General features: G+C 35.0%; 4 protein-coding genes and 1 non-coding gene across 8 annotated transcripts in view; 4 read left to right on the forward strand and 1 right to left on the reverse strand.

Moving 5' to 3' along the window:
* LOC136038522 (putative glutathione-specific gamma-glutamylcyclotransferase 2) overlaps positions 1 to 8,679 on the forward strand; it is a 15,174-nt gene extending 6,495 nt beyond the window's left edge. Inside the window, exons 2-3 of the mRNA XM_065721629.1 lie at positions 2,781 to 2,822; positions 8,083 to 8,679. Coding sequence (XP_065577701.1) covers positions 2,781 to 2,822; positions 8,083 to 8,484 — 444 coding nt within the window. The 3' untranslated portion in view covers positions 8,485 to 8,679. The remainder of the gene's footprint in view (positions 1 to 2,780; positions 2,823 to 8,082) is intronic.
* Positions 8,680 to 17,272: 8,593 nt separating this feature from the next.
* Positions 17,273 to 26,197, forward strand: LOC136038989 (putative glutathione-specific gamma-glutamylcyclotransferase 2). Its single transcript, XM_065722508.1, has 2 exons — positions 17,273 to 17,350; positions 25,826 to 26,197. Exons 1-2 carry the CDS (start codon positions 17,273 to 17,275, stop codon positions 26,195 to 26,197), a joined length of 450 nt encoding a protein of 149 aa, XP_065578580.1.
* Positions 25,940 to 77,859, forward strand: LOC136038520 (aarF domain-containing kinase 1-like). Of its 3 annotated transcripts, XM_065721623.1 has the most exons (10): positions 25,940 to 26,329; positions 29,734 to 29,823; positions 34,693 to 34,896; positions 39,963 to 40,121; positions 45,275 to 45,433; positions 49,891 to 50,055; positions 55,252 to 55,350; positions 65,300 to 65,497; positions 70,980 to 71,122; positions 77,602 to 77,859. In XM_065721623.1, the coding sequence occupies exons 1-10, from the start codon at positions 26,198 to 26,200 to the stop codon at positions 77,798 to 77,800; spliced, it is 1,548 nt and encodes a 515-aa protein (XP_065577695.1). In that variant the 5' UTR covers positions 25,940 to 26,197; the 3' UTR covers positions 77,801 to 77,859. The 3 variants fall into 3 exon arrangements, with proteins under 3 accessions (XP_065577695.1, XP_065577697.1, XP_065577696.1); XM_065721625.1 differs by lacking the exon at positions 65,300 to 65,497; XM_065721624.1 differs by lacking the exon at positions 29,734 to 29,823.
* On the reverse strand, positions 52,509 to 52,581 carry Trnam-cau (transfer RNA methionine (anticodon CAU)). The gene has a single exon. It is a non-coding gene; the product is annotated as a tRNA-Met (tRNA).
* Positions 77,860 to 77,927: 68 nt separating the features above from the next.
* On the forward strand, positions 77,928 to 118,571 carry LOC136038521 (uncharacterized). 2 transcript variants are annotated; one of them, XM_065721628.1, is made up of 6 exons: positions 77,928 to 78,065; positions 91,555 to 91,711; positions 94,917 to 95,155; positions 97,719 to 97,948; positions 101,060 to 101,182; positions 118,395 to 118,571. In XM_065721628.1, exons 2-6 carry the CDS (start codon positions 91,576 to 91,578, stop codon positions 118,486 to 118,488), a joined length of 822 nt encoding a protein of 273 aa, XP_065577700.1. In that variant the 5' UTR covers positions 77,928 to 78,065; positions 91,555 to 91,575; the 3' UTR covers positions 118,489 to 118,571. The 2 variants fall into 2 exon arrangements, with proteins under 2 accessions (XP_065577700.1, XP_065577699.1); XM_065721627.1 differs by lacking the exon at positions 77,928 to 78,065 and adding an exon at positions 82,046 to 82,330.
* The last annotated feature ends 6,027 nt before the right edge of the window (positions 118,572 to 124,598 follow it).

Consider the following 124,598-nt stretch of genomic DNA (forward strand, 5'->3'; position numbering starts at 1 on the left):
TATTATTTATTAAACAAAATTAATGTTTCAGTTGTTTTGCACTGTGAAATCTGTAATTGTGTGTCAAACCTACTGTAACTTGCATCAAAAGACAAGATGCTTACATTACTGTATTATTTCTTTTCCAGATCTAGTGATTCATTAAGCCAGAAATATGGTTTTACTTTTACTACTTCTTAGAGAATAATCTAAACTGACTTAGAAAATAAAAATTCCTATTTTTGAATATTTCTGTGATAATAAAATGCAGAATAAATTCTAAAAAGACAATTTAATTTTCAAATAAAATTGAATCTCAGCTATTATGAAAAATGTGGTCCTGTCTTGCTTTCTAGGGCAGTAATGAGAGATAGATTAGGATGGCTAGGACACATTTTGTGGATAAATGATGATGGATTGCCAAAGATCGTAATTTTTGGTCGTTCCTCTAGGGCCAAAGAAAAATCAAGGAGGGAGGGTGGGAGGAATTTATTTCCAATTAAAATAAAAATAACATCAATGTTTAAACCAAATTCAAATGCATTGACAGTCAACAGTGGAGCCTAGTCATAGGTACACTTTAAGCTTGAGCCTAAACTTGGAAAATGTTATTTGATCTTGAACTTTGTATTTTTAAGCTAGAACAAAGTATCTAGGTCGTTGGTATAGACTATTATGATACGTTTGCTCTAAATTCTGTGTTTGAAGCAGAATAATTGTATATAGTTAGGCTAGGATGTGAGGATAATCCCATTTCTTCAAGTTTAAATGTACAAAACAAGCTGTCCAAGATTGTATTGCAGGAGCCTTAACTAGCTTAGTCCTAACCATCTAAAACTTTCTTCATCATATCCAAGGTTAAGAACCTACTGCATTGGTTTGTTAAAGATCCATTTTAACCAATTTATTGTCTAAGATCAGGCTCTGTTTTAATGCTGGGAGTATTATCTCTAAAACTTGCAAATTGAACATAAACCTTAGTAAAATTAATGATTTCCAAATAAAAAAAAGTCAGATCCACTTGCTGTGTTAAAGCTCCATGGCTAATAATCTAAGGTTGGTGATAACAAGCGTTTCCTAAGAATGCTTTCTCTGAGCAGCCTATATTTTCTTCAAAAGTCCTGCTACATGAAATTAGTCAAAGCACTGTTGTTAGGACCTGGGACAGACTCTAATATGTCTTCTTGGTACAAAACTCAGCTAATTAATAGAAATAACGGGGTAAAACTATAAAAACAGAAGAAAAAAGTACAAATGTGTAAAACAAGAATTAAGAAAGGGCTGTTTATGTGGGGGGAGCTTTTTGTGAAGTGGGAGGCAAATTTCCTCACATTATTCAAAAAACAATCAGACAAACTTTTTCAACCAAAAGTAAGGAACAACATTAAAACTTAAACAAACAGAAATTGTTTCTTGTATGTGGGGACTTCATTCTCCCATGAAACATTTTGTTTTCTTGGTGGTGCTGGGCTGTGATTGTCCTTATTCAGGTGTGACTATCCTATTTCATAGTGGCTGTAATATCACAGGGCTTACTGAAAGCATTGGGTGAGAGGATGATAGGGATGGGGCTGGAGTTAGAACCTCCGATGAGCTTGACAATTTGCCACCAGCATCATGGGTTAAAAAAACGTTTATTTGGTTTGTATTTAAGAGCACAGATCTTTATTATCAAAACAATCTGGATTGAAAGGGGATACCTTCCAAATCCTTTCTGGATGTTTAATAGTATGAAAGCTAAGGGGAAAGATTTTCCTACCAACCCAGCTGTAATGTAAATGGTGACAGTTCTTCTCAATAGTGATGGTTGCTTGATGAAAAAAAAAAACGACAACCTACTAATGTTGATAATTAATTCTGTTAGGAATACGTAGCTATTAAATATTTCAACTATTATGCAAGGGTTTTTGAAATGCCCAAGCCATTTTGTTTCTACCAGATTTCTATGTCTCTTGATAAACAACAAAGTAGACCAGTGTCCAGCCAATGACTTGCGCAGTCTCTAACTCGCAAATAGTCCAAAACCTTATGTAAATTAAAGCTGGGATTTCAGAAAGACTGATCAAAACATGAATATTTAGGGTCAACAATGATTGTGCCAACAGTGTGCTGCTGCTGCCATTTTCGCCCCCTGCTGCCGTCGACCTTCTCTTCTTGGCGCGGTGCCAGGTTCTAGTTGTATAATAGAAATTTCAAAACAAAACTATAAAAATATACAGCATTGTCATTTAGCCAGAGGGGGGGGGGGGCTGGCAACCCCTACTCCACTCCTACCCTGCTTATGGGTGCCATTGTTGGGACAATTTTGCTAATTGTAAATAGTAAGGGATCTTAAACTTTTTCAAATTCCTTGGAGTTTTAGGATGGGTTGAACATGAATGTTTAGGGTCAACAATGATTGTGCCAACAGTGTGCTGCTGCTGCCATTTTCGCCCCTGCTGCCGCCGACCTTCCCTTCTTGGTGTGGTGCCAGGTTCTAGCTGTATAATAGAAATCTCAAAACAAAACTATAAAAATATATGGCATCGTCATTCAGCCAGAGGGGGAGGGACTGGCAACCCCTACCCCATTCCTATCCTGCTTATGGGTGCCATTGTTGGGACATTTTTGCTAATTGTAAATAGTAAGGGATCTTAAACTGTTTCAAATTCCTTGAAGTTTTAGGATGGGTTGGTTTCATTTTTAATTTATGACTCATTGACAATATAATTAGCTAAAAACTAGATTATAATCCAAGAAAATTAAAGGACTTCCTGACTATGTATACTATGACTTATTTTAGTATTTTTTTTTTATTTTAGCCTGGACGTGTTGTCACCTTGGTGCCATCTGATAACTTGGAGGTGAGCCTTTTTTTTCTGGATTGAAAATTTTTTAGCTTATTTAGAAGTGCCTTTTTTCTATTTTGTGTCCAATCTCGTATTATGTACCTACCTCATAAGCAGAAAATGTTGGCAGTGTAGACGTGCGTCTTTTTTATCTTTGATTTTTTATTTTATTCGCCAAATAGAAAAAGTTTAGATTATTTGGGAAGGAAATCTTTTTTTTTAGTACATATTCCTCAGGTAGGAAACATTTAGATAGTCCTTTTTGTATAATATTCCAGATATGCTCCTCAATTAGAAACATTGAAATGAGTCCTTTTTTGAAACAATCTCCCTAACATATTCCTCAGATAGAAAACATTTTGATAATCCAGATAGGATTTTTCTTCTTCTTTTTGGTATAATCTTAAATAGGAAAATATCTTATAATTTAGACTAATAGAAACAATTTCAAATCAAAAACTACGTGAATGATGCTAATGATACAAGTTGCAAAATAGAATATTCGATTATACATTTCATAGCCAATTCAATCAGACCCTCACCATTTTATTCACTTCAAAAATACCAGTTTAGTTTTTAAGCAGATTTGGTTTGTTAAAAAGTTGGAATTTCCTTAGAAATAAAGAACAACATTTTTTTTAGATTCGGCAATTAATAGAGTCACTTAGAAATTGCAATCAATTCAATTTCTGAGAAGCTTTACAGAGAGAATCAACTTAATTAAATTTGTTATTGGTTAAGCTTGCCAGATGACTCTAAAGAAAATAATATAAATTTGGAAAACTGCTCATCTAGCCAATTGAAAAGTTACGACTGTAAATAATTGTGATTTCAATTATTATTTCAATTGTGATTTCACTTATTATTTCAATTACTATTTCAGTCATTATTTCAGTTGTGATTTCAATTATTGTTTAAATTTTGATTTCAGTTATTATTTCAATTTTGATTTCAATATTCCAGGAGTTGGCTCTTTTCTAGTCGTTTCAAATGTAAAGCTAAATAATTGAAAATTTAATTTTAATGTCTTTTAAGTCTCATGAAGTTAATCCCCAAGAAATTATTTTGGATATGAATGATTTGTCCCTGTCGAATCCAGTATAAAAAGGGACAGCCCCATTACATTCTTGGATAAGACCTGGGTTCTTTACAAGCTGGAAGAAGAAAAAATTATTTGGAAAGCTAATAGTTCCTCTAAGCCATCTATGTGTGATAAACGATTTTAACTTTTCAACCTTATAAAAGAGTTTGCAATTCGTTTTTCCAAAAGGTTAAATCATCATTTTTTCGGTCTTTCCTTTGAAAAGGGTGTCTTCCCAAGTGCTTTAAAGTGTTCTGGTGTTATTATTTTTTGAAAGGTGAATCACGGAATGATCCTGCAAATTCTCGTTACTTTTCTCTTTTATTTGTGTTTAGTAAAATTTTTGAAAAAGTTATATATTCTCGATATCTGAATTCCTTAATTCTAAGATTTTGTCATGATTTTCGGTTTGGCTATGGGCCAAAGCACCACTGAGCACGCATTTAACATTCTTGAATTATTTATATCATGCTCTTGAAGCTGATTTGATACCTGCTGCTTTTTTTTCTCAATGTACAAAAAACATTTGAATCATTAACACACAAGATTATTCTTTGGGAACTGTCCCCGTATTGGTATATAAAGGATTTGCTTGTTCTCAGTTGCTTATTCTGATGGGATCTTCTTGGTTGATCAACCCTTGTGTAACCCTTCCAAAAAAGTCTGGTGCTCCACAAGGACCTTTGAAATGTTCTATTTATTTTATGTTAATAACCTTATTAATGCGGTTAAAAATTCAAAACCTACGAATTGCTATTGTCTTTGTCAACCACCATCTGCCACTAGCTGTTGCAAGAGTTTATCTTTTCCGAAAGCACTAATTGCTTTTGCTGATGACAGTACTATTGGCATAGCTTGACGAACTGAGCCTGATCTTTGGTCAAAGATGACAGCTCTTTGTGAAAGAATTATTCACTGGTTTGATGTTAATTGCCTAGCTTTAAATGTTGGAAACTCATTCTACCTCATTTTCCCAAGAGTCTCAAAGACTTGTCCTGACTTTCAAATGTGCTTTTATTAAATTTATGATAGTAAATGAAATATATGCATTAAAAGGTTCTTTAAGTTGAGCTAATGAGCTATGTATGATTCTTAGGTATTTTCCTTGATGAAATCTTTAAAGTATATATACATATCATTGACGGGATCAAAATAAAGTTTCCAGTAGCCTTGGAATACTAAGAAGGCTAAAACACATGTTGTCAGTGTGGTCATGTCACATTTGGTCAATGCTTAAGATCCTTTTCTTCAGCCTTGCTCAGTCTCATGTTTCATACTGTCCTGTTATTTCGGTTGCAAACTTCCCATTGTCACTGAAGCCATTCTCAGAACTTTATGATAAAGGATAGGCACTAACCAGGAAGCTAACCGTTCTCCATTCAAGCCCTTGGTTGATTTGAAGTGTCTGTATTTTCTTTCGTATGCTTTTTTCATTGTTCTATCGTTGCATAGCAACCGCCCTGCTACCCTACGGAATTATATATCTTTTATTTTCGATCAATCGACTTATATCAATCGAGTTTTATTCTCTACATTTCCAGCAACTTAAGATTCCTCATACTCTATCACTGTGGTTTTCCTTCAACCCTCTGATAGCTTGTAACTTTACATGGAAAATGAAAAAAAATGTAACTCAACCATGAATCTGAAAATGAAAAAAAATGTAACTCAACCATGAATCTGAAAATCTGAGAGCTCTTCAGATTTTCGATTGGAGGGGGTTTATGATAGCTCATCTATCAGAAATAGGATTTGTCGTACAATTTTTATATGCACAACTTTACAACCATACAGTTTTCTACAACTCTATATTTTTTTTACATTTTTTTTCATATTCCACCTGTTTGGTATCTTCAAAAAGAACGTCAAAAATGTCTAGATAATAATTGAGTTTGTTTTTTTTTCTTTTGTTTCTTTTTTGCTTTCTCCTGGAGTTGATGTCCCTTGGTCAGGGTTCGGATGTTTACTTGATTTGGTGAAACCATGCGATACCCCCTGCCTAGCTTGTGACTTTGAGAATTTTTAGGTTGGCGACTAGGTTTGGTTTTATTTTTTCAATAAATTCCCCTCCCCTGTTCTTTTCTGGCTATGGAGCCTTAGGAGGGCAGAGAATGTTAATATTGTTTTGAGATAATATGAATTATCCCTCAGCCCCCTTTTTGCAAATAGTTTTATTACTGCAAAATCTTGTTTATCTCCAACAGTGAAATTTTTGCTCTGTTATTTTGCAATTTGTGTCTCAATGTAAAATCATTTTTAACACCACATAAGCAACGGGTACTTTCATCCGCATTATTATAGCTCAAATGATTGCACTTTTTTTTAACAATACATGTTAATCGCTTTAAGGATTATTTACGAAAATACTCTTATTATGGATTCTTTCATTCTTATGATATCCAACAAAGAAACTTGCTTCTCTTATTTTCTTGCAATGAGCCACAAAACTTAACTTATCAACGTCCCTCATTGTCTCCGTACCCACGCTATAACAAGCGGATTTTTTAAAATGCTTAGATTCTGCATGCATGGTTGAGTCTTTTGAACATGATAATATACATTTTAATAAAAATTTATTTAATAAACATATAATGATGATGAGCACAAATGGCTCTTCCATATGTCGAAATTAGCTTTGCCTGGCACTAAAGGTAGCCACAAAAGGAATATTACTCTATTAATTAAAACGAAAAAAATTCGCACGTTGACCATCTGACTAAAAAGGGTTGCCTCAAGTTTACATTTTTTTCAACGTTGAGAGATTTGGTATGCCAACTGAGGTTTTGAAACTTTTCTACTGCAGTTATGTCAAAACCCTCTCTTGAATATTCATTTTCAGCTTGGTAACTGGGCTGATGAAGTACTAATCAGACAGACGTAGTTGGTGCTAAAAAGAGCTGAAAAAATTGTTCTTGAACAGAACTATTTAACTTACGATGGTGTAGGCCTTCTAAAACAACTCAACATATCGATTGGCACGTCGGTTAGGAATATATTATCTCAACTCTCCAGCTCATCTTGGTTTATTACCTCAGCTTGAGACCCCCCCCCTCTACTGAAGGACCAGGCACCAGACACTAGACAAATCAAAAAGAATTGTCAATAATTAATGATTTACCCAGTTTCTACTACCAAGAGATATCGCAAAGTATTTGTCCCTTATTTTACTCGGCACTTTAGTGACAATGCTTTAGAAGGTACTAAAGTTATTTATATATAATAAACTATGATAAATATATAATAAGTATATTATAATATATAATAAATTATATAATAAACTATAGTTTATTATTGCATAAGGTATTATAGTTTAATATATGGGTTTGTGTGATGCTTGCCTGTGAATGTTATAGTATTGATTTAATATGTATTTGGTATTTAATTCGGATTACCGAACATGCAACTCGGTGTAATACTTTTATGTAATTTGGGAAAAGACATAGTTTTGTGAAAAAACTCTTCTCCTACATTGATAATCTGAAAGATCGATACTTAAATGAGCCTTTTACTTGACCCAGCCAATTAGACACCCAGGAAAAGTAGTGTACCCAAAACCATTCAACCAATAAGAAAGTACCTTAGACACTCAAGTGGTTTTTAACTGCCAGTTATTATAAACTCAAAAACTAAGTAGCATTTCAAATTTTTCAAGTTATTCCATAGTAATTACAACCAATTACGGTTCATCAGAGACATACTCTCTAGCCCTTAAGGGCTTATGTGCTTTAAATTTTTGATCCTAGGCATAGCGGCTCACTTTCCATAACAATATACAATAAAAAAATTAATATTCATATAAACTGCAAAAATATTTTCTCAAAGCCACATTTTTCCACACATGGATATTCTCAAATGACCTGAAAAGGATCAGAAACTAATTGAAAACAAGTCTTTCTTCAAATAAAGTATGCTAAGGAGTATTTTTCAGGCTGGATCGAAAGCAAAAAGTTTTCTGGGAAGAATTCACAGCAGGGAACGGGGGTAATTTTCTGGTGGAAGAATTTTGCATGGGAAGAACTTTATAAAGAATTTTTTTGTGGGGGGATATTCCAGAGAGAAAGAGAGGGGGGGTTCAAATATTTTTTTATTCTAAAAACCCATGTTTTCTTCTCATAAGAATGGATGTCTTAATCTAAAGTATGCTTGTGCCTTGCTAACATAATCAACAATTATTTATCGAAATTCCTTTTTTAGGATAAAGTATGGGGAGTTGCTTATGAAATAACTGATGACAGGGATATAGAAAAGCTAAACCATAGAGAAAAACGTTACGAACTTGCCCAAGAAGTATTATTCACCTCGCTCTGTGGAACTATTCAATTAAACGTTAATTTGTTTGTTGGCAATTGTAATGGACCCCTGTTCCTAGGACCGGCATCTGTTGAAGTTATAGCATCGCAAGTTGTCAAGGCTCATGGACCTAGCGGGACTAATGTTGAATATGTTCTAAGACTTGCTGAGTTTATGAGGACATGTTGTCCTGGAGAGGAAGATGAACATTTATTTGAAGTAGAAACCTTAATTGTTAAAATGGTATCAAATAATAAACCGAGTCCCAGTGAAAGTGAGGGGTTTGTGAGGAAATTTCAATTCTGACGGTGGTGTAAAAGGGATCGGTTTGTAGCTTTGGCCTGCCTAGTGGGGTAGATTTAATTTTTTTTTGTATATCTTTGAATAGGAGGGTTTCCAACTTGTCACTTAAGAGGGTTCTTCTCTGTGAGTTATTCTTGTTAAGCCATTTATTTGAGCGAGCAATCAACAATTAAACATACAATAAAAGAAACAATTATTCTTTCTGGAAGTATACCATGTCCTATTAGCTTGAAAATTTTGACTTCGGTGATTCAAAAGGCTTTATGCAACAAGACTAATTTTAAAGGAGACAGAGAAAACTAATAAAACGCGTTTCTTGTTTTTTGCAAGAAGTTCTTTGCGTAAAGAAAGTTGCGTTACGCATCGAACTCAAACACAGACGGTCCATGCATTAGGCATCAAACTCTAAAACTGGCGAAGGTCACACTGCTTATTCATCATACAAAAGAAGAGAAGATAACGAGGAAATTTTTTAAGACAACAAATAACACAGTGAATACAACCTAAGCGGATATTTTGACTATTTAGCATCTGTCATGAACGAAATGAAATGTAAAACCAATAAAAAGAAAAGAAACTTACTCAAAAATCAAATCGTTAAAATAAATTTTAAAACTAAAATCACAAATAAATTTTGAAAGTCTCAGTTGCTTCACCTCACCTAGGTGATTACTAATATACTGTAATGCTTCTCTTCAGCTCCATAATAACTAATCTGTAGATTACATTTTCTTTTGGCCTCGCAGAGATTCTATCACACACAATCTTTCCCTCCATCTATCACACACAATCCCTCCACAATCCTTGTGGATGTATCCTTGTCACACCTCCCTTCATTTAGTTGTGCTATTCACAAAACAGTTCACACTGACTGAATTTATCCGACTATTATGAATGTGGCTGTTAAAGATACTTCCACCTCGAGGTATGCTATATCGGGAAGTTCCGCTTATGATCCAGTATCCTCCTGGGTGCGTTACCTGGAAGATAAGGAGGATAACACTTGGAAATAGTTTAATGAGGGCCTAAAACCACAAAGTGGCTTCTGAAGGCATAATTGAATTTGTTAAACAGACTGGTTGAAGGTTACCAGAGTAGCTGTAGCCAACAAGACGAAGGGGGCGGCTGAAGTAGTTTCCAAGTACCATGGTGCCAAGCAGGACAATAAAATGTATAAAATAATTTTATTATATATATATATATATATATATATATTTATATATATATATATGTATATATATATATATATATATATATATATATATATATATTATATATATATATATATATTGTTCCTGCTGACATGGCCCTTAATTCAATGCGAAATCAATTTGGTGTAAAGTCCGAGAATTCTATGACTTCATCACTCTGTCTCAGTTAATTATGGATAATTATCTATATTAGAGCATTTTAAAAGTCGATTTGATCAAATGTAGTCTTTAGACATCTCAAGGTTTAAGTCCCATAGTACCAAATTGATTCTCAGCTTATCACAAGATCACTCGTCAAGTTTTAACTAATTTTTGTGGAAATAAATTCTATTAACTCCATTCTAAAATGTGCTTACGACAGTTCACAATATTCAGCAGCAAATGTGATATATATATATATATATATATATATATATATATATATATATATATATATATATATATATATATATATATATATATATATATATATATATATCCCAGATTTCTCCAGGTACCCATTTAGAGCTGGGTCGGATTCATTAGTTGCAAATCCATATCCATTCACAGAGGCAGAATTGTGAACGAATGTTCTGTACTACCAATCTAACAACAATACATAAAGAAAACGATGAAGTAAACCAACAGAAAAAGAAAGGAAAACAAAACAAACACGAAATAAAGATATATAAAAGTTACAAACAATGCTACAACTAAAATTGTAAAATTGCACGCCCTTTCAAGGGTGAGAAGAGGGCTGGCTACTCAGTTTCTGAAACTGTTCATCCTTGGTATTCCACCACAGCGTTTCCACCATACCGAAACAGTTAACGATGTACGTATTCTTAAACCACCCAGGGTCCTGAAAACTTTGCGTACTTAAAATAAAACTTTCGCAACCCTCACCTATCAGATTCTGTAAAAATGTCACAAAATGGGGTCAAATATAGAATATGCGGGAGAGCCACACTATTGCATTCTTGAAAGGTCCTTCCGTTCCAGATTAAGCTGCAATGTAACCATACTAGCATAAGCAATTCTGAGTTATCTGTTCAGCATTCCAAAGCAAAAGCCGTCGTGTATTCTTTATCGAAAACCCAGTCTGGAGACCTAAATGTGGGAGTACAGTGGTGGGTAAGACCTCACGTACAACTAGACGGACATTATCGGGTACATGACTACCGTGAAAATTAAAGAAAGATTTAAGACTTCGCAGCATTCATACTTAGTCCTATTTGTAGATATCTATCAGATAGGTTATCAAAAAACCGTTGGAGACTTCTATTGACCGAAATTGAACATATCGTCTGCATAACAAAGCACTGATATATCCATCCCCTTTGAAATGCAACTAATAGGTAGGCCAATCTGCGTTGGATGAGACCCGCTGTTGTAGATACTTGGTAATGTGATCGCTCCTTGCTTTAATCTGCGCTGGATGAGACGGGTTGTTCTAGATAATGGGTGACGTGATGGCTCCTTGCTTTATTCCGACGAATTCAGGGAGCTCACTATCAGAAACTACTTTTCAGAACTTCAAAGGAACTTTTAGGTGCCTATACATATAATATAACGGGACAATTACATATAATATAACGGGACTAATTCCACGGCTCTGCAACTCCAACATGGCCTGCGAGTGGATAAGGTAACCATAAGCATTTATAACATCGTATGCTTCGAGAACTAGAGTGCTCCTAGATGCTTCTGTATCTCTGAGTATATTACAGACATTTCTAAGGACATGGAAGCAACCTAAATCCGACTGGGATCCGAACCGTAATGGCGGCATATGACACTTTTCTTTGAAATTGTCAACAATCAGAAGCTCAAATATCTTTGCCAAAACGCTTGACACAGTCACTAGCCTATATGATGAACATGATGATTTTAGTTTATTCTTTTTCAGAATCGGGCTAACCACTCCAACACATAAACTGTCTGGAACGACACCAACGTTAAAACCATTTGAAAAAGTAATAAAAGGTCGTTATAGAGGAGGTTATTTGCGACGATACGATGCTCAGCACAAATGCTCTTGGCACCAGCCGAGAATTTCATCTTTCTAAGCTTTAACACAGCCTCCTTAACAGTAGACGGTGAAATCACAATAGAATGTAATTTTTTAATAGAATCAAGCAACGAAGCTTGATTCTATTCAGCTTCTTTTGCTTCTCAGAACGAGGACGAGGTCATTAGAGTCATTTACAATTTTCTCAGCTGTGACCTACTTAACCGCCACTAGATGCTCCTGTAGAGCATTCCTAAATATTCTCTTAGAATAAATCTGGACCGCATTTACAACCCCTGCCCTTGGTATTTTGCACTCGTTCTAGAGCAGCAACCACCACTTTGCCCTGGCACAGACCGACACTAGTGCTGGATTGCTACGGACTATCCGTATTTCTCACTTTTGCAACGTCTCTGTCTCACTGGAATCGCCGTCTTATCAGCATATCTTAGTGTATGGATTATTTGCTCACTGTATAAGTTTAGTAATAGGTTAATATGATATTGCTTTGTTTTTTTTTGCTAGAGAATGTACAAAACTAGCTTAGAGAGTTGAATTCTCACTTCTATTTTTTTTTTTTACTTCGTTTTTACACATTTTCCAATCTAAGGAAATCAAAGGAAACTTCAAAATTATATTCATTATATGGGTAAAAAAGAATTTTTGCTGTCGGATGATAGCTGAATTGTCGTCGTACAATAAAACATTAAAATCACAGGACTAAAAAATTTCATACTAAAAACCGTGAGGGTGTTGACTTCCCGCCACCTGGTGTACAACTCGTGACTCCACGCGTGTCGCACAGCTCCCACGCTTGGTTCAGTTCTGCCTTGATTGGCTCACTCCCAGAAGTGCTTGGCGCAGTTCCACCACGTGATATACATGTTTTCTAAGAGAGAGTGACCCCTTGCCAAAAACTTGCATAGGGAGCCTTCAATCTGGAATTGTCACGTTGCATATGTTGATGATGTTCTGCTTCTTAGCCGGACAAAACATAGTCTAATTACCAACTTTTACCGGCTTTCAGCCGCACTATCCACAGTAGGCTTTTCAGTTAATGCCTCCAAATGTGAGTTTTTGTGTTTTGGGAGTCCTCCATCAGCATCACCTCTTTGCTTGGGCTCTTCAACTATACCATATTCAGCAAGTATTAAATGGTTCCGGGTCTCTCTTTTTCCACATCACTTTCGTCTACTTGCTCCGCTATTACGTCCAGCGTGCTGAAAAGCATGCGGGTTGGATACGCGAAAATTTCACCGAATCGTGGTCGGTATAACCGAAAAGGACTATGCCGTCTTTATTCTAGTTTTTGCACCCCTGCTGTTTTTTATCTTTCTGGTTTTGCTTTCCTCCTTCGCAAGAAGGATACAAAGAAAATACGCTCAGGATATTTTAAGTATTGCAAGTATTTGCTGCGTCTGCCTCGGTGGTATCGGAATCATACAGTCGTTTCTAAATTTGACATCGTTGATGCGCCTTCACGACTGAAACATTTATCTAAAGATATATGTCTTAAAACTCGGCAAATGATTGGTGTTTTTGACCCTCTTTGGCCATTTTTTGAATTGAGGTAATTTACTTATGTTGTATGTTGTTATGCTGCTATGTTATTTATGTTGTTATGTTTTTTGTCTTGTTTTTTTCTTTTTTTGTGTGTTTACTCCACAGTGTAATGTACTTTGTGGGTTATAAATAAATTATTATTATTATTACAATGACATCTGAAAATACAACTACTATGTATACTAATTTGTAAATTGATTAAAAATCTGCCAAGTCAACTATTTCAGCTTTAAGTTTATCTAGTCTAAAAGCGATATCTTTCTCTCTCACACACTTTTTTGATGAATTGCTTTTTTGAATGTATGATCACTGTTGTCAGATGTTTATGTCTACTACTTATGTTTATGTTAAAATCCATTATATGTGCTTTTCTTATGCCAAGATCATATTATATTCACAGTGGTGGGTAAAACCAAAATTCTGCCCGACTACAGCGACAACTATGTTTACAAACATTGATCAACTTACAAGCGTAAAATGATTTGGCCAATCAGAGTAAACATTTAGGACGTATTTTTTTAAGTTATAAAAAATGGGCGCTTAGAACAGCGGATATCCGTTCTGTTTGATAAATCTGGGAAAAGATAAAATACATATTATTATTAGGCAACAGTTACGAACAAATTAGTGTTGAAATAAGCATTTATACCAATTTCTTTCCTATTCGCTATATACTCATCGTTTTCTCAATTTTTCCTTTTTGTTTTTTTTATAATTTATTGTGCACTTCAATAAAGACTTCTGAAATATTGTTCATTTTATTTACCGTCCCTTTTTACTGATTTTTTTTTTTTGCTTACCGCAAGTAATGATTTTGACCAAGTCCACAATTTGATTTTCTTGACCCTTAAGTTTAAGTTTGCGAAACAAACGTTTTTTTTCGTTTGCTCATATTATTTTTCTGTAAGCAAATCTTTTGTACTTGTTCTTTAAATAAATCTTCTCTGGTGCATTGTTCTTTTTTAAAACGAGATTAGTCTCAAAGTGGGTAAGTCCTTAAAGAGACCTGGAAAGATGAATCATTTTGATCAAAAGCTTCTGTCAATCGATTGATGTGTGCCTCAATCAACCCTTCAATCTTGACCAAAGCTAATTTCAAGTTTAATTTTAACTCAAGGTCAGATTTTTAGTTTCAGTTTAGAGTAGTGTTGGGCGATAATTTGACTAAACGATATATCGATGTTGTTACTTTCGATAACCGATATATCGATTTCGATATTTCTGATAAGTTTTTTACTCAGACTAACTTTAGTTTGGCGAAATTCAATAACGAACCTTGCAAATAAAGAGTATTTTGCAACTTTGTTTCCAAAGTTTGAATAAAATAAAAATACTTCCATGAATGAACATTATAAAAAACCCTGATTTGGAATTATTCGGGCTCAGGATAAAGAAAAATAAGCTACTGGCTATTTTTGACTATTCAAATCAGCAACATGTCAATATCTTCCCCTGAGAATTGGTTCAGCCTTGTGTTTCAAAAATCTCCTGACTAATCAAACGGCTCTTGTGTTTAAGGAGCTGTTTTTAAGGCCGTGATTAAGTGAACCGATGGAACTCGAAAATTCCATGCTGAATTGAAAATTTATATTTAAAAAGTACTCAAGTATTCATTGGCGGAAGATACCGCTTTTAATATCAGGCCGTAGCTTCTTGAAGATGCTACGAAATGTTTGCTAGGATTTTGCTCAATTTCCTCTAATTGCTTAGAAATCTTAAAAAAATTCTAGCTCTTTTTCACAAGTGTACTCTATGAAGGATATTGCTTTTAGAACAGGATCGGTACTATCATGAGCAGAAGACAATAACCTGTAAGATGATTGGAACCATTTTTCGATGTATTTTCCTGTTTTCGAACAGTCCCATAGAATATTTTCAGCTACCTGAAATTTTACAAGTTTTTTCAAACAGTTCGGGGTAACGAATTGTAGTAAAGAGCGACCCGGCTCAGTAGTAACCAAAACTCTAAAAAAATGGAATTTTGGTACCAATAGCTACATCAAAAGAATCGCATTTTAATGTTGATTTTAAATATATAAGTTGCATCAAGTTTAGTCTTACCCATCAAAAGTTACGAGCCTAAGAAAATTTGCTTTATTTTAGAAAATAGGGGGAAACAACCCTTAAAAGTCATAGAACCCTACTCTAGAAGTTTCAAGCTCCTATCTATCAAAACGTGGGATTTTGTATTTTTTGTCAGAAGGCAGATCACAGATGCGTGTTTATTTGTTTTTTTTGTTTTTTTTTTCAGGGTGATCGAATCGACCCAGTGGTACTAGAATGCTGCAAAAGGGCTCATTCTAACGGAAATATAAAGTTCTAGTGCTCTTTTTCTAGTGCCCTGAGAAAATTCGCGTTATTTTAGAAAATAGGGGGAAACACCCCCTGAAAGTCATAGAATCTTAACGAAAATCACACCATCAGATTCAGCGTATCAGAGAACCCTACTGTAGAAGTTTCAAGCTCCTATCTACAAAAATGCGGAATTATATATTTTTTGCCAGAAGGCAGATCACGGATGCGTGTTTATTTTTTTTCCGGGGTGATCGTATCGACCCAGTTGTCCTAGAATGTTGCGAGAGGGCTCATTCTAACGGAAATGAAAAGTTCTAGTGCCATTTTTAAGTGACCAAAAAAATTGGAGGGCACCTAGGCCCCCTCCCACGCTAATTATTTTCCCAAAGTCAACGGATCAAAATTCTGAGATAGCCATTTTATTCAGCGTAGTCGAAAAACCTTATAACTATGTCTTTTGCAGACGACTTACTCCCCCACAGTCCCCGTGGGAGGGGTTACAAGTTCAAAACTTTGACCAGTGGTTACATATAGTAATGGTTATTGGGAAATGTACAGGCGTTTTCAGGCGGATTTTTTGGTTGGAGGCAGGGGTTGAGAAGAGGGGGATATGCTAGGGGAACTTTCCATCGAGGAATTCGTCATGGGGGAAGAAAGTTTCCATGAAGGGAGCGCAGGATTTACTAGCATTACTTAAAAAAAAACAATGAAAAAATAAATATGAAAAAGTTTTTTTTCAGCTGGAAGTAAGCATCTAGAGATCAGATTGATAAGTTGGTATAATTAACCTGCTATTTCCGCGAATGAATAAGTGCTATTTAAAGGATTTTTGACAATTGACGGTCTCTAGAGAATTGAGAGACAGAAGGCTACCCTAACTTCAATTTTGAACCTCGATGTTTTGAAGTTCACTTAAGGCTGTGATTAAGTGAACTGATGGAACTCGAAAATCCCATGTTAAATTGAAAATATATATTTAAAAAGTACTCAAGTATTCATTGGCGGAAGATGCCGCTTTTAGTATCAGGCCATAGCTTCTTGAAGATGCTACAAAATATTTGCTAGGATTTTGCTTTATTTCCTCTAATTGCTTAGAAATCTTAGAAACTGTCTAGGTCTTTTTCACAAGTGTACTCTATAAAGGATATTGCTTTTAGAACAAAATCAGTACTATCATGAGCAGAAGACAATAACCTGTAAGATGATTGCAACCATTTTTCAATTTATTTTCCTGTTTTTCTAACAGCCCCATAGAATATTTTCAGCTACCTGAAATTTTTACAAGTCGGTTGCCAGAAAGAATCGTTTCAGATCGCCGATAATTCCCCCTTTGAGACCAAAATGACAAGCTGGTATAATCAGCTGCTTGTTAATAGAGTGTGAAATTTTCATAAATTATTTCAATGCAATGAAGGAACCTAGAAATGAGAAATAGTCAGGAGCCTTCCGTAAAGTTGTGCACACAAAGTTGAAATCATGGGAAAAATTAAATCAAAGCGAGGTATGCAACTGCGAAACTGCGAAAAATTTGGGGATAGGCGAGTGGATAAAGAATCGAAAAGAGGCTAAGGCGGACGACTACTTTTACCAAGTACAATGTCAGCTTGAATGGGCTCAGCTAGATACTTGCTTTTTCATGATTTTTACCCAGAAAGACTTCTACATTGAAAAGATAGACCGCAATTCAGGCTTTTGGATCGGTAAGATTTTTCCCAAGCTAAAAGGATTCTTCATGGATGCTTTGATCCCAGAGTTCCACGGCGGCTTCCAATACGAGAGCCGTGCTTATAAGATTAATCGTCTAGTACCGGTAACAGGAAAATTCATTTTCCTTACATTCTATCATTCTTTGTATTTACATACTTAATTGTGTTGTCATTTGAAATAAAATACCTTTGTTTATATTGCTTGTCCTCCAACTTTATCAAACAGTTCGTGGTAACGAACTGTAGTAAAGAGCGACCCGGCTCAATAGTAATCAAAACTCTAAAAAATGGAATTTTGATACCAATAGCTACGTCAAAAGAATCGCATTTTAATGCTAGATTTTAAATATATAAGCTTCATCAAGTTTAGTCTTACCCATCAAAAGTTACGAGCCTGAGAAAATTTGCTTTATTTTAGAAAATAGGGGGAAACAACCCTTAAAAGTCATAGAACCCTACTGTAGAAGTTTCAAGCTCCTATCTACCAAAATGTGGAATTTTGTATTTTTTGTCAGAAGGCAGATCACAGATGCGTGTTTATTTGTTTTTTTTTGTTTTTTTTTTCAGGGTGATCGAATCGACCCAGTGGTACTAGAATGCTGCAAAAGGGCTCATTTTAACGGAAATGCAAAGTTCTAGTGCCCTTTTTAAGTGACCAAAAAATCGGAGGGCACCTAGGCCCCCGTCCCACGCTAATTATTTTCCCAAAGTAACCGAATAAAAATTCTGAGATAACCATTTTATTCAGCGTAGTCGAAAATCCTTATAACTATGTCTTTCGGGACGACTTACTCCCCCGAAGTCCCCGTGGGAGGGGCTACAAGTTACAAACACTGACCAGTGCTAACATATAGTAATGATTATTGGGAAGTGTACAGACGTTTTCAGGGGCGTTTCCATTTGGTTGGGGGCAGGGGTTGAGAAGAGAGGGATATGCTGGGGGAACTTTTCATGGAGGAATTTGTCACGGGGGAAGAAAATTTCCATGAAGGGAGCGCAGGATTTTCTAGCATTATTTAAAAAAAAAATGAAAAAATAAATATGACAAGTTTTTTCAACTGGAAGTAAGGAGCAGCATTAAAACTTAAAAGGAACAGAAATTATTACGCATATGAGGGGCTCACCTCCTCCTAATACCTCGCTCCTTACGCTAAAGTATTTTTAGAAATTTCAACTATTTATTCTACGGCTTTTGTGATTCAGGGGTCATTCTTAAGAAATCGGGACAAAATTTAAGCTTTAGCGTGAAGAGCGAGGTACTGACGAGGGCAGGATTTTCTAGCATTATTTAAAAAAACAATGAAAAAATAAATATGACAAAGTTTTTTCAACTGGAAGTAAGGAGCAGCATTGAAACTTAAAAGGAACAGAAATTATTACGCATATGAGGGGCTCACCTCCTCCTAATACCTCGCTCCTTACGCTAAAGTATTTTTAGAAATTTCAACTATTTATTCTACGGCTTTTGTGATTCAGGGGTCATTCTTAAGAAATCGGGACAAAATTTAAGCTTTAGCGTGAAGAGCGAGCTACTGACGAGGGGGCTAACCCCCTCATATATGTAATAAAAATATGAGAATACAGAAGTTCCTTACGTAAGCTAATTTGTAGGTTACGTATATCTTTAACTAATAAAATTTATTTTTACTAATAATTTTACCATTAAAAAAATTCGAAAAAAATTAAAAGTTCTAGTTGCCTTTTTAGGTAACCAAATAATCGGAGGATGACTAGACCTCCTTCCCCGCTCCTTTTTTTCTCAAAATCATTCGATCAAAACTATGAGAAAGCCATTTAGCCAAAAAAAAAATTAATATGCAAATTTCGTTATAATTATTCATCTGCGGAGTGCATAAATCAAAACATGCATTGATTAAAAAACGTTCAGAAATTAAATTAAATAAAAACAAGTGTTTTTTAACTTAAAGTAAGGAGTGGCATTAAAACGTGAAACGAACAGAAATTACTTCATATATGAAAGGGGCTGCTTCCTCATTAACGCCCCGCTCTTCACGCTAAAATCTGACTCTTTCTCTTGACTCTATTTTTTAAAACAGTAAAAGACTTCAGCGTAAAGAGCGGGGTGTTCACGAGGAAGTAGTCCCTTTCATATACGAAGTAATTTCTGTTCGTTTTAAGTTTTAATGTCACTCCTTACTTTCAGTCAATTTTTTTTAATTTAATTTGTAAGAAACCTTTGGTTTTCTAAGAATCTTCGAAGAAAGCTTTCAGCTAAGTTCGGTGTTTAGTTTCGAATTAATCAACTGAGGTATTTTAAATAGCCTATCCCTAGGAAAAAAAAGTGGAAAAAACAATAAATTGTAAAATGCACTCCATGCATTCCGTCACAGTTGCATATACATGGGCATTTTGTACTTGAGAATGATAGTGCTCTTTTGCTCATTTTCTCTTCTCCCTTCGTCGGTAACCAAGCTTTGCAAGACGCAGCCAAATATATTACTATTTCTCGGCTGAAGCCTCTCGCCAAAGGAAGCTGTCTATCAAAACCTTTCACAAGACTTGATAATTGGTGGTATTTGAAGTTTTGACAACCAACGGTCTCTAGAGAATTAAAAGACAGAAGGCTAACCTAACTTCAGTTTTGAAGCTCGGTGTTGTCAAGTTCACTTAATCACGGCCTTAAATAATTGGGACAAACAGTTAAAATTAGCGTAAAGAGCAAGGTATTGACGGTTAAATCGAAAAAATAAGAAAAAAATAAGGTATTTTTAACTTACGAACGGATGATCGGGTCTTAATGAAATTTGATATTTAAAAGGATATCGTGTGTCAGAGCTGTTATTTTAAATCCCGACTGGATCCGGTGACATTGGGGGGAGTCGGGGTGGAGGAACTCAAAATCTTAAAAAACGCTTAGGGTGGAGGGATCGGGATGAAACTTGGTGGGAAAAATTAGCAGAAGTCCTAGATACGTCATTGAAATAACCGAAATGGATCCGCTCTATTGGGGGGAGTTGGGGGGGGGTTAGTTATGAAAAAATAGGAAAAATAAGGTATTTTTAACTTACGAAGGAGTGATCGGATGCTAATGAAATTTCATATTTAGAAGGACCTCGTAACTCAGATCTCTTAATTTAAATCTTGAACAGATCCAGCGTCATTGGAGGGTGGAATTGGGGGGGGGGACCGGAAATGTTGGAAAACACTTAAAGCGGAGAGATCAGGATGAAACTTGATGGGAAGAATAAAAATAAGTCCAAGATACGTGACTGACATAACCAGACTGGATCCGCTCTCTTTGGTAGAGTTTGGGGGGGGGTATTTCGGAAAAATTAGAAAAAATGAGGTATTTGTAACGGGTGATCAGATCTTAATGAAATTTGATATTCAGAAGGATCTTGTGCTTTAGAGGTCTTATTCTAAATCCCGACCAGATCTGTTGACATTGGAAGGAGTTGGAGGGGGAACCCGAATTCTTGCAAAACGTGAAAATTGAGGTATCTTTATCTTACGAATGGGTGATCGGATCTTAATGAAACTTAATATATAGAAGGATCTTATGTTTCAGATGCTCAATTTTCAATTCGAATCGGGGACATGAGGGGTGGAAATAGAAATCTTGGAAAACGCTTAGAGTGGAAAGATCGGCATGAAACTTGATGGGAGGAATAATCACAAGTTATAGGTAGGCGATTGACGTAATTGGAACGGGTCCGTTCTCTTTGGAGGAGCTGGGGGATGTTAATTTGGAAAAATTAGAAAAATTGAGGTATTTTTAACTTAAGAACGGGTGACCGGATCTTAATGAAATTTGATATTTAGAAGGAACTCAGGTCTTAGAGCTCTTATTTCAAATCCCGACCAGATATTTTGACATTGGGGGGTGTCGGAGGGGAAAGCGGAAATCTTTGAAAATGCTTAGAGTGGAGAAATCGGGATGAAAACTTGGTGGGTAGAGTAAGCAAATGTCGTAGATACGTGATTGACGTAACCGCACTGGATCCGCTCTCTTTGGGGGAGTTAGGGGGTGGGGTTCAGTGCTTTGGTGAGTTTGGTGCTTCTGGATGTGCTAGAACGATGAAAATTGGTAGGCGTGTCAGGGAGCTGCACAAATTGACTTGATAAAGTCGTTTTCCCACATTCGACCATCTGGGAGGCTAAAGGGAGAGGAAAAATTAGAAAAAATGAGGTATTTTTAACATACGAGTGAATGATCGGATCTTAATCAATTTTGATATTTAGAAGGACCTCAAGACTCAGAGCTCTTATTTTAAATCCCGACCGGCATTAAGCCTCTGATTTTTCTTTTAAATCAGTCCATTGATTTTGGCTCTTCCGACCTCGTCATAAGTGCCATATGAGCTCTTAGCTCTTGTTCTTTTAATTTCTAACATTTTTCAGATCATAACGGAAATCCTCCCTCCGCGAAATTTTTTCCTGGAAGTTCTCACCTCCCAATATCTCAATGGTAGGTTTCTCCAAATTGAAATTCCCCCATGGAGAATATTTCCTGCCAAAAATCAGCCCCCCCCCCACCGCGACAATATCCTGTGAAAATGAAATTAAAAAACAACAAGTTTTTCTACTGAAAGTAAGGAAAAACATTAAAACTTAAAATGAACAGAAATTATTACGTGTATGAGGACGAGGGATTGCCTCGTCCTCAACACCTCGCTCTTTACCCTAAAGTTTTTTTAGTACTTTTAAAAAACCTTCCTATTCTTATAATTAAACGACCTTTGTGTTTCAGCAGTCGTTCTTGAAGAATTGGGACAAAATTCAATCTTTAGCATAAAGAGCGAAGAGGGCAATCCCCTTCATACACGTAATAATTTCTGTTCATTTTAAGTTTTAATGTTGCTCCTTACTTTCAGTTGAAAAAACTTGTTTTTTTTTAAATTTAATATCTGATCGTTTTTAAGCAATGCCAGGCAATCTGGCCCCACCTCCACGGAGAAATCTCTCTCCCCACCGAAATATCCTCTAGACACTTCAATCCCGGGGAAAATTTACCCCGGACAATTACGTTTAACAACTCCACGTGTGAAATTGAGACTGAAAAGAGAAAGCAAGACATTTAAAAAGAATCTTACATAGGTATTCTGGCAAATTCCCCAGTGTGTAATTTCACCTGACAAGCTCAGCCCCTGGATTCTTCCCTTCCCATAGAAAATTCCTTCGTAAAAAACCAGAGCAAAAAATTCACCCCCCACCCGGAAATATATACATACTTCACCATCGTTGTTGGCGCGTGACACGAAATACCTGAACAAAACTAGTCTAGTCGATCAATCACCAGCGTCAACCATATGAGTCATTCAACTTTCTATCAATCACCGTTAACGCTTGACTCAAGTGTCAAACAGGTTCCCAGACGGTCAATCATGCTTGAATCGATCGATTGACGGAAACTTTTGATCAAAATGATTGACCGTCTAGGGCCTCCTTTAGAAAGAACTTCTTTCATTTAAAGTATATGCAGTAAATATCAGGGAAAGTATAGGTGAGTATTAAATGTTACAGATTAGGAAAATATTTTGAAGATTGACACTACAGTAGTTGAGTAGCTTAAGTTATACTTAAGAGTATAACTGATATAACTGGTATATATACTGGTATGATTAGGAAAATATTTTGAAGATTGACACTACAGTAGTTGAGTAGCTTAAGTTATACTTAAGAGTATAACTGATATAACTGGTATATATACTGGTATGATTAGGAAAATATTTTGAAGATTGACACTACAGTAGTTGAGTAGCTTAAGTTATACTCCTTATTATCGATAGATGTTGTGAAATTTTAAAATAAAATTTATTATGTTTGGCCAAGAAGAAGAAGAAACTTAAGTTTTCTTCAAAGTTTATCCGTGAGATGTTTATCCCTGAGATCTTTAGTCGTATGATTTTCCAATATTGCGATAAAATAAGATTGCAAAGGGGGAACCAATAGTAATTAGTTGGTATATGCTAAAATAAAACCTCATCAAATGAAGTAGTTTGTACATAGGCTCGCTAAGTGGCAGCAGATAGATATGGATTAATTTTTTTCTTAGGAGTCTGAACTGTATAAATGCAAATAAAGAGCGTAAAAAGTATAGTGACGGAATGACCAAAAAAAAGTTTCTCTTTTATCAGTGAAATATTAATGCATTGACCCTCCTCCGCTGTAACTGGTTTTCACTATGGGCTATTTGATGTGCGGAGTTATTTTGTCCAACTGATTCAGATATTATGCCATTAAAAGAAAAACACGTTTAGTTTTTTCAAACGAAAGTGGAAAGTGGTATTAAAACCTACAGTGAGCTGAAGCACTCCTGTATATGAGGGGGTTAACTTCAAAACTACGGTTTCCGTAATAGAAGGAGTGTTGTTATCCCCCTCCCTCCGTATCCATATTGCACGTGTGGTCCAAAATAACCCAAAATGAAGGGAAGCTAGAGAGAAGTGGGGATTCCCACTTTTACAATAATCCGAACAACCTCTCATAAGGTTCAGTTCTGTCCCGGAACTGCTGCTGGGTTGTTATTGTCTTTAGACTTAAGTTGCTTTTTGTTGCATAAAGTGGTAGTAATCGGATAGTCACTGTGGAACAATTTCTTTTGCTACCTAATATAGTTCTAGAGCTTCAAACTATCATGTGAATTAGTACTATAGTTCTAGAACTTTCCTGATATTGCACAACCCCAGTGTTGATGCAATCGCGATCACCACAGGTAAAAAAAAAGTATTTCCGACTATCTTGGGAACTACTCGAAGTGGTATAAATTAGGTAGTCACTGTGGTTTTATCTTTGGATGCCTAAAAGGGTTTTAGAATTTCAAATTCTGGTTTGAGGGGAACCCAGATTGTGCGATCACTGATTCGATGCGATCACCACATGTTAAAAAGGTGCATTCAATACCATTTAAGAATTTTACGAATTGATAGAAGTGGGATAGTCTCTGTGGCACAATGCCTTTTGTTGCTTGAAATAGTTCTAGAGTTTCAAGCTGTCGTTCGAATGCACCCTGTCCCGATGTTTTACAGCCCTGTTTTCGATGCGATCCCCACGGGTAAAAAAAAAACAGCATTCATGACCATTTTGGGAACTACTCGAAGAGGAAGAAAACGGATAATCACTTTGGTTTTATTTTTTGATGCATAGATCTTTAGCTTCAAATTCTCGTTTGAATGTACCCCTGTCCTGATGCTGTGCAACCACTGATTTGATGCGATTGCCACAAGTAAAAAAAAGAAGAAACATCCATAACCATCTTGGGAAAATGTGGAAAACACGAAGTTCCGTGTCTAAGCTTGTTAGAAATGATGAATTTGGTCTCATCATACTTATCAAGACCCCATCTCTTTGTAGGATAATTTTTTTCTCTCTCTTAAATTATGCAGATGTTATTGTGGTAACAACTTCTGATCTGCGAGTTCAAACTTCATGAGTTCTGCGTGTAATGAACCAGCATCACAGATAAATCAATTTGATGCATATTGTCGTTAAACTTACAGATTTGATTTCGATTTACAAGGCTAGTTTTTTATCTACCACTTGGCACCTAGAACAGTTTAATTTATTCAATATTTCAACGTGTTTTGATTTACTTGAAAAATAAATTTTATTTAGTTTTGGTTCTTGTTTCGACGTTTTTTTTGTGCATGTTTTTGAATTTCAAAATTGTTCATTTGTGGCCTATGACCTGAATCCAGCATCATCGGACCTTATTGTTGAGTTACATTAACTTTTTAGGCTAGTTTTAGTACAAATTTGAAGAAATTGCTAAAGCCAGATCAATGAATGTTTCAGAAATCAGTTCAAATAATAAATGCTTCAAATCTCTTAGAGTTTTGTAAACCTTGCTTGGCTATTAATTTCTAAAATATTAAACAATTAGCCAGACAGCCCGTCAGACAGTCGGCATAAAAAGCAAAATTACTATAATATATACTGTTGTGCGAAGACCAGAGAAAAAATGTTTTGCCCCCTCCCTCCACTTAAAAAAAGAACTTTTGTCTGATAAGTTCTACTCGATCTTCAAGCAATGAGATGAAATGGAGTATGCTTGCCAGTCTACGAAAAAAATTGTCACCTTTAAGCAGGACTTATTGCATTTTCTATAATGAAATGTAGTTGTTTGTGTTTAATCCAAGTTCTTTTGTTAGGATCCAAAAACCAACTGACTGATTTGATTGCAGATCTCCGATAATACTGTTCTGTTTCTGTAGCATGACGTTATAGTTTTCAGATTAGCTTTTGGCTGGTATCTCACCAACAGTCTTAACTATTTAAAGCAATTTGTTCAATCTATATAAAGAAATTTGTCCTGAGACAATTGTGTACTCTAGCATTTTGAAAAATAGACTGCTATCTTATCTTGGAAACTTTTTTTACGGAGGAAAATGGAGGTTACAATTTTTTTATTTTTTTTTTTTTATTATGGAGGATTAATAGGCTTGATTCATTTTAATCGAGAAATTCGCAGAAGTCATGTATAATGGATGTTTTAAATAGTTTGAATATTGGAAGTGAAATCTATATAAAAGAAATATACTTGATTCGCATGGATGTGAGATTTAAAACAACGAAACGAACTCCATAATCACTTGTTTAAAATAATAAATATTTTTTAGGAAAAAGTGTGGGGTATTGCATACGAAATTGCTGAAGAAGACGAAGAAACAGTTAGAAATCATCTAGACTACCGGGAAAAAGGTGGCTATCAAAGATATCTTGTAGATTTTTACCCAGAAGACGGAAATCTACCATTCCCACTTGAAATTTACCTAGGAACTACTGACAATCCATTCTTTATTGGACCATCTACTGTTGAAGAAGTAGCCGAAGTTATTGTGAAAGCTAAAGGACCTTCTGGTGAAAATACAGAATACCTATTTGGTTTAGCCAGGGCTCTTCGTGAGCTAGGACCAGACGCTAGAGATCATTACGTTTTTGAATTGGAAGAGGTGGTGATCAGATTAAGTAGTAGAAACACGTTGAACTGAATGGCGTTGAAGAAAGCTGGAAAGATCGTCATTGGTAGTGCGGTTGGTGGCGGGATTTTGTATGCTGTTCATACTAATGACTATGATTTAAATTCACTTGGTATTGTCCGGTTCGGAAGAGCAGCAGTTTGCGTAAGTATTAAATAAAAGAAATTTAAAATAAAATAAAAATAAAAACAGCAGAATTAAATAAAAAACAAGTTTTTTTTAACTGCAAGTAAGGAGCGACATTAAAACTTAAGATGAACAGAAATTGTTCCGTATATGAAAGGGGTTGGCCCCTCCTCAACGCTCTTTACGCTAAATTTTGACTCTTTGTCATAACTCTACTTTCTAAAACAATAAAAACAAAAAAACGAACAAACAAATAAACACGCATCCGTGATCTGTCTTCTGGCAAAAAATACAAAATTCCATATTTTTGTAGATAGGAGCTTGAAAATCGTACAGTAGGGTTCTCTGATACGCTGAATCTAATGGTGTGATTTTCGTTAAGATTCTTTTAGGGGATGTTTTCCCCTATTTTCTAAAATGAGGCAAATTTTCTCAGGCTGTTAACTTTTGATGGGTAAGACTAAACTTGATGAAACTGATATATTTAAAATCAGCATTAAAATACGATTCTTTTGATGTAATTATTGGTATCAAATTCTGTTACCACGAACTGTTTGATTTATACGTGTATACATGCTTTTTTCATTTTTTCTCTGTCCCTTTACTTTCACTCTCAGTTGTACTTAGGAGTTCACAATAACTATGCTGGTGAGGTTATGTACGAGAAAAAATACTATTTATGCCATCTCACTTCCCATCACTCATTTTCTTCTATTTTAATGGTTTATTAAAATATATTTAATTTATGGAATTTGACAATACTTCATAATTATATCCGCATTAGCTATCGGTCTTGATACAGACCTTCCTCTCTTTTCCCTCCCTCTCTATCACTTTCTCTCTCTTTACCTTTCTTGGAATCTTAGCTATAGCACACAGACTTAACTTTCAGTATTCTTCTGATTTTTGCCACATCATAATCTAGTTCATTTGTTTTATTATTTGAAGCGCGTTCCAGTTTTCTCTTTTCTCTATTACTCCACAAGCATAACTATGCATGGTTTGGGTTAAAAATAAGGATTTGATGTTATTATCACACTTGCTTTTCTGACAATGCACCCCCTTAATGCACCCCTCCTTAATTCAGGTTCTTTTAGGTTCTTTTACTTATTATAATAATTATAACATAAGTATGACCTACTCCCGGCAGAGAGCATAGCGTAAATGGGACGGGAGTTATAAATGAAAACAACTACTTTCTTCAAAAAATCTTTCTAATGATCCCATTATATAGTCCTAGAATTCATAGAGAAATAATAGAAAAAAATATTTCCTAATAAAATTTTATTCACAATTCTATTGTAATACACCGGGCACACCTAGATTTCATCGAGTCAAAATGTAGCTACCCGCTATAGATTATAAACAATGAAGAAATACATTATTAGGGCTATATGTGGGAACATCAAGGGAAGGGAGTGGGTAGAAACAAAAACATGATATTTGAAAAGAGCACAAAATAGTGCTACTTTAATTTTATTAAGATTTTATTTTATTTATTTCATTATCCTTCCTTTTAGCTACCAAACTAAAATGTTACGTATTTTGTTGATGTCAAGGAAAAAAGGCGGTAATAGTTATTGCTGCTTTTTTGCTGGGCAGCTGTGAGAGAGGACAAAAAATTTAGAAAGAAAAGTGGCAAAAAATAGAAAGAAAATTAAGGTTGATCATAGGCAATATAAATATATAAATATTTTAAATAAAAATATAATAGTAAGTGACCTAAAAGCAAACTTCATTCAGTTACCTCTGTTCTCCCTTGTAACTATGAATTATATAGGCAGGACAATAGGTTTTACACGGCGTTAATGTACTTGATGTTGATATCACCTGGAAGGTCCACGATAAAATCGCAAGATTTCAACATAGTTCTAGGTGGCTCTGATCAGTCAACATTTGCAGAAGGCATATGAATACCATCTAGCTCGCTGATTGGACGCAGCCTATGGCGTTTGGCCAAGCTAGGGGGCCTACTGACTCTTCGATGAGTGTAAAATCTAAATGTGACGTTCAAATAACAGTTCAATAGGGATAAATTCTTTTATTTGACAGTGCAACAACAAACAAATTTCTAGGTATTTCGGTCACATGCACAATAGCCGACATCAGCAGAGTTTAGCTGTAGATGGCGGCTACTGTATACATGACCGGAATATCCTGAGATTTTTGCTGTTTTTTCATTTTAAAACAAAAGGATTTGTCCCTATTGAACTGTTATTTTTTTGCCATGGAAAAGCAGTGTGATCTTCGGAAATAAAAACTAAATTATTTTGTGATTGTTCACATCTTATTTTTTTTGTATTTGTATACAGTAGGGTCTGAATCAAGTTTAACGAACGGGCATAAAGATTAGCAAAATCTCATCTTTAGGCTAAGTGGGTAATAAATGTTCTCCATTCTAGAGAGGATTTTTGGGTCTCTGCTGGTGAGTTTGTCGACGCATTTTCCAAGCATCGGTATATATTTGCATTTTTCAAACAGTGGTTAATCATTGAATGATGAGACGTAAACGGTTTCTCTAGGCTTGGCTGAACATCCTGCTCAAATATGATCTGGTACTTGTATGATTAACCTCCTGTGACTCAAGTGGTTAACCACTGAATGATGAGACGTAAACGGTTTCTCTAGGCTTGGCTGAACATCCTGCTCAAATATGATCTGGTACTTGTATGATTAACCTCCTGTGACTCAAGTGGTTAACCACTGAATGATGAGACGTAAACGGTTTCTCTAGGCTTGGCTGAACATCCTGCTCAAATATGATCTGGTACTTGTATGATTAACCTCCTGCGACTCAAGTGGTTAACCACTGAATGATGAGACGTAAACGGTTTCTCTAGGCTTGGCTGAACATCCTGCTCAAATATGATCTGGTACTTGTATGATGAACCTCCTGCGACTCAAGTGGTTAACCATTGAATGATGAGATGTAAACGGTTTCTCTAGGCTTGGCTGAACATCCTGCTCAAATATGATCGGGTATTTGTATGATGAACCTCCTGCGACTCAAGTGGTTAACCATTGAATGATGAGACGTAAACGGTTTCTCTAGGCTTGGCTGAACATCCTGCTCAAATATGATCTGGTACTTGTATGATTAACCTCCTGTGACTCAAGTGGTTAACCACTGAATGATGAGACGTAAATGGTTTCTCTAGGCTTGGCTGAACATCCTGCTCAAATATGATCTGGTACTTGTATGATGAACCTCCTGCCACTCAAGTTGTTCTTTCATTGACACGTTGCAGAACCGGTTTTTTTTTAGTTTCTTTCAGCTTAGCGGGAGGCAAGACAAAGAGAAGCGACAGAATAGATGGAAAGTATGTAATTTGGGCTATATATAGGTACATTATGGGTAGGGGTGTTTGTAAAGTATTTGAACAGTTTAAAGTTTGATTCTAACCTATATATTTGATTTTCAGGTATCTAAAGTTGCATGGGATTATAATCGTACTCTATACTCAGGAAATTTGGATTCTAACTCGAAGGAATATCTGATGGAAAAATCAAAGGTAACTAACAAGTACTAATTCAGCTCTAAACAGTATTTGAACATGATCTGAACATGAATTCAGAGCAGTATTCAAATAAACTTTTATTTTAAAATTAAGATTAAATTGAACAAATATCAATCAAACAGTTCGTGGTAACGAACTGTAGTAAGGAGCGACCCAGCTCAATAGTAACCGAAACTCTAAAAAACGGAGTTTTTATACCAATAGTTACATCAAATGAGTCACATTTTAATGCTGATTTTAAATTAATAAGTTTCATCAATGTTAGTCTTACCCATCAAAAGTTACGAGCCTGAGAAAATTTGCCTTATTTTAGGAAATAGGGGGAAACACCCCCTAAAAGTCATATAATCTTAACAAAAATCACACCATCAGATTCAGCGTATCAGAGGACCCTACTGTTTAAGTTTCAAGCTCCTATCTCCAAAAATGTGGAATTTTGTATTTTTACCAGAAGCCAGATCATGGATGAGTGTTTATTGGTTTGTTTGTGTTTTGTTTTGTTTTTTCCCAGGGGTGATCGTATCGATCCAGTCGTCCTAGAATGTTGTGAGAGGGCTCAATCTGACGGAAATTAAAAGTTTTAGTGCCCTTTTTAAGTGACCGAAAAAATTGGAGGGCACCTAGGCCCTCTCCAACGCACATTTTTCCCCCGAAGTCGCCGGATCAAAATTTTGAGATAGCCATTCTGTTCAACTTAGTCGAAAAGCTAATAATTATGTCTTTGGGGGCGACTTAATCCCCCACAGTCCCCAGGGAAGGGACTGTAAGTTACAAACTTTGACCATTGTTTACATATAGTAATGGTCAGTATGAAGTGTACAGAAGTTTTCAGGGGGACTTTTTTGCGTTGGGGTGGGAGTGGGTCGGGGGAGGAGGTTACGTGGGAGGATCTTCTCCTTGGAGAAATTTATCGAGGGAAGAGAATTTCCATGAAGGGGCGTAGGATTTTCTAGCATTATTTAAACAAATGAGAAACTAAATATTTTTTTCTCCTTGAAGTAATGAGTAGCATTAAAACTTAAAACGAACATAAAATATTACGTTTATAATGTGGTTCATCTTCTCCACAATACCTTGCTCTTTACGCTAAAGTACTTTTAGCAATGTCAACCATTTATTCTGCGGCCTTTGTGATTCAGGGGTCATTCTTAAAGATTTGGAATAAAATTCAAGCTTTAGTAATAAAAACACACAAATATAGAAGTTCGTTACGTAAGTTAATTCGCAAGGTACGTATGATTATTACTAACAAAATCGTTAGTGCAAAAAATAAAAAATCTAGTTGCATTTTTAAGTAGCCAAAAATTGGAGGGCAAATAGGCCTCCTCCCCCACCCCTTTTTTATCAAAATCATCCGATCAAAGATATGAGAAAGCCATTTAGCAAAAAAAAATAATATGCAAATTTCTTTTTAATTTTTCATGTGCGGTGAGCCAAAATCAGAACATGTACTAATTTAAAAACGTTCAGAAATTAAATAAATAAAAAACAAGTTTTTTTTAAATGCAAGTAAGGAGCGACATTAAAACTTAAAACGAACAAAAGTTACTCCGTATATGAAAGGGGTTGTCCCCTCCACAACCCCCCACTCTTTGCGCTAAAATTTTTTTTTACTGTTTTAAAAAGTAGAGTTGTGACAGAGTCAAACTTTAGCGTAAAGAGCGAGGCGTTGCGGAAGGGACAGCCCCTTTCATATACAGAGTAATTTTTGTTCGTTTTAAGTTTTAATGCCGCTCCTTACTTGCAGTTAAAAAAACTAGTTTTTTTATTTTGATTTATATAAGGAATGAGATTCCGCCCCTTTTTCAACCCTCGTCTTAAATGCTAAGTAGCCTGATTTAAGCTAAGCCAATCAAACAAAGCTAAACATAAATGTAATTATAGGATATGATTACCAAATGATGATTATATAATGAGATTAAATGATAAGAAAAATAAAATGATGTAAGTGAATCAAACAACTATGATGTTTAAAGCAAAAATAAAGAAATTAAACTTAAAAATCGAAGAATATCTTGCAGGATTTGCAAATACTTGCTTGTCATCCGGGGTAAATTCATCTCGCATCAACAACTAATCTTAAAAAAAAAAACTCGCTCTTACTAAAAAGGAAAATTCAATGAAATTGATAATTTATTTAGGAGAAATTAAATTGAGTTAAAAAATAAAAGTTTTGGTTTAATTAAATTGTTATTTGTTCGTGTAGGTCTATACTTTGGATTGATTTTTTGTCCCTTTTTTTCTTTTTCTTTCTGTTTAAAATATGTTTTGAAAGTATAATAAATATATAGTAGCATAGCAAGTGGGCCCTATATAGTAAAAGAACTCTCAAAAGTTTTTGATTGGTTATGCTAATCTCTGAATAAGTTTACCACACCCTCTCCCTCTGAGGGGATTTCTGTTGTAATCCTTGCCATAGTTATGAACTTGGTGATTTTTTCAAGTTTGATCTTTGATTATGGATATTCAGTGACCTTGCCTGGACTTGCTCTCTGCAAAGATGAATGCAACAGTGAAAAGGTCATATTGCTGGAATCCAATGTGTTACTCCATCTACCAAATATCAGGGGCTATTGTTAGGCATCTTTCCAAGATGATACACTTCTTTTTAGGCAGACACTATTATTAGAACAAAGCTTATGGTATTATTAACATGCATCAGCTAATTGTGTTGGGATAAGGGGGGAGGGCTATGGATTTTATATGTTTTTCAGATCCTCGATATAAGTTTTCTTCTTAATTTCTTAATTCTTAATATTAGTATACTCAGCGATATTAATTAATAACTCAGCGATTTTTTCGGGGGGGGGGGGGCAGGTGCAAGTATTTTGCATCGTTTTAAGGTCGTTTATTTCCTGAATTTTTGAATTTCTATAAAGCCTGGTACTGCTAGTAGAACATAACTGCGTATATACGCTTACATATTGCTTTCAGATCGCACAAAAACCTTTCTTTATATTATATAAAAATGTATTTTATAAGCCTGTTATATTGTTTTTCTGCCTATTAGTTTTAATACTTATGTTTATCATAAATCAAGAAATCTGCAGAATGTTTTTGGGAAGTTTGTTACTTGTTAACGAGTCTCTCCAAAAATTTCATATAATTTGCCTGTGGCTGTGTTTTGTATTTGCCAAAGTCACTTCCATATGTACGTTTTTCTCTTACGTTATTTTTTTATTGTGCCTATTCTTTATCATGTAGATATTCGTTCTATTATGCAGGTCTATAAGCGTTCTGTGGAAATATTGAATATTCCAATACTTGTTATGATTCTGTTCTAAAATTGTTCGTTAAAATCGCCTGTTTTTGTCCCCCCGCCCACCTAGTAACTTCGTGTGTATATTTTTTTTTTGTTTTTCAGTAGGGACCTCCCCCAGGCCACTCAGCGCGTCCCCAGGGCCTGGATAAGGGAACATCCTACATATATGTAGGATACCTCCATGGAGATGGGAGGCGCGTACCAAAAGGGACTCAGTTTCTGGGGGTCTTGAAATTTTACTGCCACACCCTCCCCTGAGGATCATAAATACAGGTACAGGAGGAGGATGGCCCTCTGACGCACAGTAGACAGAGCCCACCGGTATGTGGACACGTCCCGCCAGTCACAATCCATTCCTCCAGCAATGGGTAAACTGTTGTTGATGTAGTATTTTACACATTTTATTTACTTTAAGCAGTCTTTCGACCTCATATGGAGAGACGGTCTGTGGTATATTCTTCTTCACTTTGGTGTACCACAAAACTTAGTATCATTGATCAGAGATATGTACTCAAATTTCAGAAACCGCGTCATGACGGGAGAGAACCTTTTCGATAGCTTTGAACCATCGACTGATGTGCTACTGGGTTGCTTGCTTTCACCAGAACTGTTTAACCTGTTCCTTACACGTGTCCTATCACTCCTTGACAACTCGTCAGGTGTCCTCATCGGGGGAATATTGATTGATAAATTATCCCATGCAGACGACATAGACCAAATAAACGGGAACCGGGGATCTTCAATCCCTGGCCGACAACATCCAATCACCCACCAGTTGCTTCGGAATGACCGTCAATCCTCAAAGACGAAAACTGTGCTCTGTCCACGAAAGCCGGAAAACAAAGAAAACTTAAACCTCCAGCCTGGTGCCTGTCAAATCTAGCTTTAGAGCCTTGATGCCGATCTGGAGGAACACGAATTTGTCGACACTGCTAAAAACACGACTCATCAACACACTGATTAACTCCGTTGCCATTCTCGCTTGTGAATCATGAAACCTCAAAAAAGATGACCAACGTCGCCTAGCCCCATTTGAAACAAAGTCACTTTGCCTTATTGCGATTATTACGCACCTGGAAAGGATCTCTAATATTATACTGTTTGAAAGCCTCAAGATCAAACACACCATACTTGACAAAATATAACCGCAACGACTTACATGGATAGAGCACATCCGTTCTATGGAAAATTCCCGTCTTCTGAAAATAGTCTTCCATGGTCGCGTGCATGGGTCTCGCCCGGAGGTTGGCCCCGAAGAGATGGAAAGACAATTTCTCTACACTCAACCTGCCCCGACTTCTAGGTGTGACTGAAGGTAGATGTTCATATAGACGCCTCATCAATAACATAGTGAATGAACAGCCCCAAAACAATCTATGAGTACGGATGGGACTTCAGTCAAGTAAGTAAACGACTGTTGGAAACTTCTACATTTTATGATATTTTATAAGGTTTTATTTTTTCTCTAATTCCTTCCACCTTTCAAATAAATTTCAATATACTTTCTTCTCTTATGCGATTTTTAAGGTTCTTTTTTGTGCCGCGGCTTTTAGTCTGTTTTTGTGTTTTCCTGCTCTTACTGATCTTTTTGACACAAACAGGTTCATAAACGTTCTGCTGAAAGATTGTTGGAATTATGCAAAGTGAATGGTGGCGCTTTCATCAAAGTAGGTCAACATATAGGAGCTTTGGAGTATTTGTTGCCAATAGAATATGTGGAGACTATGAGAGTTCTCCACAGCAAGGCTCCGCAAAGCCCTCTAGACGATATAATGAAAGTTTTGAGGACAGATTTAAATAAAGAGGTAAGGAAAATCGTAGTTAAATAATGAAATATATATGTTTCATATAAATAACGGAATATCTATTAACTGCAATAGCTGAAAGATAATTTCTAATGCTGGTCTGATTGTTGGACATGATCAGAAGAAGTTGTTTAAGTTCATATGTAGCTATGAATGTTTAGTTAAGCAATATTTTGACCAGAGATTTGATGAGTAAAAAAAGTAAAGTAATCCGATTAACGACGGTTCTTGACTACTAAGCTCCCTGCGTTGGCCCTGCAGTGTGTTGCTACAGCAAGTGTTGGTATCTGGGCCCCGTATTATCAGGCTAAGGTCAAACCCATTGCACCATTACAGGACTCGTTTGAAGAGTTATTACGCTTCTCGGCTACTAAGGTCCCTGCGTCGGCCCTGCAGTGCATTCCTGCAGCGTCATTCGATCTCTGAGTCCCGTATTACCAAGCTAAGGTCAAATCCACTGCGCCCACTACAGGACTCGTTTGAAGAGTTATCTTCAGGCTTGTTGATGTTTAAATTATCTGCCAAAAGATGAGCCAGAAAGTAAAATCCCTTACTATCCCGAAAATAATCATAAAAACATGAAAGGCAACACAGAAGAAATACAGAACAAAGTTGGGCGGTCTTATCTTTGAAGAGACTGAAAGTGCAACAAATTTTGTTTTTAGGATCCTTTTGATTTGTCCAGAGGAATAGGATCACCAACTTTTTTTTTCAATAACCTCTCTGAAATTTTGTCTCCCATATTTAAAGGTATCTGCCAACATTTCAACTCCAAAAATTGGTGAAAAAAAAGAAGGAAAAACAATGTTCAAAAAATTAAACAAACAGCTCCAAAATACTGAAGCAACAGCAAGAATCCAAAGTAGAAAGGGCTACATCAAGGTGACCACAAAATATAAAAGATATTCCGTGGGGTCCTAAGTGTCAAGTTGCTATTATTTATATTATTGCAATGGGTGGGCTCATGAAACTGAGCTGAGGCTCAGGTTAACCTCGAATGGTTTTGATATGTGCAAAGGTTAGCCTTTGCCTTCACATTCTGAAAAATTATTTTAATGGTGGAGGGACTAGTGTTTACTTTTCCCATTCTTATATACATGTAACCAGCGGTCGGACATAACCTTCCCAACTATGTCTTCCATTTTATGAAAGTGGCATCTAGTCCTGCCCAGACGTGCTTCTGTTAAGCCTGATCCTAATTTACATCATTAACCCTGCCTGCAGCAGGCCTTGCTTCGTCTTGATAGTCAATCATAGCCTTCGCAATCTTTAAGGGCTATGAATTATAGTTGTCTGTCGAAAAATGATCCATCTACAAAAAATGCTGCTGGCAGAGTGAATGTTATCACGTAAAACAAGGCTCTAGATGCCATTCTTGCTCCCACGGCCATCTTTGATTCATGCCAAACTGGGGAATCAGCTTATCCTGATTGGGGGAAATGACTCCCAAAACTGCCTCTGCCTAGAATGGCTTTTGTAAACATTTGTATTTCAGATCTATGAAAGCGTAAAATTGCAAAGTTGTTTATTTTCATAATATTTCCAAGACGGGTTGATTTTTTTTGTATACTTTTTTCTGTTTTATTTTCCTTATTTTTATATTCTGTTCTTTTTTTTATACATTCTATACACAGTGGAGCGTATGGGAAAAAGGAGACAATGAAAGACTCCACAGTAAGACTCCACAAAGCTGTCTTGTAAGACCCTCCTCTCGACGTGTAGTAGCCCCTCCTATTTCTTTATCTTTTTCTTTCTTGGGTTTATTAAGGAAGCGCTTTCGCATAGTCACAGGAATCAAATCCTGAGAGTGTACGAAAGCTCTGCGTTCTTGTTTTGTCCTGAATAAGTTGTTGGGTTTTTGTTGGATTCTTCATTCGGACTGGGATAATCGGTTGGACAATCTGACGAACTAAAATAAGGTCACTCGTTCGCCTGTGAGTCCAAGCAAATTCAGTCCCCCGTTTTACATGCAAGTCTTAGGATGAAAGGATGGATGAAAGACTATCTATCCACCAGTGAAAATGATATCATTTTTATGCAATCCTGAAAAAGGCTTATGCCAGCTCTGTCTCTTGCTCAGACTATCTATTTTGGCCTTATGGCCTTGGCCTTAGACTATCAATTAGCCATGGCTTGATGGCAACGTGATTGTAATTCAAAATCAACGGATTCGGACACAATAAACCAGTGAAAGTGTTGGATTTTGTTCTGGATTTTTAGAACAAAAGAATTAATGTGATAAACTTGTTGCTTATAATTTCTTTATCTGTTTAAATACTACTGTGAAGTATCAGGAAACCCTTAATTGTATCGTTCCCTAAATCGCAATTGATGCTTATAATAAAAGATACAAAGAATTAAAAAGAGGGAAAGAATCAAATGCAACAATTTGACAAGGGAAACAACATTTTTTTATTCCCCACTCATCAACAGCCTTCTTAATGCCCTCTTTTGAACTAAACACTTATACAAATGTTTACTTCATTAAGAACAGAAAATTTGCGTTCATTCTATTATCAGATTAGCTTTCAGTCTATCTATTTTCTAGCATACCTTTTAGGCTTGTAAATAGCCTTAGCATGTAGACGAAATTTCAGCAATTTTATTGGATTCAAGTATTTTTTTATTTTTTCTCAATAGCACCAATTTGAAAAAAAATTTATAAAGCTTTTTTTTATATATCCAGGTATTAAGAAAGACCTGGAAGACGATTTAGTTGGTGAATTTATGGTACATTTATTACTTCGTTAGATTAAACATAAACACGCCACTTAATATGCCTTTTAATGCTAATTCGTTAATACTAAACAATATGATTGCAGAAGAAGTAGCACATTCTGTACATTAGCTTTCGGGTAACAATGCTGGATTTTGGGTAACAGCATCTTTCGGACACATCCTGGGTCTTACTGCGGGTTGCTGATGTGCTTTTGTCATGCCATCTACATTTTATAACAGTTCAGATTTCTATAAAGTCCTTTAGATGGCAATATTGTAACGTTCAGCTGAGCATGTATACCCTCTAATTTTTATGGCAGACTCCAATCAATAGATAAGGGAGATCAAACAGTAGAATCAAATATGCTTATTCAGTGTTAAAATAATATGGACTTGCATTGATTTATAATAGTTTCAAAACCAGTTGATTATTTTTATATGCTCCATAAATTTACGTTTTGAGGTCACAGTTAATTCACCACCATAATTGGATCTAGCTATTTCGACACATTATACTTGACAAATTGTCATCTAAATTTTAATGAATTATATAATCTTTTTTCTACTCCCCCCGCAAAAAAAGGAATAGACCTTTTGATATCGACTGACAAACTGACAAAAAAAAAGAAGATTTTTTTGGGGGATGGGATAGGGATGGTTTGATATTTTATTTATTTCTCTTTTTATCTGTATGTCCTGAACAAATACATGCTTGATTATTTTGATTATTTCACAAAAAAGCCGAATATCGTGCAAAAGGGTTGGAAATTGAGAAATATTTTATCATGTTTTATTTCTCTCCCCCCAAAGAAGAACTTAGTATTGATAAACAAACTCACAGTATATTTTTTTTGAAGTGAGGGGTAGTTTCAGGGTTTTTTTTTCTGGGCTATAATTCTATTTCCAGAGCAACCGCATACATGATTGTTTTCATAGATTTCATAGAAAAGCCAAATATTACGATAAGGCGTCGAAATTGAGGATATTAAGGTGTAACACTAAACGTTTATTTAAAGAATCTCGGTTTGATATTTCGTGTTAAAAAATTTCCTGATTAGTTTGTGATATCAACGATTTTGTAATTGCTCAAATTAGGTTAAGGCATTGAAAATTCACATTGCTATCGATTGTAGGCTCCTATGTTTATTCGTTTGTCTTTGCTGTCTTAAGTGTGACTCACATGCATGCTTAGCTTGGCGCACTTTTATCTACCAATCCTAATTTGCTTCCTGTTTTATTATTACCTTGATTGGTCCTTATTGATTATAACTTGAAATTGATGGCTACGTCAGCACACATGTGAAGATTTTGAATAGTTTTTGTTTTGGATGTTCTTTGTTTTGTTTTAGTTAATTTTTCACTTTTATTTTCGTTTTTTTGTCTTTTAGGAGTTTTGTTCATTTTCTAATTTATTAAAAATTGAGCTAGTTCTAACTTATGCTTGAGTCGGGAACTCAGGTTGGCTGTTAACTTTCCGTGACGTGGGGATGGAGCAGCTGTAGAATTCCTCTTGGTGCAGTCGTGAGCTAGTGTAATCACAACTTCAAGCCAGCTTGGGTCTTCCTTTAAGTAAGTAAGTAAGTATAATGGCACTAGACCCTCAAGTCCAAATCGGTGTTGCCAATCTTCGTTTCGCGGCTTTACATCCAGAAGTGTAATGGGCAAGCCATCTTGCCCCCCCCCCCCCAATGGGTCTCTCTTCCGGCCCTGTTGACAAAAATCTTTCAATTGACTTGAGGTATACCTTTCATTTCCTTGTGGTTCATGGGAAATCAAACGGCCGCTCCTACCAAGTCTACATAATCCTATCGCTCCTCCTTACATACTTTACGCCATGCCGCTTTGAAAGCTCGCCAATAAACCTGACCAAAATAGCATCCGACCATTTTTTTTGATTTGCGAAGTATTTGGTTCATCAGTGTTCATGCCACAGAAATTTTTAAATTGTTAAAAGTCAATAATCAGTAAAGTTTTTAAATTGTTAAAAGTTATAATTGTTTAAATTGTTAAGCTGCTGATTCAGATGTTGCTGCTGCTAGATCAATAGCTCAACTTAGTCAAAATATTGATCAATCTCGGAAGGATTGGTCCCGTCTGGTCAAACACTATTTTTTCTTTTAGTGTCTTTTAGTATCTATTTATACTGTTATTTATAGTGTTTATATAAGTTTTTTTTTGTCTCGTGCGTTCTCTCGTAACCTGTATCTTTTTCACAGTTTTTTCTACTAAATTAATAAATACATTTAACCGGTGGCTTCTCACTCAACACCGGCACCCCTTTTCTGTTAAAAGTGCCAAAATAAAATAGAATGCCTTTATTACTGTTTCCCTTCTTATTTTATTTTTAGCCCGAAGAGATTTTTGAGGCCATTGACCCTGAGCCTTTGGGTGCCGCCTCGTTGGCCCAAGTTCATAAAGCCAAATTGAAAGATGGCACCACTGTGGCTGTGAAAGTGCAACATCCCCTTGTTAAAGCCCATTCTTTGGTGGATATGAAAACCATGGAGGTAATAGTTTATAATGCACACATTCATTGTGTTTAATCTACCTGGGTTAAAATAATCTCTTTTTTGATAATTCTGCTAACTATCTAAACAAATAAATCTTTTGGTGTCTCCATAGAAACTACTTTCAATGTGTAAAAGGTGCTCAAATTCGCCAAGGTAGTGAAGCTCAATTATCTCAGAAGAGGGTAAAGAAATTGTCGCGGGCGAATTTTGACTTGAATACCTTATTGTTCTCTAAGTTTCTCCTTGAAATTCTTTTTTAAAAAAAAATCATCTTAATACAAAAAAGGATACAAATAAGGCTCTTTTGCAATATATTAACCAAAAGTTTAAAATTTTCTTATAGCTGTCCAAAGGCATTAATTTTCCAGCCCTAATCTGAGACAGAAGCGAACCGAATATTTGCCCAAATATATTTATCTTTCTTTCTTCTAGCAATGTGAAAGATGTGGCAAAGCAAAATCCGATTCCTTTTAGCACCTAACTTGACTGTTCTCTAATAAGTCGTGTTTTCAGGTACTCCTCTAAATTTCATGTTGGGACATGAAATCCAGCTGCCAAAGTCATCCTGGTTTCTGTTAAAAACTAAACTGAATCAGATGAAGATGTTTCTTCATATGGTAACATAAAATCATGCTGCCTATCCCTCGCTCTTTACGTTAATCCCTCGCTCTTTACGCTAAAGTTTGACTCTTTGCCACAATTCTATTTTTTAAAACAATTAAAAGCTTTAGCGTAAAGAGCGAGGGATTGCGGAGGGGACAACCCATTTCATATACGGAGTAATTTCTGTTCGTTTTAAGTTTTAATGTCGCTCCTTACTTTCAGCTAAAAAAAATTAGTTTTTTTTTATTTAATTCTCTAATAAGTCGTGTTTTCAGGTACTCCTCTAAATTTCATGTTGGGAAATGAAATCCAGCTGCCAAAGTCATCCTGATTTCTTTCAGAAACTAAACTGAATCAGATGAAGATTTTTCTTCATGTGGTAACATAAAATCATGCTGCCTAAGTGATATTCGCTTTATGTCAGAACGTGAACTGACTGGTCCCTAAAAAGTCCTGTTTTGACTGCATCTATCGGAATTTCATATGAAGCCATGGAATCCGTCCTCTAAAGCGAATATTGTTTCCTGACGCTTTGATTGACTGCTCCCTAAAGAGCCCTGTTTTTTTTTAGTCTCAACCGAAAATCGCCCGGCAACATGAAATTTCTGTCAGTGCGTGAACTGATTGCTCCCTAAACAGCCGTGTTTTATTGATCTTATTAGGGCCTCGCAACATGAAATCCAGCTGCCAAAGCGGTATTCGATTTCTGTCAGACCGTGAACTGTCTGATCCCTAAAGATCCCTGTTTCGTTAATCTTATTAGGGAATCACCTGGTAACATGAAATCCAGCTGCCATAGCGGCATTTTGTTTCTGTCAGAGCGTGAACTGACTGATCCCTAAAGAGGCCTGTTTTGTTGATCTAATTAGGGAATCACCTGGCAACATGAATTCCAGCTGCCATAGCGGTATTTGATTTCTGTCAGAGCGTGAACTGACTGCTCCTTAAAGTGTCTTGTTTTGTTGATCTTATTAGGGAATCACCTGGCAACTTGAAATCCAGGTGCCAAAGCGGGATTTGATTTTTGTCAACGTGAACTGATTTATCCCTAATGAGTCTTTTTGATAATTTTATCCGTATTTTATCTAGCAACATGGCATTGATTGCTGAAGTAGAATTCAACTCCTGTAAGGATCTAAATTCACTGCTCCTAAATGAGCTCCGTTTTTTTATGATTCCATCTGAATTATATATGACAGCATGAAATCTGGCTCCGAAGGATTATCCGGTTCTCGTTGAAACCTAAATTCTCTGCTCCCTGATAATCCCTATTTTACTGATCTCATCTGAAAATCATCTGGCAACAGAGAAGACGGTTGTTGAAGTAAAATTCAATTCATGTCAGAGCCTAGAACTGCTCTCAAGTGAACCTTATTTGATGACACGGGATTTAAAATGTTTATTAATCTATTATTGATGATTGGTTTTATTGTTATTGTCTGGTTTTATTGTTATGTTTTGCCTTCATTGTTTCTTGCTTTTCTTTGATAAAGAAGATCATCGAACATTGGGATTGCTATTTCTCATTTCTTTTGTTTCTTCTTTTTTCTATGACCTATGTTGCTTGCTAATTTTCTTCTCTATTATTTTTTTAGAAAAAAAGACGAAAAACCATGGACGGATAATAGACTTATATGTTAGCAAATGAATCAACATCATTTTTTATATAATCCTAACAAGGGGTTAATGCCAGATTTGCCTCTCACTCAATCGGACTATGTGTCTTGGCTTTTTCTACAATTAGTCATTGCTTGATGCCCAGAACTATTCGATTTTCATTCACTTTTCATTTTATACATTCCTAATACGGAGGTTAATGCCAGATTTGCCTCTCACTCAATCGGGCTATCTGTCGAAAGTAAAACAGCTCAAAATAGGGATGATACCTTTTTATTGACAGTGAATAGACATAAAATTATTTAACTGGATATTTTAGTTTTGGATATATTAGTTTTACTGCTGATGATGAACACTGTATATGTGTTCGAAATATCCAGTTAAATAAAGTAAAACAGTTCAAAATAGGGATGATACCTTTTTATTGACAGTGAAATATAAAATTATTTAACTGGATATTTCGAACACATATACAGTGTTCATCATCAGCAGTAAAACTAAAAGACATGAATAAAAATAAACAGAATTTATACCTAATAAACTAATTACATATAGTTTATTGCTCTTATTTTTTTCAATGCAACAGCCGAGGCAAATCTCCTTGACCTTTTCGGTTCCGGTTCATTAGATTTATTTGACATATTACGTGGACAGAGGTCATAGCTCTTAGGTGAAGTGATATTTACTTTATTTGACCTCAGTAAATTATCATAAATTGAGTTCAATCCAAATTCACCTGTATTTCTGTTTATGGAATTATTCTTGAATAGAATTTTTTTAATTTCGATTGTTTCCCTGAAAGTTTGCTTTAAACCTTGGTCCCTAGAAATCAAAGAAACATTTTCAAACAAAATAAAATGATTTGGAAAATTAAAGATATGCTCCGCGAGGTCCGACGTGAAATCTTCAGGTTTGGTATTTTGCTTTAAAGACAATGAAATGGAATTATGATGTTGTAGCAATCTCGTTCTTAAATTCTGGTTAGTACGTCCCACATAAGAGCTTCCACAAGTACATGGAATTTTATAAACCCCAGTTTGTTGCTCTACGGAAGTTCGATCCTTTCCAGAATTTAAAAAACTTGCCAAAGTATTACTACCTCTTAAAGCTACCTTTAAACCATTATTTTGTAAAATTCTTTTAAGTTTTTCACTCAAACCTGGAACATATGGTAGAGAACAAAAGATATCTTTCTTTTCTGTTGTTTCCAGAATATCGTCAGAATATTCTAGAAATTTTTTCCTTCTTTTCGAAAAAGTCTGGTCAACTAACCAACCCGGATAATGGTTACTTATTAAAATGTCTTTTAGCAATAATAATTCCTCCTCAATGAATTTTGGAGAACAAATTCTAAAAATGCGGTCAGTTAAAGATATGATTAAACCAATTTTTACTTGGCGGGCCATGGAAAGGCAGTGTGGTCTTCGAAGTTATCTACGGGCTATCTGTCTTGGTTTTTTTTTACAATTAGTCATTGCTTGATGCCCAAAACTATTCGATTTTCATTCATTTTTCATTTTATACAATCCTAATACGGGGGTTAATGCCAGATTTGCCTCTCACTCAATCGGGCTATCTGTCTTGGTTTTTTCTACAATTAGTCATTGCTTGATGCTCAAAACTATTCGATTTTCATTCATTTTTCATTTTATACAATCCTAATACGGGGGTTAATGCCAGATTTGCCTCTCACTCAATCGGGCTATCTGTCTTGGTTTTTTCTACAATTAGCCATTGCTTGATGCCCAAAACTATTCGATTTTCATTCATTTTTCATTTTATACAATCCTAATACGGGGGTTAATGCCAGATTTGCCTCTCACTCAATCCGGCTATCTGTCTTGTTTTTTTTCTACAATTAGCCATGGCTTGATGTCCAAATTATTGAACTAAATGGAATAGTTTTGGGCATCAAACCATGGCTAATTGTAGAAAAAGCCAAGACAGATAGTCCGATTGAGTGAGATGCATATCCAGCATTAGCCCCCTTTGCTTGTATAAAAATTATGTTAGTTCATTTTTTAGTGGATAAGTCTATCTATTACACCCCATAGGGGTAGAACTAACTCTAGCCGTAGGAACCAAACATTTAAAAACACCTTTTGAAAAAGAAACTGTCAAGGGAGGAAGACTCACCATTTGAAGCTGACTCAGGAATGATAACTGTGATTTTGATTAAGCTAATGATAAAAGTTTATTGCAAATAAAATGTAATGGAATTTCGAAAAATTGCCTAAAATCTCATAAAAATGGTGTCGGATCAAAATGAAAACTGTACCGTTGGAAACTTCATAGCCTAAGACCCCCTTTAGGAGAACTACAGTCCCCCATCTTGAGAAACAAGGAAAATCACATGGGGATCAATGAATTGTCTCCTCTTTTTTTTCTTTTTTTTCGCTATATAGAGAGATGTCTAAGGTTTCATTTGAAAGGAAATTGCTATATCTAGGGCCTTTTGTAAGTAACAAAATATGATATCAAAATATGCAAATTTTCACAAAAACTACGTCTTCACATACAATTACAATCAGTGTCAGTTGGTTTTCGAATACTCACAACGAGTATATGTTTTTATTTTCTTATTTCTGAATCCTAAAGACAAGCGTGTATGTCTCACCGCAAAAGTTTCAGTTAAAGTCGACGAATCTCTTACGCAGTCCGGTAAGTATATCCTGTTTTGTGTTATGGATGGGGGATCGGCCTGAAACCTTCTGGATTTTTCGTTTGAGGGGGAGGGGGGCAAAATGGTTTGAAATTTCGTGTTAAGGGAAAGGGGTAAAACTGTTTTTTCAATGGTCCTCCCAAAAGAGTATACACTACGGCTTTTTTTTGTTATTAGTTTTTTTGGCTCTTTGTTAATAGTAAAAATTGTAATTTTTTAACAACAAGGCGGTTAAATTATTGTTTCTTTATTAGTTTTCTTTTAATAGCTGCTTGTCCGTCTGGTAGCTTGGACATTTCCTGAATTTCAATTTGAATGGCTTGTTGAAGAAATGAAGAAAAATCTACCTCTTGAACTGGATTTTCGCTGTGAAGGAGAAAATGCGGAAAGAGTTCGCCGAACCTTCTCCTGCTTCCCGTGGCTCAAGGTATAGCATCCCAATCTCACGTTCAAAAACAGAAATTTGTGCGGGGGGATATATTTATTTATTTATTAATACCAAATACGGTAAGCTTTCAAGCTTGTCGCACTATCCAGTAAGGTTATATTGTGCTTTCAAGTATTGAAGAACCGAAGATATAAAAAGGATCCCTGAACCCATCCTAAGTCTATCTGTACCTGACAACCACAGTTTTCTGCGATTTTCTCAATGCTGGACTGTAAAATAAGTAGGCCAACTATTTGCTTGAACTTTTAAGCACCTTTCGTCTGTCGATTCCCTCTGACAAGAAAACATTCAAAGAAAATCTACATCATCTTAAGATGGTTGGTGCCACGTGTTTCAGTTTAATTTTTGCTGGTTTTTCATTCATGTTTCTTTCTTTTAAATTTGGCGCCCGCTACTGCCAGAAACTGAGTAACTTCACATGGGAAGCTTTTTGATTAAAAATTGAACTCCTTTTTTTTCTAAGATAGATATTGTATTCTATGATTTTGTATTCTAAGAAAGATATGGTTGTATAGCTTCCTTCTTAACCAATTACAATAGTCAGGTTTTAGTTCACTGTCCTCAGTTAATTGTAACGTTATACATTCCTTGTATTTATTAGGGATAATTGTGAGGTATTTATTTATGAATAATCAAATTCACTACTGATACATCATATATATAGATCGAAATTACGAACTAATGAAGACAAGGTAAAACAGATAAAAAAAGATATACAATTTCAAGAATAATTTTTTGTATATAATTATTTTGTATAATGGATAGTCGTGTGAACCCTTTCTAATCGTCTATAATATTTCTCACAGGGGGTTTGTGGAGGAAGAGTTGGGTTAAAGATTATTAGTCCTCTGTCAACTCTCGCTGTCACTAGATTTTTGGGTGTATCTATAGATGTACACCTAAGTATTAAAAGATGGTCGAAAAACGTTTGCTTTATTTTAGTTTTTAATTATGCTCCCTTGAATTTTTACCCTTCCTCCTAGATTTTGAAAATATCTTCTTTTGATATTTTCATTGAACAAGTAGAAAAAACAATAGAATCATTTTGAAAAATATTTTTATTTATCTTTATTAAAAAACAAATTGAAAAAAATCTTGCCCCCTCCCTACATTTTAACGTACTGGTATTTTTTTGTGGAAACCCTAGTTGGTAGCATGGACTTGCGTCTTTGGCCTGAAAACTTAAGTTCACCTGAACAAGAACCTAAGTAAAGAGAAAAGAAAAGAAAAAATCATTTAAGTTATTTTTAGAAGTTGCTTGATTAAAAAATGAAGCGGTATTTTTTGAAAACACTTAGGATTTCTATTTACAAATCCCTGCTCTTGAAATATTTAGGAATGATGAGCCAAATTTTTTTCGTTGTTTCGAGGCAACCCTCATAATCAGGGATCCAAATTTAAAAGACGAATAGATGGCTCGTATTACCCACAGCTTTTGCGAAGTTATGGAATTGGTGAGCGAAATGAAAATTGTTGTCGGCTCATCCATTTCGCCCTTATGAACAATTTTCTGTCCGTAGACAGAACCAAAACTGTCCGTAGACAATTCCTCTGAAAAAAATCTAACAAATCCTCCTCCGTCTTCCAAACACCCACGCTTGAGACCAATACGTAATCGCTGTTTTCACTTTAGCTTCCAACATTCTAATCTTGGCTATCTGACTTATCCTCCTATTCTTCCAAACTTTTTTCTATTTTTTCAACCACAGATGGAGTTCTAGCATTCAAGGTTTAAGAGTATTCCGTGCTGGGTATTCTATGGTGCAGAAATCAGCTCAGACCACAATTTAATGATAGCAGCAATGGAGGTGAAGCTCTAGGCAACCGTGGACCGCTAATCTTTTTAACCATAATGCAATTCTTTAAAGCTGGCTGACAAGACTACGAGGTCCAGTTTTTCACAGAATCGGTTAACAGGTTTGAAGTTTTTGGCTCGTGGAATAAACAAATCAAGGACACATCTGACAACAGAGCAGACTAAACCACTGCGAGGCAGAAATTCATCACTCAGATTCTGGAAGACGTCCCAAAGACCGACTATTATCCGACAGAACGTGGCCATTGATAAACCATCGAAAAGAATTTAAAAATGCTGTACTCTCGTCCCACATAAATCCCAGGCAGTTTTCATTCTGGCCAGAAATATAGTACTCCTGATGAACGTTTGAAAAAAGTGTTAGATTTTCTGCACATGGACCGAAAAGTGCCTGAAGTGGAAGATGCTGCAGAAAGAGGAGACAGCCACTTCTTATGTAAACAAAAGAAACTGTGTGTGAGAAACTCAACCGGGAACGACTACACAGGGACTAATGTGTAAATATAGTAACAGTCCAATGAGTGTTCATTTGAGGTTCAAGGTTCTTTTAATATAACCAATATATACAAAATATTAGGTAACTCAAGGCTGAGAGTATAGCTCGAATGCAATAATTGACTCTATTATATGAGAGAAGCCACATTATGGACCAGGGTTGAATTGTTTTAAGTTCATGTTTAGTCTTATTTTATTAGCAACACCAATGATATTGTCCTCATCTGCTAATTGACTTTGGTCTAATCTTAGTCACTAATGGGAAACCATTTATCACATTATAAGAGTTTGAAAGTATCTACGGTAAGGAAATATTGGGATTAGGCCCACTGATTTGATTTGTGGGCTTCGTCAAATCCTTTGAGAGAGTCAAGTAACACAAGGTTGACTGGGGAGCTTTTGTCAATGCGACATAGTTTTAAGTCTTAAAGATTTTTATTTCAACCAACTTGGAAGTGTTGAGTCTGTGTTTGCTCTCAAAGAAAATCTTCTTATCTGGAAGAGATGTCAATAAGGCATCTTTAGTAATATATTCAAGTATCTTGGCAAAATTGAGGTGAGATTGACAGATTTTACGTTTTTTGCCATACTGCCTTTGTTTGTGAACTAGGTCCTCATATGATTCAATTTTTCATGCCCGCCAAGTTGCTACATCAAGATTCTTATTCCTCCTGTTTTGATGGACTAATCTCTGTGTTGACATCCGATAATGCGCCAAAATGATGTGATGTGCTCCATTTCCAAAGAAAAAGATATCAGTTAAATACAGGATCTAGTTCGTCATATGAGGATCATATTAATGCAAGGAGTGTTCAGTAAATTATGGCCACTACACGTCGACAAAGTTCTTAACTGTACTGTCCACCCCCAACTGAAAACTTATGATCCCATTGGAACCACTGTTCTCCCTTGGCAGTATCTTCGATCCACCTAGAGCTGAAGAAATTCTTGAAGCCCCCCAAAAAACCAAAGCATAATAAAGTAACAGGTGAAGATACAATCAAAGCTGAGATAATTAAATGTATTGAAATATCTCCTGATGATGCTGTCGACCAACAAGATACTAGAAATGATTTCTCGTCAACAATAGAATGTGTAGATAAATTGGAAGACCCCAAGTCTCCGAGATATGAGTCGGCCAAAACCATACATTTTTAAAATAATAAGGCTGATATAATTGTAAATGCTTTGGAGGAAGCTACAATTCGCTCGTTGGCGAAATGTTACATTTGAGACATAACTATTGTAGCATGACTTTGCATATGAGACATAACTCAACTATAAAACCGAAAATCAACATTAGAACTTTAAGGAATGATTTACGTTGCCTTTCCAATGTCTTAACACAACTTTATTTAGTTTTGTGGATTTCTCAAAATTTTAATTGAAACCAGTCGTTTTCTATAATAAGCCGTATATACACAACTCAGATGTTTTAAAGTATAGTGATTTGTTCAATCAAATAAAGAAAATTTTTGAGTTTTAACCTTTTCAAAGACTGTTTTTACTCAACTGTTAATTTTTATTAGAAATAGATGCATTTTATTCTTCGAAGAATTGATTTCGCATTTTACTTTCATTTAATAACCTTTCCCTAGACCTTAGCTCCTCAAGTGCCTTCAGAGTTCCTTTGGGCTTCGACAAAGAGTCTCCAGTCTCTGCGGTATCCTGTTCCCGCCGGTGTATCCTCCCATTTGGGTTGCAGGAACGTTCTAAGAGAGCGCAGACCTGACTGGTTTGTACTGTGTGTGTTGTTTTTGGGAGGGCTCCTCCTTTTCGACCCTATAGAATGCCACTGAAAAGTTGCCTTAGGACTTTTAATTTAGTCAAAATCGAAATTAATAAACAGTGGAATATAAAATTGATGAGTTTATCTAAATCTTTATTTACGATTCTTGGCAATTGTCTCTAATTATGTGGAAATAAAGTAATTTAGCATTCGGAAAATCAAGTAATCAAGCAAATTAGTAAATAGTTGAATTCCACATGTGCAAAAACTGGTTTAGATCTTTATTTAAAATAACTCTTAGGTTCCATCAATTAAGTGAAAATTGTGTAAATTAGTAAACCGCAGAATTCAATTTTATTTGAATGACCATATTTATCAGTTTAATATTCCTTTTAGGTTCCCCAAATCTACTGGGATTTGACTACAGACCGCGTTTTGACAATGGAATTCATGGACGGGGGCCAAGTCAATGATGTGGAATATATGAAAGAGAATAATATTTCACCAAAAGACATCTCTAGAAAACTTGGGGATTTATACTCAGAAATGATTTTTGTTCAGGTTTGATTTTTCTAATTTCAAGTTTATTCTAGTTTCGTTTTATTTAAGCTATGATGAGTATAACCAGGTCTTTGGTTGGGTGAATTTATTAATGCCGAGGCAGTGACCTAGAATTAAGAATTTTTGCTCTGAATGCTGGACTTACTGGGAATTACCAAAAGCAAAGAAAATACCATAAAAAAAGTCATTAACACTTACCAAAGAAAATAAGAGACTGAACCAAATGAAATCTTTGATGCTTTGGATATAGGCATTGAAGGAATTAAAAACAACTAGCGCTACCAAGAGTGCAGTGTTACCCCTCTGAACTAAAACAAAAAAAAGTTCAAATTCGGTTAAATTAATTTAAAAAGCAACGAAAGGAAACAAATGTACCTCGTGCCCTTTTAGCCAGAGCGAGTCTTTTATCTTCTGTCTAATGGGAAGTAAACAAAAAATACAATAAAACTACTAATATGTTATTTGAGTTTTTATAAATGGCTATAGTATTTTTCTGAGTAAAAATATATTTTTCTCTTGGAGACAAACCGGGAAAAAAGGGGATTTTTGTCCCCCGACTCTCATGGTTGCAGCGGTTACGGTGGCATAAAAATCCATAAAGTTAGATACATCACATTATTTCTTAATGAAACACTTCAAATGTTTGAATTTGGACCCCAAATCTATTCGCAATTTTCTCCACAGAATTTGTCTATTGCTGGAAATATTTCCTTACAATCATTAAGAACAATTTCTGTTAGCTCAAGGAAACATATTTGTTATTAAAATCTTCGAAAGACCTAATGCAAAAAAAGAAATAATTATATTTTTATTGACGATATAGACAATATCTTTGGATTATTTCAATTTGGTCATTATATCTTGGCAATCTGTTACACTAATCACTGAGAAAAGTGATTATTGTCAATTGGGAGAGAGACGAAGAGTTATCTGAGTCCCCCCTCCAGTTTTAAAAAAATGTCTTTGTTTAGTATGTATATGTTATAGCCACCACACTCAAGAAGTGAAGTTAGATTAATCCTAATGAAATATACCCAAGTACGATGAAAATAAAATATTTTAGTAAAAAAATTTTGGAAACTACTACAACAAAGAACTATGGAAATCAGGCCCTCCAGAACGCATTAGGTTAAATGGTGTCTAACTTAACCAAAATACTAACTAAAATATTGAACTAAAATTTAACTACGCCGTAGTTTATCTCTCACCTTAAGCTGATTGTCACCGAGTACATACTGAAAGACAGAAAGAAACCGGTTCTACATTGACCAAGAACTTCAGTGTGGTTGCTGTAAGAGATGAGTTCTCCCTTCTTTTTTTTGGGGGGGGGGGATTTCCGTCGGAAATGCCTTTTTTTTGGTATTTCTTGGAAACTGAAAGATTTAAACCAGAGTGTATAAGAATTTACAATGTAGAAGACGGATGGATAAATTTTAAGAAAATTCTTTGTGAAGTAGTAGATGGTGCCTTAGCCATTCTTAGGGTTGAAGCTGGAATTCAAAATTGAAATTCAGACTTAACGGCTGAGCTGAAGTTCCGATTTGAAATTTACTGTTTCCCATGTAAGAATTTGTTAGAGGTCACGGCTCTTGACGAGCTTAGGTAGTGTGCAAGGTACTATGCTGACATTATTTTGATCATCATGGTTGCCCCTTAGAGACAACCTAGTAAAGAACGAACCCTAATCCATAGTAACCGAAAATTTAAACGCGTTAGAAAAATAGCAAGTGAGAATGATTTGTTATTTGAACCTATTATTTCAATCAGTTTTAGTCATGAAAATTGCACCTGGCATAATTTGCTATGGGGAAGGGGTGAAATCTCCCTTGACCTTGCCCCCTCCAGACCCCAGTTTGCCCCCACCCTCCCTCAGCTGAAATTTAGTTTCTTCAAAAATCTTGTCAAAACTGAGACAAGTCTGTATAATTCAAGCATCCACAGAAACAGGTCAGTTTTCTTTAGTATATCTTTTCATTTTTCAGCGTTGTTTTCACTTAATTTAGGAAAATTGGCTCCAATTTTGCCTCCATTCCCCTCCGAGATTTTGACGAAATTACGCCATTAACATTGACCTCACTAAGGTAAAAGCCATGTTTATTAAGAGAGTTATAGTTCCCAAACTCGACCAACAAGAAAAACCACTCTTTCGCATGGGAAGCAGTGACATGTCCCCTTTTTTTCCTTTTTTAGTTCCGGTAATGGGGCTCTGAAACAAATTAGAGCGATTTTAAGGGCTCATTTGAAATGAAATTTCTATAAGTAGCATATTTACTTTTTACAAATAACCAAGCATAATGTTCTGAATAAAACACAATTTTGAAAAAATACTTTAAGTATATCAAACCATCACTAATTTTGGGTCTGACCAAACACTAAATCGGAAGAGAATAGTCATACCTCGCCTCCTATGCGGGCATCCTTTGAGTCCAGGGTTAAAAACATTGTAAAAGATTTGCCCCGGGTGAGGCTCGAACTCACGACCTTAGGATTATGAGACCTACGCTCTACCGACTGAGCCACCGAGGCTTAATATAAGGTGTCATACAAACTAATATACATAAACTTTTCTTTGGGGCGTTTTACCTCTGCGAAATTATATCATTTTTAGAGGGATTCATTATTCTGCCCCATATTCTGGGTCTATAAAGAAGGGATTTTTATAAGTGTTATCGAGATGTTTAAGCAATGATTGTCCTACAGTTTTGGTCATCTGATATTTGCCCACTTTGGGCTGAAATCGCGAGTTTTTAGCACTAAATGGAGGACGTGAATTGATGCTTCCGGGACGTGCTATGATCTTTATTTTTGCTCTTTAGATCTATCTAAGGCTTTTGATTCTGTAGTCCACTCCCAAGCCCTGTTTTCTCTGCTTAAATGTGGAGTGAATGTTTCTATTCTTTCTTTATTAAAATTTTGGTGTAATCATTCTTTCCTTCATGTTAAATTTTCTCCTTCTGATCCTTCTATGTTAAAGATCACCGTAAGACAAGGTGTGAGACAAGGTGGAGTTTTATCTCTGTCAATTTCCAAAATTTGTATTGCTGATATTTTAAATAGTCTTCCTACAACTTACCTTTTAGGTAGTTCAAATGTCTCATATTTTACTTATGCAAACGATATTCTTCTCATTAGTAGAATTAAATCTGGGCTTTTGTTCGTTCTATCTCTACTGCTTTCTCGAATGTAGGTCTAACCCTTAACCCTGATAAATGTGGATTCCTTCATTTTGGTCCTTCTCCTAACCAATCTTCTAGACTTAATTGTTCTGAATTTGGCGTTCTGTGCGTGACTTCTTTAAGGTGGTTGGGCATTACCCTTACTAACAATTTAGTCTCTTTTCGTAATAAAATTGTTTCTGATGCTAAGGTTAAACTTCAAGTGGGTTAATCTAAAATTGTTGCAAACAGGGGGAAATACAACCGCAAAGCCCTTTCACAAATTTATTCTTGCTTTTGTGATCACTCGGTTTTATATCTTTCTGGATTGTCTCCTGTTTTAAAAAGAAAAGATTCAAAGGCTCTCAAGTCATCTTATTTTCGTTTCCTCCTTTTTTTGTTGTATCTTGCTCCCTGGTACAAGAACAGTGATATGGTAACAAATTTCGGGGCTCCAGATTTATTAAATAAACTTAAAGTGCTACACCAGAAACTATCCGACTCGATACATTTTACAATTAACCCTTTTCATGATCTTCTAAAATGTTTTCTACAGCAATTTAATGTGTTATCAGAAGTTTTTTTTTGTTTTTTTCTGTGTGTTTGTTTTTATACTCCGCTGTTTCAAGTGGGTCACAAATAAATTATTATTATTATTATTGAGGGACAACAATTTTAATCCTTTATTTAGGGATGATTAATTATATATGCTTTTGGATAAAATAGGAAATGTTGTTAAGTACCCGTCTCTATTTCCTGTGACGATTGATTTTCTGTGATCAAACCAAAAAAAATCTACCCCTTGAAATATATCCAGTATAGCCCTAGAAGAGGAATTGAACTGTACTTTTCATAAGCTTGTCACTAATTGCTTATTGCTAGAGTAATTTGAATGAGTATCTAAAAGGAAACTTGTTAACACGAGACCCGGGGGAGGGGCTTAGCCCCCTAGCTCTAGCAGGGGGCTAGGTTTAGTATAGCCCTGGAAGAGGAATTGAACTGTACTTTTCATAATCTAGTCACTAATTGCTTATTGCTACAGTAGTTTAAATGAGTATCTACAAGGAAATGTGTTGACAGGAGACCCTGGGGACTCCTGTCAACGATTTCCTGTGACGATTGATTTTCTGCGATCATACCAAAAAAAATCTACCCCTTGAAATATATCCAGTATAGCCCTAGAAGAGGAATTGAACTGTACTTTTCATAAGCTTGTCACTAATTGCTTATTGCTAGAGTAATTTGAATGAGTATCTAAAAGGAAACTTGTTAACACGAGACCCGAGGGAGGGGCTTAGCCCCCTAGCTCTAGCAGGGGACTAGGTTTAGTATAACCCTAGAAGAGGGATTAAACTATAATTTTTATAAGCTTGTTACTTATTGCTTTGGTTACAGCAATTAAAATGAGTATCTAAAGGGAATCTTGTCAACGTGATATCTGGGAGTGGTGATGAAGCTCCATAGCTCTAGAAGGGGGCTAGGTCTAGTATAGCCATAGAACAGGGATTGAACTACATTGTTCATGAGTTTACTACTTATTGCTTATCGATACAGTAACTCAAACGAGCATCTAAAAGAAACCTTGTTAACGCGAAACATGGAGGGATTTAGTCCCCTATATCTAGAAAAGAGCTAGATCTAGTACAGTCCTAGAAGAGGGATTGAACTGCATTTTTCATAAGCTTGTTACTAATTGCTTTATTGCTACGATATTTCAAACGAGTATATAAAAGGAAATTGACAACACGAGACCTGAAGGGGGGGGGGGGTTAGCCCTCTTGCTCTAGGGACTGAACTGCATTTTTTATAGAAAGGGAATTGAATTGTATTTTCCATAAGCTTGCTACTTATTCCTTGGATAATCCTAACTAATACATAAACGGAACTTTGGTATTCACATTTACTTTTGACTTTTGGTAGCATTATCTACAGGGATACGTAAGGATGGGTAAAGGACAGGTTATACGTAAAATGTGTACATTAAAGGAACCTTAGGATATACGTTTTTTATTTGCTTTTGATTTTTGGTACTGTTTTTTAGGGATACGTTCATTGCGATCCACATCCTGGCAATGTTTTAGTACAACCTGCTGGAAACGGAAATGCAAGAATCGTCTTGCTGGATCATGGACTTTATTTGGTAAATATTATCATTAGTATCTTATCTTGTTAAGATGGGACGGAATGAGCTGCTCCTTGATTAATGCCATAAACAAAGCATGTTGTGAAAAAAAATGCATTGCTGATTTTGACGATAATATGCCGGCTATGATGGAAACAACTTGAACATTTTTTTTTTTATTAGAAAAGTAGGCTGGTGAAAAATGCTCTTGTGATTATCGATGTAAGGAATGTTGCCAAGTAAATTACTGTGACTGACTTAAAAAATTAAATGAAAGATTTTTTTTTTTTTTTTCGGCGGAGGACAGAGATACTGTTATTTCTGGAGATATTACACACATAAGTACAAATTGAAAAGCAAGTTAAGTGATTTGAAAGTGAAGTAAAAAAAGAAAAACAGAAAAAGAGAGGTATGAATCGACCTGACTTCTGATCTCCTCAAACATTTCAAATATCAAGATGAACAGGAATCATTCAAACAAGTTCGTATGACCATTTTTAGACGATTATTCTAGAAAGTATCTTGCACACAAGGCTGTATCAAGGATATTTGTCCGGGAGAGGGGGAGGGAGCAAATATATATATATATATATATATATATATATATATATATATATATATATATATATATTATGAAAAGAAAATATCCAGAGAAATCAACAATGCAACAGCACAAACACATAAAAAAAAAAGAGACAGAAGGAGAAAAGGAAGACTGTTTTCCTAAATTAGTGATTAATATAGACCAGCACTTGAATGAGGTCTTAACCCTACTCATCCATACAATCACATAGGTCAAACAGCATAGCCATACACAATCAACCATAAAGAATAATCCATGGACAGCCAGTCATGTCGTCAATAGGTATAAGTTGTCATTTACCAAACAATAGAAACAATAAAGACAAATAATTCAGAGGCAACAACCCAACACAAGGGCTCATCAGGAGAATACACTTGCCTATAGGGTTTCGCGACATTAAATTTTCTACCCAGTCAAGTGTTATGGCTACCACAGAATATCTATGGCATCCCCGTGTCAGGTATCACCCCCAAAATACATGCCTATGAAAAAAACCCAGCAAATTCAAAACAACCAAGTAACACCAAAATAAACTTATCCTCTTAATATATCCTCTTTTTAGCAACAATAGGTAAACTAAATATGACAAATTTTACCAAATCACAAATATTAACACATTGCAAAAAAAAAAAAAAAAAAAATTAATGAATTAAACAATTGTAGAATTCATCCTTACCATGTGGTTATTAAAAAAAAAAAAATCCGCTTTATTAGAAACACAATTCAAAATAAATGGCGCTGCATCATCATTTCTCGACCCTCTGAAATTAGTTGAAAATTTCTTTAAGTATTTCCAGATAATTCTTTTGATATATATTTAAAAGTTCGTTATAATGAAAACTAAATTTTTTAAATTGCCAATTAATTTATTTGCAGAAAAACCTTTTGATATCAATTTTTGGCTTAAGATTTTACATCTATTTTTAAAATCAATATAATTACTACAGATCCTTGCATAACGAAGTAACTGTGAGAAAAACACCGAATATGTGATATTTGAGTGTATATTACTTTCAGGGAATGGGAAACTAATCACTTCAAAATCAAAATCATCCGTTTTATTATACATTTTAAAATTTAATTTATTATTATCACAAATATTAATATTTAAATCTAAGAAATGATCTTCATGACCAGCGCCATAACTAGGTTCAAGAGTAAGCTCTGATGGATATATATTTTTAGAAATATCAATGAAATCCTTACAATTTAAGAACAAAATATCATCTAAATATCTTTTATTATTTGACAAAACATGTTTTAAATTATTTGGATTATTCTTATCTATCATATATTTATATTCTAGTTGACTTAAAAATAAGTCAGCTATAAATGGGCTGGCATTTTCCCCCCATGGGAATTCCCACGATTTGCTTGTACAAATCACCACCAAATCTTATATAAGTATTGTATAAAACAAATTCTAATAACTCAAAAATCATATCCAAGCCGTAACATCTCAAGTTAACTGTAGTATTAAAGCAATTTGTCCATATAGCTTTTTTATTATGTGTCTATTTTTAAGAACCTTTTACTAGATAAGAGGAAAGATTTCTTGATAACAGTTTTTAAATTATCTAACTCTACATTAAGTGATAAATTATTATACATTGTCGCAAAATCGAAAGACTCAATTCTTTTAGCTGAAACCATTGTTAAAGAATCTATCACCTGCAGTGAATTATTAACACTCTAATATGGATTAAAATTCGAAAATTTTTTAATACCAGAACAATAGGTTTTAAGTTTATTTACAATTTCCTTTAAAATTAAAGAGAGGTCAGTAGCAGCAATGCGGGTTGGACATTTAGCTGCTCCAACAATAAACTGTGGTTTAGGGGGATTCTTATGAAATTTTACGGTCCAATATAGGAAAGGGAACTTTTTATCATTGTCATTTATTTTAATAATAAAATTTTTGAAAAGTATTTCTTCAGTCTTTTCAATTAAATTCTCATCCTCTAAATTTACCTTTTCGTAAACATTAGTTGTGCATAACTCCCTTTTTAAGATATCACAATACAGCTTCTGACAAATTATGGCAAAATTATTATTAGCTTTATCCACTGGCACAATTACAAATTCATTCTGTAGATTAGCAATTGCTTGTTTAATCTTCGCATTATAAAATAATGATTTAGTGTTACTATTTTTTAAGTTAGAATATATTTTATTTCTTATTTTACTAATAATGAAATTCTTCCAACTTTGAAAACTCTCTTTATTTTTATTCTCTTTCTTACACCACTTATCAATAAATAAATCAAAATCATTTTCCAAGCCATCAAGAACACTCGATGGTTTCAGATGATGAGAAAGACGGAAATTAGCCCCTTTATTCATTATAATTTGAAGATCATCTTGCTTTATTATTGACAAGTCCCCTGTTATAAGATGTTTGTAAGTAGGATTTACAAATGGGCCAAGTTGCTTACAATTACAAACCGGTTTCCAATTTATATCACTATCTAATCTTTTAAGTATTAAATTATAATTAAAAATAATTTGCCCAATAGTTTTTGAAAATTTATAAGTTAAAACTGGACTATCATTACAATTCAAATTACTAGGAAGGGCCTGTTTCACATACCGCTGATTTAAAATTTTTGGTAAATTAATATCTTCAATCTGCTTACAAGTAAAATTAATAGGTAAATATAATCTGTTATCCTTATTACCAATCTTATCAAACTTTTTCTTTTTTGAAATAAATTTCGTTTTAGTTAGAATGCAAATTGTATCACATATTACTTTAAAATTGTATTCAAGAGCTGTATTATTCTTAACAATCCAGAAAAATTTGATTAAATTCCTCTTGGATAAATTATTTAGACATTTTATTACAGAAATCATACCGTTAGATTCAAGTAGATGGCATAGATCTACAGAAAGCATATGTAAATCTAATTCATTTTTTCTATTATTTTTCCTATTTCCTCTCGATCGTTTTTACGTTTAGTAGGACAAGTAAAAGAAGGATGGTCCATAAAACCATCAATACATTTAACAACAACCTGAGACATGTCACCATATTTTGCTACACGATCATTTAGCCCAAAAGGATAAGCTGTACCAAGAGTATGGATCCAGAAATCCTCCTGTTTACGTAGTCTATTATTCTTCTCTTCTTTATTTAAATTTTCTAACTCTAAATTTTCTAAAATTGTGACAGTTATATCTGATATGGAACATTTACCATTATTACAATGTTGAACTAGATAGTTATTAGTTTTTTCATTATTAACTGTTGTCTTGTGTCCAGAAAATCTTTTATATATATTATTAGTTGTTTCCCCCACATATTGTAGGCAGCATTTATTACATTCTAATAGGTAAATTACATTGGTTGCTTTACAATTAACATTACCACGTAACTTGCATGCAAAATTTTTATTATACAATGTACTTTTAACAGAAGTCCGTGGGATAAAAGGATCTTGGCAAAGAAAACAACGACTCTTACACTTACTAAGTTTTAAAAAATCGTTCCGAGTTCCGAGGCTAATATTTGTGTTTTGTTGCATTAAAAGTTATTGAAAATAAATCCAAAACAAACCAACATCCAAATCAAAATCCAACAATCAAAGTCCAAAAAACATGCCAAGGTCAATAGATCAATAAATACATAAACAAAAACATGAAAGAACATGAAATTTGCATAAGTGCCATCTCACCAATAATTAACAATATCAGGTTAAAAACCTGGACCAGGGTAAAGGTCTGTCGGGGAGAAAACTAAAAAATTTTCTCCACCTGCACTGGGTCCAACCTGGAATAATATTATGAAAAGAGAAATCACCAATGCAACAGCACAAACACATAAAAAAAAAGAGAGACAGAAGGAGAAAAGGAAGACTGTTTTCCTAAATTAGTGATTAATATAGACCAGCACTTGAATGAGGCCTTAACCCTATTCATCCATACAATCACATAGGTCAAACAGCATAGCCATACACAATCAACCATAAAGAATAATCCATGGACAGGCAGTCATGTCGTCAATAAGTATAAGTCGTCATTTACCAAACAATAGAAACAATAAAGACAAATAATTCAGAGGCAACAACCCAACACAAGGGCTCATCGGGAGAATACACTTGCCTATAGGATTTCGCCACATTAAATTCTCTATCCAGTCAAGTGTTGTGGCTACCACAGAATATCCATGGCATCCCCGTGTCAGGTATCACCCCCAAAATACATGCCTATGAAAAAAAAAACAACCAGCAAATGTAAAACAACCAAGTATCACCACAATAAGCTTATCCTGTTAATATATCCCTCTTTTTAGCAACAATAGGTAAACTAAATATGATAACTTTTACCAAATCACAAATATTAACACATTGCAAAAAACCTGAATGAACTAAACAATTATAGAATCCATCTTTACCATGTGGCTATTTTAAAAAAAAAAATCCGCTCTATTAGAAACACAATTCAAAATAAATGACGCTGCATCATCATTTCTCGAACCTCCGAAATTAGTTGAAAGTTTCTTTAAGTATTTCCAGATAATTCTTTTGATATTTATTTAAAAGTTCGTTATAATGAAAACTAAATTTTTTAAATTGCCAAGTTAATTTATTTGCAGAAAAACCTCTTGATATCAATTTTTGGCTTAAGATTTTACATCTATTTTTAAAATCAATATAATTACTACAAATCCTTGCATAACGAAGTAACTGTGAGAAAAGCGCCGAATATGTGATATGTGAGTGTATATTACTTTCAGGGAATGGGGAACTAATCACTTCAAAATCAAAATCATCCGTTTTATTATACGTTTTAAAACTTAATTTATTATTATCACAAATATTAATATTTATATAAATATCTATATATATAAAAATAAGTTGTCTGTGTGTGGATCTGTGGATGGATCAGGTGACGTCATGTTTGTTCGCATATGACGTCTGAATTATTTCACACTAATACAAAAGAAGAAAAAAACTAAAAAAGGTAAAAACTACAAAAAAAACTAAAAAGAAAAAAAAACTAAAAAAGCTAAAAAACTAAAAAAAACTAAAAAAAGGTAAAAATCTAATAACTAAAAAAAAACTGAAAAAAATAAAAAAAGGCAAAAACTACAAAAAAAATAAAAACTAATAAAAAAACTAAAAAAGCTAAAAAACTAAAAAAACTAACAAAAAATAAAAAAAGGTAAAAAACTAAAAAAAACTAAAAACTAAAAAAGAAAAAAACTAAAAAAAAGGAAAAAACTGAAAAATAAAAGAGAAAAAGAAAACTAAAAAAATATGAATAAATATATATAAAAATAAGTTGTTTGTGGGTTATGTCTGTCTGTCTGTCTGTCGAGTGACGTCGTGTTTGTCCGCATATGACGTCTGAATTATTTCACACTAATACAAAAGAAGAAAAAAAACTAAAAAAGGTAAAAACTACAAAAAAAACTAAAAAGAAAAAAAACTAAAAAGGCTAAAAAACTAAAAAAAAATAAAAAAAGGTAAAAAACTAAAAACTAAAAAAAACTGAAAAAACTAAAAAAGGCAAAAACTAAAAAAAAACTAAAAACTAATAAAAAAACTAAAAAAGCTAAAAAACTAAAAAAACTAAAAAAACTAAAAAAAGGTAAAAAGCAAAAAAAAACTAAAAACTAAAAAAGAAAAAACTAAAAAAAAGGAAAAAACTGAAAAATAAGAGAAAAAGAAAACTAAAAAAATATTAATAAATATAAAAAATATTAATATAAATATAATATAAATTAGCAATCAACAAAGCACCGAGACACAAATGACGACCGGGACACAGGGAGTATAAATGACGACCAGGACATAAGTAAAAAAAAAAACTAAAAAAACTAAAAAAATGGTAAAAACTACAAAAAAACTAAAAACTAATAAAAAAACTAAAAAATCTAAAAATCTAAATAAACTAAAAAAGAAAAAAAAGAAAAAAGGAAAAAAATAAAGGAGAAAAACAAAACTAAAAAACGAATGTATATACAGACCGGGACACCGGGATACAAATGACGACCGGGACACAGGGAATATAAATGACGACCGGGACACAGGGACACAACTACAATGGGGACGCCGGGGGGCACAGGGGGATATAAATGACGACCGGGACACCGGGACACAAGGAATATAAATGACGCCCGGGACACTCAAAGAGAAATCACAGACTGGAACACCGGGACACAAATGACGACCGGGACACAGGGAATATAAATGACGACCGGGACACAGGGACATAACTACAAAGGGGACGCCGGGGTGCACAGGGGGATATATAAATGACGATGGCGACTCAGGGAATGGTCGATTAGCAATCACCATCAACAAAGCTCAAGGGCAATCATTAGAATCATGAGGTATAGATCTGAATACGGATTGTTTTCCCATGGACCATTATATGTTGCATGTTCAAGAGTCGGTAAACCTGACAATCTATTTATATGCACAGACAATGGGACAGCAAAGAATGTTGTATATTCGCAAGTTTTACGTAGTTAAATATATATATATATATATGTATATATATATATATATATATATATATATATATATATATATATATATATATATATATATATATATATATATATATATATATCTATATTCACAGGTGGGACATAGGGACACAACTACAATGGCGCGTAACTAATATGGCGCGTAACGACTTACGCGCGCGGGGGGGCTTGGGGGGGGGGGCGCGAAGCGCCACCCCAACAGCTACTACATATATATATATATTATATATATATATATATATATATATTTATATATATATATATATATATATATATATATATATATATGTATATATATTATATATATATATATATATATATTATATATATAATATATATATATATATATATATATATATATATATATGTATATATATGTATATATATATATATATATATATATATATATATATATATATATATATATATATATATATATATATATATATATATATATATATATATATATATATATATATATATATATATATATATATATATATATATATATATATATATATATATATATATATATATATATATATATATATATATATATATATATATATATATATATATATATATATATATATATATATATATTTGAGGGGTTCAAACCTGATACCCTCCCTCATGGATAAAAAAAATGAAAAGGTAAAGGATACGGCATTAGACCTTACAGTCCGTACCGGCGGTGCTGATCTCCGTTTCTTGGCCCTTCAGCCAGGAAGTACAATGCTTCCTGTTTACCCTCCCCAGATTTCTCTAGGTACCCTTTTAGAGCTGGGTCGACTCTGGCTAAGCTTACAGAGTCACGCCACTGACCCCCGTCCCAAACTGAAGAATTGGGTACACCGGGATTCGAACCCGCGTCCTCTCAGACAAGGGATCCCGAATCCAGCGCACCAACCCACTCGGCCAGGAAGGCTTTGCTTGCATATTTTCCTCAATTTCTCGTAACGCCAATGCTTCAAAACCCTTCAAAACCAATGCATCTGACCACCGTAATTCTTGTGGCTTCTAGAATCCTAATTTTATTAATCTTCCTATTTTCCCAAACTATCCTCAACTGCAAAAAAACTTCTGTTTTTCTCTTTTTTTCATATTAAGCACACTGGCCTTCGTTAATAATCAAAGATTTAAGGAGGGGCAAAATGTATGTTTCAAAATTTAGGGGGAGGGCATTTTTTTTGATAATACAAATGAAATATGCAAGTTTAACTAAATCACTCGGCGCAATCACTACACAAATTACAAAAATATTTTTCCTTGTTCGATTGCTAGCATGAGAAAGCCTGAGTTTTCGATTTCGGTGGTTTGTGATGTTCATCAAAAACCACCAGCTTGATTTTAATTCAAAAAATCAACTGACTTGGTCTCGACCTTCGACCTAACCTCAGGGTCTACCAACTTGATCAAACAGTTCGTGGTAACGAACTGTAGTAAGGAGCGACCCGGCTCAATAGTAACAGAGACTCTAAAAACATCAAAAGAATTACATTTTAATGCTGATTTTAAATATATAAGTTTCATCAAGTTTAGGCTTATCCATCAAAAGTTACGAGCCTGAGAAAATTTGCCTTATTTTAGAAAATAGGGGGAATACCCCTTAAAAAAACTGTTCCTTCCTCAACGCCCCGCTCTTTACGCTATAGTTTTTTACTGTTTTAAAAAGTAGAGTTGAGAGAAAGAGTCAAAGTATAGCGTAAAGAGCGGGGCGTTGAGGAGGGAACAGCCACTTTCATACACGGAGTAATTTCTGTTCGTTTTAAGTTTTAATGTCGCTCCTTACTTCAAGTTAAAAAAGCTCGTTTTTTTATTTATTAAAAAAAAAGAACTATCTTAAGCCCAATTCGGCCGAGCTCACTTTCCGAACTAAAATTAGTAAAAGTAATAAACATTCATTGAATACAAGTTAAAACCTTCAGTTGATAAATTTGATAAAAAAAATATATACATGAAATTTAAGTTTCAACACTTCAAGAAGATTAAAAACAAATAAGCCTATTTAAATTATAAGGAAATGAAAATTTAAGGATAAGGAAAAGAGGCGTTAATCTAAATCGTTGCATATCAATGATGGCTTCTATGGTTGGGAGTCAATCAAGCTATTTGACGGCAAAATCTCAAAAAAAAAAAAAATTAAATGTGTCAAACTTCGTAAAATTGGTTTCTAAAATCTTTTTACGACAATTTCTTTCTTTCACACTCTTAGCGACTTATTTCGATAAAATGTATAATATTTTCTTAAAATACAGGTAAAAAGAATCTTTCTCAGGAGAAGCCAAAAAAAATTTTTTGACTCGTAAATTGGTCTTGAAAATACAGTTTAAAAACTTCCTAAACCCATACCTCACCCCGAACAGAAATTCTTCTGGGTAATCAAGGTCTTTGACAATAAAAACACAAAAAGAAAGTCGCACGTGTTAGACTTAGCCAAGTTGGCTTTTGAAACCCTTTTTACGATATTTTTTTCAGACTCAGTGACTTTTTATACTATACCTTTTAATCGGTCGCAAAATGCAGGTAAAAAGAATGTTTCTCTTTGAAATTGAAATGAGTATTTCTCCTATCGTTATTGGGTCTGAAAAATGCAAGTAAACACCCCTAATGCCTAGCCTTAAAGCGCCCTCGAATAAAAGTTCTTCTGGTAAAAATCCCACCCCGAACAGAAGCTCTTTTGGGCATCAAGATTTTTGACGACAAAACCTAAAAGCAAAAAGTCAAAGAGGACTTGGTCAAAGACTTTTGACGACAAAACCTAAAAACAAAAAGTCGAAGAAGGCTTGTTCAAAGACTTTTGACGACAAAACCTAAAAACAAAAAGTCAAAGAAGACTTGGTCAAATAGCCTTCTGAAATTCTCTTACAGTAATTTGTTTCTTTTAGACTCTTGGTGACCGCTTTCGGTGTACATATTCCAAGTTTTGGCTCAGCATCTTAAACGCTGACTTAAAACAGATTGAAAAATATGGAGAAGAATTAGGTGTTGGAGAGCTCTTTGGCCTCTTTGCCTGTATGGTAACTGGAAGGTCTTGGAATTCCATATTAAGTGGTATTGATAAACAGAAGATGAGTTCACAAGAGGTAAAAAAAATGCATCCATAAATTTTATGATTTAAAATATCATTTAAAATGTAATAGAAGTCATTAAGATCTAAACAATCCTCAGTACAATTAATTTAGTTTTAATTAAATCAGTGTAAAAGGATTACTTTCTAAATTGTATGATGGGGTTTTCAAAATTGCACCTCGCATTTACGCTCTTATCTCGATTTTTCTCTTTTTTCAAAGTTTTTTCGAATATGACTATTTAAGCTATTGGTCAGGCATGTAAAAAATATTTTTTTTTTATGGGACTGGACAAAATAGTTGGAAAGCATATATTGGAGCTGAGGGCAAATTAGATAAGACGCAGAAATAGATATAGACTAAACCGTTAAAACCTTGGTAATATGGGAATGGGGGGGGGGGGATTAAAGCTATTCCATATGTTCCCGGTAGTAACGTATGTTCTCTCAGTTAGTGACTACCATATGGTAATACTATGGTAATACCATATGGTAATACCATATGGTAATATGGTAAATACTGTGACTAGTATATAAGTAGTGAGGTCCAATTCCAGGAAGAATGGAAATATTTAGGAGTGACGTGTAAGGCAAAGGGTAAATTATTTAGTAGACATATAGGACGTAGCGAGGAGATGTATAGGATGTGGTCGAATTTTGTCTTAAGGAGGCAGATAAGAGTATAAGATATATTAGGATACAGAAGGAAATTTTTGGAATAAGGTATTGGAAGTTGGGGGGTTCCAGAAAAGTGGTAAATTTGAAACCGTTTATCTAAGATATATTTGATAGCTAGGTGTAAATAGAGATAATAATAGTTTTTTTAGTTAGAGGAGATTTGGGAATCTTTTAGCGAAGACATTGAAAGCTAGTGAATATGATTAGGTTGTGGGAGCGTATTGTGAAGGAAGAGGTTGTGGGAGAGTAACGGAAGGAAGAGGTTGTGGGAGCGTATTGTGAAACCGCCATGAGCGCGGCTGCTTAAATTTCCTTATTTAGAAGCTATTAGAGATGGGCCTTCATGTTTTTGGCCGTACTAAGCAGGAAGATTCTACGGGGTTGTGGAATAGGGCAAGTACGGAACAATGGATGAGCTTTTGCGACTCCAAGAGGTACAGGTTTGGGAGTTTAAAAGACGTCTTTCTGATTCTTTGAGCCTCTACGTGGTGGTATAGATAAAAATGGGATGAAAGGGTATTTTCTAAGGTGAATTTGTGAAAATAGAAGTTAATTTATATTGGGGGAAACAGTTTACTAGTTACGCTAAGAAGAAAATACCTGGGGAGGAAGCAAGAGGGCGATGATCTTTACTTTTGCCCTATGTGTAGAAGTTTGTATGAGAGTTATGGGTCGTGCGATGTGTGTGTTTGAAGAATTGAGTGAGGTGTGAAAGGAAACTTATGGAGGATGTAGGCTTAATGAAAAATAGCTCGGAAGTATTGTGGAGTTATGAGTGTTACGAGTGTGTTATGACAAGTGTTAAGTGTCAAGTTGCAAGTGTTGTGTATGAGTTTTTATAAGTGTTGCAAGGTTAGGATGATTTCTTATGCTAGCAATGGAGCACAAAAATAGGTTTTTGTAATATTTTTTTTTATGCAGCTTGAATTAGTTAGAACGGAGGACTTTTATTATGTTTTGAATTAGAACCCTAGGACTTTTAGAGAAATAAATTTATTATTATTATGATTACTAGTATTATTGTGCTGCACTGCTGATAAAAAGGATTTTGTTTTTAAAGATTATCATGCTTCCCTAATGCAATAATTTATTCACTGTGTAATCTCTAGTAACCCAAAATTCCTATGTATTTGCGGCTCCCCCCTCCCCCTTGTCAAAGCAAAAAAATAGCATAAAAAGGTACTTTGCCTCCCCTTCTCCCTTTTTATAGGACATACCTCCTATATAATGGTGCATTTTTATTATGTATATTGTCAAATTATTCACTTTTTGTTAATATATTTTGTATCAACTGCTAAAGTTAAATGTGTCAAGATTTTGTCGTTTTTTGTATGTGTTTTTACTCGTGGTGTTTTCTCTCGTTTCAGTTTTCTGAAATAATCAACTTTTTCGGATTTTATACTTTGAGGTATTTTAAGTTTGTAACTCTAAAAAATTTAAAATTAAGCCATTGCTCAATGCCTATTGGTATTATCTACTTTTCATTAACTTTTTTCGCTTATGAATATGTAAGAAGGTGCTTGTAGAAGAAATAAGCATCAAAGTATTTTATCAAGTTGATACAACAATAAATTACGCGAAGTGAAAACGAACAAGTGACGTCATTATTGGGGCTTGTGCTGCGTAATTCCGATGTCTTGGCGGCTACTCCCTTTCGGTCTTCTTGAAAAATGAAAAAACAGTGGCCTAAAAATTCACCTCTTTTCATCACCGTGCTTTCTTGGCGGAGAGCATTTTCTTTGAAAAATGCGGTCCAGTTCTGACAGTATTATTGTGACATCATTTTTTGAGGTGCTGTGGGCTTCATGCAACGACGTCTTTGTCGGGACTTGTGTTGTCTCAATTAGGCTAAATTGCACACAAATACTAATTGCACAAAAATGCACAAAGTCCAATTGTTTTTTCAAGCATTTATAATCCAATAATTTCCTTTGATTTTAAAATTACATGGTGTGAAAATGAACAAGTGACGTCATTATTGGGGCTTGTGCTGCGTAATTCCGATGTCTTGGCGGCTACTCCCTTTCAATCCTCTTGAAAAATGAAAAAACAGTGGCCTAAAAATTCACCTCTTTTCATCACCGTCCTTTCTTGGCTGCATTATAATGCATTATAAGCATTTATAATCCAATAATTTCCTTTGATTTTAAAATTACGTGGTGTGAAAATGAACAAGTGACGTCATTATTGGGGCTTGTGCTGCGTAATTCCGATGTCTTGGCGGCTACTCTCTTTCAATCCTCTTGAAAAATGAAAAAACAGTGGCCTAAAAATTCACCTCTTTTCATCACCGTCCTTTCTTGGCTTTGCTTTGAAAAATGCGGTCCAGTTCTGACAGTATTATTGTGACATCATTTTTTGAGGTGCTGTGGGCTTCATGCAACGACGTCTTTGTCGGGACTTGTGTTGTCTCAATTAGGCTAAATTGCACACAAATACTAATTGCACAAAAATGCACAAAGTCCAATTGTTTTTTCAAGCATTTATAATCCAATAATTTCCTTTGATTTTAAAATTACGTGGTGTGAAAATGAACAAGTGACCTCATTATTGGGGCTTGTGCTGCGTAATTCCGATGTGTTTGCGACTCTCTCCTTCCTCTTGAAAAGTGAGAAAATAGTGGCATAAAAATTCATCAATTTTCATCTCCCTCCTTTCTTTTTATGGGACTGGCCTGCGTGCGCGTATTTAATGGAACACTTTTTATCGTAGATATTTGTTGCGTAAGTATTCAAATAAATCCTACTACGTAAAACTGGCTTTGGAAAATGCGATCAACCTCTGACAGTATTATTGTGATGTAATTTTTTGGGTGGTATTGGCTTCATTAAATGACGTCATTGTCGGAGTTAGTGCTGTCTCAATTAGTCAAAATTGCACAAAAAAAGGCTATCTGTATGATAAATGTAGTAAAAATCACAAGTTTTTGGTGGCGAAGCTTGACTTTCCAGGTCCTCTATGCGTACGATTAGCTTGCAAAATAATATTATCGGCCGGGGCCTTAAAATGAAATGCACGAATAGCACGCTTAGTCTAAACGCAGGATGTTCTGAGCGGTCGTTGTTCTAGCTTGCAAAATAATATTATCGGCCGGGGCCTTAAAATGAAATGCACGAATAGCACGCTTAGTCTAAACGCAGGATGTTCTGAGCGGTCGTTGTTCTAGCTTGCAAAATAATATTATCGGCCGGGGCCTTAAAATGAAATGCACGAATAGCACGCTTAGTCTAAACGCAGGATGTTCTGAGCGGTCGTTGTTCTAGCTTGCAAAATAATATTATCGGCCAGGGCCTTAAAATGAAATGCACGATTAGCACGCTTAGTCTAAACGCAGGATGTTCTGAGCGGTCCAATATAACTGAGCATAAAAATAACTTTTGTTGATAATTTGAACAAGATGCCATAAAGTTTTAAGTTCTTTTTCATCTGGGAGGGGGGCTCTTCAACATACCTGAATTGCTACTTTTCGTTTGGTTATTTTTTTTCGGAGGAGAGTAAGAATTAAAAAGCAGATTAGTACAGAAAACTGGTTGAATGTAGTGAGTTTGCGTCGTACTCATGGTGTCATCAAGGCATCACGAACAAGGTGCCATAAAGTTTTAAGTTCTTTTTCATCTGGGAGGGGGGCTCTTCAACATACCTGAATTGCTGCTTTTCGTTTGGTTATTTTTTTTTTACACAGAATACACAGAAAACTGGTTGAATGTAGTGAGTTTGCGTCGTACTCATGGCTCTTTTTCTTTTCCAAGTTTTTTAATTATTTTTGGTCTAGTTTGGAAATTAGTTTTAATTTTTAAGAATCTAAAATAAAAATTGAAAAAATGTAACTCCCGTTTTTCTACTTTTATTGTACACTTGACACACTCTGAGGGATGCTTTATCTTGTGGTAGCATCAAGTTTCTACTGGTGGGGGCACAGATTAAACACTTTAGGAAAAGTTCAATTCAAGTATTTACAATTCTAAAATTCCCCTTCATTTTTAAAATTATTCTTCATATTAATTTTTAACAGTAATTTTTCCTTTTTCTTCCTTTTTTCTCTCTTGTGTTTTTGTTGTTTTAATAAATTTCTCTCTCTTTCTAATGTTTCTTTGTAAAATCCCTTGAATTCGATTTTTCGAGTGTGCTATGTAGGTGAAAAAATATTATCCTTTTTTTTAAGATTAATAAATACAGAAACTCCAATTTCTTAACTAGCAAAATGATTTTTCAAAATATGGAACAAAGTAGAATGGATTCAAGAGCCGTGAATATAAAGTTGACTCAGCGATTTTAGTTTTTTATACTTTGACGTTCAATATGGTATGTAAATTGTTTCGGTGGTTATTTGAACCTGAGTTACCCATATTATATTTTTTCCTTTTTTTTATATTTGGAAAAGAAAAATGTATGAGAATCTATGGACAGGGAGGCGATTTAACAAAATTTGTAAATGTCATTTTGTCGCTTCTAATAATATCGGAGTGTTTGATTACAACCTTTTACCCCATCTTGATTAAAAAAAAAAAAAAAAAAAAAAAAAAAAAAAAAAAAAAAAAAAATGCTGAACTGGCTCTAAAAAGTTTGGCCAAGTTTTGACAAAATATGGCAAAATATGTCCAGCGAAAAAGACCATATGACGTCGCTACAAATATCAGAAGTTATGTTTGTTTGAAAATAAAATGCTCTGATTTTTTTTATGTACATTTAAAAATCTCTAAAAGATTTTATTAAAACGCTTTTAGTTAATGAAAAATTATTTAATTGAAACAAGATGGGAAGCTTCTTTCTGAACCTAATCTTGTATTTTGAACAATTAGTCATTTTATTCTCCATTTTAGCAAAATGAGATTCAAGCCGATGCTAGTAAATATTTAGTACAAATTGCTGACGTCTTGAATCGAGTTCCTAGAGAAATGCTGCTTATTTTTAAAACAAATGATCTGCTAAGGAGTATTGAATATGCCCTGAAAACGCAGCACAGGTAAGAAAATATTTTATTCTCTTATAACTTAACCATTTTGTTTTCAGAGATGCGGGAATGGTTGTCTAAGATCAGCAAATATATTTATATCACTTGTAAGAAGTTCAAGGCTGTGCTTATACATGTCAAGCCGAATCTTGTTCTCGGTATTTTGAAATAATACTTTTTTGTTTCATTTTATTTTTCGAAATAAGATTGGAATATTGGAAGTCAAGGTATTGATTTTTGAAGGAGGGGATTTCCGATGGGATATACCGAACCCCAATGTTTTTAAGCTTACACTCCCTCTCCCTAGTTTTCTCTATTATTTTTATTTGTCACACTTTCTGTGTGGCTGATCAGTTGTACATGGGGGGGGGGATTTTCTGGCGGAGTAAGCCGGATCGATTGAGATGGATCCATTGACTAGGATCATTCCCCCCCTCCCTCAAAAAAAATCTTGCCTCATTAATTTTATTTGTAATACTTTCTCTATGGCTGCTCAATTTTAAACGTGGGGGAATTTTCTATGGGAATAAGCTGGACCCTATTGGCTATAATCAAGTATGGCTCTCAGAAATGGCGTTTTGGAAGGCTTAGAAACACATACTTGAATCGTCTGAGATTAATGTTAGGACGGCTGTCCTGGCCGAGTGGGTTGGTGCGCTCGATTCGGGATCCCTTGTCTGAGAGGACGCGGGTTCGAATCCCGGTGTACCCAATTCTTCAGTTTGGGACGGGGGTCAGTGGTGTGACTCTGTAAGCTTAGCCAGAGTCAACCCAGCTCTAAATGGGTATCTGGAGAAATCTGGGGAAGGTAAACAGGAACGGTGTGCGAAAGCACAGGGTGGCTGGCCCCTAACCCCCCATTGCACTTCCTGGCTGAAGGGCCAAGAAACGGAGATCAGCACCGCCGGTACGGACTGTAAAGTCTAATGCCGTATCCTTTACCTTTTTTTTTACTCTATTAACTCACCATGTATAACACAATAAGCTGTCTTAAATAATACGGCTTGATCCTGTTTTCTAGAGCTATAATTCTTGACCGGTTTCTAGAAAAATTTAAGATGGGTAGGTCACGTTTTATGGAAGAAGGATTACATATTCCCAAAGATTGTGCTTTTTATCCATCCATCCGGGGCTGAACGAAAAGCACGTAGTCCCTAAATGGGAAGGAAGGTCATAAGAAAGAGTTTAAAGGAAACTGCAACTTTATGGAACAGAGGGGGGGGGGGTAAAGAGGGAAGTTTTGAAAAACTTGAGAGGGAGAGGAGTATGGGTAGCTGTGTTGGCCTCAGGTGGCTTGGTATTGCAATGAATTGCAAGTAGTAGTAATAGTAGCATTTAGGTAAAAATTCTCGTTTTTTCTTAGTTAATTTTATTATGCGGAACATCTTTATTGTCCTTTTTGACCAACCGTCTAGGGCTAAACGGAAATTACGTCGTCCGTAAATGGGAGAAAAGGTCATAACTACTGCTACTACTACTGCTACTACTACTGCTACTACTACTAATAACTCTCTGCAGCACCAAGCCGCCTGAGGCCAACACAGCTACGCCCGCTCCTCCTCCAACCTAATTTATTCAAATCCTCCCTCTTTAAACCCTCCCAAGAAGTTCCCATTTCCTTTAAATCTTTATTCATAACATCCTCCCATCCCAGACGAGGACGACCTGTTTTCCGTGTAGCCCCAGATGGTTGGCCAAAAAGGACAATCTTCGACAATCCGTCTTCCTTCATCCGCAGAACGTGTTCTAGCCATCTCAACCTTTCGTTCATTATAGCCCTAGAAAGCGGGATTGAACCGTATTTTTCGTACAACCTACCGTTTGAAATGTGGTCAGTCAGCCGGGTACCCAGAACAATCCGTAGGCAATTTCTCTGGAAAATATCTAGCAAATCTTCTTCCGCTTTTGGAGCGCCCATGCTTCAGAGCCATATTTGACAACTGTCATCACTGTTGCTTCCAATATTCGAATCTTGGTTTTCAGACCTATCTTCTTATTCTTCCAAACCTCTTTTAACTGTGAAAAAAAACCCTGAGCCTTAGTTATTCTACTTTTAACAACTTCACGGCTCCCACCGTCTTTACTAATAATCCTACATACGTAAGTGAAGCTGCCCAACTGATCAATCTTTTCGGTACCCAACGTCATCTTTTCATCTTCACTTATTCCTAGCCTTAGGGACATAGTCTTTTTAACATTAATTTCCAACTTATGCTAGCACCCTGAACTCGCAAAACCTCTAAAAATTCATTCATTCGTTTTGCTCACACTTTCATCTAATATGCTTAAATCACCAGCATAATATAAGTGCAGAGGAGTTTTTCCTCTCCATTTGATTCCGTGATCTCCCATTGCCTTCCTTGTGCTCCTTAAGATATAGTCCAACAAAATGATCCATATAAAGGGGGATAGAACACAACTCTGCTTAACTCCTGATTTAATACAGAACCAGCTGCTAACCTCATTTCCTACCTTAACAACAGCAATATTATTCTCATACATAGCATACAAATCACTTTAATGTATTTTTCTGGTATACCATATAAGGATAGGACCTTTACTACAGCTCTTCTATCAACAGAATCGAACGCTTGCTCATAATCGATAAAACTGAGGACCAAAGGTGTTTGACAACGAAGGGATTTATTAATTATGAACCTAAGAGTGAAAACTTGGTCGACACATCCTCTTCCTTTTCTGAAACCCCTCTGTCCTTCTTTTAAAACTTTATCTATAGTATCTCTCAGTCTAAAAAGTATCACATTACTAAGTAATTTGCTACCTACAGAGACCAGACTAATGCCTCGATAGTTACGACACTCACTTTTGTCACCTTTCTTATACAGTGGTTTAATTAAGGTTTTCCTAAAATCATTAGGTACTTCCCCTTTTTCAAAAATCATATTCATAATCTTCAGTAGCTTATTTCTAACCTCAGAGCCATCATATTTAAGAAACTCATTTATCCCACTATCAGCACCTGAGGCCTTATTATTTTTTAATCCTTTTAGTACTGTCGCTAATTCTTCCTCACGAAACAAGGTCATAAGAAAGAGTTTAAAGGAAACTGTAGCTTTATGGAACGGGGAGGGGGGTAAAGAGCGAAGATTTGAAAAAACTGGGGAGGGAGAGGAGTATGGGTAGCTGTGTTGGCCTCAGGTGGCTTGGTATTGCTATGAGTTGCAAGTAGCAGTAGTAGCATTTAGGTAAAAATCCTCCATTTTTTCTGAACTAATTTTATTATGCGAAACATCTTTATTGTCGTTTTCGGCCAACCGTCTAGGGCTAAACTGAAGGCAGGCCGTCTGTGGTTAGGCTGGGAGGATGTGAAGAAAGATTTAAGGGAAATGGAAACTTCCTAGGAGGGTGTAGATAGGGAGGCTTCGAATAGATTAGGATGGAGGGTGAGCGTGCGTAGCTGTGTCGACCTCTGACGACTTCGTGCTGTGGTGAGTTGTTAGTAGTAGTAGTAGTTATTCTCACTGAAAGAGGAAGCTTGTCTGTTCTGTTGACAAAGAAGGTTCTACGTTTAGTTATGAAGACTCTAACCCTGAGTTCCCATAACTGTTTTCTCGTCGTTGTTGTGTTTTCTATCAGATCTCATTCATTTATGCTCCGCGTGTTGGTGGCTTACTTACTTATACTTGTGTCAGGACTACAAAGGGAATATTCAGGACTATACTTCTTTTCAGCTCTCCTCGACGCTATGATTTGGCGGTTAGTTGAGTTTCATGTTACTCGGTCAGAGCATGGCGTTACAATCTCTGTTTTTTGCAAAATACATAAACAAAGCCGTAAAAACATTCATCCATTAGAAAACAAAAAAGCGTTTTTGATTCCATCCTCTCCCGATTTGATTCTAATCTTTTGATTGTCATGATTTTTTATTTTATTTCATCGTCTCACAACTAGTACATTTATCCTCTTCTATCAAAACTTTGTTTTACTCTCGCTTTTGGGGATTTTTGAATAGAGGTCATGGGTTTCGGGGTAATAAAGAGGCTTAATGACTTTGCTCTCATGATTTAGTAAAAATAGACGAATTAATAATCACTCTAGATTTTATTTCTTCTTTTCTTTGTTTTGTTGCGTAATATCTCTGATTGGATCCGTAGCCCATCCTTGACCTTGCACCCATTCGCTAGACGTTTAATTATTGGAGGATAATTAACATGCTATTGTACTTAAAGCTGAAGCAATTAGGCTTTAATTTACTCCAGGGATATGCTATTTGTAGCTTGCGTGACATATGTGGGTGTTTAAGTTTTTGGCCCACTGTCCCAGGCGAATTTCCATAAACACGTCTGTGTGATTTTTATAAGTGAATCTACTTCATTTCTGAAGGTAAAGGATAGGCCCTTCCCTTTCATGAGGGGAAAGGGGGATCTGATCAATATAGATGGGATTTGTATAAACAGCCATAGTGAATTAAGATAAGTGTGAATTGTGGCCAGGATCAAACGCTCACCAAATTTCATAAAATAAAATATTTGAGCTATTTTTTTCTATAGAAGCTGTCTCGTAGTAGATTTTCCCACTGGCCCAGGCAAATTTCCATAAATACGTCTGTGTGATTTTTATAAGTGAGTCTACTTCATCTTTGAAGATTAGGGGATAGGCCCTTCAACCTTCCCTTTCATGAAGGGAAGGAGGATCTGATCAATATAAAGGGGATCTGTATAAACAGCCATAGTAAATTAAGATAAGTATGAATTTTGGCCAGGATCAAACACTCACCAAATTTCATAAAATAAATATTTGAGCTATTCTTTTCTGTATAAGCTGTCCCGTAGTAGATTTCGCTTGGAAGAAGTAATTAAGGTATAAACTAATTAATTAATAAAGTAATTAAAATAATAACTGGTAAAGTAATTAAATAATGAGAAGTAATTAGAAGAAGTAATTAAAGGATATCGACTGGGAAGAAGTTTTGATACGTTTTTCTTTGGTAATCATGGTTAATAATTAAGGTTGCCTTATTGCTGATCTAGCCCAAGGTTTGAATGCACAAGTTTCTGAGTTGTTACAGCAATATTACTCAGGAATACACTCAGACCCTGGGTTCTGGGACCTTATAAATTTTGCAATATTTCGGGGCACGTATTATCCCCCCCCCCCGAGAAGAAAATGTGTTTTTTTTTACCAATTATCATTTTTATATGATCGTTGTTACCAGTTATAGTATATTGTTGCCATTGTTACCAATCTTCATTTAATCGACATTTAATGAAAATTTAGTGAAAAGCACTGCAAATAAAAACAGGAATACAAAAAATGAATATATAGAATTTTTATCACTTTTTTATGCCATCTTATCATCTCGATCTTCTGCTTGACGATTTTTGGCCTATACCACGTTTTTGAAACCATGTAATTTTTTTTGGAAATGATAATTTTCTGTGGCATCCCTAGAAAATGAATTTTCTTCATTACTAGCAAGCTGGAGAAGTCTTAAACCCCTCATAACCCCCTTACCAAAGGTACCTTTTGTCGATAGAGCTAACTTCAAAAAGTTAGCTCTTCCTTTTGCACCGAGAACGACTAAGTGAATGTCTTAATAAAATATCAGCCTTTTCTTTTCGTTTTTTTTCGCTGACTGAAAACTACCCTCATTTGGTTTTGTCTCTTTCTTAATTTTTTTTTTTACTTTCTTCATTTTTTGTCGTACATCAATTCCAATGTAGGGTCTGGTGCAGAATCCGAACCGTTGACAATGCAGTGTCTGGTGCAGAATCTGGTACAGGTCCAACACCTTATTAGTCAACAGTAAACGGGAGATTATTTTTTAGTTTGAATTTTAACAGAAGATTTAGACTGTTTGTTAGGAGGGAAGACCTTTCATGCATCCTCTCTTTGTGGTGAACTTTCCGATTGTCACGTAATACATAATTTATAATCCTTCTTGTGTAACGTTTGCTACAATAAAGTGTTTCTGGAATAGTCGTAGCTTGTTTAATTTGACTATAACACTCCAAAGCCTATCACTTTCGCTGAAGAAAAGGTTTAATGTTTTCTCACCAATTTCTATTTTAACCTAAAGAGGGCAGGGTTTAATATGAACCTCTTTGGGCTATTTCATTGGGTCATTCAGAATATTAAGTGATGATAACTTCAAAAATTTTTGAAAGAAATGCGATGATAAAGATATTTATCACCTTTGATTCTTATTTGAATATGTAAAAAGAAAGTGTCTTACACAAATAAGTGTTCACAACTGCCTTCAGGGTTTTTATTTTGACCCCGCTGCTAACTCTATACTAAGTTTTTTTTATATCGAATTTTCTTAATGTTCATTTTTTATGAAATGTTTAAAAATCTGATAAGCATGTCTCTAATGGTTTATTTTGAACGCGCTGCTTACTCTAGTAAGCAGCATATAAACACTCAATAATTTTTTAGATTCCTTTTTTTCTAGAATTTGTTCTTCAAAATTTTTCAATTAAAATATGTTTTCCACACAAAAAGTGTTGTAATATATTTTTTCTCTTTAGCATGTCTTCATTTATAACTATGTCTCGATGTTGCGTTCGAAGCGTCTATTTGGAGAAGCTAAAAAAATGTAATTCAAAATGGTGTTTTGTCAAGACAAGTGCTTCCGAGAAATGGTGTCAGTTTAAGCTCACTCTCTACCAGTTGTATTTGCTAATATTGTTCTCGCCCATCGGTTCACTGCTCAGATTACGTTCCTGAATTTCTTGAAAAATTTTAGTTTTGTTGACTCTTTAGGAAAAATAAACTTTTATTTTTTACTGATTCTTGTTTTATATCTTTTTTCTGCTGGAACGTTTTGGTGTTTATTAACATTATGAACGTTTCGTTTACATCTTTTTTTTCCAAACGTCATGGCACGACTCTGTTTTGTGGCATACTGTGGACTGAGAGCCGTTTAAACGTCTAAACAATCAAAAAGAAGCTTTACATCTGGTGAGATGGCGATGTGAGATGGAAAAATAAGGTTATATTTTTTACTGATTCTTGTTTTATACCTTTCTTTCTACTGGAACGTTTCGATGTTTATTAACATTATGAACGTTTTGTTTACATCTTTTTCTCTCTTCCGTAAGCTTGGACGGAACCTTGGTGTTATGCACCGTATGGAATTCGTTTTGTCTCTGGAGCCTCTGCGTTCTATTTATTTTTCTCTTCTTCATTCGCACCTAATTACTGTCCACTTATTTACTTGAATACTTTCAGATTCCATTATATTCCTCTCCATAGGCAACAAAATAAGGCACTTCGTATTTTAAAAGGCGTTCTTCCTTCCCCAGCGTCTCTTCCAAGCAAGTTCTCAACAAAGAGTTTATATTTTTTATAATATAAAATGGTGTGAGCTTGAAACTTCTACAGTAGGGTTCTCTGATACACTGAATCTGATGGTGTGATTTTCATTAAGGTAATTTAACTTTTAGGGGGTGTTTCCCCCTATATTCTAAAATAAGACTTATTTTCTCTTATTTCCTTATTTTCTCAGCCTAAAAATGCAATTCTTTTGATGTAACTATTGGTATCAAGATTTCATTTCTTAGATTTTCGGTTACTATTGAGCTGGGTCACTTCTTACTACAATTCGTTACCACTAACTGTTTGATATATATATATATATATATATATATATATATATATATATATATATATATATATATATAAAATTGGTCGCCTAGATTTTTAGAATCATGGAATTTTGAACTCATTAATATGTTTCGTGTATTTTATATCTATGTGTGGTAAATGAATTATGTTGCTTTCATGTTTTTTTTGTTTTTTTTCTTCTTTCTTTTTCTTTTTTGTCAGCAGTGCTTAGCTTTAGAATAGAAAGTGAAATACTTTTTGTAAGTCGAATCACTAAATAAATTCATTCATTCATTCATTCATATATATATATATATATATATATATATATATATATATATATATATATATATCTTTTAAATATAAATATATATTATTAAAAAGTGTTAAAAGGCTGAAAGTGCAACCTTGCTGAGGCATGATATCTTTTGTTATGTGAATGGGTACAAAGATATGGTGATTTTCTTTCAAATGAGACTCATGAAAACATTCTACGACCGCTGGTTCTTAAGATCGCCCTAGGGAAAAAAGAAGAAAAAAGAAAACAAAAAGGGAAGATTCATCAGTGCTTCGCAAGCGAAAAAGCGATTTTCCCTAATGTTAAAGTTGGGGGGGGGGGGCTGTAAATCTCTTATGCATAGATTGTTGACTATGATAATTCCAGTATTAAAGTTTTCATTTCAATCTGATGTTATTTTCGAGGGGTTCGAGACTCTTTCAAAATTCCATTCACTCACACATTTCTTTTGCACTCCTAATTCACTATAGGACTATTGTAATATCCTTGTTACTTTATCGTAACAAAGATCGTCCTAATTTCTGGCCAAATCTCTAACCCCCTATATATCCATTATTTTGCCATTCTGCTGATGATAGTGCCTTTACTCAAGAATTGGCTGCTTAATTTTTGGGCAGAGATATAATAATACAAATGAATATCACTTCCTCTCTTGCTGTTCCCCGTGCCGTTTTGACCATTGCAATATATCATAACTGGTATAGTAGGTTTGATTCCATCAGTAGCTGGAGGATCAGAACTTAGAGGGTGAAAACATCACGTTGAAACATCTTTTGAACCCCAGAGTCTAGTATGTACGTACCTGTAAGTGACTTAGTGATGTTCTTTTACCGAGGTTTAGTGCTCAACTGGTCCGAAGGATACAGGTGATATTAGTTTCCTAGTAAAATCCAGTACTAAAAAAAAGAATTAGCGCTAGCGTCTGAAAAACCAGACTCTGCCAGTTAAGGGTTGAACTTTGGAATTGAATTCTTAGAACATGACACTGTTCTAATCAGTAGCTGGAAGATGAACTTTTTTCGCAGTAAGGATGACCTTTTTTCTCTTAAGATATTAAATCCGACTTCTTACTAAAACCAACCTATAACTGATTTTCAACTAAATTATTTCCTGCACAAAACCGGGAAAAGTGACACTGCTCATGTGGTGATGTTGAAAATTCTAATCACCTCCTCTTTAAATTTGCTAATTATTCTTTTCTTCGATCACTTTTATATAGGTTGTAGTAATTTTTTCCTCCTTTTGTTCTTTTATCTGTAATTTTTTCTCCTTTCTAGATTTTGCTGTGTTTACTTCTCTTTTTTTTAGTGCCAACTTATATATTTTTTTTAGTTGTGGATGTGAAATACCGCGTTTTCGGTTCAAACACTAATAAAGTATTTATCTATCTTAGCAGTCATAAAATAAAAAAACAAAAAATAGACAAATTTTTCCAACTCAAAGTAAGAAGCAACATTAAAACTCCAAACGAACAGAAATTATTGCGTATATGAAGGCGGTTCTTTTTTTCTCAACACCTCAGTTTTCACGCTTAAGTTTTTTGGTACTTCTGAAAAACCTTCTTATTGTTCTAATTAAACGATCCTTGCGTTTCAGGAGTCGCTATTAAAGAATTGGGAGGACATTCACACTTCAGCGTAAAGAACGAAGTTTTAAGGAGGGGGCAATACCCCTCATATACGTCATAATTTCTATTAGTTTTAAGTTCTAATGCCGCTCCTTGATTTGAGTTGGAAAAACTTCTTGTTTGATTTTATTTTTAACTTTTTTAAATGATGCCAGGAAAATGGCTCCACCTCCACAAAAAATACCCCCAACCCCACCCCACAGGAAGATCTTCTAGACAATTAAATCCTGGGGAAAATTTACCCCAGACAATTATCCTTAATATCTCCACACCTAAAATTAAGTCAGCAAAGAGAAAGTAAGGCAAATAAAAATAATTTCGTGTAGGAATTCCGGTCGCTTCCCCCAGTGTAAAATTGCCCCTGAAATTTTGCCCCAGAAAAATATTTTCCCCTTGGTAAATTCTCCCCTCAGAAATAATAACAAATTTTTATCGGGCGATTTCGAGTAAAAAGGGGCGTGGGAGGGGAGCTAGTTGCTCTTCAGTTTTTTGATCACTTGAAAAGGACACTAGAACTGGTAATTCTCGTCCGAATGACCCCTTTCTCAAAATATTGTAAGACCATTGGTTCAATACAATCACCCCTGAAAAATAAAAAATTACCAAAAAATAAACACGCATCCGTGTCTTTTTTTTCGGGCTAGAGATACAAAATTCCTTATTTTTGCAGATAGGAGCTTGAAACCCCTACAATAGGGTTCTATTATACGTTGAATCTGACAGCATGGTTTTAATCAAGATTCTTTGACTTTTAGGGGGGTGATTTCACCCCTTTTCGAAAATCCAAAAAAATTTCTTAGGCTCGTTTCCTTTGATGGGTAACACTAAACTTAATAAATCTTTTATATTTTGAATCAACTTAAGAAGATGATTCTTTTGATACATCTATTGATATCATAGGTCAGTTTTTCAAAGTTTTGTCTATTATTTAACCGCATCACTCCCATTTTACAGTTCGGTTCCACAAACTGTTTGGAAGATTTACTTGACGAATCGCAGATAATCGAAAACCCACTGTTAGGAGGATGTGTTTGTTAACAGATATAGTTATGTATTAATCATAATTTTCAGTTAGCAAAAAAGAATAATGTCTACTAACAGAAAAAAAAGTACCAATAAACAATCTGAACCATTGGATAACTAACCCTTTGGCTATACCATTTGAAAAAGTTAAGAAAATCAAGAAGGAATGTTGTCTTGATAAACTTTGAAGAGAGCGGATTTTTCAAAAAACAGTTGCTATCCCTTCTAAAAAGACATTAAATCCACCTCAATAAATTAAATAGAAACTGACACTTAAAAACCCATAATAAATCCCACCCATTTAAACTTGATGACAAGACCACACAAGTTGGCGTTCTCGATGCCAGAAGGAAATTGACTTCTAATTAGCACGTTAGTCATCCTTTAAATCTTTTGCCAAATAATTTTGAAAACAGGTCAGTTCCTTTATAAAATGAGAACTAGACAGATTTTTCTTATTTCAGTTTTTCTGTTAGAATGGAATTTTGTGCATTTAAAATATCAATCATCAATGTACCCCCGACGTAGGAAGAAAGTGAACTCTGTGTGGGGTGATACGCCAGTGCTACGTAACAAGGGGTACATTTCAGATGGGGTGATCATTTATAAAAGTAATCCGGATTATCCAGTTTATGATGAAAAGGATAGTTTTGAAAGTTCCTTGTCAGTCGAGAGTAGCAAAGAAATCCCAGATGACGACGGGGTAACTATATATCCTTTTATCTCAAGGAGTAACTTAAAAATATTTGCGGGTGATCTTATGCCAAGTTCCGTTTTTCTGAAAGAAACACTTAAATTACTAAAGAGTTATGCTGTTCGATTTCCCATTCAACACTTTTCTAAAAATAATGGTCGCTACCATGTTAATTATGTTCAAACCTCCCTCCTCACAAGTGGGAGCCCAATAAATATGTAGGCTATGTGCAAAACCTTTCTGATTATATTGTTTGTTTCTTTGTCAAATTTTGCATTGCGAACCGACTGTTGAAGAGAATTAAGCACAAAATATGATACAAATCAATATAATAGCAAAACTTACGTATATAACATAGGGCAATATCTGAGATTAGTAGAGGGGAAGGGAGGCTGCGACACTTGAGGTAATGACCATTATAATGACACAATAATATTTAATAATGACACAATAAGGTAAGGTAGTGACCATTTTATTTTGAAGACTTTTTCATGGAGTGCCGAGTGGTGTACTCTTTTATTACTAAAGCGTTTTCTTTAAACAAATCCTGGCAGTAAATTACCTATTTTTCTATGCTGTTAAAATTTTGACCGAAACTCAAGAAAGGAAGAGATCTTGGGCGTCTTAAATTGATCCTTGGAGCTTGAACCAGGGATCCTGGGTAATCATTTATAATAATAATCCGGATTATACAGTTTATGATAAAAAAAAGATTGTTCTGAAAGTTTCCTTGTTGATTGACAAAATTTTTGTCATTCTACTTTTGAATTCCGTTTCCACTTCAAAAATAAAAAAAAATCAATTGTTTTTTGCATCCATCCTCCCCCTTTTTACGTTTGAAGAAGGAGGATTTTCGTTCGTTGCAAGAGAAGAAACAAGCCCTTGACATCTCCTAGGCAATACATTATTTTCTGTTGTCCCACCTTTTACTGACGTCTAATATTTTTAAATAAATGTCTACTAAATGAAATGGGTATATCAATGTATAAATATAAGCCATATTTCAAACATAAAGACTTTATTTACAATTATTATACAATTGATGCACAACCATTTACAATTATTTATCAAATAGTTCGTGGTAACGAACTATGAACGAAGAGCGACTCTGCCCAATAGTAACCAAAACTCTTAAAACGAGAGCTAAGAGCTCATATGGCACTTGTGACGAGGTCGCAAGAGCCAAGAGCTCATATGTTATGAGCTCTAGCAAAAACCTATGAATCAATAGATTGATTGAAAAGGAAAATCAGAGGCTTAATGCCGGTCAGGACTTAAAATAAGAGCTCTGAGTCACGATGTCCTTCTAAATATCAAAACTCATTAAGATCTGATCACCCACTCGTAAGTTAAAAAACCTCAATTTTTCTAATTTTTCCTCTCCCCTCGGCCCCTCCAGATGGTCGAATCGGAGAAAACGGCTTTATCAAGGTAATTTTTGCAGCTCCCTGACACACCTACCAACTTTCATCGTCCTAGCACATCCAGAAGCACCAAACTCACCAAAGCACTGAACCCCACCACCTAACTCCACCAAAGAGAGTGGATCAAGTCCAGTTACGTCAATGACGTATCTACGACATTTATGAGCGTTTCCCAAGATTTCAGGTTTCCCCCTCCAACTCCCCCCAATGTCAAAAGATCTGGTCGGAACTTGAAGTAAGAGCTCTGAGACGTAAGTTCCTTCTAAATATCAAATTTCATTTAGATCCGTTCACCCGTTCTTAAGTTAAAAATACCTCAATTTTTCTGATTTTTCCAAATTAACAACCCCCAGCTCCCTCAAAGAGAACGGATCCGTACCAATATGTCAATCTCGTATCTATAACTTGTGCTTATTCTTCCCATCAGGTTTCATCCCGATCTCTCTACTCTAAGGGTTTTCCAAGATTTCCGGTTTCCAGGATTTATGTTTCTCCCCTCCAACCCTCTGTGTCCCCGGATCCGATTCGAATCGAAAAAGGAGCATCTGAGACATAAGATCCTTCTATATATCAAGTTATATTAAGATCCGATCACCCATTCGAGAGATACCTCGATTTTCATGTTTTCCAAGAATTCCGGTTTCCCCCTCCAACTCCCTTCAATGTCACCAGATTTGGTCGAGATTGAAAGTTCTAAAGCACAAGATCCTTCTAAGTATCAAATTTCATTAGGATCTGATCACCCGTTCGTAAGTTACAAATACCTCATTTTTTCTAATTTTTCCGAATTACTCCCCCCCCCCCCACTAACTTCACCAAAGAGAGTGGATCCGGTCCGGTTATTTCAGTTACCTATCTTGAACTTGTGATTATACTTTCCACCAAGTTTCATCCTGATCTCTCCGCTTTAAGCGTTTTCCAAGATTTCCGCCCCCCCCCCAAATGACACTGGATCCGGTCAGGAATTAAAATAAGAGATCTTAGTTTCGAGGTCATTCAAAATATGGAATTTCATTAAGATACGATCACTCTTTCGTAAGTCAAAAATATGTCATTTTTTCTATATTTTAGAATTGATCCTCCCCCCAACTCCCCCAAAGAGAGCAGATCCGTTCCGGTTATGTCTATCCCGTATCTAGGACTTATGCTTATTTTTTCCACCAAGTTTCATCTTGATCCCTCGACTCTAAGCGTTTTCCGAGGTTTTACGCCCCCCCCTACTTCTCCTTGACCGGATCCGGTCGGGATTTAAAATAAGAGCTCTGAGACACGATATCCTTCTAAATATCAAATTTTATTAAGATCCGATCACTCCTTCGTAAGCTAAAAATACCTCATTTTTTTAATCTTTCAGAATTGTCCCCCCCCCAACTCCCCCAAAGAGAGAGAAACTATTCCGGTTATGTCAATCACGTATCTAGGACTTCTGCTTATTTTTCCCACCAAGTTTCATCCCGATCCGTCAACTCTAAGTGTTTTCCGAGATTTTAGGTTCCTCCCTCAATTCCTCCCAATGTCACCGGATTCAGTTGGGATTTAAAGTAAAGGCTCTAATACACGATATTCTTCCAAACTTCAAGTTTCATTAAGATCCGATCACTCCTTCGTAAGTTAAAAATACCTTATTTTTTTCTAATTTTCAGAACTAACCCCCCTCCCAACTCCTCCAAACAGAGCAGATCCGTTCCGGTTATGTCAATTACGTGTCTAGGACTTCTGCTTATTTTTCTCACTAAGTTTCATCCTGATCCCTCCATTCTAAGCGTTTTCCAAGATTATGGGTCACCCCCAAATCCCCCCAATATTGCCGCATCTGGTTAGGATTTAAAATAAGAGCTCTGAGATACAATATCTTTCAAAACATCAAATTTCATTAAGATCCCATCACCTGTTCGTAAGTTAAAAATACTTCATTTTTGATGTTTTCGAATTAACCGACCCCCCCCCCCCCCGATGGTCAAATTGCAAAAAAGACTAATTTTAATTTAATCTGGTCTGGTCCCTGATACGACTGCCAAATTTCATCATCCTTGTTTAGCTGGAAGTGCCTAAAGTAGCAAAACCGGGACAGACAGACCAACAGAATTTGCGATCGCTATATGTCACACGGTTGGTACCAAGTGCCATAAAAACACACTCTAATGACAATAGACACACCAAATATTTTTGTACATGCTGATTCCAAATTAGTAAACTTCATTAGATTTCGTATTACTCATCAAAAGCAAATTGCCTGAGAAAATCTTCCTGATTTTAAGAAAGAGGGGAACACCCCCAAAAAGTTAAGCGGTCGTAATAATCACAGCATCAGATTCAGTATATCAGAGAACCTATTGTACAGGTTTCAAGCTCACGTCTACAAAAATGCGGGATTTTGTAATTTTACCAGAAGAAACGTCATTGATACGTATTTTTTCCAGGGGTTAATTGTATCTGACCAATGGTCTGATGTATTTAGGAAAAGGACTCATTTGAACAGAAGTCAAAAGTCTTAGTGCTCTTTTTAAGTGTCAACAAAATGGAGGGTAACTAAAACCTCTTCCGCGCCTCTTTTTCCCCAAATACTTTCCATCAAATTTTTAGACAGCCATTTGGTTCAGTATAATTAAAAGTTCCGATAACTATGCCTTTGGGGATGACATGACCATCATAATCCCTGGGAAAGGGCTGTAAGTTCAGTAATTTGCCCATTGCTTACATTTAGTATTTGTTATTGGGAAGTATGCGAAATATGGGGATAGGGTTGTAAGTCATGGCCTGGGGTCATATAAGGATTTTATGGAATGGGTGGTTGCATAAAGTTCAAATGGGGCTTATTTGATTTGATATTGACAGTTATAGTGCCCTTTTCAGATTCAAATTGATCTGAAGGAACCCCCCCCCATCACGCTCATCATTTCCTCAAAGACATCCAATCAAAATTTGGAGATAGAAATTTTGTTCATTGTAGTTGAGGAGTCCAGAAAATATGTCTTTCAGGAAGACAGCCCCGCCCCCACAGCTCTTAGGACAAGGGTTGTAAGTTATGCTCCTGGGGTATATGAGGTTTTTATAGAAAGGGTGTCTGTATACACTTTGAAGAGGACTCATTGGATTGGTAACCCGAATTTCTAGTGCCCTTTTCAAGAGTCAAAGTGGATGAGAAGGCAGTTACCCCCCCCCCAAAAAAAAACCATCGTGTTTTCCTGAAGTACATGGAACGAAAAATTTTGAGACAGTAATTTTATTCAAAATAGTTAAAAGATCATATAACAAAGCATTTATGGGCTTATAAAAACCACCAGAGTCTAGGAAAGAGGGTGGTAAGTTATGCCGCGGGTTATTCAAGTTTTTTATAGAAGGGACGGTTTTTTAACTTTAAAAGAGGCTCATTTGGTTGGAAATTGAAATTTTAGTTCCTTTTTAAGTGCCAAAAGTGATGGAAGACATTTAGCCGCCCCACTCCCCGACAACCCCTCTTTTCACCAAACGCATTTGATTGAAATTATGGGAAAGTGATTTTGTTAAAAATAGTTCAAAGAACATATTATAATGTCTCTAGCGGTGAAACAGCCCCCCAGCACCCTGGGTAATGGATTGTAAGTTATATCCTGTGGGCTTATAAGGCTTTTATGAAATGTCTGGTCGTATAAACTTCAAATGGGGATTGTTTGTTTTGAAATTGGAACTTATAGTGTCCTTTTTAAGAGTCAGTATGATTTGAGAGCAATCAACCCCTCCCCCCTCCAGGCCCATCATTTTCCGTAACAACTCCAATGAAAGTTTGGAGACAACAACTTTGTTCATGGTAGTTGAAAGTTTCAGAAATTATGTCTGTGAGGAGGACAACCCCCCCCCCTACATCTCTCAGGAGAAGGGTTATAAATTATACCCTGGGGACATACAAAGTTCTTATAGAAAGGCTGGTCGTATATGCTCTAGACGGGACTCATTGGATTGGTAATCAGAAATTCTAATGCACTTTTCAAGAGTCAAAGTGATTAGAACGCAGCTACCCCTCGCCCCCACACACGCAAAGAAAATGTGTTTTTTTTTCCCAAGATGTATTCAGTAGATTTTTTGAGACAGTCCTTTTATTCAAAATAGTCCAAATATCATATAACAAGGCTTTTGAGGCTGATACAAACCACAAGAGCCTGAGGCGAGGCTTGTAGGCTCTGCACCGGGGGTATTTAAAGTTCTTATCGAAGGGATCGTTCTATAAGCCTTAGAGGTGTCTCAATTTGTTGAAATTGGAAGTTTTAGCTCTCTTTTAAGAGTCAATAGTAATAGAGGTCAAGTAGCCCTCCCACCCAACTACCACTTCAATTTTGTTTAAAATAAACCAAATGACAGAAACAATGCCTCCAGGGCTCCAAAAACCCCGGGGATAAGGGCTTGAAGTTATGCCCTGGGGTATATAATATTTTTATGGAGTGGGTGGCCGTATTAAATTCAGATGGGTCTCATTTGATTTTAAATTGAATTTTATAGTACCCTTTTTAAGATTCAGAGTGATTTGAGAGACCCCCCCCACGCCCATCTTTTCCCATAACAAACACAAGCAAAGTTTGGAGACATTAATTTTTTCAGCATTGTTTAAAGATTCAGTAATTATGCGTAGCAATAGTTGTAGTAGTATTAGTAGCAGTATGCAAATAGCGCCTTTTTTCAACATACTCTTCAACAGACGATAAAATTTTGAATTTAATACCATCAACCGCTTCTGAAGCATTGCTGATACGGCCTCTTGACAACCTATATGGGCATAGCGTATTTCGATTTACTACAATAAAGTTACAATATTGCTTAAAATTTTCGCCCTAATACCCTTAGGTTTATTAGTAGTAGAAGCAGCACGGGTAGTTTTAGTAGTAGCAGTAGTAGAACAGACAATTGTAGTGGTCTTAGTTTAAGTAGCAGTAGTAATTTTAGTAGTAACAATAATAGTAACAGGAGCAGTAGTTGTAGGAGTAGAACCATTAGTATTATGATGCAAATATTGTCTTTTGGTTGATTCAACATCCCCTACAACAAGCGTTGTAAGTTTTAATTTCACACACGAAACTGTTCATAAGATATTGCTGATATGCCCTTTTACATACGGATGGTAGGTCGTCATCCATGCAACAGAAATATTCTCTGAAAATTTCACCTTGAAACCTTCATAGGTTGCGGATTTTGAATAGCTCAGAAGATACTCTGTGTGAACGTGTAATGTGTATCTGTGTATATGTGTATCCGTGTGTCTGTATATCTGTGTAATGTGTATCTGTGTATAGTGCTTCTACGGGCACTGTAACTAACGACACTAATGATATTACGTTGAAACTTGTAGGGAACATTTAGGTGGAGTTTCAATTAAACGAAAAAAATACATGCATACAGGCGTTATTAGGGCATATAAGCAACATAAGACATATAAGGACATAGACAGCAATGCTCTGTCATGGCTAGTAATATCATTGATATTTTAAACGAGCTAGTTTGATTGAAATTTAAAAGTTCTAGTGCCCTCTTAAGAGTCAAAAGTGATTGGTTGGCAATCAGCCCTCCTCTTTAGCTCATAATTTTTCAGACACTTCCAATCAAAATTTTGAGACAGCCATTTTGTTCAACATAGCTGAACAGTCTAGTAACTATATCTCTAGGGATATGGGGTAGGTCAACCCCGACAGTTACATAATTTGTCCATTCTTAAAAACTAAATGTTGCTTTAGTTTAGAAACTAAATGTTGATAGTAATATCATTGATATTTTAAACGAGCTAGTTTGATTGAAATTTAAAAGTTCTAGTGCCCTCTTAAGAGTCAAAAGTGATTGGTTGGCAATCAGCCCTCCTCTTTAGCTCATAATTTTTCAGACACTTCCAATCAAAATTTTGAGGCAGCCATTTTGTTCAACATAGCTGAACAGTCTAGTAACTATATCTCTAGGGATATGGGGTAGGTCAACCCCGACAGTTACATAATTTGTCCATTCTTAAAAACTAAATGTTGCTTTAGTTTAGAAACTAAATGTTGATAGTAATATCATTGATATTTTAAACGAGCTAGTTTGATTGAAATTTAAAAGTTCTAGTGCCCTCTGAAGAGTCAACAGTGATTGCTTGGCAATCAGCCCTCCTCTTTAGCTCATAATTTTCCAGACACTTCCAATCAAAATTTCGAGACAGCCATTTTGTTCAACATAGCTGCACAGTCTAGTAACTATATCTCTAGGGATATGGGGTAGGTCAACCCCGACAGTTACATAATTTGTCCATTCTTAAAAACTTAATGTTGCTTTAGTTTAGAAACTAAATGTTGATAGTAATATCATTGATATTTTAAACGAGCTAGTTTGATTGAAATTTAAAAGTTCTAGTGCCCTCTTAAGAGTCAAAAGTGATTGGTTGGCAATCAGCCCTCCTCTTTAGCTCATAATTTTTCAGACACTTCCAATCAAAATTTTGAGACAGCCATTTTGTTCAACATAGCTGAATAGTCTAGTAACTATGTCTCTAGGGATATGGGGAAGGTCAACCCCGACAGTTACATAATTTGTCCATTCTTAAAAACTAAATGTTGCTTTAAAATTAAGTCAAAACAGACTGTTTGTATGCTGGTTGCCAATAAGACATCTCAGCAATATACCAAGAACGAATGAGGGTATTAAGCTAAAAATTTTGGAGCTACTTCTGTTCTTAATGTTTTACTAAATCAAAAGAGTGTAAGTGTCTTCAGGCTGTGAAAGAGCATAGATATGATTTTTTGGGAATGGTATTGAGTTTTATTTATCAGGTCAGCTAGAGGATGACCAAATTAAACATTACTATTTGTATCATGATTTTGAAAAGGTTTATGTTGTTAAAAACTTACTGAATAAGTTTCTCCAGCATGCAAATAGCATGCTAAACTTCGATGTCTAACTTCTCGGCCAATAGCTACAAAGAGGAAATTTACTTTAGGAATCCATTGCGGACCTTTGCATTCACTAATGTATGGCTGTGCTCCAAAGGCAGTGTATTTTTATAAAACGGTGATTTCGGTAAAACGGTAATTTTTCGGTAAAGCACTAAAGGGCTGTGGTCACGTAGCTTTTTTTGGGCCCTGATTTCGGCAGCCCAGTGGGCAATTGATAGCAGTACAAAAACAATGCCATTTGCGTTTGTTTTTCGAAACTAAACGGCATGGACACCACTAGTCAATAACAGGTTATCAATAATTACATGATTGATCTCAACCTATTATTCATGTTTTATATTATTAAAATTTTTGATGTTCTTCAATTTTGTTACGTTAAAATCTTTTATCAACTTAAAAATTTTCCATTATTAAATTATAAAGCTCTTTTGTTATTGAATAATTAACTATTACTATTGTTCTTTAGTTATTCTATTTTCCAACCGAAGAAAAAGAAAAGATTGACTATTTATTTCTACCCCGTTTTGTAAATCGGCACCAAAAACAAGAAAAATTTTCAATCTAAAATCGGTGCCTTTTTCTTTGCAAATCGGTGCCGGTATAAAAAGCTACTTGTGTTCGGCCCTTTTACGATAAAACCTGATAAAACTAAAATAAAATGATAAAACTAAAATTTGACGCTGTCAAAAGTCACATTTTCAGTTGCAGTTTTCAGGCGAAGTTAGCTAAGTTACGTGGAACGTGGAAACGAGTCATCAACACAAAAAGGGAATGGTCCCATCCCATTAAAGTAAGTTTATATAATTTATGAATTTTTGCATTCGTTGGCCAGCTTTGCATATAAAGACGCGACTAAAGACTTTGCTCTTTTGGGTACAATGCAATAAATTTATATCTTCAGCTGTTTTAATACAATTTATTCTAGGTAGGAATTCAACCTGAGGATATGACCTATAGTCAGCTTAAACTTGAATTATATGGAGAAAGGGCTAAATTAGATCGCTATCTGAAGCACGTGGAAGGTCGGAGTCATAGCGCTCTTGTGTCAAGATTATTACAAGTTCAGAGGAAGTACACTCTGGGTGAGTTTTTTTCTGTTGTTATTGGTTCAAACCGATTTCTGGCCATACGCCATTTAATCACTTTTAAAATCCTGAGCCCCCCTCCCCCTCTACTGTGATATTTAAATTTTGTTATTCAAAATTTTACGTGTATTCATAGAGTCAGAAACATAGTAACTTATCATTCTAAGGTTCCGAGTTTCTTATTCTAGGAAGTTTATTCTGTTTTGTTACACGGCTGAGGGAAATTGCACCCAGGGGGCTACCTTTACCTGTAAAATGATGGGAGAATATAACTGTCTGTTGATTCACTATGTGCTATATGCACTGTTAAATTGAAAGGGTCTGTTTTCACTTTAGTGGCTGTTTTCTACGGTTTTTTCTCTTTATTTTAGTGGCTGTTTTTTACGGTCTTTTGTAATTTTTCTGTCTTTGCACTAAGGGCAACTGAGCGGAGGTCTTGGCAGAAATATATTTTTCCTTCCTCACTGGCTGGAAATATCTTCATTTTTCCTTCTGTTTGAGTTTTTTCTCATCTTGTTATTCTTAGCCAGTGTGGTCTTAGAAATTTTAGTTGCATTTAAAATAGACACTGTTCGTTTATATATTCTCTTTGTCATTTGAAAAGGAATCTTATGTTAATTCGTGCTTATTGCTACAATTATTGTGGTCCAGAGGCGTATCTCCAGCTTTTGTTCTGGGGAGAGACAAGAGGGGTCCATATCCGGATAGTCAAGGAATACGGGCTATATAAGAATTTTTTCCCAAATTATTGGGGGTCAACTGCCCCTCTTACCTCACCAGAAAGCAGCAGGTCTGGCAGCTTTCTGTAATGTTGATGCAAAATTTCTTTTCTAATTAAAGATTAAAAGAAGGAAGTTTTTCAGCGGAAAATAAGGAGCAACATTAAAACTTAAAACAAATGGAAGTTATTCGGTATATGAGGGAGAATGCCCCATCCTCAACCCTCGCATTTCGTTCTAAAGTCTTAAGGTTCTTAAAAACATTTCTAGTTTAAGCACAACGCTTTTGTGTTTGAGCAGTTTTTTTTAAGGAATTGTGACAAAAGTCAAACTTCATCGGACAGGGAATCCGTAACAAATAATATTTCTTAGCAAATTCTTCTGTTTGTTCCTGACAAATACAGACTAGCCTAGTTGGCATTACACAATTTTTTACAAGCTTTCTTTTTTTTTGAGAGCTAGAAATGTGTCCAAGGGGACAAACTTTGTTTTGATCTCCCAGAACCATTGAGGGTGCAAAGATCGTTGATTTGACATCTCAGTTTCTGGGTATTTTTTGTACAGGGGCTTCCAGCAAGCCCATCGACCAGCCTTGTAGATTCTTATTGTCGCTTGTCTTCTAACCGCAGACAATTTGAAACAATTTGTTGTCTTTTCATATTGGGGTCTTTTCAATGATATTTGATTATTTAAGCAAGCCCGATTTCTAAAAACGATATCTACTAAGCTTCAAACTTTTGATTTTCTTTTTTAAAATTTTTGAATTGTTTATAATCCCTTGTTTAAATATATACTAATATTTTTGCAACTACCAGGTTTTTGCTCATTGCGCAATTTAATTTACGAAAAGATTACGCAATTGCTCTTTACCCAAAGATATTTGATTATTAAAGCAAGTCCAATTTCCAACACCGATTTCTATTAAGATTCAAATATTTGGTTTTCTTTTTTAAGGTTTTTGAATTGTTGTAATCCCTTGTTAAAATATATACAAATACTTTTGCAATTACCATTTTTTTGCTCTTTCGGCAATTTAATATAAACTCCTCTATGCATGAAAATTGTCAATTTTTCCGCATAAGTGTGACAAGTTTAAGGTTTTAAGTATGTGGGTGATATATTGCAATTAAGGCTCCAATATGTTTTTTTCTTGGTTTTAGGGTCCTTGTGCATTATACGGAAGTTTTTCAAGGGCTTCATTTAATTAGAACCTATTTCTTGACGCTCAATCCTAATGAAATATCATAAATGTTTGCAATATATACGTCTCACATAATTGTGGGCAATATGTATGCACATTGCGGGGGGAGGTGAAGTATAAGGGTTTTCCATACAAAATGTGTTAAGTGCAATTACCCGGCATATCATGAAGTAATAATTATTTCTAACTTGAAAAGGGTCTAAATAATTTACCTCACCCAAAGCTGTATCCAGGGCGGTTAGGCGGTTTGACCCCCTAAAATGTTTGTCTGACTCGTAAAAACATAACAAAATGGATACAAACAAATTTTTTATGCGTTTTCCGAGTTATTTTTTGTGTACCCCACCCCGAAAAAAATCCTTGGGTAAAACACTTCCCGAAAAAAAATCCTGGATAAGGCCCTGCCCCTCCCCCTCCCCCTAATGTGAAAATAATTAGCCTAAATTATATATTTACCGTCTATTCTAGACGGGAAATATATTATAGATATAGAAACTGAATTATTCTCGAGTTTTTCACACCATAAGCTTGAGCGTTTGCCGTATAATACACAAGTATCAGTTTGTCTGCAAGGGAGTTCTAAATTTTATGGGGTTACTTATTTTCAACAGTAGGGGTCTAACTTTTTATGATATTGATATTATTTAATACACATTATTTTTCTAAAATCTGTGCTGATTCAAGTTTTATCGAAGTTGACTATTGTGTATGGATGCATTGATTTCATATTCTGATGAAATCGATGGACTGATTCGTCTCTATGTCTTAAAAAAGTTGAGTTTGGCTTTACAGATCAAAAGATTACGGAGCAAGGAAAAACTATTTCCCAGGAAGAATATAGTCTATCAATCTAAGTGTTTTTTATTATTTAGTCGAAATTTAATTGTGTTTTAAGGGGCTAATTTATTCACGTCGTTAAAGTTGTTTGATATTGGGGATCTGGTTGCAACCTCATTTGTTTCTCTATGCCTCTAGAAAATTCAATTTGTCCCTTATAGCTCTAAATTTCACTTTCATGGAGACAAAATCCGCGCGTTTTTATTGAGGTTCTGGCTGCAACCTCTTTTATTTCTTCATGTCTTAAGAAAAGCCGTTCTATCTATTATAGATCTAATGATCACGATGTTAAGAACGAATGATACCCATACAAATATATCCCTGAAGGCTACGTGCTTTCTTTTACGGGGGGGGGGAATCTGAGTGTTGCTTATGTTAATATTTTAATTATTTTTCTTTCCTTATGTCCTTAAGTCTTTTAAAAAAATGGATGTCTCCCTTATAGATCAGAAGATCATGATGCTAAGAAAAAACATCGCCCAGCAAGAATATATGAAAAGACACATTGGATGTACCCCAAAACTTAGTTTTATAAATGTCCGTGACGTTTACAACACGTTTGACCTTACCTACTACCCTCATGTGGTTGTACTTCATACGTGTGATGATGATAGCTCCTGTTGCGAGCTTCCGTCTGACACTTGTGTTGCAGAGAAGAAAGAAGAGGTGGAACTGTTCTTTCAGGTACAGGTTTTTGTTTATAGTAAAAATAAAAAAAAATTAATAAATAAAAAATGTGATAAAATTTATATAAATAGAAAATAAATAAAAATAAATAAAAAATAATAATAAATAATAACAAGTAAAAAAAAATAATAATAATAAATCAGGCAGAAACTTTCTCGCCAAGTGATGCCTGCAAGGGGAAATGCATAGTTATGAGTACACATCTTTAAGGTATGAAGATATTCCTAAAAATTTGCAAAACTTACCCACTTTCTGGGAGAATGATCATTTTTTCTAGTTAGGTCGCGTTTAACGGATGAATGATGAAATCCTGTTTTACGGATGAAGGATGAAAATATAACAGTTCAAAATAGGGATGAAACCTTTTAATTGGCAGTGAACAGATATTAATTTTTTTAACTGGATATTTCGAATACATATCGCAGTAAAACTGATGATGAACTGATGATGATGTTTTACTGCTGATGATGAACACTGTATATGTGTTCGAAATATCCAGTTAAAAAATTCTATATCTGTTCACTGTCAATTAAAAGGTTTCATCCCTATTTTGAACTGTTATGCTTCCGTCATGGAAAGGTAGTGTGGTCTTCAAAGATATCTACGGATGAAGGATGAAAGGTTTGAAAAAACGAGTTTTTTCTGTTTACAGATGACATATGAAAACTCCCGTTTTATGGATGAAGTATGGTAGGTTGCAGAAAATCCACGTTTTTCCGGGTTTCCGAACGAAAGATGGAAAAAAACTGTTATGCTGGTGAAGGATAATAGGTTACCAAAAATCGCGTTCTTCGAACAAAGAATAGGACAATATTTCTCAATTTTAATCGATATTAGATTAATATTTTACATTGGGTATCTTGGGCCCAATTTAGACCTTAAACCAGGTTTAATTTTAGTTTTCAAGCAAGGATGAACACGGGAGGGGTGCGGAGGGGTTTTGTCTCTATAAGGATCTCTTTTTCTATAATAGTATTTATTCCCTTAACTACATAGCCTTCCCCACTTCTTTACATAAGGCTATTATGAGATGAGTGTGGCTCTCTGATTAGGTAAAGCAAAAAGCGACGCGACTAAGACTTTGCGGGTTCATTTGAAGATAATATTCGAAGAGTCGAATTTAATATTATTGAGTTTAAATTAAAGTCAAATTTTGAATTTGGATTAATGTTAATAAATTAATTTCAGAGCTTAATATTAACAAAAATTCGAAGTTTTTTAAGACTAAGCTAATAATATCTTGATTTTCAATTTTTGAGGTGCTATCTTTTTCCAATGGTCTATTTAGATATTGTTACGTTTCTTTAAGGAAATCAATATGTAAATGTTGTTTTTCTTGTAAAAATTCGGAAATTTTGGTAATGATGAAAATGCTTTTGAAAGCAGGTTTTGCTGCATTTTATTCAGAAAGCTTCAGTTTTGGACTGCGTTTTGAGCTTAGATCGATTTTTATGGATATGAAAAAGACCGCATTAGACATAAATCTGGAACTCAAAAGCTATACAGATTTCCTTTCGTCAGTGTATCTAAGATTTGTTTTTCTAGCGATTTATTTTAAGATCTTCATTGCTGATTTGTGACAGCCAAGGCTAAAAATAGTCAACTCAATTTTGACTATAACTGTCATGGTTTTTAAGTAAATCCGCTTGGGCCTAAAATAATATGTAAAAAATTAAGCAAGTAATTCAATGAGTTTAACATTTAGAAGTTTATTTTGTTGAATTTAAAACATTGGTGGAATTCATGTGTTAAGAGGCTTAGAGGGGATTTATCTCAGGATCTCCCCAAGGAAAGGGTTAAATACTTAGTGAAGCGGGTGCGTGGCCCGAATATAAGATATTTCTACAATTATACTTCCTTTCCAATACGTGAAGAATTCTTCAAAAATATTCACTTTTTGATGATACAGTAGCTGCAAAAATAAAATTTAATTTAAAATAAAATTTAAAATTAAAAAAAAAATAAAATAAAATTTAAATAATTCCCTTCGTGAGCAAAGTGGCTTATCTTTGAGTATGATGTTGCTGAACTAAGTCATTTCTGTTGTCCGTTTTCAATGGGATAAATAAGAAAGTAATGAAATCAAACCACTATAATTCATAAGCCAAACATGATGTCAGCGTGTTGAATATTATAGCTCTAGTACACACCCATAAGATGTAGCCAGAGATAACTAAGGACGTAGCCATAGGACATAGATGAGCTCATACCCTCTTCCTGACGATGTGCGAAGAAATTATACGGAGAAAATGTGGACTTATGATGGAACAATCATAAAAAAATTACCTTTTGTATATTTCCCACCTCATCAGGAAAAGTGACTTGTCTGGGTTTGCTCTATGACTGTTCAACTATTTCAACTCTTTCAACTGGAACAGAACGTGTGAAGTTAGGCATGTTAACAATAAGGTATATATATATATATATATATATATATATATATATATATATATATATATATATATATATATATATATATATATATATATATATATATATATATATATATATATATATATATATATATATATATCTGTTTTAATTGTCATTTGTGTTACAGGTATCCAGTGGGAGAAACAAGAGAATAAACGAAATCAAACCACTGCTATTCATAAACCATACATCATGTCAGTGTGTTGACAGATTGGAATATTATAGTCCTAGGACACAGCCAGAGAATTCCCAAGAATTGATAAAGGATAGTACAGCAGAAGCAACTCTTTCATTTGAAGATAAAATAAGATCGTCCAAAAGACCCAGTATTATATCGCAAATGGAGACTGATCCTTCGTAAGGCTTTAATTTATTAAATAAAAAAAACAAGTTTTTTTGAGCTGCAAGTAAGGAGCGACATTAAAACTTAAAACGAACAGAAAATATTCCGTATATGAAAGGGGTTGTCCCCCCCTCAACGAATCGCTTTTTATGCTAAAGTTTAACTCTTTCTCACAACTCTACTTTTTACAAAATTAAAAAACTCTAGCGTAAAGAGCGAGACGTTGAAGAGGGACAACCCCTTTCATATATGGAATAATTTCTGTTCGATTTAGGTTTTAATGTTGCTCTTTACTTGCAGTAAAAAAATTTGTTTTTTTATTTAATTTCTGAACGTTTTTTAACGAACGCATGTTTTGATTTTGGCTCACTGCAAATGAATAATTAAAATGAAATTTGCATATTCGTTTTTATTGCTAAATGGCTTTCTCATAGTTTTGATCGGACAATTTTGATAAGAAAAAGGCGTGGGGGAGGAGGCCTAGTTGCACTCCTATTTTTGATTAATGAAAAAGACAGCTAGAACTTGTTTTTCATGAACTTTTTTATTATTAATAAATATACGTAGCTTACGAATTAACTTCCGGAACGAAATTCTATATTTTTATTTTTTATAACGTATATGAGGGAGTTATCCCCCTCGCATTCCGTCGCTCTTTATACAAAAGCTTTAATTTGGTCCCAGTTCTTTAAGAATGACCCCTGAATCACAAGAGTAAGGTATTGTGGAGAAGAAGAACCCCCTTATATACGTAATGATTTCTATTCGTTTCAGGTTATAATGCTGCTCCTTACTTTCACCAGAAAAAACTTTTTTTTCATTTATTTTCTCATTGTTTCTTTAAATAATACTAGAAAATCCTGCGGCCCCTTCATGGAAATTTTCTTCCGTCATGATAAATTCCTCCATGATAAGATCCTCCCACGTAACCCTTTCCCACCAAACCCCCTTTCACGTGAAAAAGTCCCTCTGAAAACATCTGTACATGTCCCAATAACCATTACTATATGTAAACAATGGTCAAAGTCCGTAACTGGCAGTCCTTCCCCCAGGGACTGTGGGGAATTAAGTCGTCCCAAAAGACATAATTATTAGATTTTTCGACTATATTGAACAAAATGACTATCTCAAAATTTTTAGCCAGTGACTTCGGGAAAAAAATGAGCGTGGGAGGGGGCCTAGGTGCCCTCCAATTTCTTGGTCACTTAAAAAGAGTTCTAGAATTTTTAATTTCCGTTAGAATGAGCACTCTAGCGAAATTCTAGGGCCACTGGGTCGATACGATCACCTCTGGAAAAAAAACTATATGCGCTATGTGCTATATAGCGAATATGTGCTATATGGCTATATGCGAATATGTGCCTGGTTTAACTCAGGATAGGAAGATAAAACTTAATATTAAAAGTAAAAAATTCACCTAAATCTTTCAGGTCTAAGAAGATAATATACAAAGAAAGTAGATATAAAGGGACGCAAATAGAGGTATGTATTTAGTGAACACAACTTGTCTTTTTTCGATACTCACAAACTTTGACAATCGATACCTATCTGATTTCGCAAATTCCAGCTTTATCGCAAATTTAGCTTTATAAAATGCCAGGAAAGATATATAAAGCTGTGGGCAGGGCCACTGATTGGAAAGAGGGTTGGGAAGATAAAGGGGCAAACTGGCAAATGCCCTCTTCCAAGGTTGATGAAAAATAATTTTTTGAAAAAAAATCCTTTCCCCGTTCAACATTTTGGAGAACTTGTACTAGCTTAAAAGTCTGCTTATAAAAGTCTGCTTATAAAAGTCTGCTTATAAAAATCTGCTTATAAAAGTCTGCTTATAAAAGTCTGCTTATAAAAATCTGCTTATAAAAGTCTGCTTATAAAAGTCTGCTTATAAAAGTCTGCTTATAAAAGTCTGCTTATAAAAGTCTGCTTATAAAAATCTGCTTATAAAAGTCTGCTTATAAAAGTCTGCTTATAAAAGTCTGCTTATAAAAGTCTGCATATGTAGTTACTCGGTTTCTGGTTAGTATGCTTGTTGCATTCTATTTGTGTGTCCTCATATAAAGGTTTTTTCTCAGCATCGTCAACAATAACTGCGCAATTGTTTCCCAAGATATTTTATAAAACAGCAAAGCTATTGCTTCATTCCAATCAGTATAAATTCATTAAATCTCATTTTATAGCCGCATTTATTTTAATTTATTTTGAGATTTTCTGAAAATTTTCCCATTGCTGTCCGTTTTTTCCCACGTGGTTCCCAATTAAAAATAAGGTTCTTACGGGCAATTTAAAAAAAATAATAGGTTCCTTCTCGTAAGAGTATAAAGTCAGTTTTGTGTCCATTAACGCACTGTTTTGTTGCTGGCAGTAACCCCTTATCCTGGAAAAATATAATTGCCTCTTTTTCAGTCTTTGGCAAATCACAAATCTTCGTTTCAAAATCCATGTTCAGAAACTATCTTCTGTCACTATGCGTAGCAAACTAAATTGAGTTTTGTCTTTGTGGCTATGAAACCGGATTTTCTCAGCACCTGCATCGTAGTTTGTCTCACGTAAGAACATAACTTCACGTATTGATCGTGTTCTGAATAAAACACAAGTACCTGTAGGTCTTATAAAGATCTTGATGATAATAACAATAAATAAACTCTGCTTAAGAACATGGCGAATTCTGCAATTGAATTGTCTTTTACTACCTCCAATAGCTTTTGTAAAATTTAATACAGTGAGACATCTGTCTGACTGTATTAAATTTATATTTATTTATATTTAATCATTATTAAAATTAAATGAATATATTGTCCTTTAGCCCAGACAACATATTGGTGATCTCTCATTTTGAGACTTGTCTTTTTCAATTGCTGTGAAAAAAAAATCTACTGTGAAATGATAATGTAAAATAAAACTTAATGGTGTAAACTTTTCTGGGTACTAGCACCAACTAGCACTACATGCACCATTACGTACTACAGCTAGTAGCTAGCACTTCTCTTAAGTATGACTGAGGTATGCATAAAATTATGTCCATTCAGTCGCCCTTATTATAGCAATCTCCCCTTTGTCAGCAAAGATATGGACCGGCTGCAATAAGCTTTGCTATTGTTACTCTATTTTGATCCCATATTTTTCAGATGCAAGTGCCCAGTTGGCTTTCATCCAAGAAAGACTCACAAAGAATGTATATGTGAGTGTCATAATCAAGAGTGTACTCGGGTCAGCCTTGGTAGAGTTCAGCTTCCCAGGGAGGAGAGATTGTAAGTTATATATAAATTTTCTCTGTACTTGAAGCCCTTTTTTTTTAATTGTTCTATTAGAGGAAAATTTTGATGTGGTGAAATTTCAGATTTCGGGGTGTATAATATAATAATTCATCTATAACCCAACACATAATACAGGTAAAAGTGGAAGCAAGCAATATACCAAACAAGAAAACACAAAATTGAAACAAAATGTGTTCATCTAGATGAGAAGTATGCAAAAAAAAAACGTGACATCGATTGACTTTAAACCAGCAGGCACAGAAAGCCCATCGATCAGTTAGCTTTGCCGTTATGTCTAGAGTACTGCACAAGTTCTGCACAACTTGTCTATTCTTAAACTACAAATGCAACTGATATCTCAAATGCCCTGAGTACTAATGCACACATGTACCAATGCACTAATGCCCTGTAGTACTAAGTTCTGCGCAACTTGTCTATTCTTAAATTACAAATGCAACTGATATCTCAAATGCCGTGAGTACTAATGTACACTCATGTACCAATGCACTGATGCCCTGCAGTACTACGTTCTGCACAACTTGTCTATTTTTAAACTACAAATGCAACTGATATCTCAAATGCCGTGAGTACTAATGTACACTCATGTACCAATGCCCTGATGCCCTGTAGTACTAAGTTCTGCACAACTTGTCTATTTTTAAACTATAAATGCAACTGATATCTCAAATGCCCTGAGTACTAATGTACACTCATGTACCAATGCACTAATGCCCTGTAGTACTAAGTTCTGCGCAACTTGTCTATTCTTAAATTACAAATGCAACTGATATCTCAAATGCCCTGAGTACTAATGTACAGTCATGTACCAATGCACTTGTTCCCTGCAGTACTAAGTTCTGCGCAACTTGCCTGTTCTTAAATTACAAATGCAACTGATATCTAAAATGCCCTGAGTACTAATGTAAACTCATGTACCATTGCACTGATGCACTGCAGTACTAAGTTCTGCACAACTTGTCTATTCTTAAACTACAAATGCAACTAATATCTCAAATGCACTGAGTACTAATGTACACTCATGTACCAACGCAATGATGCCTTGCAGTACTAAGTTCTGCGCAACTTGTCTATTCTTAAATTACAAATGCAAATGATATCTCAAATGCCCTGAGTACTAATGTACACTCATGTACCAATGCACTAATGCCCTGTAGTACTAAGTTCTGCGCAACTTGTCTATTCTTAAATTACAAATGCAACTGATATCTCAAATGAGCCCTGAGTACTAATGTACACTCATGTACCAATGCACTGATGCCCTGCAGTACTAAGTTCTGCACAACTTATCTATTCTTAAATTACAAATGCAACTGATATCTCAAATGCCCTGAGTACTAATGTACACTCATGTACCAATGCACTGATGCCCTGCAGTAATACGTTCTGCACAACTTGTCTATTTTTAAACTACAAATGCAACTGATATCTCAAATGCCCTGAGTACTAATGTACACTCATGTACCAATGCCCTGATGCCCTGCAGTACTAAGTTCTGCACAACTTGTCTATTTTTAAACTATAAATGCAACTGATATCTCAAATGCCCTGAGTACTAATGTACACTCATGTACCAATGCACTAATGCCCTGTAGTACTAAGTTCTGCGCAACTTGTCTATTCTTAAATTACAAATGCAACTGATATCTCAAATGCCCTGAGTACTAATGTACAGTCATGTACCAATGCACTTGTTCCCTGCAGTACTAAGTTCTGCGCAACTTGCCTGTTCTTAAATTACAAATGCAACTGATATCTAAAATGCCCTGAGTACTAATGTACACTCATGTACCAATGCACTGATGCACTGCAGTACTAAGTTCTGCACAACTTGTCTATTCTTAAACTACAAATGCAACTAATATCTCAAATGCACTGAGTACTAATGTACACTCATGTACCAACGCAATGATGCCTTGCAGTACTAAGTTCTGCGCAACTTGTCTATTCTTAAATTACAAATGCAAATGATATCTCAAATGCCCTGAGTACTAATGTACACTCATGTACCAATGCACTAATGCCCTGTAGTACTAAAATCTGCGCAACTTGTCTATTCTTAAATTACAAATGCAACTGATATCTCAAATGAGCCCTGAGTACTAATGTACACTCATGTACCAATGCACTGATGCCCTGCAGTACTAAGTTCTGCACAACTTGTCTATTCTTAAATTACAAATGCAACTGATATCTCAAATGCACTGAGTACTAATGTACACTCATGTACCAACGCAATGATGCCCTGCAGTACTAAGTTCTGCGTAACTTGTCTATTCTTAAATTACAAATGCAAATGATATCTCAAATGCCCTGAGTACTAATGTACACTCATGTACCAATGCACTAATGCCCTGTAGTACTAAGTTCTACGCAACTTGTCTATTCTTAAATTACAAATGCAACTGATATCTCAAATGCCCTGAGTACTAATGTACAGTCATGTACCAATGCACTTGTTCCCTGCAGTACTAAGTTCTGCGCAACTTGTCTATTCTTAAACTACAAATGCAACTGATATCTCAAATGCCCCGAGTACTAATGTACACTCATGTACCAATGCACTGATGCCCTGCACTACTAAGTTCTGCACAACTTGTCTATTCTTAAATTACAAATGCAACTGATATCTCAAATGCCCTGAGTACTAATGTACACTCATGTACTAATGCAATGATGCCCCGCAGTACTAAGTTCTGCGTAACTTGTCTATTCTTAAATTACAAATGCAAATGATATCTCAAATGCCCTGAGTACTAATGTACACTCATGCACCAATGTACTGATGCCCTGCAGTACTAAGTTCTGCGCAACTTGTCTATTCTTAAATTACAAATGCAAATGATATCTCAAATGCCCTGAGTACTAATGTACACTCATGTACCAACGCAATGATGCCCTGCAGTACTAAGTTCTGCGCAACTTGTCTATTCTTAAATTACAAATGCAAATGATATCTCAAATGCCCTGAGTACTAATGTACAATCATGCACCAATGTACTGATGCCCTGCAGTACTAAGTTCTGCGCAACTTGTCTATTCTTAAATTACAAATGCAACTGATATCTCAAATGCCCAGAGTATCAATGTACACTCATGCACCAATGTACTGATGCCCTGCAGTACTAAGTTCTGCGCAACTTGTCTATTCTTAAATTACAAATGCAACTGATATCTCAAATGCCCAGAGTACTAATGTACACTCATGTATCAATGTACTAATGCCCTGCAGTACTAAGTTCTGCGCAACTTATCTATTCTTAAATTACAAATGCAACTGATATTTCAAATGCCCTGAGTACTAATGTACACTCATGTACCAATGCAATGATGCCCTGCAGTACTAAGTTCTGCGTAACTTGTCTATTCTTAAATTACAAATGCAAATGATATCTCAAATGCCCTGAGTACTAATGTACACTCATGTACCAATGCACTGATCCCCTGCAGTACTAAGTTCTGCACAACTTGTCTATTCTTAGATTACAAATGCAACTGATATCTCAAATGCCCTGAGTACTAATGTACACTCATGTACCAATGCAATGATGCCCCGCAGTACTAAGTTCTGCGTAACTTGTCTATTCTTAAATTACAAATGCAAATGATATCTCAAATGCCCTGAGTACTAATGTACACTCATGCACCAATGTACTGATGCCCTGCAGTACTAAGTTCTGCGCAACTTGTCTATTCTTAAATTACAAATGCAACTGATATCTCAAATGAGCCCTGACTACTAATGTACACTCATGCACCAATGTACTGATGCCCTGCAGTACTAAGTTCTGCGCAACTTATCTATTCTTAAATTACAAATGCAACTGATATCTCAAATGCCCAGAGTACTAATGTACATTCATGTATCAATGTACTAATGCCCTGCAGCACTAAGTTCTGCGCAACTTATCTATTCTTAAATTACAAATGCAACTGATATTTCAAATGCCCTGAGTACTAATGTACACTCATGTACCAATGCAATGATGCCCTGCAGTACTAAGTTCTACGCAACTTGTCTATTCTTAAATTACAAATGCAACTGATATCTCAAATGCCCCGAGTACTAATGTACACTCATGTACCAATGCACTGATGCCCTGCAGTACTAAGTTCTGCACAACTTGTCTATTCTTACATTACAAATGCAACTGATATCTCAAATGCCCTGAGTACTAATGTACACTCATGTACCAATGCAATGATGCCCCGCAGTACTAAGTTCTGCATAACTTGTCTATTCTTAAATTACAAATGCAAATGATATCTCAAATGCCCTGAGTACTAATGTACACTCATGTACCAATGCAATGATGCCCCGCAGTACTAAGTTCTGCGTAACTTGTCTATTCTTAAATTACAAATACAAATGATATCTCAAATGCCCTGAGTACTAATGTACACTCATGTACCAATGCACTAATGCCCTGTAGTACTAAGTTTTGAGCAACTTGTCTATTCTTAAATTACAAATGCAACTGATATCTCAAATGCCCTGAGTACTAATGTACAATCATGTACCAATGTACTGATGCCCTGCAGCACTAAGTTCTGCGCAACTTGTCTATTTTTAAATTACAAATGCAACTGATATCTCAAATGCCCTGAGTACTAATGTACACTCATGTACCAATGCCCTGATGCCCTGTAGTACTAAGTTCTGCACAACTTGTCTATTTTTAAACTATAAATGCAACTGATATCTCAAATGCCCTGAGTACTAATGTACACTCATGTACCAATGCCCTGATGCCCTGTAGTACTAAGTTCTGCACAACTTGTCTATTTTTAAACTATAAATGCAACTGATATCTCAAATGCCCTGAGTACTAATGTACACTCATGTACCAATGCACTTATTCCCTGCAGTACTAAGTTCTGCGCAACTTGTCTATTCTTAAACTACAAATGCAACTGATATCTCAAATGCCCTGAGTACTAATGCACACATGTACCAATGCACTAATGCCCTGTAGTACTAAGTTCTGCGCAACTTGTCTATTTTTAAATTACAAATGCAACTGATATCTCAAATGCCCTGAGTACTAATGTACACTCATGTACCAATGCACTGATGCCCTGCAGTACTACGTTCTGCACAACTTGTCTATTTTTAAACTACAAATGCAACTGATATCTCAAATGCCCTGAGTACTAATGTACACTCATGTACCAATGCACTTATTCCCTGCAGTACTAAGTTCTGCGCAACTTGTCTATTCTTAAATTACAAATGAAACTGATATCTCAAATGCCCAGAGTACTAATGTACACTCATGTATCAATGTACTAATGCCCTGCAGTACTAAGTTCTGCGCAACTTATCTATTCTTAAATTACAAATGCAACTGATATCTCATATGCCCAGAGTACTAATGTACACTCATGTACCAATGCACTAATGCCCTGTAGTACTAAGTTCTGCGCAACTTGCCTATTCTTAAATTACAAATGCAACTGATATCTCAAATGCCCCGAGTACTAATGTATACTCATGTACCAATGCACTGATGCCCTGCAGTACTAAGTTCTGCGCAACTTGTCTATTCTTAAATTACAAATGAAACTGATATCTCAAATGCCCAGAGTACTAATGTACACTCATGTATCAATGTACTAATGCCCTGCAGTACTAAGTTCTGCGCAACTTATCTATTCTTAAATTACAAATGCAACTGATATCACAAATGCCCAGAGTACTAATGTACACTCATGTACCAATGCACTGATGCCCTGCAGTACTAAGTTCTTCACAACTTGTCTATTCTTAAATTACAAATGCAACTGATATTTCAAATGCCCTGAGTACTAATGTACACTCATATACCAATGTACTGATGCCCTCCAGTACTAAGTTCTGCACAACTTGTCTATTTTTAAATTACAAATGCAACTGATATCTCAAATGCCCTGAGTACTAATGTACACTCATGTACCAATGCACTAATGCCCTGTAGTACTAAGTTCTGCGCAACTTGCCTGTTCTTAAATTACAAATGCAACTGATATCTCAAATGCCCTGAGTACTAATGTACACTCATGTACCAATGCACTGATGCACTGCAGTACTAAGTTCTGCGCAACTTGTCTATTCTTAAACTACAAATGCAACTGATATCTCAAATGCACTGAGTACTAATGTACACTCATGTACCAACGCAATGATGCCCTGCAGTACTAAGTTCTGCGTAACTTGTCTATTCTTAAATTACAAATGCAAATGATATCTCAAATGCCCTGAGTACTAATGTACACTCATGTACCAATGCACTAATGCCCTGTAGTACTAAGTTCTACGCAACTTGTCTATTCTTAAATTACAAATGCAACTGATATCTCAAATGCCCTGAGTACTAATGTACAGTCATGTACCAATGCACTTGTTCCCTGCAGTACTAAGTTCTGCGCAACTTGTCTATTCTTAAACTACAAATGCAACTGATATCTCAAATGCCCCGAGTACTAATGTACACTCATGTACCAATGCACTGATGCCCTGCAGTACTAAGTTCTGCACAACTTGTCTATTCTTAAATTACAAATGCAACTGATATCTCAAATGCCCTGAGTACTAATGTACACTCATGTACTAATGCAATGATGCCCCGCAGTACTAAGTTCTGCGTAACTTGTCTATTCTTAAATTACAAATGCAAATGATATCTCAAATGCCCTGAGTACTAATGTACACTCATGCACCAATGTACTGATGCCCTGCAGTACTAAGTTCTGCGCAACTTGTCTATTCTTAAATTACAAATGCAAATGATATCTCAAATGCCCTGAGTACTAATGTACACTCATGTACCAACGCAATGATGCCCTGCAGTACTAAGTTCTGCGCAACTTGTCTATTCTTAAATTACAAATGCAAATGATATCTCAAATGCCCTGAGTACTAATGTACAAACATGCACCAATGTACTGATGCCCTGCAGTACTAAGTTCTGCGCAACTTGTCTATTCTTAAATTACAAATGCAACTGATATCTCAAATGCCCAGAGTATCAATGTACACTCATGCCCCAATGTACTGATGCCCTGCAGTACTAAGTTCTGCGCAACTTATCTATTCTTAAATTACAAATGCAACTGATATTTCAAATGCCCTGAGTACTAATGTACACTCATGTACCAATGCAATGATGCCCTGCAGTACTAAGTTCTGCGTAACTTGTCTATTCTTAAATTACAAATGCAAATGATATCTCAAATGCCCTGAGTACTAATGTACACTCATGTACCAATGCACTAATGCCCTGTAGTACTAAGTTCTACGCAACTTGTCTATTCTTAAATTACAAATGCAACTGGTATCTCAAATGCCCCGAGTACTAATGTACACTCATGTACCAATGCACTAATGCCCTGTAGTACTAAGTTCTGCGCAACTTGTCTATTTTTAAATTACAAATGCAACTGATATCTCAAATGCCCTGAGTACTAATGTACACTCATGTACCAATGCACTGATGCCCTGCAGTACTACGTTCTGCACAACTTGTCTATTTTTAAACTACAAATGCAACTGATATCTCAAATGCCCTGAGTACTAATGTACACTCATGTACCAATGCCCTGATGCCCTGTAGTACTAAGTTCTGCACAACTTGTCTATTTTTAAACTATAAATGCAACTGATATCTCAAATGCCCTGAGTACTAATGTACACTCATGTACCAATGCACTTATTCCCTGCAGTACTAAGTTCTGCGCAACTTGTCTATTCTTAAATTACAAATGAAACTGATATCTCAAATGCCCAGAGTACTAATGTACACTCATGTATCAATGTACTAATGCCCTGTAGTACTAAGTTCTGCGCAACTTGCCTATTCTTAAATTACAAATGCAACTGATATCTCAAATGCCCCGAGTACTAATGTATACTCATGTACCAATGCACTGATGCCCTGCAGTACTAAGTTCTGCGCAACTTGTCTATTCTTAAATTACAAATGAAACTGATATCTCAAATGCCCAGAGTACTAATGTACACTCATGTATCAATGTACTAATGCCCTGCAGTACTAAGTTCTGCGCAACTTATCTATTCTTAAATTACAAATGCAACTGATATCTCAAATGCCCAGAGTACTAATGTACACTCATGTACCAATGCACTGATGCCCTGCAGTACTAAGTTCTTCACAACTTGTCTATTCTTAAATTACAAATGCAACTGATATTTCAAATGCCCTGAGTACTAATGTACACTCATATACCAATGTACTGATGCCCTCCAGTACTAAGTTCTGCACAACTTGTCTATTTTTAAATTACAAATGCAACTGATATCTCAAATGCCCTGAGTACTAATGTACACTCATGTACCAATGCACTAATGCCCTGTAGTACTAAGTTCTGCGCAACTTGCCTGTTCTTAAATTACAAATGCAACTGATATCTCAAATGCCCTGAGTACTAATGTACACTCATGTACCAATGCACTGATGCACTGCAGTACTAAGTTCTGCGCAACTTGTCTATTCTTAAACTACAAATGCAACTGATATCTCAAATGCACTGAGTACTAATGTACACTCATGTACCAACGCAATGATGCCCTGCAGTACTAAGTTCTGCGTAACTTGTCTATTCTTAAATTACAAATGCAAATGATATCTCAAATGCCCTGAGTACTAATGTACACTCATGTACCAATGCACTAATGCCCTGTAGTACTAAGTTCTACGCAACTTGTCTATTCTTAAATTACAAATGCAACTGATATCTCAAATGCCCTGAGTACTAATGTACAGTCATGTACCAATGCACTTGTTCCCTGCAGTACTAAGTTCTGCGCAACTTATCTATTCTTAAATTACAAATGCAACTGATATCTCAAATGCCCCGAGTACTAATGTATACTCATGTACCAATGCACTGATGCCCTGCAGTACTAAGTTCTGCACAACTTGTCTATTCTTAAATTACAAATGAAACTGATATCTCAAATGCCCAGAGTACTAATGTACACTCATGTATCAATGTACTAATGCCCTGCAGTACTAAGTTCTGCGCAACTTATCTATTCTTAAATTACAAATGCAACTGATATCTCAAATGCCCAGAGTACTAATGTACACTCATGTACCAATGCACTGATGCCCTGCAGTACTAAGTTCTTCACAACTTGTCTATTTTTAAATTACAAATGCAACTGATATTTCAAATGCCCTGAGTACTAATGTACACTCATATACCAATGTACTGATGCCCTCCAGTACTAAGTTCTGCACAACTTGTCTATTTTTAAATTACAAATGCAACTGATATCTCAAATGCCCTGAGTACTAATGTACACTCATGTACCAATGCACTAATGCCCTGTAGTACTAAGTTCTGCGCAACTTGTCTATTCTTAAATTACAAATGCAACTGACAAATGCAGCTACAAATGCAACATATATTTCAAATGCCCTGAGTATTAATGTACTCATGTACCAATTTAATAACGCCCTGCAGTGCTAAGTTCTGCACAACTTCTCTATTCTTAAACTGCAGATGCAACTGATATCTCAAAAGCCCCACTTGCGCTGTGTAGAATACTTGGAATATGTATCTGCGAAATAAAATATTCCTTTTGGGTATTCTGACACTACAACCACAATTTTAACCCATTCAAAATTATTTGCGACGGAGATTAAGACTGTGGGTACATTCAACGACGAGTGATTATAAATAATTATGATAAGAGGCTGGGCTTCGCGACTTTTTTTCTGTGCTTAATCATAACTAATCAATGTCTCGACATGGAACGCTCCATTTAGAAGTATATTTCGAAAATTCAAAATAATGGTAACACTATGCTAATCTTAAACAGTTCAATACAAACACTTTCACAGTGAGAATTTAATCAGACTAAATTAATCTTGACTTCTTGTTGTTTGGATTGGTCTGGAGACGCGTTAGCATAATATCACCACCAGAATCGAATTCCCCCCATGCATTTTGTTGTTGCAGCTGAGTTTGAACTCTAAGTCCCGTATTTTCAAGCAGAGATCTAGCCCAATGAGCCACTACAGGAATTGAATAGTCACAAGTGTACTAATTGTAATATTCTAGACGCGGGATTCTATCAAGTTTCAATTCTGATAAGCCTTATCATGCCCCGCCCATTTTAAGTTAACTGTCGACTAGATTCAGGGTGGATCCCTCGTAGTGATCGTAATTAATCATGATTGATTTCCGTGACTGAAATTTTTTCTATGTCACTGACTGAAAAAAAATGTCTGTTCCGCGTTTGTAAAATAATTAGTTATTTTAAACTTTAGTTAAGCGCTGAATTAAAAATAAGTGGTAGATCATATACTATGGGTAACTGATAAGAGTGGGAACGTGCGTTAGTGTCGACAAAAAACTGTTAATGCCACCTAGTCTTTCATGACACTTGGTAATTTCTTCCAGTGTATTAATAAGAATTATTAGTTTAATTTGTGTAATTGGTAAGATTAGGGTAATAATAAGCGTCTGATCGCGGTTCCTGAAAAAAAAAAACGATTATGCAGCTTGAAAAAATGCCAAGTGTCGCCAAACACTAGATGATGTTAATAGTTTTTTTCTTTCTACCGTTCAAACCACACTGCTTAAATCAAAATGAGCTTGTTAGCGTCTCTCAACTAACCTATCTCTGTTAGCCAGCTTGGGACTAATGTTTTACGGAACCGAAAGAATTCGCATTCATTAGGGTAAATACCAAATTTGAGGGAATGCTCATTCATAACATTTGAAATGATGGGCTCTTTGGTAGACCTAGGTCTACCTTGGAACGAAGAAGTTAGGTAGAGGTCGGCTACTTGGTAAGCCTAATATTGTAAATTTAGAGTTTTTTTTTTTTACATTACTTGGCTTGGTACAAGGTAAAAGCACTACTTAATAGATAGATAGATAGATAGATGGATGGATAGATAGATTTATTCACAGGAACGCCCAATTGGGCCATGGTGACATACACAAAACAAGCGAAAAAAATACAGCAACAAAATATAGACTGAAAAGACACTAAAACTAATTATTTAAGAAAATTATCACGATGTGTCACACCTAATCGGACGAACTTTCCAATATGATTTGTATTTATCTAACACCTACTTCTCAAAATTTCCAAAATCCAATCTTTCCTATGCGAGTTACTTGAATTGATTCAATTGTAGGCCCCCTCTTCTTTTCTAAGTCCTTCAACATACACTCCCCATTTGGGGCGTTCTCCGTCAAGACCGCTATTAATGATGGTTAAAGACAGAAAAACGTTACAAATCCGAGCCTTTAATTGTCATTTTTTATAATCACTCGACATAGAATGCACATTCAACATAGAATGACCACAATTAATGATGGTTAAACACAGAAAAACGTCGCAAATCCAAGCCTTTAATTGTCATTTATTATAATTACTCGACATAGAATGCACATTCAACATAGACTGGCCGCAATTAATGATGATTAAATACAGAAAAATGTCACCAATCCGAGCCTTTAATTGTCATTTATTATAATCACTCGACGTAGAATGCACATTCAACATAGAATGACCGCAGTTAATGGCGATTAAACGCAGAAAAATGTCATAAATCCGAAACTTCAATTTTCATTTCTTATAATTACTCGACATAGAATGCACATTCAATATAGAATGACCGCAATTAATGACGATTAAACACAGAAAAATATCGCAAATCCGAGCCTTTAATTATCATTAATTATAATCGCTCGGCATAGAATACACATTCGACATAGAATGACCGCAATTAATGATGATTAAACACAGAAAAACGTCACAAATCCGAGCCTTTAATTATCATTTATTATAATCGTTCTATATAAAATGAACATTCGACATAAAATGACCGCAATTAATGATGAAGAAAAACGTCATAAATCCGAACCTTTAATTGTCGTTTATTATAATCAGTCGACATAGAACGCACATTCAACATAGAATGTCCGAAATTAATGATGATTAAACACAGAAAAACGTCACAAATCCGAACCTTTAATTGTCATTTATTATAATCACTTGACATAGAATACACATTCAACATAGAATGACCGCAATTAATGATGACGGAACACAGAAAAACATCACAAATCCGAGCCTCTAGTGATTGTATATTATAATCACTAGACATAGAATGCACCCTCTGAAATAATTAACCATTTTATAAACATGGAACGGAAATGTTCTAATGAACGGGATCTAATTTTTTTTTAATTCAGTGACACGGAACAGATACAAGTCCAAAAACTTGATCATATTAATTCTAATCACACCATCTGTCTTGCCGCATAGACAACCTATACTTGCCTTTATTTCACAATATTTTACAATCTTTTTCACTTGTTTCTTATTAAGCTTTCAAAAATCAGGTATTAGAACATGTAAGTAAACAAATATAACTTTATTACTTTTCTCTTTAATTATTTATAAGTAATTATATTTATACTTATTATACTGATTATAGTATTATGTTATACTATTTATACTTATTTATAATAGGTATATATATATATATATATATATATATATATATATATATATATATATATATATATATATATATATATATATATATACTAGCTGTTGGGGTGGCGTATACTAGTGGGGTATACTAGCTGTTGGTGGTGTTGGGGTGGCGCTTCGCGCCACCCCAACACCTAGTTGGTGGGGGCGCTTCGCGCCCCCCCCCAAGCCCCCCCGCGCGCGTAAGTCGTTACGCGCCATATTAGTTACGCGCCATTGTAGTTGTGTCCCTATGTCCCACCTGTGAATATAGATAGATATATTATATATATGTTTTTAACTACGTAAAACTTGCGAATATACAACATTCTTTGCTGTCCCATTGTCTGTGCATATAAATAGATTGTCAGGTTTACCGACTCTTGAACATGCAACATATAATGGTCCATGGGAAAACAATCCGTATTCAGATCTATACCTCATGATTCTAATGATTACCCTTGAGCTTTGTTGATGGTGATTGCTAATCGAACATTCCCTGTCCCGGTGTCCCGGTCGTCATTTATATCCCCCTGTGCCCCCCGGCGTCCCCGTTGTAGTTGTGTCACTGTGTCCCGGTCGTCATTTATATTTTTTACTTATGTCCTGGTCATTATGGCTTATGTATGGTCATTTATATTCCCTGTGTCCCGGTCGTCATTTGTATCCCGGTGTCCCGGTCTGTATATACATTCGTTTTTTAGTTTTGTTTTTCTCCTTTATTTTTTTCCTTTTTTATTTTTTTTCTTTTTTAGTTTATTTAGATTTTTAGATTTTTTAGTTTTTTTATTAGTTTTTAGTTTTTTTTCTTTTTAGTTTTTTTGTAGTTTTTACCTTCTTTTTAGTTTTTTTAGTTTTTTTTTTTTACTTATGTCCTGGTCGTCATTTATACTCCCTGTGTCCCGGTGCTTTGTTGATTGCTAATCGAACATTCCTTTTGTCCCGGTCGCTTTCTCTTTGAGTGTCGTCATACCTGGTTGGTGGGGGCGCTTCGCGCCCCCCCAAGCCCCCCCGCGCGCGTAAGTCGTTACGCGCCATATTAGTTACGTGCCATTGTAGTTTTGTCCCTATGTCCCACCTGTGAATATAGATAGATATATTATATATATGTTTTTAACTACGTAAAACTTGCGAATATACAACATTCTTTGCTGTCCCATTGTCTGTGCATATAAATAGATTGTCAGGTTTACCGACTCTTGAACATGCAACATATAATGGTCCATGGGAAAACAATCCGTATTCAGATCTATACCTCATGATTCTAATGATTGCCCTTGAGCTTTGTTGATGGTGATTGCTAATCGACCATTCCCTGTCCCGGTGTCCCGGTCGTCATTTATATCCCCCTGTGCCCCCCGGCGTCCCCGTTGTAGTTGTGTCCCTGTGTCCCGGTCGTCATTTATATTTTTTACTTATGTCCTGATCATTATGGCTTATGTATGGTCATTTATATTCCCTGTGTCCCGGTCGTCATTTGTATCCCGGTGTCCCGGTCTGTATATACATTCGTTTTTTAGTTTTGTTTTTCTCCTTTATTTTTTTCCTTTTTTATTTTTTTTCTTTTTTAGTTTATTTAGATTTTTAGATTTTTTAGTTTTTTATTAGTTTTTAGGTTTTTTTTTTCTTTTTAGTTTTTTTGTAGTTTTTACCTTCTTTTTAGTTTTTTTAGTTTTTTTTTTACTTATGTCCTGGTCGTCATTTATACTCCGTGTCCCGGTGCTTTGTTGATTGCTAATCGAACATTCCTTTTGTCCCGGTCGCTTTCTCTTTGAGTGTCGTCATTTATTTTTTTCTTTTTAGTTCTTACCTTTTTTAGTTTTTTTTAGTTTTTTAGATGAAAATTTTTTTTAGTTTTTTTCTTTTTTTTCTTTTTAGTTTTTTATTGGTTTTTACCTTTTTTTTAGCTTTTTTAGTTTTTTTTCGTTTTTTCTTTTTACTTTTTTTTTAGTTTTTATCTTTTTTATTTTTTTTTTATTTTTATTCTTAATTTTATTAGTTTTCTTTTTCTCTTCTATTTTTCAGTTTTTTCCTTTTTTTTAGTTTTTTTTTTAGTTTTTAGTTTTTTTTAGTTTTTTACCTTTTTTTAGTTTTTTTAGTTTTTTTAGTTTTTTAGCCTTTTTATTTTTTTTTTATTAGTTTTTAGTTTTTTTGTAGTTTTTGCCTTTTTTTAGTTTTTTCAGTTTTTTTTTAGTTTTTAGTTTTTTACCTTTTTTAGCCTAAAATTTTGTTAGTTTTCTTTTTCTCTTCTATTTTTCAGTTTTTTCCTTTTTTTTAGTTTTTTTTTTAGTTTTTAGTTTTTTTTTTAGTTTTTTACCTTTTTTTAGTTTTTTTTAGTTTTTTTTTAGTTTTTTAGCCTTTTTATTTTTTTTATTAGTTCTTAGTTTTTTTGTAGTTTTTGCCTTTTTTTACTTTTTTCCATGACGTCACCTGATCCATCCACAGATCCACACACAGACAACTTATTTTTATATATATAGATTTGTATTTATTTATATTTATATATCTATATATATAAAAATAAGTTGTCTGTGGATGGATGGATGGATGGATGTGTGGATGGATGTGTCAGGTGACGTCACCTGAAAAAACTGGATTAGGTGACGTCAAAACTGAAAAAACTAAAAAAAGGCAAAAACTACAAAAAAAACTAAAAACTAATAAAAAAAATAAAAAAGCTAAAAAACTAAAAAAACTATAAAGGTAAAAACCAATAAAAAACTAAAAAAAAAACTGAAAAAACTAAAAAAAGGCAAAAACTACAAAAAAAAAACTAAAAACTAATAAAAAAAGTAAAAAAGCTAAAAAACTAAAAAAACTAAAAAAACTAAAAAAAGGTAAAAAACTAAAAAAAAATAAAAAATAAAAAAAAACTAAAAAAAAGGAAAAAACTGAAAAATAAGCTAAAATAAAGGTAAAAACCAATAAAAAACTAAAAAAAAAAAGGAAAAAACTAATAAATGACGACACTCAAAGAGAAAGCGACCAGGACAAAAAACTAAAAAAAAAGGCAAAAACTACAAAAAAACTAAAAACTAATAAAAAAAATAAAAAAGCTAAAAAACTAAAAAAACTAAAAAAAGGTAAAAAACTAAAAAAACTAAAAACTAAAAAAAAACTAAAAAAGGTAAAAACTAAAAGAACTAAAAAAGAAAAAAATAAATGACGACACTCAAAGAGAAAGCGACCAGGACAAAAGGAATGTTCGATTAGCAATCAACAAAGCACCGGGACACAGGGAGTATAAATGACGACCAGGACACAAGTAAAAAAAAAAATTAACAAAACTAAAAAGAAGGTAAAAACTACAAAAAACTAAAAAGAAAAAAAAACTAAAAACTAATAAAAAAACTAAAAAATCTAAAAATCTAAATAAACTAAAAAAGAAAAAAAAGGAAAAAAATAAAGGAGAAAAACAAAACTAAAAAACGAATGTATATACAGACCGGTACACCGGGATAAAAATGACGACCGGGACACAGGGAATATAAATAACGACCGGGACACAGGGACACAACTACAACGGGGACACCGGGGGAAACAGGGGGATATAAATGACGACCGGGACAAAAAAACTAAAAAGAAATAAAAACTAAAAACTAATAAAAAAAACTAAAAAATCTAAAAATCTAAATAAGCTAAAAAAGAAAAAAAAAGGAAAAAAATAAAGGAGAAAAACAAAACTAAAAAACGAATGTATATACAGACCGGGACACCGGGATACAAATGATGACCGGGACCCGGGACACAGGGAATATAAATGACGACCGGGACACAGGGACACAACTACAACGGGGACACCGGGGGAAACAGGGGGATAACCTGACAATCTATTTATATGCAAAGACAATGGGACAGCAAAGAATGTTGTATATTCGCAAGTTTTACGTAGTTAAAACCATATCTATATATATATATCTATATTCACAGGTGGGACATAGGGACACAACTACAATGGCGCGTAACTATTATGGCGCGTAACGACTTACGCGCGCGGGGGGGCTTGGGGGGGGCGCGAAGCGCCCCCACCAACTAGGTGTTGGGGTGGCGCGAAGCGCCACCCCAACAGCTAGTATATATATATATATATATATATATATATATATATATATATATATATATATATATATATATATATATATGTTTGTATTATATATTATTATACTTACCTATTATAGTAATTATATTTTTATTCTCTTTACTTATAAATAAGTGAAGAGATCATAATGCCATTGTCTGGTACATACCTCGTAGACACTTCTGCTGGGATTGGCTAGTTCATGACGACTGGGCTGGCAAAGATTAAATTAATGTAAGCAAGTTTGATGTTCAATTTGACTTCTTAAGGAGCAATTGGCCGACATAAAACAGCTTTCCGTCGTTGGATCCGACTTTACAAAAAAAAAAAAAAAACCATTCAGATGTACTGAGGCTATCTAAATAAGTTATCTGGTACCATTATTTTTGAATTTTTTCTCATGCAGTAACAGGGTAAATCGAAATGCACTATTTGCAAACAGACTATTAAAATACTTCATTTTGCAACATTTGTATCTGCATGATTATAGAGTCTGTATATTTTTATTCTAACCTTATTTGGAAAATGTTTATATTCCTTGAAATTGCAAAATTTTATTTTGTTTTAATTTAGTTATGTAATTTTATTTTATTTTATTTTAATTATAGGTGTATACAACAGCTACAATGCAGTGTGCCTGAATGTAAGTTTGGAGAATACTTGCCTAATGTCGGTCGCTGTCCAACCCAAGGAGAAACTTAAGCCCTGTAAAACACTTTATTTGTCTTTCCATTTTAGGGTTCTTTTTCTATTAAACTGTGTTTTTTGTTGGTTTTTATCTTAAACTGTGTTTTATCGTAGTATAGATGGAAGTGTAGAAATAATAGCAAAAAGTGAAGAAATTGCATGTAAATTGTTAGTTTTAAAACACATGAAAGTAGAGAATGTATGGCTCCTTTTTGAAAGGATAGATATTAGAAAAACCTTCAAAAATTACACAAAATACACAAAAACACGATAAAACCAAACACAAAAACTGCGTTTTTTGTTAGTTTTTACCTCACATTTTTATACGTTTTGCGATAAAAGATACATATATTTATATTAGAAGTACAGGTATTTGTATCTGGTCTGAAACATTAAGTTGCCCAAACCTAAAAAAATATTTGATAAAACGTTCTTATCTTCAAATGCATTAAATAATTATTTTACTGCTTAGCAAAATAGGATATACTAAAACTATAAAGGAATCTTTTGGTGGTCGTCATATTTGACAACTATTCAATGACGAATTTGATCGCTTCAAACATTTTCTTATTAGTTAAAATAGCTTCAGGTATTTCGTTGAGGCCCATTCGGGGTCGTACTTTATTTTCATATCCTTGGTAATTTGGCCTTACAAAATTATTTAGACACATGTTAGAGAGATTTCCTCAGAGAATGGGCAATGAAATATTTATTTATTTATATTTATAACCTTTCATAAAAAATATTATGCGAAGTTTCTCTGTTTTTTTTTAGAAGTGGGGCGGGCTTGCATAAAAAAAACGTGAATCAAAATTATAAAAAAAACTTTTGATGTTATTATTGCTAAGGACTAAATATTTAGCTTCAGTTCAACTGGGTGAAGAATCAAACAGGCTAAATCTGCATCATAGTACAGAGGGAATATTTATTCTCCTAATATGGATATTTTGGATTGTAGAAAAATATGAGTTTAGTGATATGCTTTTTAGTGCATATGGACGTATTTTCTAATAATTCTTGTTATTAGCTTTCATCCCTTTTAATTACAAAAAAATCACGCATATTCATAACGATTCTAAGATTGCTGAAAATCATCAACTGATCAGGATTCTTGATTTCAAAGCTCATTGCATAACACCTCTTTCTTTGGTTTCTGAACCAAGCCAAAGTCTATGCTGTAAACAGATAATTAGAGCCAGCACGATTGAATTTAGTAAATGCTTACGTAAATGTAGTAGTAATTGAAATTGGCAAATCAGATTAATCACAATCGATTTAAATTACATGTTCTTACTTTTGCCCCATGTGTCAAGATATGGGAAAGAAAATGTTTGTCATCGGATGTGTTATGGAGAGTGTAGTTTTGATGGAAAATGGCAGGCGAGTATAGTGAGTGATGAGTGATGAGCATTCTGTAAGCATCAAAAGGTTAGGAAGATCTCTCAGCTAACAATGGAGAACAGAAGCAGATTTTCGCTTATTTTTGGGCTATGTTGTGTAATATCTTATTGGGTTATATTTTGAAAAATCTCAGCTCAATAAGACCACCGGAAGTGAGTGGAATATTTTTACAGAATTTGGATATCAACCTAACCAGACATGGTTAACAAAAACGCTCTACAGTAAAACTATATTGATTTACAACTATTAAAACGGTAAATGTATCGCAGTTTATATAATTGACTTACCAATAATGTGAACATACCATTCGATGCCTTTTTTATGCTCTTTACGAATATATTAATCGCTTCTATTGCAAATTCAAATTTAAGCACTTTTCGAGCTCTTAAAAATGACGAATTTTGAATTACAATATGAGTTATTGGTCGTTTTTGACAAAATAATACTATGTTTTGTCAGCGCCGTTTTCTTGGTAGTTTTTTACAAAATAATACTAAATTTTCTCAGCTCCAAAATTATTTATAGTTAGGTCAGGTCCTAGTCAATACTTTGACTAGGACCTCCGCTAAATCCTCCTCAGTGCTAAAAAACCAAAGTAACAACAAGATCTAACCTTTGGACCCAAAAATTTGGACCCAAAAATTTTTAACCTTTGGACCCAAGACACCCAAAAATTTGGGTGTCTTTTCTCCTCTTGCAGAGTTTTCAGAAGGTTAGATTTTGTTGTTACTTTTTTTTCTTTTTTTTTACCACTGAGGACGACTTGACTGAGGTCCTTGTCGAAATATTTGCTTGATTTTTGTCTTCATATTTTGCTACTGGCTGACAAAATCTTCGTTTTTTCACCTATTTGAATTTTTTCTTTTTACTTATTACTTCCTTTCTTGGTTTCATACGTCATGCATAGTCAGTATGGTCTCAGAACGTATTTATGTTATTGTAAGAATATGCGCGAATAAACCAGTATGTTCAAGTCGTCCAAACTTTCAAGACCCGCATTTCTTGCTAGTTCGAACTCTGCCATTTCGCAGTATGCTGCCATCTACTATTAGAAGTTGAGAACAAAAATTTACTACTTTCCCCGTACGGTGACATCTGTCGGTATAAAGGTTTAAATAAAGCCATTTCGCGGTATGATTGTGATATGCTGTATCATTAGAAAATTTCGCGGTATTTCCGTTGAGATTGAGGTATTATGCCGCAAAGTGCGAAGTGACAACACAGGGGCCATTCTCGATACAAGATTTTGCATCTTTGGGATATTTTCCATAGACAGGTTTTTGATGGAGCTACCGCTTGACTTTTATCCGTTTACCATTTAAAGATTTATAATTAGTCGCACTATAGTTTCTCCCAATATTTTGGGTTAAAATGAATAACTTTAAATGGGATTTTCTCCGTTTGACGCTCATGTGACTTAACGATTTTTCGTTCAGGGATATTTAAGAGACCTAGAGGAATTGAAACGCTTCCGGAGTATTAATACATAAATGTTTACTTTTTCTGAAGACAGCGTTTAAAATTAAATCTACTAATATTTTTGGCTATATTTCCAAAAACCTGATTAAATTTGATAAAACACGATTATAATAAAAATCCAAGAAAATATTACGACTATATATCGAAATGCATAGTAACAATCCTCAGTGGATGAAAAAAAAACTAAAAGAAATTAACTAGCTGAATTCCGCTGAATTCCTAATTCACCATCAAAACATAAAAAACAAGAAGAACAATAGAGAATTCCTTTCGAAGGCAGTGAGAATTTAATTTGAATGAGCATTTCGGCCCTGTGTCCAAGATCCCTCACTAAAAAAACATGAGAATATAAAAGAAGAAACTTACAACAACATGCGACCAATATAACTGAAATGAAAAAATTTTAAAACAGTCGCAGCATCCTTACTTCAGTAAATTTTAACCAGGACTTTTTATTTTTTTTTTATTATTTTCTTTTCATTGGTCAACTACTCCTTAAGATTGCTGCAGCCCTACATGTCTAAAGTCAATTTATAGTCAACAAAGAGAAATGTTTTGTTTTTATTATATTTTGTTGATACAACATGAAAATAGTTACAAGAAGAAGAAACAAGAAAAGAAATAAAAATTTTGGCACATGTTGAAAATAACTGAATGGGTTTCTTTTTTTCACAGATTATCAAGATTGCCTACTTTGAGATATACTTCAAAGCTTAAAATTGACTGTAAGACAATATTGGCCAAAAGTCCAATCTTTACAAGTGCTACATGTTACTTATTCAGCTTTTTTTTTCTTAGACAAGATTCGTCACTAGTAGTGACTGCCCTTTGGATTCCACAAAACACACATAGCCACTACTCTTTTCTTCCTTTAATGCTTAAGATGATGAAGAAGTTTAACAGCGGTTTCCCTTAGGATAAGGTGCAGGTGCTTATTACGTAATGGGAATATTTTCTAAGAGATGCAGGTGTTAATTACGTAATAGTGAGAGTTTCTAAACGATGCATGTGTTAAATATATATAAATCTGTGAGCGCCAGAGAAGAGACCTCTAGGGCCCGCTAGTGGAGGACCTTCAAGAAACTGGGGCCCTAGAAGCCTTTTCCACCGGAAGCTCTAACCTAACCAAGGCTCCTTTTCCACCAGGGGGCCCCTAGCAACCAATTCAACTGGAGACCCTAGCAACTAATTCAACAAGGGGATCCTAGCAGTCGGTCCAACGGTGGGGCATTAGAAATCAGTTCCAAGAGGAGCCTTAGGATCCATTTCTAATACAGGTACTAGCATCAAATTTCATTGGGGAGCCCTGTATCCAATTTCACTGAACTTCATAGCAACCAATTCCAGTGGGGCCTTAGCATTCAATTCCAACTGGCGGGCCCTAGTAGTTATTTCCAATCCGGGCCCTAGCTGTCAATTCCAACGGGGGCCATAGCAAACAATTCTAACGGAGGCCCTAGTAACCAATTCCAGCGGGTTCTTAGCATCGAAGTTCATCCATGCCCCTAACAACTGTTTCTACCGGAGGGGGGCTAACCGAACTGGACATCCTAACCTAACAGAGCAACATTTTCCATCGGGGGGCTCCTAGCAGTCAATTCAAGTGGGGTGCCTTTACATAAAAACGCGGGGGGGGGGCTAGCAGTCACATCCCACGAGGGGGGTTAGTAGTCAATTCCAGTAGGAGCCATAGCAACCAATTACAGCAAAGCACTAGCAAGTCTTTCCACTGGGGGGGGGGGTCCTAGCATCCAATTTCACTGTCAAGACCTCTTTCAAGACGTTTCAGGACATATCAAGACGTTTTCAGGAGATTTTCCTTCAAGATGTTTCATATTTCGAGACGTTTTTTAAGATGTTTTTAAGACATTTTGCTTCAAGACACTTTGAACATTTCTTTGGCTGTTATGTAATGGGAAATGTTTACTTGTTATAAGGATAACGCATTCTCTTGTGATTTTTCCTCTGGGAGCCATGGGGAACTCCCACTTAACTGTGGAGGACACACACATGGGTGCTACGAAATGGCAGCTCACTAGTTGGTGCTACAGAATGGTGGCTCACACCAGGGATGTTACGTAATGACAGTGCACACGTGAAATGTTAAGTAATGACGCCGCACATGTGGGTTTATGTAATGGTGGCGCAGACATGGAAATGTTACGTAATGGCAGCGCACACGTAGTTGTTACTGAATGACAGTAGACACATGGGTGTTACAAAATAATTTACGAAATTTTTTTCGTTGGGATTTATGTTTTCTTTCAAGGTCTTTCTTTCTTCAGGATTTCATTTTATTTTGAGGCGTTTTTTCTCAAAAGGCGTTTTTTCTTTTGAGATTTCATTTTCTTTTCGAGACGTTTTATAAGGAATCCTTATAATCTGAGGATTTTTCTCCACATTAGGATTCGAAAGAGTTTTCCATCCAAAGGAATAGAACACTAGACATCTGGATATTTGACGCGCGGATAATTTCCTTTCCCACTTACTAGAATGATATAGTGGGTCGCATGTTTCCTATGACTGCAATAATGAATTGCAGCGGAGAAAATCGATTACTAGAAATTTTTTATATTTGAAGTGCACTTGCCTGTTAAGTAATGTCTAAAGTGTATTTTCAGATAATATTGGGGATTTTTCATAACGTATTTTTTAAAGTAATAGAGTCTTTTACTCTATTGGAATTCGGATGTGCTATTAGAGATGAAATAAAAGGCAGAGTATCATCATGGCTAGATCATGGTACACATTTATATATGATCAAAAGTCTTTTAGTTTGCCTCTTCACTACACAGAATTTAACACTTAAATTAAAGGTGATCTTCAACCAGCCTACCTATATACATAGGCAACAAGATGCTTAAATTGTGTATATAATTACGTAGTGAAGTTTTATCCTGGAACAAGAGATTTTAAGAATGTAGCCTTTTTATTGGACATACAAGTTTTATTAATAAAAACAAACTTACAAGCATTATTGAAACACAGAAAAATATATAACAAGTTTCTTGAAAACATAAATCAAATTAAATTAAGTTTCATGTAGAAATAATCCACGTGCAACCAATTTCAAGAACCAAAAATTAAACATATAATATGTTTTGGGAAAAAAATATACAACAGATTCACGGAGAAAATCAAGGTACATCAAACAGTTCGTGGTAACGAACTGTAGTAAGGAGCGACCCGGCTCAATAGTAACCAAAACTCTAAAAAATTGACTTTTGATATCAATAGCTACATCA

This window comes from Artemia franciscana, chromosome 18 (assembly GCF_032884065.1).
Source record: "Artemia franciscana chromosome 18, ASM3288406v1, whole genome shotgun sequence".
Classification (NCBI taxonomy): domain Eukaryota; kingdom Metazoa; phylum Arthropoda; class Branchiopoda; order Anostraca; family Artemiidae; genus Artemia; species Artemia franciscana.

Coding starts and splice junctions, on each gene's coding strand:
- LOC136038989 (XM_065722508.1), top strand. CDS start 17,273: ATGGATGCTTTGATCCCAGAGTTCCACGGCGGCTTCCAATACGAGAGC. Junction 17,351..25,825: donor AGATTAATCGTCTAGTACCG/GTAACAGGAAAA, acceptor AATATTTTTTAG/GAAAAAGTGTGGGGTATTGC.
- LOC136038520 (XM_065721623.1), top strand. CDS start 26,198: ATGGCGTTGAAGAAAGCTGGAAAGATCGTCATTGGTAGTGCGGTTGGT. Junction 40,122..45,274: donor TGGATATGAAAACCATGGAG/GTAATAGTTTAT, acceptor TTCTTTTAATAG/CTGCTTGTCCGTCTGGTAGC. Junction 65,498..70,979: donor AGAAGATGAGTTCACAAGAG/GTAAAAAAAATG, acceptor TCTCCATTTTAG/CAAAATGAGATTCAAGCCGA.
- LOC136038521 (XM_065721627.1), top strand. CDS start 82,061: ATGAGAACTAGACAGATTTTTCTTATTTCAGTTTTTCTGTTAGAATGG. Junction 95,156..97,718: donor AGGTGGAACTGTTCTTTCAG/GTACAGGTTTTT, acceptor TTTGTGTTACAG/GTATCCAGTGGGAGAAACAA. Junction 97,949..101,059: donor CAAATGGAGACTGATCCTTC/GTAAGGCTTTAA, acceptor CATATTTTTCAG/ATGCAAGTGCCCAGTTGGCT.